The sequence below is a fragment of the Jaculus jaculus genome, chromosome 7, assembly GCF_020740685.1.
Source record: "Jaculus jaculus isolate mJacJac1 chromosome 7, mJacJac1.mat.Y.cur, whole genome shotgun sequence".
Taxonomy (NCBI): domain Eukaryota; kingdom Metazoa; phylum Chordata; class Mammalia; order Rodentia; family Dipodidae; genus Jaculus; species Jaculus jaculus.
The window spans coordinates 1576121-1693123 of record NC_059108.1 but is presented as its reverse complement, the minus strand read 5'-3'; the positions used below and the strand labels follow the sequence as shown (position 1 = coordinate 1693123).

Sequence of the window (117003 nt, the reverse complement as noted above, 5' to 3'; positions counted from 1 at the left end):
TGCCAGGGCCAATGCTGGAATAGCCAACATACAGAATGAGGCAGGGAAGCTGATCTGGGCCTCCATTTTGGAGGCACAGTTGTGATAAGAAGAAACGGCTTGGAGCAGTGCAAATACAACTGTTTTGCATCTGGGGCTCCACAGTTGAAGCCCATGTGGTGCACTGAGTGACTCACTGTAGTTGCAATCACCGGGACTGCAACCCTGCTGCTTTCTCTTGTTCCCTGGAGTGAGCTTCAGATGTTCTGCCAGGGGGTTATTGGGGAGCTCATGTTTCCCACCACTTTTGACTTTCCCAGGTGACCTGCTCCCAAGGAGAAGGCCATTGCCAATGTGGTTATCTTATCAAGCACACCCACACCTGCCCTTGGAGACACACACCCATTCCAAGAGGCCCAGGAAAAATCATACCAAGGACCCCACCATTCCACCAGCACACCTCCCTGCTGGTTCCAGAGGCCCCTGCCTAGGGGACTTGACAGGCCCTGCAGACTTCCTGGCAACAAAGGCTAGAGCCCTTGGACACAGCCTTTCCCCAGTGAGCACCTTGGCCCCTCCATCTGAGCAGGTTGGGGTTGGATCGGAAATGACTGAAAGCTGTGATGACGGCTGCTTGGACCCTCTTTGAACTCCTTTGAACCTCAGTTTCCCCCTCTGCACAATGGGAATGTGAGATGCCTTGGCAGATGGCCGTGCGTGTGCTCAAGGGCTCAAATAATGACACTGTGGTTGATCTACCTGGTCCCGAGTCCTGCCCCTACCTGACCTAGTGTGGGGTTCATGGGCAAGCAAATTGACCCCTCTGTGCCTCAGTTTCCCCACCTATAAGAGAGAGTCCCTGTCCGAAGGTGCTGCAAGGTTAAATAAGTTAATAGGTGAAAGCCCTCATCACAATGCCTGGCATGGGTGGCACCCCACATTTCCTCTTCTTCTTGATGCCATGTGTTACCCTTGAGGTCCTGGATGGGAACAGCAGATTGTGATGGGGTCTGGGCAGATTGGGGCAACCCTGTAGGAAGTGTTTGAGCTGTCCAGGCCTGGAGGTCACCCCAAGGAGCCCCTTAATCAGCTGTAATCAGCCAGTTGTGCTCCACCCCCACCCTCCCTGGGTATATCAAAGCCAGTCCAGAACCCAGGCTCCATGGGCCAAAGAGGGCAGAACACCAGGCACCATGGGGAAGGCAGTGAGTGGCACCCTAGGGCCTCAGGGGGTTGGGTGGAAGCAGGGGTCCCAGCGGAGTCTGATGCCTCTCTTGCTCCCTGTGGATCCCAGGACAATTACGAACTGTACTCAGTGGAGCTGGGATCCGGTCCTGGTGGGGACATGTCCGCCAAGATGAGCAAGAAGAAGGCGGGTGGCGGGGGAGGCAAGAAGAAGGAGAAGCTGGAGAACATGAAGAAGGAGATGGAGATTGTGAGCATGGGCCGGGCTGGGCCGGGCACTGCAGGGTGGGGCTCAGGAGACCAGAGAGTGAATGCTCTGCTTCCACCTGCAGAATGACCACCAGCTGTCAGTGGCTGAGCTGGAGCAGAAGTACCGGACCAGTGCCACCAAGGTAAGCTGGCAGGAGAAGGGGACATGGGGAGGGGACAGTGAGGGGAAAGAAACAAGGGGAGAGAGGAAAAAAGCATTAGATGGTCAAATACAGGGAGACAGTGGCAGTGAGAAGAGGAGGCAGGAGAGAGAGGGAGAGAAGAAGGCAGGGAAAGAGAAAGGGGAAGAGAAGGAAAGAGAAGGGGAGAGAAGAGGGAGGGGGAAGAGAAAGGGAAAAAAAGAAAAAGAGGAAGACAGGAGAGGAAGAGGTAGAGGAAGGGAGGGGGAGAGAGGAAGAGTAAGAAAAGGTAAAAATAGGGAAAGAGGAAGACGGGAGAGTAAAGGACATGAAGAGGAGAGAGGGAATGAGTGAGCGAGGATGATAGGAGAGGGAGGGAAAGGAAGAGAAGGAGTAAAAAGTAGGAGAAGTCATATAGAGGGGTTGTCCCCTCCTATAGTTCCCACATTGACCATGACCCTGTGTCCCCAGGGCCTGACTGCAAACCTGGCAGCAGAGCTGCTGCTTCGGGATGGGCCCAATGCACTGAGGCCGCCGCGGGGCACCCCAGAGTACGTGAAGTTTGCCCGGCAGCTGGCAGGAGGCCTGCAGTGCCTTATGTGGGTAGCTGCTGCCATCTGCCTCATTGCCTTTGCCATCCAGGCCAGCGAAGGTGACCTCACCACTGATGACAATGTGAGCAGAGGGGAGCTGTAGAGCAGACAGGGGACACAAGGACTCAAGGGACAAGGACACTGAGCCTGGGCTTCAGTCTGGAGGATCATAGAATGAGGGTACAGAGACATAGAAATGCAGTTCTCAGACACGGATCTTGACGGATATACTGGGATGTGGGACAGACCCAGGGCAACAGGTAACAGGGAACACTGAGGATGGATTTTAGATGGGGGACCTAAGAAGCAGAGGACTGGAGGACAAGGACAGACCAAGGACACAAGGACTCAGACATGGACATAAGGGACACTGAACACAGGACACAACACAGGAACAGACCCGAGGCATTAGGTAGGAGAGCACTGATAGAGATGGGATGCAGCACAAAGAACATGGGGCTCAGGGACATTTGCAACACTGGACAGGGGCTTGAAAAGTCATGGGACAAGTGACACGTCAGGTACATCTATATAAAGATTTGGAATTTGCAAGACAGGGACACTGATCATGGAGGACATATGGTCAGCAGCACACAAAGACATGAACATGGAGGAAAGAGGACACAGGAGGTAGTGGACCGGGGACAGTGAGGGTGGCACACATTATGGAAAATCATATGAAACTTGGGACACAGGCACTCTATGACATAAGAACATTGGAGACATGGGGGATGTAAGGCAATGACATGGACAAATGTCATAGGATGTTTGAACATGTGTGATCAGGAGCCAAAGACTATGGGATTAGGGCCCAGGGTACAAGACACTGAAAATACATGCAAGTGAATGTGGGGTGTGCAGAACATGGGGACAGTGGCTCAGAACACCAGGAACAGTTCACAAGACCTCTAGTAGACAGGAAAACTATGGAGGTGAGCCCCAAGAATACCAAGGGTAGTCTTGGGTCTGGAGCTTCCAGCCTGGATGCATAAACCTTGTCAGTCCCTCACTACCCACCCCCCCATCTTCCTTGGCAGCTGTACCTGGCACTCGCTCTCATTGCTGTGGTTGTGGTCACTGGCTGCTTTGGCTACTACCAGGAGTTCAAGAGCACCAATATCATCGCCAGCTTCAAGAACCTAGTGCCACAGGTGGGCTCCCCCCACCCCCAGCCTCTCTCTTCAGATTCCAGAAGCTCCAAACCAGGCCAGGCTGGCTTCTGTCATGGTGGCCTCTCCCATCAGACTCAGCCTCCTTCACCCATGGCTTCCATCTCTCCTTTTAGGGCCTCAGTTTTCCCCAGTTCCCCATTCCCACCATGTCCCCATAACACTCAGAGACTTCCACCTTTGACCCCTGCACCATTTTATTCTGATGCTCCTAACCCACAGCAAGCCACTGTGATCCGAGATGGGGACAAGTTCCAGATCAACGCAGACCAGCTTGTGGTGGGCGATTTGGTGGAGATGAAAGGGGGAGACCGTGTGCCGGCAGACATCCGCATCCTGTCAGCCCAGGGCTGCAAGGTGGACAACTCCTCACTGACCGGAGAGTCTGAGCCACAGACCCGCTCGCCGGAGTGTACACACGAGAGCCCCCTGGAGACCCGGAATATCGCCTTCTTCTCTACCATGTGCCTTGAGGGTCTGTGAAGACCTGCCTGCCCAGTGCCCTCCATGTTTGGCATTGCAGCTCTTTCGTTACTTTCTGCAACGTATGCCTTCTCACCCCTCTACCCTCCACGTCACGCTGCCTTCCACGACTGGCCTGCTCCATGCACACTTTCAAGCACACTGCCACTGCTGCCCACCCCAGCCTGAGTCATCCATCTTCTTTACTTTTTTCTAATCGACAACTTCCATGATTGCAAGCAATATCCCATGGTAATTCCCTCCCTTCCCCTCATCCATCTTCTTGTCCCTGTTGCAGGCACAGCACAGGGCCTGGTGGTGAACACGGGCGACCGCACAATCATTGGGCGCATTGCCTCCCTGGCGTCAGGAGTGGAAAATGAGAAGACACCCATAGCTATAGAGATTGAACACTTTGTGGACATCATTGCGGGCCTGGCCATCCTCTTTGGTGCCACATTCTTTGTGGTGGCCATGTGCATCGGATACACCTTCCTGCGGGCCATGGTGTTCTTCATGGCCATCGTGGTTGCCTATGTGCCAGAGGGTCTGCTGGCTACTGTCACAGTAAGTGGGGGAGGTAGAAAGGGTTCAGAGATCTGAGAGACTGTTTGTTATCCAGCTAGGCATCTGCCCATCACTCCCTACCTGACTATCCATTGCCATCTACCATCACTCATCCATTCAGCAAACATCCACCAGGCTGCTGTAGCTATGTCGTGTGGCACACACCAGGGCTCAGAGAAGAGCAGGCAGGATCTTGGACTTGAGGAAGCCCACGATCTACCCAGAAGAGGCACGGGGGTTCCTTTTCACATTTCTGTTGATCAGCGACCAGTTAGGAGAGCTCAGAGAGTCTATCTGGGCAGACTGGGAAAGGCACAGGCTGACAAAAGCTTGGAAGTAACTCAAACCCCGTTTTATTGTGTTTCTTAGTGAAGAATGCAGTGTGGTACCAAAGGACTCCTCAAGGCTGTGACGAAAGAAGTGAGGCTAGCAGCAGAAGCTGATCCCCACACTTGTGTTTCTCACCTCTCCCCCAGGTCTGCCTGTCCCTGACAGCCAAGCGGCTGGCCAGTAAGAACTGTGTGGTCAAAAATCTAGAAGCCGTGGAGACCCTGGGCTCCACGTCAGTAATCTGCTCTGACAAGACGGGGACACTCACTCAGAACCGCATGACGGTGTCCCATCTGTGGTTTGACAACCACATCCACACGGCTGACACCACGGAGGACCAGTCAGGTGTGGGGGCGGGAGGGCAACACGCTGGGACAGGATGTAGTCGGGGATGATGTGGGCTAGGCTCTCTGTTAACGGGAAGGGCTGGTCCGGGTCCTGCGAGGCGGATCGGGAGGTCTGTGAAGGGACTCTGGATCTGGTCCCAAGGAGACTAGGTATTGGGTTTGAAGACAGCTCCGTGCTGGGATATGAGGAGGGGGTTGGGCCCGGCCTTACTTCGGGAGGGGACTCCAAGGGGCCGGGATGAAGGCCAGGGGCTCGATTCCGGTTGGGGTGGATCCGCTCCCTCCGGGCCCAGTCCTGACGCCTGGTCTCCAGGGCAGACGTTTGACCAGTCCTCGGAGACCTGGAGAGCGCTATGCCGAGTGCTCACCCTGTGCAACCGCGCCGCCTTCAAGTCCGGCCAAGATGCGGTGCCCGTGCCCAAGGTGAGAGCCTGGGGCACTGGCGGGGAGGCCTGGAGCCCGCTGAGACGGAGTTCCCTCCCACCCTGACCGTGCTCGCCGCTCCCAGCGCATCGTGATCGGAGACGCGTCGGAGACTGCGCTGCTCAAGTTTTCGGAGCTGACGCTGGGTAACGCCATGGGCTACCGCGAGCGCTTCCCCAAAGTCTGCGAGATCCCCTTCAACTCCACCAACAAGTTCCAGGTGCGCGGCCGCCCCGCCCACGCCAGGCTCCACCCGGCGCCCGAGGCCAAAGCCCGGCCCAGTCCCGCTTGTGGCCCCGCCCTGCCCCGCCCCGCCCCGTGTGGCTGCGCCCCGGCTCCGCCCCCGCCCGCCTTGACCACGCCCCCGCCCCGCGCCCCCAGCTGTCCATCCACACCCTGGAGGACCCGCGCGACCCGCGGCACCTGCTGGTGATGAAGGGCGCCCCCGAACGCGTGCTGGAGCGCTGCGGCTCCATCCTCATCAAGGGCCAGGAGCTGCCGCTCGACGAGCAGTGGCGGGAGGCGTTCCAGACGGCCTACCTCAGCCTGGGAGGCCTGGGCGAGCGCGTGCTCGGTGAGAGCCGCCCTGGGCGGGGCCGTGGGGGGAAGCCCGTGCGTGAAGAGGAGGTAGCAAGCCTCCCCAGACCGGCCCTAAAACGTTGCTGGCTTTTGCTTAATGTTTCCTTGAGATCCTGGGCATTGATCGCTGGGTCTTGTGCATGCTAGGCAAGCGCTGTGGCCACTGAGCCGACATCCCAGGCCTTTCTGATCCTAACCTTTCTCAATCCTGGACAAGGGCTGGTCTGTCCCACTCCTCACACTGTTTGACTTCCATGTGTCAGTCCTGACCCCTGGGTGCCCTCCATTCCTACTTCCCTCTGTCGTCTTCGTTGGCCATCTGCATGCTTACTTGGCCTGTGTCCCCTTGATTTCCCCTATCCCTTGTCCCACTTTACCTTGCTGTGTCCTCTTGACCCTCTGACCTTCCCAGTTCTCGCCTCACTCAAAACTTCCCCTGAATCCGTGTCTTGCTTCTGATCTTTCCCAATTTTTATCTTCAGCCCGCCAACACCCCTAGCCCCTTGCCTTGACCTGGGAGGCACAGACCCATGGTCTGATTCTTTCACTCAACAGTGACCTTTGTCAAGAAATGTTTTCTTTCTTAGCCCCAGTTTCTCTGCTCTCCCCCTTCCCTTCCCTCTTTTCTTTTTCAGACAGATCTCAAGTAACCCATGTTAGCAGGGTGGGCATGAGCCTGGCAGGGTATTTGAGGTTGGATTCAGATAGTGCAAAGGAAGGGTTGGACCCAAGGCTGGGCATCCACCGGTATTGCAAGGGGGCGGTTATTTCATGTCTCTGGTGCAACAACTGCCCAGACTTCTCCTCCAGTTTTCTGTTTCTCTGGTCAGGTTTCTGCCAGCTCTACTTGAACGAGAAGGACTACCCACCTGGCTATGCCTTTGATGTTGAAGCTATGAACTTTCCAAGTAGTGGCCTCTGCTTTGCTGGTCTCGTATCCATGATTGACCCTCCCCGGGCCACTGTCCCTGATGCTGTGCTCAAGTGCCGCACAGCAGGCATCCGGGTATGCCACTGGGTTAGGACAGGGATCGGCAGCCTTTGGGGATGGGAAGACTCAAGCTGTCACGAATCAGTGTATGTTGGCCGGTGATACTGACATTCTAGGGAGTGGACTGTCAGGAAAAGCTGTATCTAGTAGCTCAGCATAACTAAGCACTTACCTTTCCCCATGTTTTCTGGTCTCTCTCTCTTCTGGCTTTAATGATAGTGTCTTAATTTGGATAGGGAAAATGATGACTTACTCCACTCTTGGCGGCTTTCACTACAGTTCTTCCCTTCTCTGCCTGATGCTACACATTCGTCTTGGAACTAACCATTGGGGCTGAGGGATAGAATACCTGAGCTCATTTTCCAAGTTTTGGCAGGAACCTCACTTCAACCAATGGCCTGGGGGACTGAGATGGTTTCCCAGTGACAAGTCAAGGGTGGGAGGGATACCTCCTCTTCTGCCCTTCTGCCCTCCTTTCCAGGCCTGTGAATCTCCAGTGATTCAGCATGTTCTCACCTCAGGACCTTTGTGCTGGTGGTTCTCTCTGCCAGAAATACCCTACAAATTTCCCCCTGGCTACATCCCTCACTTTTGGGTCTTTGGCCAAATGTCACTTCTCTTGAGGCCCCCTTGTACACAATCATCTTGAGTCACCACTCCTTTCTGTAAGCTTACATGATCTCCCTTCTTCTAATGTGCAATATAATTCACTTGCTTAGTTTATTTTCTGTCTCCCTTCCACCAGAATGTTAGCTCTACAAAGACAAGGACTATTGTGTTTTGTCCCTGGCACATAGCAGTCATGATTCGTTGAGTCAAGGAATGAATGTGCCAGAGAAGATGGTAATACTGGGCTGATCTGAAGGGCTCAAAGGTGTACTGGTTTCCCCACAGGTGATCATGGTAACGGGTGACCATCCCATCACAGCCAAGGCCATTGCAGCCAGTGTGGGCATCATCTCAGAAGGGAGCGAGACAGTAGAGGACATTGCTGCCCGCCTCCGTGTGCCTGTGGATCAGGTGAATCGGAAGTAAGCTCATCTCAGCCCTCTCCATGGTTCTCCCTGCACCCCAAACAGACTGCGACCCCAATGAGACCCTCCCACATCCCTCCACAGGGACGCCCGTGCCTGTGTAATCAATGGCATGCAGCTGAAGGACATGGACCCCTCAGAGCTGGTCGAGGCACTGCGCACCCACCCTGAGATGGTGTTTGCTCGCACCAGTCCCCAGCAGAAGCTGGTGATTGTGGAGAGCTGTCAGCGACTGGTAAGACCCTGTCAAGGAGGATGGCAGATGGGCCAGGCTGGCCCTCGGCTGGTATCTTGCTGACCATCCACCTGCCTCACCCATTACCCACAGGGCGCCATTGTGGCTGTGACAGGGGATGGTGTGAACGACTCTCCAGCCCTGAAGAAGGCAGACATTGGTGTGGCCATGGGCATTGCAGGATCGGATGCTGCTAAAAACGCTGCTGACATGATCCTGCTGGATGACAACTTTGCTTCCATTGTGACGGGCGTGGAGCAGGGTCTGGGCTGGGCCAAGGAAGGGCAGGACATTGAGGGTCTTAGAGGAAATGGGCTGCAGGGTCTGGGCTGAGCCAGGGAAGCTGTGGGGTCCCTCTTGGCAGGTGCTTATTCAGCACACTCAGTCCTTGAGGAGGAAGTGAGCTGGGAGGAGGCTGAAGTGCCTGCTGTGCTCCACAGGCCGCCTGATCTTTGACAACCTGAAGAAATCCATCGCCTACACCCTGACCAAGAACATTCCAGAACTGACACCCTATCTCATCTACATTACCGTCAGCGTGCCCCTACCCCTTGGGTGCATCACCATTCTCTTCATAGAACTCTGCACGGACATTGTGAGTCCCTAGCCCCAGTGCCTTCACCACTGTGGTGCCCCCAGACATACAACCATGGACAGACATGATGGACCAAGATCATAATATATTCTTAGGCACAGGGTGACCGAGACAAGGCACACACAGGTAGACAGTCAAGCAGACAGGGAGACTGCCATGGATACAGAAGACTCACAGGCTATCATTCTAACTGGATGTGGTGGCACATGACTGTAATCCCAACATGTGGGAGGCAGAGACAGGAGTCTCTGTGAGACCTTGTCTGGGAAAACCATGGATAAATAAATACATCAAGAGCGGTGTTTACAGACATATGTGTCTAGCCAAGCCTGGGTCGTAGGCAAACATCCTAAAACACAAGCATTCCCCCTCGGGTAGATCCTAAGGCAGAGACAGAAACCAGCCACAGACGCAGCAGCTGTGGGGGCCCGTCTTGCTGGCTGTTTGCTCAGCATACTCACATGGTGCTGACTTAGCCAGGTCCACGCTCATTTACTTAACGTGGTGCCCATTACTGCCCTCAGGAGGGGCTTTCTTGTGAGTCTCCCAGTCTTGCTGACGAATGAGGCAGAGACCGGCTCGGTGGCTTGCCCCAGGTCACTCAGCTAATAAGTGGCCCAGCTGGAATCTGAGTCCAAGTGCCCCAGGACTTGTGCACCTGCTCAGGTCATACTACCACTGTCATCACTCACAGGAGGGGAAGGGACGGGTGGACTTGGAGAGACTGACGAGATATACAGGACAGAGGTAGTGATAAACACGCACGCACACATGCATGCACAGCCAGAGAAAGAGGCTAGAAAGTGCCAGGGGAGTAAGGCCTGATATGATGGTGTAGGCCTGTGACCTCATCACTTGGGGGGTGGAGGCAGGCGGACAGTGAGTTTGAAGTTATCTTGGCTATATAGCAAGACCCTGGGGAGGGTTGGAGGAGGGAAGGAAAGGAAGGCAAGAGAGAGAGAGGCACAACCATGGAAAACAGATAGGCTCAAATACCAGAGTACAAAAATACAGAGACAGAGCAGGAAAAAGAGGAAGACAGGAGATGAAGAGGGAAGAGAAAGGAAGCAAAGGGAGCCACAAAAGGGGCAAAACTCATGGGATAAAGGCAGATGTTTGCTGGTGTGATGTCTGTGACCCTAGCGCTCTGCAGGCAGAGGCAGGAGGACCAGGAGGTCATTGTCATTCTCGGGTACATAGCACATTCATGGGCATACTGGACCATTGGAGACCTTATCTTAAAAACACCAAAAATCTAAACAAACAAACAGGCAAAAAATAAGAGCAGACATTTGTGTAGAGTTGGATACTGGGACACACATGGCCCAGACACACATCTGCATAGGCCAACTGGACCCAGGTTTTCCTGGCAGGTATGGCTACAAGGCCTGTTCTTACCTGAAGGGTGTTTGTGTGTAGGGGGCTATGGTGATTTTAGCATACAGGAGCCAGTGACCCAGGCCACCCTCCCCTTGCCTCCGTCTGCTCCTGGACAGTTCCCATCTGTGTCCCTGGCATATGAGAAGGCTGAAAGTGACATCATGCATCTGCGTCCAAGGAACCCAAGGCGTGATCGATTGGTCAATGAGCCCCTGGCCGCTTATTCCTACTTCCAGATTGGTGCGTACTGTGGCTGGGGACAGGGCTCTCCAGGTGTCTATTGCTGCATTTGAGCCTTGTTCTCTGATGTGTCCCTGTCTGCCTGTGGTGGTTTCTGTGGCCCCTACTCTGCCTCTGGCTCATGTTCTTGGTCATTAATGGTCTTTCTAGGGGTCTCTCCCTTTTCTCTGTCCACACGTCTCTCTGTGTGCCTGTTTCTTGTCTTGGAGCCTGTTCATCTGTCTGGTCACTGACTGTCTCTATGGCATCATTCACGTGGTCCTGGTTTTTGGTGTGCACTTGACCTATGTGTATCGTGTCCCTCTTTCCATGTCTCTGTGTCTCTGCCTTTGTCCTCACTTCTATACTTTGCCTTCCCCAGGTGCCATCCAGTCATTTGCAGGCTTCACGGATTACTTCACGGCCATGGCCCAGGAGGGCTGGTTCCCTCTACTGTGCGTGGGGTTGCGGCCGCAGTGGGAGGACCACCACCTGCAAGATCTGCAGGACAGCTATGGCCAGGAGTGGGTGAGCCCTGCCTGTCCATCCCATCCCCAGGTTCCGTCCTTCCTGCCTGTGTGGCTTTCCACCGCTCCCTGGCATATCCACCTGGCCCTTGCCACTCCCTCTGCCACCCGCCTGACCCGTCACTGGCCTGAAGAGCCTGCCTCAGGGTCCCTTCCTTGGGTGTTTAAGGAACAACTTCCCTTCTCTCGTGAAAACCACATAAGCCCCCCCCCCCTTTTAAATTTAATTCTATTTTTACTTATTTGAGAGAAAGAGGCAGGAGGGTGAGAGGGAAACAATGGGCATGCCAGGGCCTCCAGCCACTGCAAACTAATTCCAGATGCATATGTCACCTTGTACATCTGGCTTACGTGTGTCCTGGGGAATCAAACCTGGGTCCTTTGGCTTTGAAGACAAGTACCTTAACTGCTAAGCCTTATCTCCAACCCCCTCCATTTAAAAAAGTCTTTATTTATGTGCAGTGAGAGGGAGGGAGAATGAATATAAGAGAATGGGCACACCAGGGCCTCTTGCCACTGCAAACTCCAGATGCATGTGACACTTTGTACATCTGCCTTTTTGTGGGTACTAAGGAACTGAACCCAAGCCATTACTTTGCAAGCAAGCGTCTTTAAGTGCTGACACATCTCCCCAGTTTCCCCTCCCCGCCAAAACCCCTTCTACTGTTGGCCCTTGCGGCGTCCTGCGAGCCATAGCCTAGCAGCTAACCCTATGTGATCCAAGGGAAAGGGGGTGTAGGTGCTCACGGCTCAGCCCTTGATGCCTAGTGGGCAGCCAAGGCTCTCCCCAGGTTCAGGCTGTCCTGTCCCCTCTGCAGACATTCGGGCAGCGCCTGTACCAGCAATACACCTGTTACACCGTCTTCTTCATCAGCATCGAGATGTGCCAGATTGCCGACGTCCTCATCCGCAAGACTCGCCGTCTGTCTGCTTTCCAGCAGGGCTTCTTCAGGTGCCCTGAATGGCCCTGGCTCTGCTCTCCAATCCCCAGCTCCAATCAGATCTCTCCTGGAGACCACTGCAGCTGGCAAATGCCAATACTCGTGTGGAGGTGGCAAGCCAGTACCAGCTGTGGGAACCAGCCTTATCAGCTGCTTCCATTAGGACCCCCCCCCCCTTGTCTCAGCTAAGCTTTAAGGCTGACAAGGGCTTCTGCTGTTGGGGAGCACGTCACACCCCCAAGTTCTACCTGTCCCCAACTCCAGATGGTCTGTCCCTATCACCAGCCTGAGCCTGTCCCCACTTCCTACAGGAACAGGATCCTGGTGATTGCCATCGTGTTTCAGGTCTGCATCGGCTGCTTCCTGTGCTACTGCCCTGGGATGCCCAACATCTTCAACTTCATGCCCATTCGGTGAGGTGCCCGCAGATGGCAAGGGGATTCAGGAGACAGCCAGGGCATAGCCTTCACTTTGCCTTCTTGCCTGTGCCTTCAGGTTCCAGTGGTGGCTGGTACCCATGCCCTTCGGCCTCCTCATCTTTGTTTATGACGAGATACGGAAACTTGGAGTTCGATGTTGCCCAGGAAGTAAGTATAGAGGCTGAGTGGTTCTCAGAGCAGCTTCTGACCTCTAAGCCTCAACACTTGACCCTAAGATCTTGACCCCCTTGTATTGGCCTGTCACTGGCACCCCCAACACTCAAGTCTTATTTCTCCTCTCTCCCCCAGGCTGGTGGGACCAGGAACTCTACTATTAAAGGGACAGCTGCCTTTAGGTGACCCCTACATCTGCTAGGAGCAGGTGGGGACAAGATTCACAGATGGCTACCAAAACGTGTGCAATGGAACCCCAGCTCCACCTGGGCCCACATCTGCAGCTCATGGCAACCCACCCTTGAGGGACTCTATTCACTGCTCTTCCCACCCTCAAGTTCCCCACCTTCTTGGAGCAGCAATTCTCTGAGGTGGTGGGGGGCTGGCATAGGGAGTTGGCAGTTCTTGGTGGTGTGTCCTGGGCCAGAGAGCTCTTCATCACAAGTGCCCTTCGTGTCCTGCTGGATACCAATAAAACCAGCCTTGTTGATTGTGCTTGTATCAGGTGGCAGCAGTCTTAAGCACTGATTTTTAACCTCCCGCACCCTCACATTATGGAGACTACTGTAGACAATATAGGACCTACAGGGCCGAGGGCAGGCCTGGCACGTGGCAGGGCTCCGACCAGGTTTCCTTGTGATGGTACTTCCCACTTATTAAAGGCAAGGTGGAATGTGACCTTAGGCATGGCTTTGGGCTACTCCACACCCCTTGTGGTCTGTTTTCAGTGTCCACACCTCCTTTACATCAAGCACTGTCCCTTCACAGGATCTGCACCAGCTCTGCCAGAAAAGCCAACCCCTACAACTGCTGGAAATGGCCACTCCCTCCCCACTTCTCCTCATTAGGGGTTCTCTAGCTGGGCCTGAGCTTCTTCCTAGGCCCACAGAACCTCAGTTCCGTTACGATGCCTACATGTCTTCAGATTCTCCCAGTAGGTCCATGGTGATTCACAGTGGCCCCAACATCACCCCAAATCTGCTCCATTCACTGTCCCAGTCCCTGAGAGCACCACTCTCTTGTATGTTATGTCCTTCCAAGCCTAAATGCCTGTCACTCCCCCACTGTGTCCTCTATTGATCAGTGAAGAGCCAGCATCACTACTTGGCTTCAAGCCTCTCTCTTCACTCATTACTCATACCACTACACACAGCTTCTTCCCAAAAGCCCAAACTGCCCGTCTCTCCTGGCCTAGACCACAGGTATCAAAGCCCCATGGAACCAGAACTGGTCCCGATGCTCCCCGGAAGACAGGCCATCACTCTGACCCCAGACCCTTACATCCATGTTGACATTTCTTTCTCCGTCTTGCACATTCTCTTAGCCCACCCTTCCTCTGGGCTGGGCAAGGCAGCTCCTCTGGGTCTCCATAAACCCTGTTCTGAACTCACAACTATGGCCCATGACACAACCCCCACAGCCTGGTATTTTCATTAGAGCCCTGATAACTCTGTCCTGTGTCCCCCCAGCATAAATACCCTGCATCTAGCTGGGCATAGTGGAGCACGCCTTTAATCCTAGCACTCAGGAAGCAGAGGTAGGAGGATCACTGTGGGTTCAAGGCCAGCCTGGACTAGAGTAGGATCCTACCTCAAACAAACAAGAAACTTCCTATGTTCCCTCGACATGTAAGACAGGGCTATTTCAGTTGGCCACTGCTATAACTTTCACTTACATCAATATGTGGGAAGGGACAGAAAGGCCAGGAGATGGGAGTTGTGGGAGAAAGTGAGGCCATTATGCTTCCTCAGGTTTCATGTACATCCCATTGTCTTCTTGTCCACCCAAGGATACAGTAATCCTTTACTTCCAGGCCTCCAAGCACCTGTGGATGGTCTCTACTCCGCATACTGAGGAAGGGTGGGAGGAGGTAGGTCCCTCATCTGAGGGTACATGTGCCCCCTAATAAGACACATAGCAGAGCTGTAATGGGGCAACTGTCCTCCCACTGGGCACATCAGGACTGAGAACGCCTTCCCAGGGGCAGGTCTGTGTCAAGATGGAGCTTTAGCAAGAGGTCAAAGCTCTGGTTCTGACACAACTCCCCTGAGGAAGCAAAAGGCTGACCCAATGGAACAAGGAAGTCATGGTGGTAGAGGTGGCATCCAACTTGGTATGCTTAGCTGCTATTTGGCCATGTTGACCTTGTGCTCCACCTTGAAGAGACTCAGGCCAGGATTTGATTCAAGGGCCCAAAATCTAATCTATACCACTCCTTCATGACATTTGAGTAGGTGCTGGGGAGATGGCTCAATAGTTACACGCACTAGAAAGGACTGCCAGCCTGGGTTTGGATTCCTCAGTACCCACATAAAGCCAGATGCACAGGGTGACACAGGCATTTGGAGTTCGTTTGCAGTGGTAGGAGCCCTGTACCCTTATTCATTCTGTCTGGCTTATAAATAAAAAGATTTAAAGAACTTGAGTTGGCAAATCATCCCAGCAGCTCCTGAGAGCTCAAGGGCAAAACCAAAGGTCACCGTCTACTGTATCAGGAAGCACCACGAAGGGCTGTAAGCAGGGGATGGTGACCCAGTAGACAGGTTTGAGACCAATCCCCCTGGCGGCCATACAGAGGGTCAATCAGAATGGGAAGATGTAGAGGGGAAGGGAAGCATTAGCTTTGAAGGTAGCCAGTGATGGAAAGGCCCACACAAGACAAGGCTCACACTAAGCTGTGAGGAGACGAGGTGTCCCCAAAAGTCCTCTCTTGGATTCTAGTTCTTCCATCTCCCATGGGAAAAAGGAGGCTGAACTGTTCCAGGAAGTCACTGGGATGGCCAGCATCCTGGGATGTCCACACGCTTCCAAAGCCAGAACAAGGCGGTGGGACCTAGGAGGGCATGGTCTTGGGAGACACTTTCTGAGAGAAATGGAAACAGTAAACAACTTTCCAAATATGGTTTACTTCACTAAAACCTGGAGGCAGCAAAAGGTATGCCAACATCTGGGATACCACGCCTAGGAGTGCACATTGACAACGGCGACATACAGGGCCAAGGTGCTGAGTGCCAGGAGCCCTGTCACCACTGCTCGGGCCAGCAGTGCCGTCCAGCTGCCCAGGGAGCAGAGGTGGACGAAGGTCCTGTAGGGAAATAGCACATGAGAAAGGGAGAAGAGAAAACCCACTTCCATTTGGACCCAGCCTCAACCCTCCACTCCCAGCTCACTCCATGACAAAGGCCTTGTAGACACTAAGAACCATCAAGAGCAGGACAGCTGGCCGGAAGGTGTGGTACAGGTCATAACGTGTTATCATCCAGACTTGGGCAGATGCAACAATGTAGTGGACCTGGAGGGAAGAAGGGGGCCAGGTAAGAAGAAACAGCCAAGTCCTGGAGAGAAGCATGGCTACCAGCATAAAGGTGTGTGTATACGGTGGGGAGGATGGCATACCAGACTGATGTTGGAGTCGATGCTCATCTGGATATATTTCCAGTCAAATTCAATGCCTCGGGCTCCAACCCAGAGAGGAATACAGCTGAGGGAGACAAAGGGGGGCAAGTATCCAGTACCCAGAACCCCTCAGCACCCAGGCTGGCCCCACCCTCCAGCACCCCTGAGGGACTCAGGTGTCCTTTCCCAGGAGTCTTGGCTCCAGCTGCTCCACACACCGGGACATAATAAGCTCCGCGGTGGCCCAGCCCAGGGCAGCAACCATGATCTTGTACTCCCCCTTGCCTGCATTCCGGGACATGACAAGGTTTAGGCCTATCAGGTCTGCCACATCCACGCTGGCCTTCATGAACTCCTGTGGGTCAGGGTGAGGCTGGAGTAAGCACAGGAGCCAGGCGGCTCAACTCCTGCCTGCATTCATTCCCTGCCACTCCCTTGTCCCACTCACCCCAATGAAGTCGTAGATGCCACCTTCCCAGGTGGGGAAGAAAGTGGCCAAGAACAGCATCTGGGAGCAGAAAACAGAAAAGTCACCTGAAGGTGAGGAGGACAAGTCACGTGAGTATTGCTGGAAGTTAGTGTGCAAGTGGAAAGAAGGACACTGGGTTCTAGGGGTCCATTTGGGAGTGGGTGGCAAGATCACGGAGCCTGGGGAAGATGGAGGGCAGGTGCTTAGGTTTCACAGGGGGTTGGACATTCATTGAGGAATCGGAGTCAGATCTAGAGACGTCGGGTGTAGGGAGCACCAGGAGACACCCTGCAGACTATTGCTCTTAAACTTCTTAGCCAACCCTACAGGGGAGTTTTTTTTTTTTTTCATTTTACTGAAAGTGCTAAGAAAAACTTAGTAATACCTCTGCTGGTCTACCCTTTCTAAGGTGTTCAGGAGCAGTCCCTATGAGGAGTCTCGTGGGCGGTCCCACCCTGGGGACAGCGGCGGCACAGTCAGGCCCTCGGACCTTGGAAAGCCTTGGGGCCAGACACGTGGAGTCCGGGCGGCTCTCACCTTGCACAGCTGCACAAAGAGGTAGGTGACCCCGGCCTGGACGCATTTCCAGAAGGCGTTGTACTCAGACCTAAGGAAGCGGGCGGTGAGGTTGGGCCCGCGCCGCTCCCGGCCCGCGCCGCCCCCGGCCCGCACTGGCACTCACAGGCCGCTGCATTTGTAAGTGATGAAATAGGGGAAGTAGGCGAGGGCGAAGCAATTCCCGAAGTGGAACAGGGTCATCACGCCCGCCGCCCCGTCCCGCCCCTGCGGGACTGGCCTGGCGGCGCCTCCCGGCGCGGGTCTACTCGGCGGGGAACGGCGATCTAGCCCGGCCCCGGGACCCGGCGCCCACCCGACTGGCCGCAGCCCGCGCGTGCGCGCGGCCTTCTGGGAGCTGTAGTGTCGCCCTGCGCGTCGCGCTCCGTGACGTCAGAGCCGGCGCCCGCTGCACGGGCTTCTGTCGTCGCTGCATTCCCGCTAGTCCGCACCTCGCGTTTGAGGTCGTCTTTACTTTTCCCTACGGTGGAACCCAACGGTAAGCCAGGAGCCACCACCTCTAGCAATCGGGGAACCCAGAACCCGAAGCCGGCGCAAAGACACCCGGAGTAGGTAGTTGGGTTTTTATTTCGCCCAAGACCCCCGGCACAAGGCCCTCACGCCACGCGCCCTCCTTCCAAGTGGAGCCGAGGGGTGGAACTGGAGGTGCAGCTTCCGGCCCAGCAGCACCAGGAAGCCAAGTCCTCACTTGTCTCTGCTGAACATGTAGCGGAGGAGGTCAACCACCCGGTTACTGTAGCCATACTCGTTGTCGTACCTGCGAGGGAAGGAAGGAGGCTTCAAGGGAAATCCCTCCTCACCGCCAGCCTCCCCCGACCGTCCTAAGACTCCTCCTCCTCACCAGGAGACGAGCTTCACGAAGTTGTCATTGAGGGCTATGCCAGCCCTAGCATCGAAGATGGATGAGTGGGGATCCCCGATGAAGTCCGTCGAGACCACCTAGGTGGCAGTTCCAAAGATAAAGGTCTCAGAGCCAGGGCTCAGACATCAGCTCCTAGGTCACAGTATCCATCCACTCATCTATGGATATCCCATGGGATTCTATTGTATCTGGGGACGGGGCGTGACCAAGTCAGATGTAGGGGGACTGTTGAAAGGACACAGGCAGACTAACACATCCTAAGGCTTATAAGGGTAAGCATCACTTCCTGAGAGTCGTGCAAGCACTGCGTGGCTATGAGCCTGGGTCTCATAAGCAGAGTCTGAAGTGGAAGGAGATAGCCCAGACCCCAAGAGTTGTAGTCTCGTGGTAGGAGGCCACCGGAATGTTTTCAAAAGAGGGCTGATTTGACCTGATCTTATTCAAACAAGACACCCTGGCCCTTTGTGTGAGAGTGGACCTGCAGGAGCCAAAGCAAGGTGGATGTACAAAACTGGCATGGTGACATTGACTCCAAGGAAAGGCACATAGCCTGGCCTATCCCTGAGCAAATGTAGAAAAATGAGGGTCGGTATGTTTTGTTTATGTTTTGGGCACTTGCTACATGCCAGGCTCTGGGTGTGGGATACAGAAATGAGAAGACAGCTCTTAAATCCTTGCTTTCTTGGAGTGCATGACTTCTGGTCATTTTGATGAGGAAAGGGACCACAGACATTGTCTTTTTGGAGTGGAGTCTTGCTGGAAGTAGAGACTTGGAAGCAAGACTCATGGTCAGTGGGGAGGAAAGTATTCCAGGTCAAAGAAACAGCTAGTGCCAAGGTCCCGAGGCAGGGAAATCTACTCTCCCAGCCCTGCAGCTCCTGTCCTGGCACATACCGAGCAGCTCTCTGGCACATGAAAACCATACCCCTACACAGAGGCTTCCTCCCAAGCTATCAGCCCCTACCTGGTCCTCTGTGTAGGAAAGGATACCAGCCATAGGCCCCTTAGCTGCTGCTTTCACAGCCTCCTTGATTGCAGAGTAGGGGGCAGCCTGTGCCAGACGGCAGGTCAGGTCCACAACAGACACATCCGCGGTTGGCACCCGGAATGCCATTCCTGTTAGCTTCCTGGAGAATCCCACGTTAGGGGTATGAGTCAGAGCCCAGGGACCTCTGCCTTCACTCCCCTTGCCTTTGGGCTTGGCCAGGCCCTGCTTTCCCCTGAGGATTCAAAACAATCATGTCTTCTAGAGTGTGTGTCCCCACCCCTTGGAGTTTCCTGTCCTAATACCCTTTGAGCTCCGGGATGACTTTGCCCACAGCACTGGCCGCCCCAGTGGAGGCTGGGATGATGTTCTGGTGTGCACCACGTCCACCTCTCCAGTCTTTCTTTGATGGTCCGTCCACTGTCTTCTGGGTAGCCGTGTAGGAATGGACTGTGGTCTTGAGGAAGAAGAGGGTTAAGGTCAGGTGTTCCTGTTCCTAAGCTCCTACACCTCTCTCCCAGGTCTGGGGTGGTGGCCTAGGTGTGAAGGCTGGCATAGACCACAGGAAGGGCACGTGGAGGCCAGGGCCCATCCTTCCTGGAGGGTTGTGCTGTGCTCCTCCCAAAACCACTCTCCCAGCTAACTCCGGGCACTGAGCAAGGCCTGGGGGAAGAGGCTGGTTTCCCGGCTGCCTTCCCTGGCCCAACTCACCATCAGCCCTTCTATAATCCCGAAGCGCTCGTGGATGACCTTGGCGAGGGGGGCCAGGCAGTTGGTGGTACAGGATGCATTGCTGAAATGACCCCAGGTGTGTCAGGGCCCTAGGAGATGAGTTCCCCAGCCACCCCTTGACCTCTACCCACTTGGGTTTTCACCCAGGTGTGGTTCTGTGGGAAGTTGGGATGGGAGTGGGAAGGCTCAGTGAAGATGCTTTGAGGTGAAGGTGACTCCCAAGGTACAGCTGGGGACACTTTGAGCAGCATTCTAGTAGACAGTTTTAAGGTGACTGACACAATGACTGGAGGCTTAGGGACTGAGAAGCAGTTGCAAGTTGACATGAAAACACCAGGTATCTAGTACAAGTGGGGTGGCAAGGGTGACTCCCCACTCCATGCCAAAGACTGTGTGTTCTCCAGGCACCACCCCCACACACGGGGGTGTCACCACTCTTGCTACCTGACAATGTTCATGGAGCTGGGGTTGTACTCCTTTTCATTCACACCCATGACCAACATGGGCGCATCAGGAGAGGGTGCGCTGATCACCACACGCTGGGCGCCAGCCAAGATGTGTGCCTGAGGAGAGAACGTGGTCAGGATTCCGAAATGTCAGCCCTTCCCTTCCCCATGCAGCTCTGGTGCTTCCTCCACTCACCGAAGCCGCCTCTAGGGACAGATAGACGCCTGTAGACTCCACTACGTAGGGACACCCCACAGACTTCCAGGGGATTTCTTTGGGGTCTTTGCTGAAAGAGCAGCGAGAGGGCTGAGTCAGTCAGTCTTTGTTTGGGTCTTTTCTTCAGGGTCCACAGGCTGGGCTTTTGTGCCTGGCCTGCCATTGCCTGTTCCCCTCCTCCGTGCCTGCCTGCTCCAGGTGGATGTTATCCTGCCAGCCTTGTCTTTCATTGCTGCCCCTTCACCAACCACACTTCCTTTCTTGCCTGCACCATCCTGCTATGCCTGCGTGTAAGCTTGCACCTTCCTCTACTGTGGCCTTTCCTCCCTCAGGGGGACTCACCCCTGACAACTCTTAAATACAGCTAGACTTCGTATGTCATCTCTCAGGAACATGGAGCCCAGCATGCTTGGTCCCATAGAGCTCTTTCCTGACACCAGCCCTGACAGCTTTGCCTGAGCCTTCTAGCTTCTTTCTAGCTCCTGAGCTGCAACAGATCATTTGCCGCGAGAGGCTGGGACATTCCTAAGATAAACACCCATGATCTGAGAACAGGTCCTGTGAGGCTAGAACATGCAGGCTGAGGGACCTGTGGTCAGCAGTGGCTACTGGTATCCAGTAGAAAAGCTGGGAGAGGGGCTTTCTATTTGCCCCCCATCATGAGTGATGGGGTCCTTCTGTGTAACCCTGCTGGCCTGGAACTTACGTTCCTGCTGCCTCTGCTTCCCAAGTTCTGGGCTTTTACTTGATACTTTGACAAGTTTTTTAAAAATATTTTATTTATTAAGCTGGGGGTGGTGCCACATGCCTTGAAGGAGGCAGAGGTAGGAGGGTCACCCTGAGACTACACTGTGAATTCCAGGTTAGCCTGTGCTAGAGTGAGAACCCTACCTCAACCCCTCCCCAATCTATATGAATTATCTGAGAGTGGGGGGCGGGGGAGAAAATGGGCATGCCAGGACCTCTAGCCACTACAAACGAACTCCAAACATATGTGCTACCTTGTACATCTGGCTTTATGGGGGTACTTGGGAATTGAACTTGGGTCCTTAAGCTTTACAAGTGAGTGTCTTAACAGTTGAGCCATCTCTTTAGCCCCATTAAACACACACACACACACACACACACACACACACACAATTTGTTTATTTGAGAGAGTGAGAGAAAAACAGATAGAATGGGCTCACCAGAGCCCCTAGAAAGAGAAGAGAGAATGGGCACACCAGGGCCTCTAGCCACTACAAGCAAACTAGATGCATGTGCCACCTTAGGCATCTGGCTTACTTGAGTACTGAGGAATCGAATCTGGGTCCTTAGGCTTCTCAGGCAAGCTCCTTCAAGTGCTAAGCCATCTTTCCAGCCCCCCCCCTTTTTTAGGTAGAATCTCACTGTAGACCAGTCTAACTTGGAACTCTCTCTGTAGCCTAGGCTGGCCTCAAAATAAGTGATTCTCCTGCCTCATCCTGCCAAGTGCTGGGATTGAAGGCATGAGCCATTATGTATGGCACTTGGCTCTGTAGTCATTATATTTGCAAATGAGAGAGAGATGGGGAGAGAATGGGTGTGCCAAGGCCTCTTGCCACTGTAAACAAACAAACTACAGATGTATGCACTATTTTGTGCATCTAGCTTTATGTGGGTACTGGGGAATCAAACCAGGGCTGTCAGGATTTACAAGCAAGCACCTTTAACCACTGAGCCAACTCTCCAGCCCCTTAAAAAAATTATTCTAGGGCTGGAGGGATGGCTTAGTGGTTAAGGTGTTTGTCTGCAAAGCCAAAGGACCCAGGTCTGATTCTCCAGGACCCATGTTAGCCAGATGAACAAGGAGGCGCACACATCTGGAGTTCGTTTGCAGTGGCTGGAGGCCCTGGCGTGCCTATTCTCCCAATTTCTCTGTCAAATAAGTAAATAAATATTTGAAAAATTATTCTAGGGCCTGGAGAGATGGCTTAATGGTTAAAGCTTGCCTGAAGTCAAAGGACCCAGGTTCGATTCCCCAGTATCCATGTAAGCCAGATGTACAAGAGTGTGCATGTGTCGAGTTCATTTGAGTAGCTAGAGGCCCTGGCATGCCCATCCTCTATCTTTGTCTCTGCTTGCAAGTAAACAAATTAAATAAAAATTATTAAAATAAAAAACTTACTCTATGCACAATTACTGCACTCTTCCATGAGCTCTCTTCAGCCCCTAGAACATAGGCTCATGAAGAGTATAGTAATTGTGCATAGAATAATTTTTTAAGGGACAATGAGCCTATGTTCTGAGTGCTTTACCTGTAAGGATGCCTTTAAACGTCATAGCATAAGCAATACTATTATTGTCATATTTTGGAGTTCATTGGTTGGGAGTGTGGGCCACCAGGCCTTGGGCTCTACCCCATTTTCACTGACAGAATGAGTGAGTGGGCTTCTCCTGTTGTCTCTGGGCCACAACACATGGCTGTTTGTTGTCTGCTCATACTTTTCATCATCTGGTCCAAGTAGTGTGTATCTGACCCACCCCATTTCCTGCCTTCCAAATTGTGGGTACTTCATCAGATCCTGTAGCAATTCTTGTGCTGGCATGGGGCAGAGTCAGCTCCAGAAGACCCCAGCCCCTCTCCCAGGTTGTCATAGGCTCCCACCCTGCTGCCTACAGGGCTATTTTATTTTTTAATGCCTTGCTCTTCTCAAATAAATAAAAATAAAAATTATTTTAAAAAGTTTTGAGGGCTGGAGAAATGGCTTCACAGTTAAGGCACTTGCCTGCAAAGCCAAAGGACCCAGTTTCAGTTCCCCAGGACCTATGTAAGCCAGATGCACAAGATAGCACATGCATCTGGTGTTCATTTGAAGTGGCTGAAGGTCCTGGGACACCCAGTCTCTTTATCTATCTGCCTCTTTCTGTTTCTCAAATAAAATATTTTTAGGGCTGGAGAGATGGCTTAGCGGTTAAGTGCTTGCCTGTGAAGCCTAAGGACCCCGGTTCAAGGCTCGGTTCCCCAGGTCCCACATTAGCCAGATGCACAAGGGGGCGCAAGCGTCTGGAGTGAGTTTGCAGAGGCTGGAAGCCCTGGCGCGCCCATTCTCTCTCTCTCCCTCTATCTGTCCTTCTGTCTGTGTCTATCGCTCTCAAAAAAAATAATAATAAAATAAAAATAATAAATAAAATATTTTTTAAAAAAGTTTTGCTTTTCTATTTCTGAAAGTCATGCTTTAGGCTAAAAGTTTCTGTTCTGTAAACTTCCACTTAGCAAAAAATCCTCTAGAAATCAAATCCTAGTATCTTAAGAGGAAGAAAAGTGGTCAATTTTTTCATAGAAGTGTTCTCTTCCGTGTCCCAAATGTTCATTGTATTTGGTATGTCACCACTTTAAGCTCTGTTCCTTGAGTGCTTGGACAATGAAAATTCTCTGCCCCCTGTCAGTTGACCCTATTTGGAATGTCTTTGATCAGTACTGAGTTCTTCCCCTTCCTGGGCTCTCTCCTGTTTGGTGGGTTCCCTCGTCACACAGTCTGTTATGTAAGCATTATGACTCCTGCATGCTGCCCAGATGCTTACTCCTATGTGTGTAATGACACGAGCTCTGTGAGCCAAATATCTACACTTCCAATTGACCCATGGACACTTGGCCTTGACCACCAGCTCCTTAGAGCAACATAATCTCTAACGTCTTCCTCCTCTTGAGCCATGATTGTGGAATTGGACACGCCCTCCTTCCCTTCATTTGCCTACAATGCCTGTGCTACAACTTCCACTCATACAGGGTTATTTTTAAAAAAATATTTTTATTTACTTGCCAGGAGAGAGAGAGAGAGAGACAGTGAATGAGCATGGGCACACCATGGCCTACATCCACTACAAACAAACTGCAGGTGCTTGTGCCACTGTGCATCTGGCTTTATGTGGGTACTGAGGAATTGAACCTGGGTTGTTAGGTCTTATAGGTAAACACCTTAACCTTGAGCCATCTCTAAAGCCCCTACAGGGCTATTTTGAAGGCCCACTCATTTGTAATGACAAGAGAAGGCAGCGGTAGCACAGGGTACCTGTGCAGGAGTAGCCTCCTGGAGACCATGGGGGAGGGAGAACATCGCAAGTGGCATGAGTGACACTTCCCAGACATGTGTGAAGTGACACCCTAACTGCTTAGATTGCCCTGCTGGAATTGCTTTTTTTTTTTTTTTTTTTTTTTTTTTTTAAATTTTTTATTTATTTATTTGAGAGCGACAGACACAGAGAGAAAGACAGATAGAAGGAGAGAGAGAGAATGGGCGCGCCAGGGCTTCCAGCCTCTGCAAACGAACTCCAGACGCGTGCGCCCCCTTTGTGCATCTGGCTAACGTGGGACCTGGGGAACCGAGCCTCGAACCAGGGTCCTTAGGCTTCACAGGCAAGCGCTTAACCGCTAAGCCATCTCTCCAGCCCTGGAATTGCTTTTGAGGTCATGATTTTATTTATTTATTTTGTTTTTTTGAGGTAGGGTCTCACTCTGGCCCAGGCTGACCTGGAATTCGCTGTGAAGTCTCAGGGTAGTCTTGAACTCATGGTGATTCTTCTACCTCTGCCTCCTGAGTGCTGGGATTAAAGGTGTGTGCCACCATGCCTGGCATGAGGTCATGATTTTTTAAATTCAGGACAAGCAACTTCCATTGTTACTGACTCCTTGGCCCTCTTTCCCTCATCCCTCACTTCCTGCATCTGCCTCTGACTTCCTGTCACACTGTATTCCCAGCAAGTTAAGAAGGGAAGCTGAGAGTAGAGGGGGAGCAGTTAGAAGACTACTGACCTTGCCTGGGGCTACAGAGGGTCTGCATGTTACCACATGCCACTATTACTTTCCCTTTTGTGGTTTTGGTTTTGAGGTGCGTGTGGGGTTCTCACTATGTAGCTAAGGTTGACTTGGAAGTCATGGTGACTCTCCTGCCTCAGCCTCCCAGATGATGGGGTTACAGGTGTGTACCACTACTCCTGGCATGTTACTGCTACTAGGAAGTTAGCATTACTTGAGAGTTGCAAGCCCAAGGTACCCTGAGGTGATGACCAGTGTGACCCAAGGGCTGTGGAAAGACTCAGGGTGACATGCATAATCTGGTGGGTATGGGATCTGGGACCTTACTTGGGGATACTGAGAAGCATTGGGGGTTTAGGCAGGTGAGTGACCTGGCTCAGTGAAGGTTTATAAAGGCCTTAGGCTTATGGGTAATGGCCTTGCTGTGCTTCAAAGGGAGAGCAGGAAATGACTTGTAGACATTATGAATCCATGCCATGAGAAAATATGAAAATGTATATTCAGTAAAAGTATTTTTACCAAAAAGAAAAAAGGCCAGGTGTGGTGGCACATGCCTTTAATCCCAACATTCAGGAGGCAGAAGTATTTCTGTAAGTCCAAGGCCAACCTGAGACTAGACATTGAATTCCAGGTCAGCCTGGGGCTACAGCAAGACCGTACCTTGAAAACCCATATATATATATAAAATTTTTTTTTAATTTTAATTTTTATTTATTTATTTGACAGTGACAGAGAGAGAAAGACAGGTAGAGGGAGAGAGAGAGAATGGGCGCGCCAGGGCTTCCAGCCTCTGCTAACGAACTCCAGACGCGTGCGCCCCCTTGTGCATCTGGCTAATGTGGGACCTGGGGAACCGAGCCTCGAACCGGGGTCCTTAGGCTTCACAGGCAAGCGCTTAACCGCTAAGCCATCTCTCTAGCCCATAAAATTTTTTTTTTGAGAACTGTGAGGTATCTTGAAGAGGACTGCTTTACAGGTCCAGTGACTGTTTTGAAGCCTCTCCAAACAAGTCCCCAGAGGCATGCACACACTTTGGGTATCTCAGCAGTCTATCACTTGTTCCGTCCTTACCACTGGTACACATTGATCTCATGGTTATCCACAACCAGTTGTCCATTCCTGTGTTCCACACTCCCCTTATATCTGCCATGGGTGGAGTCATACTTGAACATGTACACCTGCAACAGACAGAGTGGGCCCTGAACTTCAGGCATTACAGCAATAGCCCCAAACTGTCCCCTTCTTGGTGAAGGTTCAGCATAGCAGCTGGGAGCCTTCCATAGAAATCCCACACCCTCTCGCGTCCCACTTGCGTTGGTTCCAGCCTCTGCCACTCACCATGTATTCCGGGTCAATGAATGGATCGTTCACTGCCACCACCCTGACGCCCTTTTCTATGCAGGCTCGCAATACCAGGCGACCAATGCGACCAAATCTGCCCACACAGACATGCAGAGGAGGGGTGGGTGAGAAGAGGACCTGGGGATGCTATGATTCCAGTATCCCAACCAAAGCTCATCTTGAAATGTGACTGCCATGGAGCCATATCAGGGGGGTAGAAACACCCCTCCCCATGTCTTAGAAAGTAGGATTTAAGGAATTAAGGATAGATGAAGTCAGGAGGGTGCATCCTCCCAAGGCCATTGATGGCTTTATAAGAAGAGGAAGAAACCCAAGCTAGCCAGCTCTGTAATGACTCACACTGCTTTGAGATTCTGCAAGTCCCCACCAGCAAGAAGCATCTCATGAGATACATGCCCTTGCCCTTGGACTACCAAGCCTCTAGACTGTAAGGAGTAAATTTATTTTCTTTTAATGACTCTGTCTTGGGTGTTGAGTGATAGGCACAGAAAGTAGATTGAGACAGGGGATGAGGCCTAAACTAGGAGACTAGGTGCTCAGACTGGGGAAAGAAGGCAACCACCTCTATTATAGGCCACTGTCACCACCTGTCCAGGGGAGCTTTCTTGCCTCTTAAACTAGCCTGTATGTCCTTACCCAATCCATACCCTGTCCTCCCTCACTTATTATTATTATTATTTTCGAGGTAGGTTCTCACTCTGGCCCAGGCTGACCTGGAATTCATTCTGTATTCTCAAGGTGGCCTCGAACTCATGGTGATCCTCCTACCTCTGCCTCCCAAGTGCCTCCCTCACTTCTTTATACACTCACACATATTTGAGAGAGAAAGAGAAATTCATTCTCTGCAAATGAACTCCAGAAGCATGTGCCACCTTATGCATCTGGCTTACATGGGTCTTGGGGAACCGAACCTGGGTCCTCTAGCATTGCAGGCTGCTCCTTAATCACTAAGCCATCTCTCCAGTCCTCTCACTTTTTCATTTTCTTCTCTCTTTCCTGTCTTCTCCTTTCTGCTCTCTCTTTCCCTTCTCCCCTACCCCCAGGCTTAGCCTCCCTAAAGCTGAGTGGTTTAATTAAACTTCAGATTTAACTGTGTTTCTTTGCATGAAAACTGCCTCTCTCAGTTAAAATTATCATGGTGCATCAGGTCTCTTACTCTCCTTCCCTTCCTCCTCTTCCCACTTGCGCTTACTGGCTTTGACAACAGCTGCACCTGCTTTTTTTTTTTTTTTTTTTTTTTGTGGTGGTTTCCTGAGGTAGGGTCTCTCTCTAGCCCAGGCTGATCTGGAATTCATTATGGTCTCAGGCCTTAAACTCTGCCTCCCAAGTGCTGGGATTAATGGCATGTGCCACCACACTCAGCTAGTTCCTGGCTATTCTTGAACACACTAAGCTCCTGCTCCACCCCAGAACCCTTGCTCATCCCTCAGCCTTAAACATTTTTCTCAGCAATGAGACAGCTGGCTGTCTTTCCTCCACCCCCTTCAGCAGGGTCTTGCTCTACTGCAGGCTGACCTGGAACTAATTGTAGCCCAGGCTGGCCATGAACTCAGCTTCATACCCATGCCTCCTCCCAGAACCCTTCCAGGACTCAGCCAGTGCTGATCGCTCAGGCCTTACTGCTGCAAGATGCACACACCGCTTGCAGCCTTGATTGCTTTGATTCTAGATTTGACTGCTGTTTGCTCAGCAGGCCTCTCTGCTGGCCCAGTGAGAACCTGGAGACACTGCAGCCTGTAGTACCCGAGGAAGCTCAGCAGTAGTTCGGGCCCAAGGCTGACTCACCCATTGATGCCCACTAGCAACTCTGGAGCTGTCGAGGTCATCTTGGATGGTGGGGGTGGAGGCTGCTCAGGCAGGGTTTTCACTGGCTGTACATGGGGTGCTGGTGGTGGCGGTGGTGGTCTGGTCACTGTGGGCAGAAGGGAGAGTAAGAAAGGGAGAAAATGAGAGACCACCCTGTATAAGAAAAGGAAGGATCCATCTTTGCTACTCAGGACCTGTCAGGCTCTTGACCCTGAGTGGTCAACCATATAGCCCAGTTGAATGAGCAAGGGCCCTGCGGTTTGAAGACGTCAGTGTCAGGGGTGGTTCCCAGGAAAGGCTAAGTCAGTGGGTGTGCGATTATCAATTGCTTAGGGGTGTATTCTCCTTGCCTCAGTTTCTTTCTCTGTGAAATGAAGATTTAAAACATTCTACATGTTTTATCCTTCCTTTACTACCTTTTATTTATTACAGAGAAAGAGGGAGGGAATGAGAGAGAATGGGTGTGAAAGGGCCTCTACAAAAGAGCTCCAAATGCATGTGCCATCATGTGCATCTTGGCTTACGTGGGTTCTGGGCTGTTGAACCTAGGTCCTTGGGCTTTGCAGGCAAGTGCCTTAACCACTAAGCCATCTCTCCAGCCCTTTTACCATCTTAATTTTTTAAAATTCATTTGCAAGGAGACAGACACCTCTTGCTACTGCAAAAGAACTCCAGATACATGTGCTTTGTGTTGGTACTAGGAAACTGAACCTAGGCTGGCTGTCAGGTTTTGCAAGCAAATAGCTTAATTGCTGAGCCATCTCTCTGGCCCTATTTACCACCTCCTCCCTCCATTCTTCCCTTCCTTCCTTTTTTTTTTTTGTTTGCTTATTTATTTACTTATTTAAGAGAGAGAGGGGGAGAAAGGGGGAGAGAAGGGGCACACCAGGGCATCCAGCCACTGCAAACGAGCTCCAGGTGCATGTTCCATGTGCATCTGGCTTAAGTGAGTCCTGGGAATTGAACCTGGGTCCTTTGGCTTTGTAGGCAAGTTCCTTAACTGTTAAGCCATCTCTCCAGTCCCATCTTTCTTCTTTTTTTTTTTTTTTTTGGTTTTTCAAGGTAGGGCTTCACTCTAGCCCAGGCTGACCTGCAATTCACTATGTAGTCTCAGGCTGGCCTTGAACTCACAGCAATCTTTTTACTTTTGCTTCCTGAGTGCTGAGATTAAAGGTGTGTGCCACCACACCCTGCCTTTTAAAAAAATATTTTAGGGTTGGAGAGATGGGCTGGTGGTTAAGGGGTTTGCCTGCAAAGTCAAAGGACCCCAGTTTGATTCCCCAGGACCCATATAAGCCAGATGCACAAAGGGGCATGCGTCTGGAGTTTGCAGTGGCTGAAGGCCCTGGCACACCCATTCTTTTGCGCTTTCTTTCTCAAGTAAGTAAATAAATAGAAATTTTAAAAAATATTTTATTCATTTTCAAGCAGAGAGATTGAAGAGAGACAGAGGGAATGGATACACAAGACCTATAGCTACTGCAAATGAACTCTAGATGCATGCACCACTTTGTGCATCTGGCTTTACATGGGTACTGGGGAATTGAACCCAGGTAGGTAAGCTTTGCAGGCAAGTGCTGTAACTGCTGAGCCATCTCTCCAGCCTCCCTTTCCCTTCTTTTTTGAGACAAGGACTAACTTTGTAGCCCAGGCTGGTTTAAACTCCTGATGCTTTTGCCTCAGTCTCCTGAATGCTAGGGTTATAGGCTTGAGCCACAGTGAGCGGCTCTTGTTATTCTCAGTGCTGGATGTTGGACTCAGTGTTCACACGTATAGTCATTACCCTCCCATAGCTTAACAGTTTGCAGATCATTTCCTGAACTTGCCCAATGTTAGATCTCATTCAGTGATTCCCAAACTGTCCTGATGACAACTTAGGAAGGCCTCTTTCTAGAAAAATCCGACTCTATACTAAAACTCAGGAATTTGTTTTGTTTTTAAATTTTCATTACTTATTTACTTGGGGGGCGGGGAAACGGAGGGAGGGAGGGAAGGAGAGAGAGAGAGAAGCAGAGAGAGAGAAGGGCAGATAGAGTATGGGTGCACCAGGGCCTCCAGCTATTGCAAACAAACTCCAGACCCATGCACCACCTTGTGCATCTGGCTTATGTGGGTCCTGGGGACTTGAACCTCTATCCTTTAGCTTTGCAGGCAAGAGCCTTAACCACTTAGCCATCCCTCTAACCCCGTTTTGGTTTTGCCGACAGGCTCTCATATAGTTCAGGCTGGCCTTGAACTCACTGTGTAGCCCATGATAACGTTGAACTCCTGATCACAAGTGCTGGTTTTACAGGTTTATGCCACCACATCCAGCTGGAATTTATTTTTTTCTTTGTTTTTGTTTTCCAAGGTAGGGTCTCGCTGTAGCCCAGGCTGACCTGTAGTTCACTATGTAGTTCCAGGATGGTCCCAGCATCAGAGGTTCAAGGGAGGTGGGTGGCCTGTCTCTCTGACCTCTCTGCTGCCACAGAGCTGGGGCCTGAGGCTGGCCTAGGGTGTTTCCAAGCTCATGCAAGTTCATAAAGGTGTTAGTCACTGTTTATCGGTGGCAATGAGCCTGTGGTCACTGGTGACCTTGGAGATATTTGTATTCCTGGAGTTCCGGTTTATTGCTGTTATGAAAGGTGGAGATTTACCCACGCGTCTTAGGAGTGGAGATGTGCGCCCACTCAGCAGCCTTTCCCAAGAAAGCTCCGCCTCTTCTGCCCTCCACCAACCACACACAGTGAAGCTGGCCGCCACACAGCTCGCAGGTTCCCTGGTTGGTAACTTGTCTGCTGCTGGGTTTTCTGGACCCTGAAACCCTACCAAATTGCGGGTCCTAGTCGCACCCCCCACCCCCTGTTGAAGTAAGAAAACAGGCGTTGCCCCGGCTTCCTCTGGCTTGAGCCTGTGGGCGCATGTGCGCATCTCTCTGGCTGGGTGATGAGCAGTGAGTCCCAGACTCCAGCTCCACCTCTCCAGGAAGCGGCTTGCCCTCTCTTAACCTCTGCTGGCCTTTGTAAAATGGGGACAGCGAACACCCGGGCATCATCACCTGCTGGTTGTGACTCCTGTCTGAGCGCAGCATACCATCAGCTCGTCCTTGCTTTGTGCAACGCACCGAGTCCCCACCGACACCGACTTAATGTGGGAAAGGCACCCCTAGGTGCTTCGCACAAATGTCCCCGGCAAACCTCCCGCCGCCTTCATCTTGGCCTCTGCTCTTTCCAGTGTCACGAGAGCGCAAAGCCCAGCAGCCCTGGGGGTGGAGGGGCCGTGTCCCATTTCCATTGTCACCTAGACCATCTGAGCCTGTAAGAAGGATGGAGCGGGAGGGAAGGAAGGGAAAGCCAGACGCCTGGCGGTGCCATGCCTTGCCTGCCATCTCTACCTGCTGGAACCTGGTGTCCTGTGCATGCTGTGGAGGAACCCCTCCCCCTTTCTTCCTCTTCCCAATGTCTTCCCTCACCTGGGCATGACTGTCGCAGTAGCTGGACGACGGTGACATTGGTGAAGACAACATCGCGGTTCGACATGGCCTCCTAAGGTATCATGGCCTGGTGACTCTGGCCCGGCTTTGATGTTACTGAATGGGTGAAGCTCTGGGTTCCAGGCACCGGAGCCTCTGGTGATGTCACACTACCCAGTGACGTCACAGAGATGTCGCACAAGCTAGAGGTTCAGAAGGTCCCAACGCTTCAGCCTGGCAGAATCCCCACGCGAGGCTCCACAGTTCCAAGGCTACCGGCTGGCACTTGGAGTGGAATCCACTTTTTTTTTTTTTTTTTCCGGGTAGGGTCTCACTCTAGCCCAGGCTGAATTCACTCTGTAGTCTCAAGGTGGACTCGGGCGATCCTCCTACCTCTGCCTCATGAGAGCTGAGATTAAAAGAGTGTGCCACCACACCCTGCCAAATCCCCTTTTTGACCCACATCTTTTTTTTTTTTTTTTGGCTTCAAAACCATTTTTATTTTTATTTTATTTTTTAAAATTTTTATTAGCATTTTCCATGATTATAAAAAAAATATCCCATGGTAATTCCCCCCCACACTTTCCCCTTTGAAATTCCATTCTCCATCATATTACCTCTCCATCTCAATCATTGTACTTACATATATACAATATCAACCTATTAAGTACCCTCCTCCCTTCCTTTCTCTTCCCTTTATGTCTCCTTTTTAACTTACTGGCCTCTGCTACTAAGTATTTTCATTCTCACGCAGAAGCCCAGTCATCTGTAGCTAGGATCCACATATGAGAGAGAACATGTGGTGCTTGGCTTTCTGGGCCTGTGTTACCTCACTTAGCATAATCCTTTCCAGGTCCATCCATTTTTCTGCAAATTTCATAACTTCATTTTTCTTTACTGCTGAGTAGGACTCCATTGTATGAATGTGCCACATCTTCATTATCCACTCATCAGTTGAGGGACATCTAGGCTGGTTCCATTTCCCAGCTATTATAAATTGAGCAGCAATAAACATGGTTGAGCACGAACTTCTAAGGAAATGAGATGATTTGATTCCTTCGGATATATGCCTAGGAGTGCTATAGCTGTTGACCCACATCTTTTTATTTTGTTTGTTTTTTGTTTTTGGAGGAAGGGTCTCACTCTAGCTCAGCTGACCTGGAATTCACTATGTAGTCTCTCAGGGTGGTCTTGAACACTGTGATCCTTCTACCTCTGCCTCCTGAGTGCTGGGATTAAAGGAGTGCGCCACCATGCTCAACTCCACTTCTTTAAAAAAATATTTTATTTGAGAGAGAGAAAGAGGGAAAGAGGGAGAGGATGGGCTTACCAGGGCCTCCAGCCACTGTAAACAAACTCTGAATGCATGGGTCCTGGGGATTTGAACCTGGGTCCTTTGGTTTTGCAGGCAAGCACCTTAACCACTAAGCAATCTCTTCAGACCAACCCACATCTTTATAACTCCTTTTTCTCCTCTCCCGTGACCCGCATGTTTCATGTTGTTCCTAGACCTCTGGATAGTAACCCTAGCTTTTTCCTTCTGGTTGCAATTGCCTAGAAAGCTCCATGCAAGTCTTCCCTTGGCTGCCTCAATTTCCCTCAGATGCTGTCTTTTTTTTGTTGTTGTTTGTTTGTTTATTGAGGTAGGGTCTCACTCTAGCTCAGGCTGAGCTGGAATTCACTATGTAGTTTCAGGGTGGCCTCGAACTCACGGCAGTCCTCCTACCTCTGCCTCCTGAATGCTGGGGTTAAAGGTGTGTGCCACCGTGCCCAGCTTCAATGCTGTCTTTAAAGAGATGCCCTCCAGAACTCCCATCTAAATGCTCCTCCTTCCCTCTCCTTCCTCAGTCTGTCTCCCCATTGTGTAAGAAAACACCTTGGTGGATGTTCAGTATGTAGACTACAAGGTGGGGTTTGGTGGTTGTAGCCTGTAGCCCTAAGTACAGGAGTCTGTGGCAGGAGGACAGGTTAAATCCAGGAGTTCCAGACCAGCCTGGACAACAGAGGATGCCCCCCCCCCCAAACAAAATCAAACGGCAACACAAGTGACCTGGAAGTTCTACTGTCTGCCATTTTACTTCCCTCACAGCGTGTCTCAGCATCTTATCTGTTCATTCGTCTTCTTGCCAGTTGTCACTAACCTGTCAACTCTGAAAAGGCAGGGATCTTGTCTATTTCTGGCACATATATCCCCTTGATAAGTGAGACAGTAAATAATATCTTGGAGATGGTGTGGATTTAGTTCCAGCCACTGCAGTAAAGCAAATATTTCAATAAAGTGAGTGACATGAATTTTTGGGGGTAAAAATTCTGGTCACGGGCTGGAGAGATGGCTTGTTGGTTAAGGCGATCATCTGGGAACCCTAAAGACCCACACTAGATTCCCCAGTACCCATGAAAGCCAGATGCACAAGGTTTGGAGTTTGTTTGCAGTGACAAGAAGCCCTGACGTGTTCATTCTCTCTCTCTGGCTGCCTCTTTCTTACTCTCTATTTGTAGTCCACCAGGCACACGGCTCTGTGGTCCTCACTACCCCCCCTCCCGCCAACACAAAAATGTTCTGTTTACATCATGCTGAGGTCTGCTAAATATGTTTGTGTTATGTCTAACTGCATAGTCCTGGCTTTGTGGGGGAGGAATGTGATGGAAATTGAATCCAGGTTCTTACACATGCTGTGTTCTACCACACCTCCCATCTACAAATAACATAATTAAAAAATACTGATAAAAACGCTATTCTCGGGTTGAAGAGATGGCTCAGCAGTTAAGGCACTTGCCTGCAATGCCTAGTGACCCGGGTTTGATTCCCCAGTGCCAACGTAAAGCCAGATGCACAAAGTAGCATATGCACCTGGAGTTTGTTTGCACTAGCTGGAGGCCCTGGTGTGTCCATACTCATTCTCTCTGTTTGTTTCAATCACTCTCTCTGCTTGAAAAAAAAAAAAAGTTATTCTATCTACCTTTCTCTCTCTTGCTCTCAAATACATACAACTTTTTGTTTTGTTTTGGTTTTTTGAGGTAGGGTTTCACTCTAGTCCAGGCTGACCTGGAATGCGCTATGTAGTCTCAGGCTGGCCTCCAACTCACGGCAATCCTCCTACCTCTGCCTCCTGAGTACTGGGATTAAAGGCGTGTGCCACCATGCCAGATTTAAAACTTTTTTTTTAAAGAAGGGCTGAGCTGGGCATGGTGGCACACACCTTTAGTCCCGGCACTCAGGAGGCAGAGGTAGGAGTATTATTATGAGTTCAAGGCCAGCCTGAGACTATACAATGAATTCTAGGTCAGCCTGGGCTACAGTGAAACCCTTCCTTAAAAAATAAACAAATGCTGGGCATGGTGGTGTACGCCTTTAATCCCAGCACTCAGGAGGCAGAGGTAGGAGGATTGCTATGAGTTCGAGGCCACCCTGAGACTCCATAGTGAATTCCAGGTCAGCCTGGGCTAGAGTGAGACCCTACCTCGAGAAACCAAATAATAATAATAAAAATAAACAACAACAACGACAACAAAATAAAAGACTGGAGAGAGGTCTTAGCAGTTAAGGCTCTTGCCTGCAAAGCCTAAGGACCCAGGTTTGATTCCCCAGTACCCATGTAAGCCAGATGTACAAGGTGGTGCCTGCATCTGGAGTTCATTTGCAGTACATGTAGGTCCTGGTGTGCCCATTCTCTCTATCTGCCTCTTTCTCTCTCAAATAAATAAGTAAAATACTTAAAAATGTTAATGACCACCTGAGTTGAGCTGAGATACTTGCTGAATGCAGGGTTGCCACTGAGCATTAGTTTGTAAAAAATGCAATCTTGAGTTTTGCCCCCAGCACCCGGGAGGCTGAGGCAGGATGACTGCCCAGAGTTAGAGGCTACTCTGGGCTACACAGCAAACTGTAGGTCAGCCTGGGCTCTAGTGTGAGACCCTGTCTCAAAATAACCCCTGCCAAAAATATCCAAGGCCCAAATGGTGAGTTAGACTTGCATCCTCTTCCTCCTCCACCTCCTCTGTGGTTCTCTCCTTCAATGCTGAGGATTGAACCTAGAGCTTCAGGCATGCTAGACAAGTGCTTTACCACTGAGCTTCACCCCAGCCCCTCAGGTATTTTCTGATCAGCAGCCTTAAAGCAATCTATAAGCTGTGCACGCCTTTAAACCCAGCAATTGGGAGGCAGAGGAAGGAAGATTGCCGCGAGTTGGAGGCCATCCTGAGACTCCATAGTGAATTCCAGCTCAGCCTGGGCAAGAGCGAGTCCCTGCCTTGAAAAACCAAGACATGTCTTCTTACAGCATCCTGTTCTTTTACCTGTAGCTTTTCCTGTTGTTGGTTTACTGGTCCCATGTCTCCCTGCTGGGCCCCAAGCCCCTGTGGACTGTACATTCTGGTGGTGGTGTGTCCATTACTGTTTCCCTAGCACCCGGAACAGCGTGTGGCACAAAGCAAGCCACCTCCTTCTGCTTTCTCCTCCTCCTGTTATTCTTTTTAGGCTTTTTGAGACAGAGTCTCACTCTACAGCTGAGGCTGACCTCAGGCTTGCTGTAATCCACCTGCCTCAGCCTTCCAAGTGCTGGGACTGCAGGCATGGGCCACCACACCTAGCTTACAGAGCAAGCTTCTAGTAAATATCTGGGAAGAGCAAAGGCATAAGTGTCCATCTCCACTCAAGCCCCAGGGTGGGGGCTTGCCTGCACATCAATGACTCACAGATGGGCACCTCCACCTGCAGGGCTGGTTGACACGCAGCTATGAGCAAGGGGTGTGGGGGTTTGTTCTAAGCAAGAGTCACCATATTAGAGAGATGGGTGAAAGCCAGAAAAAAAAATCACAGAATGACATAACCTCCGTTTCCTCCAAATCCCCAGGGAAACTTAAGTTTGTCAAGCAAGGCTGTGGTACAGGAGTTGGTGACATTCTCTCCTGCTTGGCTAGAGAAGGCCCTAGAGAAGTGGAACTGAAAGTAAATTGGATGAAGCCAAGCATGGCGGTACACACCTGTAATACCATTGTTCTGGGAGCTGAGGTAGGGAAGAGTGAAAGTTCAAGGTCAGCAAAGGCTGCATGAGACCTTGTATCAAGAGCACAAGCCTGGGTTCAAGAGATGGCTTAGCCATTAAAGGCAAAACCTGACAGCCTGGGTTGTCTCTAGATCCCATGCAAAGGCAGATGCACAAAGTGGTACATGCGCCTGGAGTTTGTTTTCAGTGGCAGGAGGCCCTGGTATGCCTATTCTCTCTCCCTCTCTTTCTGTCTCTCATTCTCTCTCTCTCAACAACAAAAATAGCTGAAAATTTATGGGTGTGGTGGTGCATGCCCACTTCTAGAAGTAGAGGCAGTAAGATAAGGTGTTCAAGGTCATCCTTGGCTATATAACAAGTTCCAAGACATCCTGAGTTAGATGAGACCTTGTCTCAAAATCAAACAAGCAACAACCCAAAACAACTGAGGAAAAATTTGGCAATTTCAATGAACCAAGCTCCCCCAAACCAGGTGATTAATCAAACAACAGGGGGAAAATCTGTTAAACACAGTCAGGGAGGAAAAAACCCAGCAAAGTGGAAGCCTGGACAGGAAGGCCTGATTTCAAAAGGAAACAACTTATAGTAGCGGATCTGAAAACTTAAATTCCAGCTGGGCCCCGAGGCTCACACTTGTCGCCTCAGCCTGAGGCAGGAGGATCATAAGAGTTCAGAGCCTGCCTGGGCTGCTGAGTGAGTTCAAGGCCAGCCTGAGCAACTTAGTGAGACCCTACCTCAAAAATTAAAAATAGGTGGACATGGTGGTTCACACCTGTATTTCCTAGAACTTGGGAGAAGTCAACCAGAAGTTCAAGGTCAACCTCAGCTACAGCAAATTTGAGGACAGACTGGGCTAAATGAGATCCTGTCTCAAAATTAATGTTTATTATTTGTAATTAGAAATACAGAGATAGAGAGATAGAGAATGGATGCACCAGGACCTCTTGCTACTGCAAATGCAACTCCAGATATATGCACCACTTTGTGCATCTGGGTTTGAGCAATGAGGATTTGATTCTGGACTTGCAGACATTGGAAGCAACCACTTTTACCTGCTGAGCCATCTATCCAGCCCCCTGCCTTAAAATTACATAAACAAAACTAAATCTTAAAAAATGGCTGGGGTAGCGCCCTTGCCTAGCATGTGTGAAACTCTAGATTCAATCCTTAGTTTCAAAAATGACAAATGAAGAAACAATCAAAAGGCCCCAAATGCCACTGGAGAAATTTTGGTTAAAAAATAGAAGATCAAGCTGGGTGTGGTGGTTCATGCCTTTAATCTTAGCACTTGGGAGGCAGAGGAAGGAAGATTGCCATGAGTTCCAGGACACCTGAGACTACATAGTGAATTCCAGGTCAGCCTGGGCTAGAGTGAGACCCTACCTTGAAAAACAAACAAACAACCGCCCCCCCCCAAAAAAAGAGGATCAAAACTGGTGTGGTGGCTGAGGAAGGAGAATCAACAGTTCCAGGCTAGCCTGGGCTATATAGAGAGACCCTGTCTCATAAAACCAAACTATGTCCTAAGGCATGGTGCTTCACACTTGCAATCCCAGCACTCGGGAAGCTCAGGCAGGAGAATTACCACATGTTCCAGGCCAGCCAGGGCTGCAGTGTGAGACCCTGGCTCAAACCAAGCAAGCAAAACAAAACAGTGGAACAAATACCTCTCCAAACTGGTGCAAGAAAAAGAAATTCTGATGAGGATGAGAAGAGAAGAAATAGAATGACCTGGTCTCCCAAAGGCTGGTTCACGTCAAGGCGATTTTCTGGGCTGTCACAGAGCTATGGGTAGGCACTTTCTGTGAGGCCTTTGATGGGCAAACACAGCATGAACAGTTGCTGCATTCTTTTTTGGGGTGCTATTGATCAGAGATGGCCTAGCCCCCGAACTTCCTTGATTTGCTCTAATATACCAACACAGCCACAATGTCCTGTTACCTGAGCTAGCGAGAGTCCCAAGGGCAAAACGACCACAGAGCAATCTCAGTTACGGAGACAGATACCAAAGTCCTGACTCCAACCTTCACAGTTGGGAACAAATGCCATGGAGAGAGGCGGGTCTGATGGAAGATAGAGGACCATTGACGGGGTGGGGGGGGGGAGGAGGGGTGGAAAAGAAAAGATGAAGTGCCAAGTAGGTGTGCTCCCTGGTAACCTCACGTTCTGTTGGCAGGAGGATCAAGAGTTCAAGGCCAGTGTGGGCTACATTGCAAGTCTGAGAGCAGCCTGGGCTGCATGAGACCCTGCCTCAAAACAACCAACCAACCAACCATAGGAAGTAGGGAGTATATTTCAAGAGGACAAGCCCCACTTGTCAATCTTGGGGTGGTCAGGGTTCTGAAGCATGCTTTCTTGCCGAGCTATGCCTGAGCCTAGGACTCTTCATCACTTGGGGACTGCCCCAGTGGGAATGTCACACCTGACATTGCCCAGGGATCTGCCTTTGTCACCTGAGCATGTAACTGGGGACCAGATCAGAGGAGCCCAAGCTTGTAGAGGTAGCCCACTTAGTCACCCTCTGCTGGCAAAGCCAGGGATGGCAGAAGTTCCTGGGTCCTTGGGATGCTTGGCTCTGGGTGGGACCTTTGGCTCTTTTAGGGGACCACCTTGTGTCCTGGTTTGAGCAAAGCCAGAAAGCATGTGCCGATTCTCAACCACACCTGGACGCCCACACACATAACTCTACCACCCCCGCTGGCATACACCCTTGCATTCCTCTGAGCATGGCTTTCCCACTCCCACCCCCTCACTGGGCCTCACCATTGGCATCAAACCACAAATATCTTTTCCCCCTGCACACAACTGTGCCCACCCACTGGTTATTGCTTGCCTCCCTCCAAATTAGCCCCCCCCCCAGGTGGCTGTACTGTCTGGGTCTGCCACTTCCTGTCCTTCCTTCAGCCCCAGACCAGGCTCTGCGCTGTTTCCCCCATAACCTGAGCTAATAAATCAACATGCGGGGCTTCAGGTCAGAGCTCTAGAGGCCCCAGGGGAGGAAGGCAGGAAGGAAGAGGTCTTGGCCCCTGGTCTGTTTGCTCAAGACAGCTGCTGCCGCCCTAGGTCTTTGGGTCCTCCCAGTGGCTGTCTCGACCGGCTTTTCTGGAGACACTGCGTCGTCTCCCAGTTCATGGCAGTCAGCTCCTGCCCTTGCCTGGGGGCTGGGAGGCACAAGGTCTGGTCCCATGATGAGCTTGTGATCTGATCCTGCTTCCAAATCTGCCACCTTCCTGAAATGACCCTATGGGGCTCTGGAGACCTGGACACCCCTCTAGGACCCTGCGAGACAGGTGCAAGTGTGTAATCTTTCCTTGACTTCTGACCCATCCATGTGTTCCACCTGCAGATACTTACTGGGCCACAGTTAATGTTCTAGAAGTGGGGATATAGCAGTATCCAATATAAAGGCCCTATTTGCAGGAAACTTACAGTTTGGCAGGCGAGACATACTATAAAAAATATGATTTTGGAATGTGATAAGTGCTGTAGAAACAAAAGGATGGTATTGCAGAGTGTAATTTTCATACCTGTAATACCATGTTATATTCAATGTTAGTCAAGGAAGGCATCTGAGTCTTGCAGAGTCTGCCATACATGGTTCTAGGTCCTGTATTCTAGGCAGAGAAAAGATCAGGCGCAAGGCTGTGGGGTGGCCCTGAGGGCGGTGGGGTGTCTGAGGACCGGCCAGGCCATATGGCTGCAGCAGAGTGAGGGTGGCAGGGCAGCCACAGAGCAAAGTCTAAGGACTCCTCCAACTCCTGGAGTTCTGCCTCCTCCCCAGCTGTGCTCCCGTCTTTCCAGACCCTTCCTGTTGGGAAAGGTGATGCCTAGAGCCCTAAGAGAATCAACAAGACTATCAGAAACGGATGGTGGCTGAAGGAGGGTTTGAGAGCCAGGAGGCTGGACAGTGGGCGAGGAATGAAAACAGGAGGTGCCTGGCAGGACAGACCCCTCCTCTGGGGTGGAGGGCCTGAGCAGGGTGAGGAGTAAAGATGCTGGCGCCTTCTCCATAGGTGACTCACCACGCCTCCCTCCCCTTGCCATTGCTCAATCCCACATCTTCCTGGGAAATACTTTCCTCATTGGGGACCAAGTCAGTGTCTCACAGGGGCAGTTAGGTCATAAGGGGTGGAGAGGAGGGTAGGAGGTAGAGGATAAATAGCAGGCTGCATTCCCTGGCTCCTCTCTGCATTCTCCCCGCCTTCCCAACAACATGGATCTCGCCAGTTTGCTCAGGTCCTGCTGTCTCCTACTGCTCCTGGGGGCCCTCCCTGGACGGGCAACTAATGAAGGCCCCATTGAGAAGGTCATTGAAGGGATCAACAGAGGGCTGAGCAATGCCGAGAGAGAGGTGGGCAAGGCCCTGGAAGGCATCAACAATGGCATCACTCAAGCTGGACGGGAAGTGGAGAAAGTTTTCAATGGACTTAGCAACATGGGGAGCCATACTGGCAAGGAGGTGGAGCACGGTTTGGACAAAGTAGCCCATGGGATCAACAGTGGCGCTGGACAAGCAGGAAAGGAAGCAGAGAAGTTTGCCCATGGGGTCAACCACGCTGCTGGACAGGTTGGGAAGGAGGCAGACAAAATGATCCATCATGGGGTCCACCATGGGGTCAACCAGGCAGGAAGTGAAGCAGAGAGGTTTGGTCAGGGGGCTCACCATGTAGTAGGGCAGGCTGAGAATGAGGCTGGGAGATTAGGTCAGGGCGCCCACCATGCTTTTGGTCAGGCTGGGAAGGAGGCAGAGAAGTTTGGACAGGGTGCCCACCATGCTTTTGGTCAGCCTGGGAAGGAGGCAGAGAAGTTTGGACAGGGTGCCCACCATGCTTTTGGTCAGCCTGGGAAGGAGGCAGAGAAGTTTGGACAGGGTGCCCACCATGCTTTTGGTCAGGCTGGGAAGGAGGGAGAGAAGTTGGGGCAGGGTGCCCACCATGCTTTTGGTCAGGCTGGGAAGGAGGGAGAGAAGTTTGGACAGGGTGCCCACCACGCTTTTGGTCAGGCTGGGAAGGAGGGAGAGAAGTTTGGACAGGGTGCCCATCATGCTTTTGGTCAGGCTGGGAAGGAGGCAGAGAAGTTTGGACAGGGTGCCCACCATGCTTTTGGTCAGCCTGGGAAGGAGGCAGAGAAGTTTGGACAGGGTGCCCACCATGCTTTTGGTCAGGCTGGGAAGGAGGGAGAGAAGTTGGGGCAGGGTGCTCACCATGCTTTTGGTCAGGCTGGGAAGGAGGGAGAGAAGTTTGGACAGGGTGCCCACCACGCTTTTGGTCAGGCTGGGAAGGAGGGAGAGAAGTTTGGACAGGGTGCCCATCATGCTTTTGGTCAGGCTGGGAAGGAGGCAGAGAAGTTTGGACAGGGTGCCCACCATGCTTTTGGTCAGGCTGGGAAGGAGGCAGGGAAGTTGGATCAGGGTGCCCACCATGCTTTTGGTCAGGCTGGGAAGGAGGGAGGGAAGTTGGGGCAGGGTGCCCATCATGCTTTTGGTCAGGCTGGGAAGGAGGGAGAGAAGTTTGGACAGGGTGCCCACCACGCTTTTGGTCAGGCTGGGAAGGAGGCAGAGAAGTTTGGACAGGGTGCCCACCATGCTTTTGGCCAGGCTGGGAAGGAGGGTGAGAAGTTTGGACAGGGTGCCCACCATGCTTTTGGTCAGGCTGGGAAGGAGGCAGAGAAGTTTGGACAGGGTGCCCATCATGCTTTTGGTCAGGCTGGGAAGGAGGCAGGGAAGTTGGATCAGGGTGCCCACCATGCTTTTGGTCAGGCTGGGAAGGAGGCAGAGAAATTTGGACAGGGTGCCCATCATGCTTTTGGTCAGGCTGGGAAGGAGGCAGAGAAGTTGGGTCAGGGTGCCCACCATGCTTTGGGTCAGGCTGGGAAGGAGGGAGGCAAAGTGGTCCAGGGGGCTGATAATGGACTGAACCATGCTGCAGCAGAGGCGCAGCAGTTTGGCCATGGCGGTTTTTATGCTACAGGGCAGGCTGGGCTAGAGGGAGACAGAGTGATCCATGGTGCCCATCCTGGGGTGAACCAGGCTGGGAAGGAGGTGGAGCAGTTTGGCCAGGATGTCCACCATGCTGTTGAACAGGCCGGAAAGGAAGCAGATAAAGTGGTCCATGAGGTCCACGCTGGGGTCAACCAGGCCGGGAAGGAGGCAGAGAAATTTGGCCAAGGGGTCAACAATGCTGCTGGTCAGGCCGGAAAGGAAGCGGAGAAACTTGGCCAAGGTGTCCACTATGCTGCTGGCCAGGCCGGGAAGGAAGTGGACGGGTTGCAGCAGGATGTTCATAATGGGGTCAACCAAGCCAGCAAGGAGGCCAACCAGCTGCTGAATGTAGGTGAACAGAGGTGGGAAAACTGGGGAGAAGGGGACTGGGGGAGGGAGATGTTAAACCCTTGGGACATTTGGGGGAACCCAAGTCGCCTTTGTTTGGGCAGCCATATTACTGTGGTCCACTCCTACCTTCTTCATCTCCTCTTACCAAGGAGCTGGTAGCCAGCTGGCCAGATGGATTTAACTATCTTATCTGTAAAACACCCTCAGAGAGCTGCCATCCTAGATAAGGGAACCTAAAGTGTTTCCTCTCTTGGAAACAGGAAGCAGTTTTAACATCAGACCACTCAGGCACAAACAGAATGGGCGTTGTGAAAACGCAAGAGCAGCTTTGGAGATAAGCTCTATTTTGCCTCCTCCTCGAAAAGACCCTGGGACTCCCTGAGGCTCAGATAAGGATATCAAGGCTCTGAGAGACAGAGAGGATTTGCCAGTCACATGGCGAGTGCTTAGCTGGAGAGAGATGCATGTCTGATTCTCTCTCCTCTGCCTGCCTGATTGGGTGAGGGTGGGGGAGGCTTCTCCAAGATCCTCTTAGCTATTTACATAGAACAGGTGCTGAAGGCCAGGCAACACGTCACATCAGAACAGACACCACAGAGGAGGCCTGGGGACCAGAAGGCTGGCTCCTGCACGGCCCCATTCCCTTTCCTTGGCACTCCATGAGCAATCATTTTTTGGATCAGCAAGCTGGGAATACCGTTCTGAAGACGGGCCTGAGCCTCAGAGTTCCCAGTCACATCTGCTATCAGGAGGGAGGCAGGAAGGGCTGGGTGGAGAGGACACTGAGTCAGACTGTCCAAGTTGAGGCTGGAGGGTGGCAAGTGCAGCTGAGGGTAGGGTGCAGCCAGGGTGGCTGTGCTGAGTGACGCAGTGGATCAAGGGCAGGGATGAGCTGAGTTAAGCTTGAAACTGGACTGTTTGGACAGAGTTGATTGGAGGGTACTGGGCAGGCCATGCGGGCCTCTGAGTTTCCTTTTTCCAAGATGGGAACGTTTCCCTAATGCTCAAATAAAGGGGAATTTGGGAGAGATGAGTCAGGAATTCTGGAGTTCTCTCACAAATCCCATAGCAGTTTGAGTTTTGGGTTGTCTCTTAGGACAGTAAGTGAAGGATCCAGGGGTCAGCCTGTGCCCCTCACTCCAACCCTAGTCATCCTCAAGAGAGACAGGTCCCCAGGGAAAGGGAATGAGGAACTAGAGGGTGGTGGGATGGCAGTAATCGTCCAGGCTTTGTCCACAGGGAGGTCATCAAGGCGGGCATACGGTTCAGCACGGAGGGGCCGCAACCACCACATTGGCATCTGGAGTAAGTCTTCTGGGAGCAGTGTGGGCTGGGGGGGGAGCTGTGGGGGGAGAGCACTTGGGATACCCCAAGGATAATGATTGAGTGGAGCCAGCGACTGACTTTGTCCTTGAATTCCAGGCCTCGGTCAACAAGCCATTCATCGACTTTCCAGCCCTGTGGAAGGTGAGAACCTGCATGGTCCCTCCATCTTGCGCCCCTTACCTTTCCTCTTGAGGATAGTTTACTTGGGAGACTCAGCTCTGCAGACACCATCCAACCTGTTCTCCCAGCTCTGGTTGTCTCTTTCGTCACCTGTTTGCAACTTCTGGGTGCTTTCCCTCCCCACTGAGCAAACATAAGCTGGCAGAAATAACCACCATGGCACCTGTGCGTTTGTGTGCCAGGGAGGGCGGGGCTGCTGAGACCTTCCTTCACGTGCCTGTTTGTGCTCCTCTTCATCTCCTCCAGTTCCCAATGGTGGCTGCTTTCCTCCCAGGTAGCTCCCCTGGGATATCTTTGCTACCCAGCCCTGCTGCCTTGCATGGGGGTGCTGGGTCGTAGGCACTTAGTGGATAGTGAGCACCCTGCTCTCTCCCTGACTGAGAGCTTAAAGAGCCTGTGAAAGCCTGTTCTTGCTGTGGCCCACAGTCCTGCGCTTGCTCTGCTGAGATTGGGCGAAAGCCCCAGGCCAGGCACTTTCCTTTGTTCAGGCAAGGGAGGAATCAAAGGATCCCCAGAGGTGACACAGATAGGGACTTTGGCTCCTAAGGAGACCCCTTAACCATCTATCCTGGAGGGTAGCCTCCTTTCGTCCCACAATGAAGGTCCTGCCTTTCTTAAGATGTTCCCTAGACCATCAACACGTCCGAGCTGGAGCAGACACACTCATTCTGTCAGCTCTCAAGAGCAGGGGTGGGGTGCACCCCTCACGTGTATTCACTCCTTCTCTCCTCTCTTCCAGACCGTCGCAAACATCATGCCTTAAACTGATGCTCAGACAACAGGACGTTCCTGTTGTCAAAGCAGCCGGACTGTCCTGGGGGAGCTGGGGGCAGGGGGGACAGCTTCCTGGAGGCCCTCGAGGGGCCATGCTGAGATTTGTGAATAAACATGACACACTGTCCTCTCTCATGGTGGTTGAATAGGCAGGGTGGGGGCAAGGGCTTCCATTTTCTCTGGACACTTGGTAGAACTGGAATCTGCTTGGCAGGATGGAGAGCTGATTTTGGGCTGATTGGCCCAGACACAGCAGTTCCCAGGGTCAAGTCACATTTGGCTAGTGTGCAGCATTTGTGCTCAGCAGGGGAACAGACGCCCAGGCAGGCAGGGAAGCCACTGCTGGTGGGGTGGGGCATGTGGTACCCAGGAATCCACAATGGAGGCTGTGTTCATGGCACAATGAAGATATGCTGGGTGTTTTCCAGGAGTGACCTCACAGAATCTTCCAACCACCCAGTTAGGTAAAGGTTTTGTCACTGTCCCCATTAACTATGAGAGCACGTGGAGGCTTGTACCTGTTGGGAAACTGGACTGAGGTTACACATCTAGTTAGTTGAGGGAGAGAAATGGCCTCAGAGACATAAACACTATTCAGTTCAGCATCACTGGAGAGGAGGAAGTGGCGAATGAGGGAAAGACAAGGATGCTGGTGGAAGAGACTCTTGGGGGGGAGGGGGAGGGAAAGGGGGGACAGACGCTCAGGCAGGACACAAGCTGATGACAGAAGGGTGTGCCTCTGTACCGCAGACATGGATGGAGACACAGAAGACCTGGAGTTCAGACCTGTGGGCCACTTGAGCCCAGGGAAATAACGAGAGTGATCAGTACGCACTGAGCATCTATCAGATTCCAGCACTTGCGCGGAGTGTCTTAGTAAGCATGTGTCCTGCACAGCTGAGCGCAGCAGCACTTATGAGCACCTTGCATCATGAGGAAACGGAGGTTGTGTGGGTCGAGGGCGATGCTGGGGTCACTTGTGAGAAAGCAGCAAGCCTGCATCCGGGGCCCCTGGCTGTTGTCAGCATGCTGCCCCTTACAGTTACACTCCGGTCTCTCCGCCAGTTCTCAAACCCCAGCCTGGGCCCTAGGAGGCCTGAATTCTAACCCCGAACAGGTATCTGTGGGCGGTTTGCTTCTTGTGCAAGGCCCAGGAGAACCTGGGTCCAGCGGGAATTAAATGTCTGCAGGTGGGTCGGGGTCACTGTTTCATATTCCCCAATCCCACTCATCATCTTGCTATGTCTGAGACAGGCTGCTTGCTCTAGAGGAAGCTAGTCTTTCTGGGGAGACAGGCATATAAACAGGGGGTGTAGTTTAGTGATGGAGTGCTTACCTCAATAGGAGCTGAGAGATACACCTGGGTAGAGATTGAACCTGCATTTGCACAGGGATATTCCTGATACTATATTCATGGCCCTTTTTCATATTTTGTAGAATACCATCATTTCATTGTATTTGTTCTTTCCTTTTTTATTTTAAAATTTTTATTTATTTATTCATTTGGCAGAGAAAGAGGGAGAGAGAAAGAGAGAGAGTGTGTGTGGGGGGGGGATGAATGGGCGTGCCAGGGCCTCCAGCCACTGCAGAGGCACTCCAGATGTGTGCACCCCCTGTGTGTTGGTCTAATGCGGGTCCTGGGGAATAGAACTTAGGTCCTTTGGCTTTAACCACTAAGCCATCCCTCCAGCCCTGTTCTTTCCCTTTTCCACAATATTTTATTTTGAAAATGTTTTAAACATGCAAAAAAAAAAAGAACCCAAAGGTACAATGGACACCCACATTTCCTCCACTTCGATTCCACCATTCATGTTTTTACTTATACTTGTGTAATCACACGCCACTCATCTCGACACATGACATTTAAAAAATATTTTTGAAACAGAGCCTCGTCATGTATGTAGCCCAGGCTGACCTCCAGCTTTTGGTTCTTGTCAAGTGTGATGGTACTCATCTATAATCCCAGCACTTAGGATGATCACTGCAAGCTCCAAGCCAGCCAGAGCTATGTAGTAAGACCCTGTCTCAAACAATAAAACCCTAACTTACTAACAGAATACTTGATCCTCCTGCCTCCACTTCCTATTGCTGGGCTCACAGGCTTCGACCACAGAATCAATATGTATGTATGTATGTATGTGTATGTATGTGTGTGTGTGTGTATATATATATATATATATATATATATATATATATATATATATATTTGTTTTTTTTTTTAAATTTTATTTATTTTTTAGTTTTTCAAGGTAGGGTCTCACTCTAGCTCAGGCTGACCTGGAATTCACTATGTAGTCTCAGGGTGGCCTTGAACTCATGGCTATCCTCCTACCTCTACCTCCCTAGTGCTGGGATTAAAAGCCTACACCACCACACCCAGCTTTCTTTTCTTTTTATAAGCGACACAGAAGGGAGAGGGATAGAATTGACACACCATGACCTCTAGCCACTGCAATCAAACTCCAGACACATGCGCCACCTTGTGTGCATGTGTGACCTTGTGCATGCATCACCTTGTGCATCTGGCTTATGTGGGATCTGGGGGGTTTGAACCTGGGTCTTTAGGTTTTGCACATGAGCACTTTAACCCCTACGCCATCTCTCCAACTCCTCAATATGTTTTTTTTTTTTAATTTTTTATTTATTTATTTGAGAGCGACAGACACAGAGAGAAAGACAGATAGAGGGAGAGAGAGAGAATGGGCGCGCCAGGGCTTCCAGCCTCTGCAAACGAACTCCAGATGCGTGCGCCCCCTTGTGCATCTGGCTAACGTGGGACCTGGGGAACCGAGCCTCGAACCAGGGTCCTTAGGCTTCACAGGCAAGCGCTTAACCGCTAAGCCATCTCTCCAGCCCCTCAATATGTTTTTGATATATTTCAAGGTGTATCTGCAAGCCGCACTTTAATAAACAGAATCACTCATCCATATCAGACACTTAGAGGTCAACTCTGTATGAGACTTCCCTCTGCTGGAAGGAGTCCTACAGCGACTATTTTACAACGACAATATTCATTTTTTTTTTACTAAGTTAAAGCTCACACAGACTAGTTCTATGCATATTTTTCTTCTGGGTTTGTTTGCATGGGGGTTTCTGAGGGCACCAAAGAGATACAAGGTGACCATAGGCCCTGAGGACCAAGCCTGAGAGGCTTCTGAAAAGAGGAGCTGAGAGCAAGTTCTGAGGGCAAGGAGACACAAGGAGCCTCTTGTCTAGAGGCCTTTTCTGCTCTCTGCTGAAATGTTCTCCAGTGCTTGCTGTCCTCTCTGTTTCCGCACGTGTCTGGCATTTCAGCCAATTTGGGACCAGCCACAGAACGAGAGTCAGTGAGACTTGCCTTGTGTAGCTGGGTGGCGCCAGACCAGGCAGGAACAGAGAGGGCCCGTTTCAAGACCAGGGGGAGGAGTTTGGGTGGAACACTTACCACCACCTTTTATTGGGTGCTTACTAGATCTATGCTAAGCACTTTACAGACGGACAGGGCAGATTGCTCATCATCATCCTCACAGATGGTGGCTCAGGGAGGGACAGAGTTGCCCGAGGCCACCCAGCGAGCTATGGGGAAACCCATTCCTGCTGGTCATGCTAGCAAGGTGGCCCACCTCCCTGTGACGGGCAGTCAGGGGAGGGAGTGCCTCAAGACAGGTGTGTGTGTTCAACACCTGTAAGCCAGAGCATGGTGAGGTATGCCTGTTACCCCAGCACTTAGGACCTGAATAAGAACTGGGAGTGTGAGACCACCCTGGGCTATTTTTTAAAGCTGTCTGAAAAAACTAAAACAAACTAAAGCACAAGCAAAACAACAACAAAACAACTGCCAAACCCGGCGTGGCGGCACACGCCTTTAATCCCAGCACTCAGGAGTCAGAGGTAGGAGGATCGCCATGAGTTTGAGGCCACCCTGAGACTCCATAGTGAATTCCGGGTCAGCCTGGGCTAGAGTGAGACCCTACCTTGAAAAACAAAACAAACAAACAAAAAAAGCCTTCAACTGCCAAAAGAGCATTCCAATAGTATCAACACATTCAGGTCCTCCCACCACGCCCTTCCGCAGACCTTGGGCGCCCTATCTAAGTTTTTCCTTGCTCACAGTTGGTCTTCATGTCTACCCATCGTAACAGACGAGGAAATTGTTGTATGCATGGACTTAGATCAGTGCAGCCACGGAGGCATAATTTGAACTTGGATCCAGAAGAGGAATTGCGGATGTAGTGGTCCCAGTCTGAGGCCAGAAATCCGTAGCAGGGAACAGCAACCACACCCCATCCCAGGCTTCATTTTCTGCCAAGTCCAGATCACCTTCTCTGCTAGCACCTGCCTCAAAAGTCAAGGTCCTTATGGTGACCCCCATGGCCCCACAGGCCCCTTTCCCTCTCTGGCTTTAGCATCATTCTTCCCCTCCTCTCCAGTCACAGTGGTTCTCAAGCCAGGTAAGGGCTGCGTCCTCGGGCTGGGAACCTTGTCCTTGATTTGCGCATGCGTGCTGCGTTTCCTTCCGCCCTGCTGGTCTCGGGTCATATCTCTCTGGTTTTTGTTTTTTTTTGTTTTTTTTTTTGTTTGTTTTATTTTGTTTTGTTTTGTTTTGGTTTTTTCTCACTCTAGTCTAGGCTGACCTGGAATTCACTATGTAGTCTCAGGGTGACCTCGAACTCACGGCGGCGATTCTCCTACCTCTGCCTCCCGAGGGCTGGGATTAAAGGCGTGCGCCACCACGCCCGGCTCGGTCACATCTCAAAGAGCCTTTTCCCGAGTACCCTGCACAAAGCACCGCCCCTTTGTCTTCTCTACGGCTCCCTCCCTTTACCTTTCTTTGTAATTCACATCACCACGGGTCAGCTTCCGGATGAAGCGTGGTAGAGAGCGGCGGAGTGGCCTTGGACACAGTGCTACCAGTGCAAGAGCAAGGCGCCGTGAGGAGGCTCGAGAACCAGTTGGAGGCAGATCTGGGTCACACTCTGACCCTACCCGTGTGGTCAGGCTTTATTTTATTTTTTATTTTAGTTTTACTATTTTATTTAGTATTTTAGTTTTGTTTTCAACGTAGGGTCTCACTCTGGCTCAGGCTGACCTAGAATTCACTATGTAGTCTCAGGGTGACCTCGAACTCACGGCGATCCTCCTACCTCCGCCTCCCGAGTGCTGGGATTAAAGGCGTGCGCCACCACGCCCGGTTTATTTTATTTTTTAGAAAAACTTCTATTGACAACCTCCATACAAATAGACAATATACCATGATCATAATTCCCTTCCACCGCCCTCCCTTTTCTCCTATCCTTCCTCCACTGAATCCCTTCTTTCCAACTAGCCTCTCTTCTATTCTGATGTCATAATTTTTTCCCTCCTGTTATGCAGGTTTTCTGTAGGTGGCGTCAGCCACTGTGAGGTCATGAATATCAAGGCCACTTTGTGTCTGGAAAACAGTAAACAGTATTGCAAAGCACTCCTTTAACTCTGGCTCTTACATTCTTTCTGCCAGCTCTTCTGCAGTGCTTCCTCAGCCCTGCAGGGTGTGATAGAGATGTCTCACTAAGTGCTGAACTCTCCACTGTCATTTCTTTCTTTGTAAGGTAGGCTGTCCTGGAATTCACTATGTAGTCTCAGGGTGGCCTCAAACTCATGGTGATTCTCCTACCTCTGCTTCCCCAGTGCTGGGATTAAAGGCATGTGCCACCATGCCCGGTTCCACTGTCATTTCTTCTCAGCATTGTGATGAGTTTTGAGTCTCCCCAGTGGTTACCATCATTTGAAAAGAGAAGCTTCTCTAACCAAAAGAGAGAGTAGCATTACATATGGGCATAAACCTAAGTATAGGGCAGTTTGATGGGTACACTCTCTCCAGTTAGCCAGACTACAGTAGTAACTTCCCCCTGGGGCTTATGATCACTTCAGCCATAGACTTTTGATTAGGTTTTCAGTACCAGACATGAATTCCCTCCTGTGGAACAGACCTCAAGTTTAATCAGCGAGCAGTTGGCTTCTCCCAAAACAGACATGCCACTGTTGCCCCAGTTGGCACATTTGACCTGGCTGGCCACCTGTAGAGCCTGCAGGGTCCACTGCCAGTTTGCCATGATTATTTAAAAACAATTTATTTGTTTATTTGACAAAGAGTAGGGTGGTGGTGGAGTATGAGAACATCAGGGCTTGTAGCCATTGCAAACTAACTCCTGATTCATGCACCGCTTTGTGCATCTGGCTTTAAGTGGGTACTGGGAAATCAAATCTGGGAGGCTTTGCAAGCAAATGCCTTTAACCACTAAGCCACCTCTCCAACCCTGTTGTGATTTTTTTTTGCAACAAGGTCTTGCTGTGTAGCCCAGGCTTCCCTTGAACTTGGGATCCACATGCCTCAGCCTCCTGAATGCTGGGATTACAGATGTGCACCATCACACACAGCTGGCTCATTTTGCCACAAGAACATTTTGCTTATGATCTTGTGTATGGTGTTTAACCACTCAGTTACTTTCTCGGAAAAATGGGAAAAATATTGACCTCTTTAGATTATGGTGAGGATCAAGCGAGGTCATAAAAATGTCTAATATTCAATTTGGTTCACAACAATTGTTTAACAAATATTCAGGAAGACTGACATGTGCCTAAGCCCCGAGGAGGAGCCTGGACCTGACGGCCACCGTGGTGAGGGTCGGGAGATGGCGGTGGGAGGAGGTCAAGCCAGATGGAGGAAGGGGCCTCTGAGAATGTGGAGAAATATGGTGAGGAGTTTGGCTTTTGAGGTAGGGGCTCCCTTTAGGTCCCCAGGTAGCTCATCAGGATGAGGCTGCCTGGTTTATTTCAGAAGGTTTGGTGGTTTGGCAGAAGATAGGTGGGTCATAGACATGGCTTTGAAATATGACTCTTGCAATGAAAAACTTTCTCCTCCTCCTTCTCCTCCTTTTTTTTTTTGTTTATTTTTATTTATTTATTTGAGAGTGACAGACAGAGAGAGAAAGAGGCAGAGAGTGAGAGAGATACAGAGAATGGCATGCCAGGGCTTCCAGCCACTGCAAATGAGCTCCAGACACATGCGCCCCCTTGTGTATCTGGCTAATGTGGGTCCTGGGGAACCGAGCCTCAAACCAGGGTCCTTAGGCTTCACAGGCAAGTGCTTAACTGCTAAGCCATCTCTCCAGCCCTCTCCTCCTTAAAAAAATTTTTTTGTTTTTCACAGTAAGGTCTTAGCTCTGGCCCAGGCTGACCTGGAATGCACTCTAGTCTCAGACTGGCCTCAAATTCACAGCGATCCTCCTACCTCGGCCTCCTGAGTGCTGGGATTAAAGGTGTGCGTCGCCTCGTTGGGCTTTTCCTTGTTTTTTAAAAATAGTGTCTCATGTAGCCCAGGCTGGCCTTGCGCTCACTATACAGCCAAGGATGACCATGAACTTCTGGTTCTCTTGCTTCTTCTACCTCTTGAATGCTGAGAGGGCAGTTGTGCCCCACCACAGCAGATTTATGCAGTGAGGAAGACTTGACAAGCACTCCCCAGGCCTTCACTTTCTTTTCTTCTCCTTCCTTCCTTCCTTCTTCCCTCCTTCCCTCTTTCTCTCTCTCTCTCTCTCTTTTTTTTTTTATTAAATTTTTTTGGTTTATTTTTATTTATTTGAGAGTGACAGACAGAGAAAGAGGCAGAGAGAGAGAGAAAGAATGGGCGCGCCAGGGCTTCCAGCCACTGCAGACGATTTCCAGATGCGTGCGCCCCCTTGTGCATCTGGCTAACGTGGGACCTGGGGAATAGAGCCTCGAACCAGGGTCCTTAGGCTTCACAGGCAAACGCTTAACTGCTAAGCCATCTCTCCAGCCCTCTCTCTCTCTTTTTGAGGTAGGGTCTCACCCTAGCCCAGGCTGGCCTGGAATTCGCTATGTAGTTCCAGACTGACCTTGAACTCACAGTGATCCTCCTACCTCTGCCTCCTGAGTACAGGGATTAAAGGTGTGTGCCATTATACCTGGCCTATTATTTAAAATTTTTTATTATTAACAACATCATAATTATAGACAACCCTGATAATTCCCTCCCCACTCACTTTCCCCTTCACAATTCCACTCTCCATCATATCCCCTCCCTCTCTCAGTCTCGCTTTTATTTTGATGTCATCATCTTTTCCACCTATTATGAGGGTCTTGTGTAGGTAGTGCCAAACACTGCAAGGTCATGGATATCCCGGCCATTTTGTGTCTGGAAGAGTGCATTGTAAGGGGTCCTATCCTTCCTTTGGCTCTTACATTCTTTCCACCACCACTTCCACAATGGTCCCTGAACCTTGGAAGGTATGATAGAGATGTTTCAGTGCTGAGCACTCTTCTGTCACTTCTTCTCAGCACTTTGGTGCCTTCTGAGTCATCCCAAGGTCACTTCCATGTGAAAAGAGAAGGTTCTCTAACCAAAAGTGAGAGTAGCATTAATATATGGGTAGGAACATTAACAGAAGGGCTTACTGGGCAGATTGGTGAGCATAGTATATGCCTTTAGCCAGAGACCAGCAAGTGTTACATCCCTAGGGCTCATGATTCCCTCAGTATCAGGCATGTATTCACTCCTGTGGAGTGGGCCTCCAGTCCAGTTAGAGAGTGGCTGGTTTTCCCTATAACAGACATGCCACTATTACATCTGTTGGCTCATTTGGCCTGGCTGGCCAAACTTAAAGCTTACAGTGCCCACTATTGAGTATCTTCACTGGTGATTTCTCTCTCTCCCATTGAGCTGCATACAGCATAGCTTTTTTCAGCTTTCTGTCAGCTGGTCTACATGGAGGAGGTTTTCAGCTCAGCTCCAGCAAGGTTTCTCAGTGACCTTGTAGCACAAGCATGTGGAGTCTTCAGCAGTAGGGTCTTACCATCTATTCCTGGTGGGAAATCAAGAGCCTCAGCAATGGCCTGTAGTGTTTTGGGGGCATCAGGGACCTCCCTGGCCAACAACTCACTGGAAGATATCCTATCCCTGGCACTGAAAATTTTCTAGTAACCATCTATAGCTTCTGGATGTGCCATTGTCCGAAAAGGCAGGCTTCCATATGACTTATTCATACCCTCTTAGATTTTGATTAACCCTCTCCCAACCTTTCCTTTACTATTATTTTTAATTATTTAATTTTTTATTCCTTTTTTTTCAAGGCAAGGTCTCACTCTCACCCTGGCTGACCTGGAACTCACTCTGTAGCCCCAGGCTGGCCTTGAACCCATGGTGATCATCCTACCTCAGCCTCCTCAATACTGGGGTTAAATTTGTTTCTCTTACTTTTTTTTTGTATGTTCTACCTATGGTAGTAGTGATACTGTCTTCTTATTGACACAAGTGATATAAATAAAATATTCTCTCTTTTGCCTGTGTGAATATAGTATGAGCGGCAGTGTGAGTATGTGATGTGTGGTGTGCATATGGTGTGTACACACATGTGTGCATGCATTCAGAGGCTAAGGCAAGGAGAACATCAGGTGTCCTTCTCTCCAGCTCCTCTGCTTGTCTCCCTGCGCAGGAGTCTCTCACTGAATACAGAGCTGCTGCTTCGTGATCAGATGGGCTGACCCACCAACCCCAGTGAGTCTCTGGTCTCTTTTCTCCACAGGACTGGGCTTACAGGCATGCTCAGCCACACCCAGCTGCTCATGTAGGTGCTGTGGACTGCAGCTCCGAGCTAGTCAGGTCACCTCAGGTCGTTACATTTGCATGGCAAACACTGTTACCTGTTGAGCCATTTCTTTTCTCCAGCCCCAAAATATTCTTCTTTTTTGTTTTGCTTTTGTTTCTTTTTCTTTTCTTTCCTTCCTTTCCCTCTTTCTTTCTTACTTTCTTTCTTTCCTTTTTTTTTTTTTGCAAGGTAGGGTCTCACTTTAGCCCAGGCTGACCTGGAATTCACTATGTAGTCTCAGGGTGACCTCGAACTCATGGCGATCCTCCTACATCTGCCTCCTGAATGCTGGGATTAAAGGCATGAGCTTCCATTCCCGGCTTTGTTTTTCTTTTTTTTGGGACAGAGTCTTGCTAGGTAGTCCTGGTTGCCTTTGAACTCATGATCTTTCTTCTTAGTCTTCTGAGTGCTGAAATTACAAGTGTGCAGTACCATTCTGCGTTCTTTTTTTTTTTTTTTTTTTTTGGTTTTTCGAGGTAGTGTCTCACTCTGGTCCAGGCTGACCTGGAATTAATTCTGTAGTCTTAGGGTGGCCTTGAACTCACGGCGATCCTCCTACCTCTGCCTCCCGAGTGCTGGGATTAAAGGCGTGCGCCACCACGCCCGGCTCCATTCTGGGTTCTTAAAGTATTCTTGTAAAAGATATTTTTATTTATTTGCAAGCAGACAGAGATAATCAAGATGGGCGCGAGGGATAAAGAGGAAGGATGGGCACACCAGGGCCTTTAGCCACTGCAAACAAACTCCGGATGCACAAGCCACTTTGTGCATCTGGTATTACCTGGGTACTGACGAATTGAACCCTGGTCATTAGGCTTTGCAGGCAAATGCCTTTACTGCTGAGTCATCTCTCCAGCCAAAGTATTCTTTTTAAATTTTTCTTTTATTTATTAAAGATAGAGAAAGAGAGATAGGGGGAGAGAGAATAGGCATGCTAGGGCCTTTAGCCACTGCAAACGAACTCCAGACATGTCTGGCCCCTTGTGCGCATGTGCAACATGGAGCGCTTGTGTCACTGTGTGTCTGGCTTATGTGGGGCCTGGAGATTTTGAACATTTCTTAGGCTTTGCAAGCAAGTGCCTTAACCACTAAGCAATCTCTCCATTCCCAAAATATTCCTTTTAGAAAAATATTATTTATTTGTAGCTGGGAGTGGTTGTGCACACGTTTAATTTCAGCACTTGGGAGGCAGAGGTAGGAGGATTGCCATGAGTTTGAGGCCACTCTGAGACTATATAGTGAATTCTAGGATTCCAGGTCAGCCTGGGCTAGAGTGATCTTCTACCTCAAAACACCCCCAAAATAGTATTTATTTGAGAGAGAGAGAGAGGGAGAGGGATTGAGAGAAAACACCAGAATCTACTGCCACTGCAAACAAACTCTAGACATATGTGCCATTTTGTGCATCTGGCTTTGTGTGGGTACTGGGGAATCAAAACCAAACCACTGGACTTTGTAAGCAAGTGCCTTTAACAGTTGAGCCATCTTCCTAGCTCATTTTTACAATATTATTTTTAAAAATCTTTTTATTTATTTATTTATTTGAGAGAGAGAGAGCGAGAGAGAGAGAGAGAGAGAGAATGACTAGGGCCTCCAGCTGCTGCAAACGAACTCCAGACACATGTGCCACCTTGTGCATCTGGCTTATGTGGGTTCTGGGGAGGTGAACCTGGGTCTTTAGGCTTTTTTTTTTTTTAACCTCTAAGCCATCTCTCCAGCCCCCTAAAGTGTTCTTTTTTAAAAAACATTTTATTTATTTATGAGAGCGAGAGCGAGAGCGAGAGAGAGAGAGAGAGAGAGAGAGAGAGAGAGACTGGGCACGCCAGGGCCTCCAGCCACTGCAAATGAACTCCAGATGTGTGTGCCACCTTGTGCATCTGGCTAACATGGGTCCTGGGGAATTGAACCTGGTCCTTTGGCTTTGCAGGCAGGTGCCTTAACCACTAAGCAATCTCTCCAGCCCACTAAAGTGTTCTTAAGTAAGAAAGTAATATAGTCTTATTAAAATTTTATTTACTTAAGTGAGAGAAAGGGGTAAATAAGAGAATGGGCACACCAGGGCTTCTAGCCACTGCAATGAATGAATTCCAGATACATGTACCATCTTGTGCATTTTGGCTTTATGTGGGTACTGGGGAATTGAAGTGGAGCCCTTAGGCTTTGCAGACAAGTGACTTACCCACTGAGCCATCTCTCCAGCCCCAATATAGTCGTTTTCCCCCACCAATATAGTCTTAAAGAAAACAAAGGGTCTGGAGAGATGACTGAGCTGTTGAGAGTATCTCTGTGCAAGCATGAGGGCCTGAGGAGGTCTAAGAGACTGTTCAAGTCCTATTCCCAGGACCCACATAAATATGCACATCTGTAACCCCAGCCCCATAGAGGCGCAGAGGCTGGAGGATCACTGGGGCTTGTAAAAACCTGGCAAGCTCCAGGATCAGTAAGAAACTCTGGCTCAAGGAAGGATGAGTGGAAGAGTGATGGGACAGGACACTTGATGTTCCCTTCAAGTGCCCAGGGCACCACATGTGCACATACACATGACCACCTCTCTCTCTCTGTCTCTCTCTCTCTCTCTCTCTCTCTCTCTCTCTCTCTCACACACACACACACACACACACAAGCGAAGAGAGAAAGAGAGGTAATGAATGGAGATAGAGAGGGAAAGTGGGCAGCCTGGTACAGATTGGCCTGATGAGGAGGTGGGAAGGAGCTTTTGAGTCAGCTAGTGCCCTGTCCAGAGCTCCTCCTCAGCCCACTGACCTGACCCATGGATGAGGAAGCAGCAAGTTCAGGGACAGAGTCTCCAGTGCTCAGTCTGGGTCCCAGGCTTTCTGCTGTACCCCTTCCTCCTGTACCCTAAATCAGTTCTATCTAGAGGAGCAGGGGCTGCTGTGACATACTGAAGTGATTGGCAGGGGTTGGGAGCCAGGGCTTCAGTGGAAAGCAGGTCTGGACTTGGCTCTTGAGTCTGTGGCAAGCTCACTGTGTTCTCTGAGCCTTTCTGTGTCTCTCCATGTGGTAACATAAAGAGCCATCTTTCAGAGCTGGGGCATTCTTTACAGTGCTGAGTCTGACACAGGGCACACAGAAAACCTTTGAAAAACTGGAGGAGCAATTATTATTATTATTCTTTTAGCATTACTGCCACCACCATTATAAACATTATTAAAGAGTTAGCAATGGAGTAAAAGGGAGGTGGGAGCTGAAGACAGTCGGGAATGGTGTTTACATGCCAAGGAGTGTTGGATGTTACAAGTTGGGGTGCGGGTGTTGGGGTGGAGAGAGAGGAAGGGAGAGACTGACTGAGAGACATTGAGAAAGGCAGATGGAAACTGGCCCCTCCTAATGAGGTGATGAATCCCAGTGATACAAGACAGTGCCAAGTGGGAGGACCTGGGGCCCCTGGGAACCCAGAAGCAGTCACACTTGCCAGACAGGGATGATACTTGGGGAGGATGCCTGAATTCCGGGTCAGAACTGGGATGGGAGTGAGAGCCACAGTGCCCATGGGTGCCTGCTGACCTTGCACTGACCCCCTGCTCACTCCCAGGGCTGCCCTGGCCCTTCAGGGAGGCTGTCGATGATGCAGGAGCAGTGTGGTCCCTCCTGCCACGGGGCCCATGAGCTCCTGCCGTCACACGTGCCCCTTGTCTGGGTAAACAGGATGGGTGTCAGGGTCAGCTACTCCCTCCCTTAGTCCTCCCACCCACTCTTCCCTGGGGGGTGGTTGGCCCGCCCAGTTCCCTGCTCCACGCCCAGTGCCTCCACATTCTCAGTGCCAGCTGCCCAAATGCTTGATGGCCACTCACAGGGGTGCACCAGGGATCCCCAGAACCACAGAACTCAACCAACCACCACTCCGGAGCTCCCAATGTCTCCCAGGTGGAGAAGAGTGTGGCACAATTCTCCTGTAGGTGGCAGAGTGCAAGCGAGGGCTGGGTGCAGGGAAGGTCCACTGAACCTAAGAAGGGACCTACTTCCCCATCTTGGTGGCCCTGACCTTGCTGGTGAGCTACCTTCCACCTGGCCCCTCTCCTTGCTCCTTTGGGGTCCTGCTTGCCCGTGAGCCCTGTTTCCTCAGCACTCCCATCCTACCACCCCCAGAAGACACCAACACCTATCTCCTCAGATGCTCCTATCCCCACCCTGCGCCCCAAATTCCTGGGGTTGGGCAACTGGGATACTTTGCATCCATCTCATCCTATTTCTCCCTCCCTTGCCCTCCCTGATGCCCAGCGCCCTCTCTGTTTCAACACAGCCTCTCACTCACAATTAAGCCTCATTACCCTATCGGTGGCTGGGCCCTGAGTCACTGGGGGAGGCGACTTGATCTGCCCAGCCCTGCTACCTTCTCCCAACCCACAGTATAAGGGGTAGTGACTGAGAGGAGGACTCTGGGAAGCAGGGGCCTCTGGGAAAGAAGAGAGAAGGCTGTGGGTCCAGAGGGAGGTAGAAGGAAGCAGAGCAAGGGACAGCAGAGGACACACAGACTTGAGGAAGGGGAAGGGGTGACAAGAAGTGGACGGGGTTGGAAAGAAGACCCTCAGCAGCAGGAAAGGGAACTGGGCAGAGATGAAGCTACAGGGGTCCCTGGCCTGCCTCCTGCTGGCCCTGTGTCTGGGCAGTGGGAAAGCTGGTCCTCTGCAGGGTGGAGGGCAGGGTGTTGGGGCAAATGCTGCCCAAGGGGTGGGAGATGCCATTAGCCAAGGAGTTGGGGAGGCTGTGGGCCAAGGAGCAGGCCAGGCAGCCAGCTCAGGAATCCAGGAGGCTGCTGGCCAAGGGGGTGGAGATGCAGCCAGTTCTGGAATCCAGGAGGCCATTGGCAAAGGGGCCAAAGAGGCAGCCAGCTCCGGAATCCAGGAGGCGTTTGGCCAAGGGCACGGAGGGGATGGTAGCTCTGGGCTTAGGGATGCCAGGGGCGATGCTTTCAGCCACAGGCTCGGGGAAGCAGCCCGCTCTCTGGAACACATGGGGAGTGAGGCTGGAGGCCAAGCTGAGGATGTCATTCGACGCGGACTAGATGCTGCCCACAACTCTGGGTCTTGGGTGAGTGGCTGGAAAGCCGTGCATGCAAATGGAAACCTGGGGGCAGCTGGGGCAAGAAACTTGGGGAATGGTTCAAAAGATGAACAGGTGGCTTCTTGATGTCTGTCTGGGGCAGTTTCCTTTGGCATCATGCCCTCTACTGCCATGGAATATTCTAGCTCTCTCTCCTTCCCTCTCTTCTCTCATCCTCTCTTTTCTCCCCTTCTCACCTCTCCTCTCCTCCTTTTTCTCCCTTCTCTCTTCTTTCCCCTTCCTCCTTCTCCTCTTCCTTCTTCTTCTCTCTCTCTCTCTCCTTCTCTCTTCTTGTTCTGGCTCCTCTCTAGGGCTTTCAGGGATGGCTAGACTAAGTGCAGGCATGCTGTCCTGTCCTTTCAGGGGTCATCTGGAGGCCATGGCATGTTTGGCTCTCAGGGTGGCCGGGGCAATCCTGGTCATCCAGGGACTCCCTGGAGTTCAGAAAGCAGCTATGGTACCAACTACGTGGGTAGCTCCATGGATCAGGGCAGCGATGGCAGTGCATTTAACTATGAGACCAACCCTCAGGTTAGGTCACCACCCCGCCCCACCCCCTCTCCTTGCCCCTGTCCATCACTTCTGATCCTCTGGATTACACAGTCACTCTCCACTGCCCCCCCCCCCCCCCGCAGGGAGCTGTGGCCCAGCCTGGCTATGGGTCAGTGAGAGGCAGCAACCAAAATTCAGGGGTAAGAGGGACATCTAGGTGCACGTGACAGAATAAGGGAGGGACAAGGAGGGGGAGGAGGGAGGGTAGGAATGGGGGTCCCAGGTGTGGAAGAAGGGAAGGAAGCTCTGGGAGAGGAGAGGGCAGAGGGAAGGAAGCCAGGCTGCAATACAGCAGAGAGGTCTGGTCTGGGGAGGTGGCTTTGACAGATGCCTCTGACCTTAGGGGTCCCCTTCTCTCTGCAGTGTACCAATGCCCCACCATCAGGCTCCCATGAAAGTTCCAGCAACTCTGGGGTAAGAGGACGTGTGGCCTGTGATTCAGCCCTGGGAAGACCGGGAGGCTCTGTCCTTAGACAGGACCAGGGATAAGCTGAGCTAGGAGCAAGGGGAGGAGGGATACACCCTGGTGTCCCTGGTCTTAGTCCTTGCTCTGTTCTCCTCCTGCCTCTCAGGAAAGCAGTGGCAGCCAGGGCAGCAGCAGCCATGGGAGCAGTGGCAGCCATGGGAGCAGCGGCGGCAGCAGTGGCCATGGTGGCAGTGGTGGCAGCAGCCATGGTAGCAGTGGCGGCAGTGACCACAGTGGCAGCAGTAGTCATGGTGGCAGTAGCCATGGGAGCAGCACTGGCAGCCGGGTGAGTTTTGCTCCTTGAGATGGGGTGAGGGTCCCAGTGGTTCCCTGAGCTGCTGCAGCCTGGGTGGGGGGTCTCAATGGCAGCTGTCATCTTGAGGTTCCTTCAGCCTTCATTCCCCACTTTCCAAGTCCCAGTGTCCCTTACACAGGTACGCTGAGTTCCTACGTTCCTTTCCCTCCACTCTCATGGGGAGAAAGGTTTGGCTACTGGCCAATCTTTACTCATGGCCTGCTTGTAGAGCCAAGTAGAGCTGGGGGTGGCAAAAGGAAGAGAGGTGGGCATATGGCCCTTCCCAGCACAAGAAGGCTGAAGAGAAGGAGTACTGTGAGTTCAAGAATGGCCAGCCGGAGCTATAGATTCTGTCTCAGAAAACAACAACAAAAGATACTTGTTTGGGATACTTCCAGGAGTATGGGCTGAGGGCTGCCCCACGGAGACTTGCGGACAGCTGTGGTGTAGACAACACCAATCCGCCAATCAGTATGGTGCCCATACTGCTGCCTACCCTGCAGAAGATGGTGTGAGGGCCAGGAGGGGCCTGGCGGGGAGAGTGCCTGAGTCAGGGCCACACAGGCTTCCTTGGGCCTATATGTGGTATGGGGATGTAGCTCAGTTGATAAAGTGCTGGCCTAACATGCAGGAAACCCTGGGTTCAATCTCCAGTACTGCATAAACCAAGCATAGTGGGAAATACTTATAATCCTAGCACTCGGTAAGTAGAGGCAAGAGGTTTGATCAGGATTTCAAGATCTTCCTCAGGTACAATAGATTTTGAGGCCTGCCTGGGCTACATGAGACCCTGTCTCAAAAAAAAAGAGGTAAGTGAAAAGGCCCTGCTAATGGAGCAAGTGTCTTTAAGGTGTGGCCCCTGACCGATACCATTTTATCCTCCATTTAGGACATAGAAACTTCTAATTTTGATGAAGGCTACTCAGTGTCCAGGGTAAGGAGTCTAGCTACCCCTCCAACTTCTTTCCTTTTAGGAGAGGGTGAGGAAGAGTTAATGCTCAACAAACCCTAGCCTGCCCCTAGTAGCAGGATGGCAGGTGTGTGCATGCACATGTGTGTGAAGGGGTGTGTGTGTGTGTGTAGAGGTGGTGGTGGAGGTAGCAGCTCAGATTCCCTAAGTCACTGCACATTTCCAAAAACTCTGGGCCACATCTAACCCTCAATTTCCCCCAGCAATCAGTTGGCCAAAGATGGGGGAAAGGAATGGGATGTTGGAGAGAATGCTGCGGACTCCCGATTCCCCATGAACGTGCTTTCAAGACAGCATGTGGACTCTTTCTTCCTTGCAGGGAACCAGTTCAGGCAGCAGAGGTGGAAGTGGTGGCGGAAACAAACCTGAGGTCAGTGGTCAGGGCGTGCACACAGCACAGCTCCTGAAGAGTGGGGTCAGCAGCCTGGTGCCCCGGGGAGTGTGGGCTCTGTGGAAATAAGGAAGGCTGCTGCCTCAGGTGGCGTTGCTGCCCTTTGGGGATTGGGGTTGGTGTCTGAGAAGGGACTGAGAAAAATCTCCCTTCTTTCCATAGTGTGACAACCCAGGGAATGATTCTCGCATGTCTGGAGGATCTAGAAGTCAGGTGAGAGCCCAACTCATGTGTGTTTCACCATCACCGGGACTAAACCTCCCTCCAGCTCATCCCCCCCCCCAGCCCACACTTTAGAAGAAACAAACTAAACATGGGTCCGTGAAAAAATATACCAGGTCTCCAAAGTAATAGTGGAGAATGTCTCCCTCTTTGTGATTCTGAGGATGGAACCCAGAACCTTGCACATGCTAAGCAAGTGCTCTACCATTGAGCCATGCCCCAGCCCCTCACTGTGGATTCTAGACAAGTGCTCTACCACTGAGCCACAATCCCAGCCTCTCACTGTGGATTCTAGACAAGTGCTCTACCCCTGACCCAAGTCTCCAGCTCAGCTCTGCCATGGAGCTACAAATGATCCTATTTTTTAAAAAAATTTTATTTATTTATTTGCAAGGAGAGATAGAGATAGAGAGGAGAGACAGAGACAGAGAGAGAATGGGCACACCAGGATCTCTAGCCACTGCAAATGAACTCCAGATGCATGTACCACTTGTGCATCTGGCTTATATGAGTCCTGGAGAATCAAACGTAGGTCCTTTGGCTTTGCAGGCAAACGCCTTAACTGCTAAGCCATATCTCCAGCCCAAATTATCCTGTTTTTACATTAAAAAATTTATTTATTTATTTTGTTACTCACGTGTGTTTATGTGTATGTGCATGGGTAACGTGTATGTGTGAGTACCTAATGCACTATGTGGTGTATGTACACACCTGTGGTACCACACGCTCACCTGTGGTCGTCTGTGTGAAACATCAGGTGTCCCACTCCATTACTCTCTTGCCTGGCCTCGTTTTGAGCCAAAGTCTCTCTTTTCACTGTTTCTGGTGCTGGTGGGCCTTGGTTCTCTGTTCTCCTATGGGACTGAGGTTACTGGCATGTGTGGCAACATCCAGCTGTTTTATGTGGATCTGGAGATTTGAACTCAGGCAGTTTCGGGCACCATCAGAGTCTCAGTCTGGTCTAAGAAGGGCACTTAACCACTGACCCATCTCTCTACCCCACATTTAAAACGAAAAATAATTATTTGTATGTGTGTATGGGCCTCTTGACACTGTAAACAAACACTAGGCCCTTGTGTCGTTGGGGAATCGAATCCTGGACATCAGGCTTTGAGAGCAAGTGCCTCTAACAGAGCAATATTCCCAGCCCCATGTTTTTACATTTTTATTTTTTGAGACGGAGCCTCACAGTGCAGCACATGCTGGCTGCCAACTCACAGAGATCCTGTTGTCTTAGTTTCATGATTGCTGAGATTACAGGCGTGCACAATGAAGCCTAGCTTCTTTTTATTGACAACTTCCATGATTGTGAACATTATTCCATGGTAATACCCTCCCTCCTCCCCACTTTCCCCTTTGAAACTCCACTCTCCATCATATCTCCTCCCCATCTCAATCAGTCTCTCTTTTATTTTGATGTCATGATCTTTTCCTCCTGTTATGATGGTCTTGTGTAGGTAGTGTCAGGCACTGTGGGGTCATGGATATCCAGGCCATTTTAAGTCTGGAGGAGCACGTTATACAGAGTCCTACCCTTCCTTTGGCTCTTACATTCTTTCCGCCACCTCTTCCACAATGGACGCTGAGACTTGGAAAGTATGATAGAAATTTAGAGATTTTTCCGTGCTGAGCACTCCTCTCTCCCTTCTTCTCAGCACCATGGTGCCGTCTGAGTCATCCCAAGGTCACTGTTATCTTAAAAGAGAAGCTTCTCTAACCAAAAGTGAGAGTATTCTTTTTTTTTTTTTTTTTTTTTCTTTTAAGGTAGGGACTTGCTGTAGCCCAGACTGACCTGGAATTCACTATGTAGTTTCAGGCTGGCCTTGAACTCACTGTCAATCTCCTACCTCTGCCTCCCTAATACTAGGGTTAAAGGTGTATGCCACCATGCCTGATATATTTTTTAAAGTATTTAAAATATTTTATTTTTGTTTATTTATTTGATATATATATAGAGAGAGGGAGAGAAAAGGAGAATGGGGATGCCAGGGCCTCTAGCCACTGCAGACAAACTCCAGATGCATGCACCACCTTGTGCATCTGGCTTATGTGGGCTCTGGATAACTGAACCTGGGTCCTTCGGCTTTGCACGCAAGTGAACCACTAAGTCATTTCTTCAGCCCTCTTTCTACTTTTTATACTGAGATGGGCTCACTGAGTTGCCCAGGCTGGCCTTGAACTTATTTTATAGAACAGGTAGGACTTGAACTCTGATTGCAAACTCTTTAGTGATATGTTTTGTTCTACACCCAGATGAGCTGAAGTATTCTACATCAGCCAGTTCTATTTTATTTTTGGTTTTTATTATATTTATTTATTTGAGAGTGAAAGAGAGAGAAGGAGGCAGATAGATAGAGAGAGAGAGAATGGGTGTGCCAGGCCTCCAGCCACTGCAAATGAACTCCAGACTCATGTGCCCAACTTGTGTATCTGATTAACATGTGTCCTGGGGAATCAAGCATCTAACCGGGGTCCTTAGGCTTCACAGGCAAGTGCTTAACCACTAAGCAATCTCTCCAGCCCTATTTTATTTTTTGTTTTGCTTTTATTTATTTGTTTTTGTTTTTTAAAAGCCGGGCAAAAAGCCAGGTGTGGTAGCGCATGCCTTTAATCCTAGCACTTGGGAGGTAGAGGTAGGAGGATTGCCATGAGTTCAAGGCCACCCTGAAAGTACAGAGTGAATCCCAGGTCAGCCTGGGCTAGAGTGAGACCCTACCTCGAAAAACCAAAAACAAAAATTTTTAAAAAATATATATTTATTTGAGAGAGGGAGGGAAGGAGAGAGGAAGAGGTAGTTATATAGAGAGAATAGGTACACAGGGCTCCCAGTCACTGCAAACAAACCCCAAATACATATGTACCTGGCTTACTTGGGCCTTGGGGAATTGAATTGGGTGTTTAGGTTTCACAGGCAATCTCCTTAACCGCTAAGCCATCTCTCCAGCCTGTTTATTTATTTTTTGAGATGAGATCTCACTTTGTAGCCTAGGCTGGCCTCAAACTGTCTCAGCCTTCTGAAGGCTGACACTATAGTTGTGTACCACCACGCCCATTCCCATACCTGTCTGAATTAGAGACTTAATGACCCAAATGTCCCATCCACGTCCAGTGGACAGAATTCAGTGGACCCTGGCAGAGGAGCGTTGAGGACTGTACGTGTCCTCCCAGTTATTCTGGACTCTCAGCATTAGGGCTAGTGCAGGTTATCATGCTGGCTGAGTGAGTGTGACATTCCTGTCCACACCTAGAGGTCTTGTGCAAATGCAGGTCCTGAACGAGCAGGCCTGGGTGGGGCTGGGTTACCGCATTTCTCACTCAGTCCACGGAGGCTGAGGCTGCCTAGTCCTGGGGCTCAGCAGCGGGGTGAGGTGGAGGGAGGTGGGGGTGGTGGGTGGGGCTGAGTGGAGCTGGCTCTCTGAAACTCTCCTCATTTTTACAGTGTTTGTAGGGATCCACGGGTTTTAAGAAAAGTCATTTCAGCTTGTAGCTTTTATTTGTAGGGCTTCTTTTTTTTCTTTTCTTTTTTTGTTTTTTCGAGGTAGGGTCTCACTCTAGCCCAGTCTGACCTGGAATTCACTATGGAGTCTCAGGGTGGCCTCGAACTCACAGTAATCTTCCTATCTCTGACTGGACTCTAGGCAGCTTGCACAAGTGAAGTTAAGATAACAATGTGCTCCATAAACACAAGTGAGTGGAGCTAGAAGGAGGCTGGAATGAGGTCTGCCCACATGAGAAGGTGGAGTTACCTGGAGAGAAAGAGCTCTATTATGCTCCCATCTCCATCTCCTGATTCCAGAAGTCTCTCTTCTGTACCATGCCTTCCTGCCCTCTCCTCTTCCCTGACTTCTGAACTCTCTGTCTCTCCAGGAAACCAGAGAGAGCAGTCACCTCCTTGGGCGTGAGCAATCAGGCAATCAGGTGAGCCAGGGGACAGCCAGGGTGGCTTTGGCAGAGGGGACGAGAGTGTGCAATGCCAAAGGGGAAAATCTGTATTTCCTTTCTTCTTTGGATCAATGCTGGGTGACAATTAGAAAGGGGATCCGTCTGGTTAATTTAGTGAGTCCTTGTGTCTAAGTAAAAAGTTAAAAGTAGGGTTGAGAATGGTAGAGTGCTTTCCTAGCACATACCAGGGAGGGGCTGGAGACGTGGCTCAGCGGTAGTATAGTGAGGCTCTAGTTTCAATACTTAGCACAGAAAAAAAAAAAAAAAGTCAAGGAAATCTTTTTTTTTTTTTGAGGTAGTGTCTCACACTTGCTCAGGCTGACCTAGAATTCACTATGTAGTCTCAGAGTGGCCTTAAACTCACAGCAATCCTCCTACCTCTGCCTCCCAAGTTCTGGGATTAAAGGTGCGTGCCACCACGCCTGGCAAGGAAATATATCTTTTAAAAAATTTAAATTTACTCTGGAGGGGGAAAGGAGGAGAACATGGGCACATCAGGGTCTCTTAGCCACTGCAAATGAACTCCAGACACATATGCCACTTTGTGCACCTGGATCTATGTGGGTTCTGCAGAATCGAACCAAAGCTGACAGGTTTTGTAAGCAAGTGTCTTTAGTAGCTGAGCACCCAGAATATATCTTTAAAAATATATCTTTAAAAAAATTGTATGGGCTGCAGAGATGGCTTAGCAGTTAAGGAATTTGCCTGCAAAGTCAAAGGAGCCATGTTCAATTCCCCAGGGCCAGATTCCACGTGAGCCAGATGCACAAGATGGCGCATGTGTCTGGAGTTCATTTGCAGGGGCTGGAGGGCCTGTGCACCCATTTCTTCTCTCCTTCTGTATCTGCCTCTCTCTCTCTCTCTCAAATAAATAAATAAAATAAAAATATTTAAAAAGAAAAGCAAGCCACATGTGGTGGCACATGCCTTTAATCCCAGCACTTGGGAGGCAGAGGTAGGAGGATTGCTGTGAGTTTGAGGCCAGCCTGGAACTTTCAGCTTGAACTAAAGTGAGACCCTATCCCAAAAAACAAAAACCAATCAAGCAAAAATAGTTGTCATTACTAAGCCAATGTTGATGCCGAGCTTTGGGTATGAGAATGGGCTTGCAAACCCAGCCTCATGTGTGCAGCTCAGAGGAGCCAGTTAATGCCTTTGAGCCCGGGCTTCCATGTGTAAGAAAGGGCTGGGCAATCCGGCTTGCTAACTTCCCTCCGTTACTAGAGTTTCCTACATCATCACTAGACAAGGTGGTGTAGGGCCCAGGCACAGACAGAGAACCTGAGGCCACCTCTGAGAAAATGAAGTCCTTTCTTTCACACAGTGTTCAGGAGTATTAGCGACTGTCATCAACAGTGATGTTGGAGGGTGAAAGGAGAGGGTGGCAGCAAGGGCACAAATGTGGCAGCTGGGCCTCGTGGCACATGACTGTTATCCTAGCACTCTGCTGGCTGAGGCAAGAGGATCATTGCAAGCCCAAGGCTGGTCCGGGTACACCGTGAAGGCCTGTCTTACGAAATCCATCTCAGTCATTCTGGAGAGATGGCTCTTTGCAGACAGAGAGGCGGCTTTTGATCAGATGCAGGACAAAGAAGAGACAAGGCTGAGAGTGCAGGACAGAAGCTGGAGCAGTGGCGGAAACAAGTAGTCCAGGGACTGGTTGAGAGATGCTTGACAGGGTACGTAAGCCTCAAACATCAGGCTCCTTTCCTCCACCCAGGGTCCAGGGTCCAGTGGGGACAGTGGAAGAAATGAAGCTGTCAGTGGACTCAATACTATGGTGAGTGGAGGCCTTACTCCACTGTGGGCTGGGACTGGGGTGTTGCATCTGCTGCCTCTTGGCTCACACAGTAAGCTCTTAACCTATCTCCCTTTTGCATTGGTTCCATAGAACTCGGAGGCATCTTCCATGCCCTTCAACTTTGACAGTTTCTGGGAGGTAAGTGCTACAAGACTGCTCTACTTGCTCTTTGGAAAACCAACCCCAGGCTCTTGGTCCCTTCTTTATACCAACAGAAAGCTATAACCCTATCCTGGCCCAAGGCCTGAATCCATTTCATCATGATCTGACTTAGATATTTCCTTTTGTTCCCGCTACAGAATTTTAAATCCAAGCTGGGTTTCATTAACTGGGATGCCTTTAACAAGGTAAGGGCCGGAAGGCCATGCTGTACTGGTTGTAGAGGGGAGCTAGTACTCTGTGGTACAGCTGGGGCACAGTAATGATGACCATTCAGGAGGGTTTTAGGGTAACATTCAAACCAAAGTCCGACAACAAACACAGCCAGCAGAGACGTGAAAAGAGAGGGAGAATTTGGGGACTGCTGGAGCTGGGAATGAGCAGAGGGGATGGGCCCTTTTAAGCAGGTCCCGAACCTCGGTTTCTCCTTTAGACCTGGAACGTTTAGGAAAGAGTAAGATCTAGGCATGGTGGGTGCAGGCTTCTCCTCCTAACTACTTGGGAGACCAAGGCAGTAAGTTGGCAAGTTCAAGGCCAGCCTGGGCTAGAGTGAGTTCATAGGCAGCCTGGGCAAGGTAGGAACAGCCTGTCTTGCAGTATATAGGTATATATATACACACATATAAGCATGCTTTAATGGTAGGGCACTTGCCTATTATGTACGAGGGACTGGGCTCCATCTCCAGCACCACAAAACTAGGGAAGACCAGATTAAGTAGATGTGTTCCTAGAGAATAATGTACTGAATGAGGCTAAAAGACTACATGAAGACTGTTGTACCCAGACAGACAGGAAAAAGGGCAGGTACAGCTGCCAGGTGCCTCATGTGCAATAAGCACTGGTTGGGGCTCTCTATATGCCCAATATCAGAACATAGTTGGGGCCCAGAATCCCTCTCCTTTTCCTCTTTGTCCCACTCCTCCCTCCTACAGGATCTCTTCACCACATGCCAGGCTGGTTTGATACCATAATAGATGGACTGTAGGAAAGACAAAGAACATCCAGATAAATTTCCCAGGCAGAAACTGAGATGGGGCCATGAAAACGCCAGGAAGGAGCTCTACTGATGAGCCACACCCCCAGCCCACCACTGTTGGATTCTATACAAGTGCTCTACCACTGAGCCATGTCCCCAGCCCCTCACTGTGGAATCTAGACAAGTGCTCTACCTCTGAGCCATGCCCCCAGCCCCTCACTGTGGAATCTAGACAAGAGCTCTACCTCTGAGCCACACCCCCAGACCCTCACTGTGGATTCTAGATAGGTGCTCTACCACTGAGCCACGCCCCCAGCCCCTCACTGTGGATTCTAGACAAGTGCTCTACCTCTGAGCCATGCCCCCAGACCCTCACTGTGGATTCTAGATAGGTGCTCTACCACTGAGCCACGCCCCCAGCCCCTCACTGTGGATTCTAGACAAGTGCTCTACCTCTGAGCCATGCCCCCAGCCCCTCACTGTGGATTCTAGACAAGAGCTCTACCACTGAGCCACGCCCCCAGCCCCTCACTGTGGATTCTAGACAAGTGCTCTACCTCTGAGCCATGCCCCCAGCCCCTCACTGTGGATTCTAGACAAGTGCTCTACCACTGAGCCATGCCCCCAGCCCCTCACTGTGGATTCTAGACAAGTGCTCTACCACTGAGCCATGCCCCCAGCCCCTCACTGTGAATCCTAGACAAGTGCTCTATCACTGAGCCACGCCCCCAGCCCCTCACTGTGGATTCTAGACAAGTGCTGTACCTCTGAGCCATGCCCAGCCCCTCACTGTGGGTTCTAGACAAGTGCTCTACCTCTGAGCCACGCCCCCAGCCCCTCACTGTGGATTCTAGACAAGTGCTCTACCACTGAGCCACACTCTAGCCTCTCACTGTGGATCCTAGACAAGTGTTCTACCTCTGAGCTAGGCCCCCAGACCCTCACTGTGGATTCTAGATAAGTGCTCTACCACTGAGCCACACTCCCAGCCCCTCACTGTGGATTCTAGACAAGTGCTCTACCACTGAGCCAGGCCTCCAGCCCCTCACTGTGGATTCTAGACAAGTGCTCTACCTCTGAGCCACGCCCCCAGCCCCTCACTGTGGATTCTAGACAAGTGCTCTACCTCTGAGCCACACCCACAGCCCTCACTTTGGATTCCAGTTAAGTGCTCTACCACTGAGCCACACTCCCAGCCCCTCACTTTGGATTCTAGACAAGTGCTCTACCACTGAGCCACACCCTCAGCCCCTCACTGTGGATTCTAGACAAGTTTTCTACCACTGAGCCACGCCCCTAGCCCCTTCTTGGTGGATTCCAGGCAAGGGAGCCACATCTCCAGCTCCATTTTGTTTTTGTTTTTTTTTGAGGTAGGGTTTCATTCTAGTCCAGGCTGACCTGGAATTCACTATCTAGTCTCAGGGAGGCCTCCAACTCACAGCGACTTCCTTACCTCTGCCTCCTGAATGCTGGGATTAAAGGCGTGTGCCGCCTGGCCAGACCTATTTTTTAACTTTTTATTTTGAGATAGGATATCACTAACTTGCTCAGGCTGGCCTCACTCAATTATGTAGCCCAGGTTGGCCGTGAACTCAGGATCTTCCTGAGCAATTGAGGAGATAGGCCGGAGCTAGCAGGCTTGGCAAGTTAGGGTTTATTAAGAAAACAAGACAGCAGGACGTGGTGGCGCACACCTTTAATCCCAGCACTTAGGAGGCAGAGGTGGGAGGATTGCTGTGAGTTCAAGGCCACCCTGAGACTACATAGTGAATTCCAGGTCAGCCTGAGTTGGAGTTAAACCCTACTTCGAAAAAAAAGGGGGGGGGGAACAAGAGTGCATACTCAAATTATGGGTGTGGTCATGGAAGCAATCTTAAAACATTTGTATTTATTTATTGGAGACAGAGAGAAAATGAGTGAATATGGGTATACCAGGGCCTCCTTTCACTACAAATGAACTCTGGACGCATGTGTCACTTTGTGCATCTGGCTTTACATGGGTACTGAGGAATCAAACCAGGGCCACCAGGCTTTACAAGCAAGGCTCTTTACTGGGCCATCTCCCTAGCTCCAAAAACATTTTTTTTAAAGAAAAAGAATATGAATTATTTGCCAAAGCTTAAAAATTTGGAGACTTTACGTAATGATTTAGATATCTGGCTTCTCTTGAAAAATTTGGCAACCCTGGGTCCTCTTTTCCATGGGATAATGAATGACAAGTTAGGGCTGGATGGAGTCTTTCTTTCTTTCTTTCTTTCTTTCTTTCTTTCTTTCTTTCTTTCTTTCTTTCTTTCTCTCTCTCCCTTTCTTTCATTCATTCTTTTTTTTTTTTTTTTCCTGTGGGTCCTTGCTTTCCAGGGACCACACTATCCCTGCTCATCAGACATTCAAGCCATCAGACTAGCCTCTGTAAACAGTTGAGGATTTTTTTTTTAAACAAAGATTTTATTTATTTGAGACAGATAAGAGGCAGATAGAGAGAAAGAGTGGGGCCTCCAGCCACTGCAAACAAACTCCAGACACATGCGCCATCTTGTGCATCAGGCTTAGGTGGGTCCTGGGGAATCAAACCTGGGTCCTTTGGCTTTGCAGGTAAGTGCCTTAACTGCAAGCCATCTCTCTAGTCCCCAGTTGAAGTTTTGATCTCTAGCCCAAGACAGTTGACAGGCAGAATCATCCAGACCTCAGGAACAATAAAGACTACCCTCCTGGCCATGAGGTATAGCGAGAGACAGAGAGAGAGAGAGAGAGAGAGAGAGAGAGAGAGAGAGAGAGAGAGAAAGAAAGAAGCAAACCCCCAGTCTTGTTTGAATGAACCAAATAAACTCTCAATTTTATTGAGATGGGATCTCCCTATGTAGCTCAGGCTAGCCTTGAACTCCCTTTGTAGCCCAGGGAAGCTTCAATTCCTCAGTCCTTCTGTGTCAGCCTCCTGAGTCCTGGGATGCAGGTGTGCACTTCCACACCCTGTTTAGACTTCTCTGTTTTACAGAGAACAACTTCTGGTAGGGGCGAGCGTCCTTGCTGCGGATCTTGGGGAACTGAGAGTCTGATAAGGAGCAGGGGTGGACACAGATGGGCACTTTCCAGAGGGTTAGGACAGATGGCCAAATGTTTTGACCATCTGGGGCAGAGTAGTTAGGTAGGATTCATAGGGAGTAGACTCCAAAGGGGCAGTTCAGGAGAAAGAGGGGCAGGCAGAGCTGGCCAGGTCTTTCTCAGTGGGTAAGGGAGCTGAGGGCAGCCCATGGGTGAGTCCATGGTGAAGGGCTGTGTGCATTATTCCTGCTGCAGGCTTGTCAAGCCCAAGCTGGGACATTTGGAGTTGTCTGGATGACAATGGTGGGCTTAAAAGATCCCTGCAGATTTCTAGGGCAGGGGTCCCTACTCCCCGACCTTTACTTATTGCTCCCCAGCAGTCCCCACGCCTCAAGCTTCATCTTAGAACCCATTTTTTTGATCAGGACAAGGGGAGCAAACCGTGACTTCCAGACAAGGAACTTCCAGCTGGATGGGAGTCCCCACCTCCTTTGTTAAAACGCACTCCCTCCCCTAAGTCTCATGCCTCACCCTGGAAATAAACCTTAGCTCACCCCACACTGTTGGTCTCCGTTCCTTTCTTCCGTCTCTACGGGGTGTGTGTGTGGGGTGTGGTTGGCAGATACACTGGTGCTGATGTGAAAAGGTGGGAAACCATGGGGCAGGTGCTGGCCCCAAGGGCTTGGCCACAATGATGTGTCAAGGCGAGGAACTGGGAGAGCACAGTGCTGGGGGCGGGTGGGCTGCCTCATGGATCAGATCCCTCAGACCTGTGTCCATAATGACTTCCAGTGACCTCTCCATGCCTTAGTCGCAATGCAGCTCTGAAGGCGTCAAGATGGCAGAGGCCAGGCGTAGTGAGCAGTGGCCTGATCCCTGCTAACGTGCCCCACCTTTCCTCCACAGGGTCGTGCCCCGCCCCCCAGCACCCGAGCCTTGCTCTACTTCCGCCGACTCTGGGAGGTAGGAGAATTCCCACTTTTCAAAGACCTGGGGATCCTGGTCACCTTGTTTCTCCTCAACTCCAAAACACTTGCTACACACAAAAAATTCTTTTCTTTCTTTCTCTCTTTTTCGTTCTTTTTTCTTTTTTGCATTCTAGGCAAATGCTCCATTCACTGAGCCTTCTTTTTTTTGGGGGGGGGTGTTTATTATTATTATTTTAGACAGGGTCTCACTTTGAATTTGCTATATAACTAAGGCAGGCTCTGAACTCACAATCTTCCTTCCGTAGCCTCCTGAGTGCTAGGATGCCAGGCATGTGGCACTGCACCTGACCCCCTTTGCTCATCTCTGAGATAGGCCATCTAATCTAAATCTTATCACCAACCCGATCTGAAACTCAAGCACCTTCAATCCCCAAGTGTTTACCGTCTTCAACCCCAAGCCCCACCCCGCCTGGCAAGCCTACTCGCCCGCCTGGGGCCCTGCCCTGCGTGCCATCACTTCCCACTCTGACTTCTGGCTCCTCAGACACCACTCATCTCTCCTTCTCCCTCTAGGATTTCAAACGCAGGACTCCTTTCTTCAACTGGAAAGAAATTGAGGTAAGTGGGTAAGGCAAGACGTCTCACTTCAGGATGAGGAAGCTCACCGGTGTTCTTGCTGAGAGAAGACACCGTCCTTGCTTGCTGCATGTAACCTGAGTGGGGTGGGGTGGGTGGGGTGGAGCGAAGCTGTGAGTCATGGAAGGAGTGGGGTAGAAGGGACTCCCTAGTATAAAAGCACAGGGCTGCAGGCTTGGGGACTCCACTGGAAGAGAACCGTGAAGTCAGCCACTGTGTCCACTTGAGTGCTGATCCTGCTGGACTTGTCCTGACTTGGGGGCAGTCACAGCTGGGTGGGTACTGAGGGACAGCACATGGAGGGGGGCCACAGCATGGGGGAAAGGAAGGGACTGGCGCTAGGGTCCCCTCCAAAGTGCTGGAAAGGGGAGTGCAGGGAGGGAAGTTGATGGGAAACTGGAGGGTTAGCACAAGTTCAGGCAGGTGCAGAAGGGTTGGGGAGTTGGTCTCAGGGAGGAGAGCAGGGAGGCTTCGCCCTGCCGAAAGTCACAACTCGATGCTGTATGGCTGGTGGTGTTGGGAAACAAAACCTTTGGCCACTGAGGCAAGGGCTAAGCAGACAGGCCAGGCGTGTGTGGCTGGACAGGTGGGGTCACGCAAGAGGAGGTTGAGTGAGGCCTTATGGCTGAGTGTCACCATATAGGACCAGGGTTGGCACAATCCAAGTTTTCAAGAAAAGCTAGAAACCTAATTAAAAATTTATTTTAATTATTTCTATTTATTTATTTGAAATGAGAGGGAAAGAGAGATGGAGGGAGGGAGAGAGGAGAGAGAGAGAGAGAGAGAAGGCCTCTAGCCATTGCAACTGAACTCCAGATGCATGCTCCACCTTGTGCATCTGGCTTCATGTGGGTCCTGAGGAATCAAACCTGGGCCTTTTGGCTTTGTAGGCAAGCACCTTAACCACTAAGCCATCTCTCCAGCCTTAGAAATCCATTTTTTTTTTTCCGAGGTAGGGTCTTACTCTAGCCCAGGCTGACATGGACTTCACTATGTAGCCTCAGGGTGGCCTTGAACTCACAGCAATCCTCCTATATTTGCCTCCCAAGTGTTGGGATTAAAGGTGTGCGCCACCATGCCTGGCTAGAAATCTAATTTTTAATTCATTTCAACTAATTTAATTAAAAAAATAACAAAAAAAAAATTACCAAATCTAAAGTCCAGATACCTGTGAATGGCCAGTTTGTGACCTCAGTGTCAAAGCTGGGTTAAGACTCAGTGCCAGAGGATGGCCAACTGTCTCCACAGTAGAGCACCTGCCTGGAACCCCCTGGTGAGGGGCTGCCTGCCTAGCCTGAGCAAGGCCTAAATTTAATCCCTAGAATCTCAGGGAGAGCGAGAGAGAAAAAAGACTCAGTGTCAGATATGGCAAAAGCTGTAATGCGTACCTGAGGAGCATTTACATGGCTTTATCTGTTTGTTTCCTTCTCACCCTTGCTGGAAGCAAACCTAATTGCTTAGCTCCAAGAACCTCATCAAGAATAGCACTGGAGAGCTGGAGAGATGGCTCAATGGTTAAAGGCGCTTGCTTGCAAAGCCTGACAGCCTGAGTTTAATTCCCCAGTACTCACATAAAGCCAGATGCACAAACTGGTGCATGTGTCGAGTTTGTTTGCACTGGCAAGAGGCCCTGGTGTGCCCATTCTCTCTTTTTTTTCTCTTTGCTTGCGAAGCAATGACATTTTTGTTTAAAAAGGATAGCATTAAAAATAGCATTGGTATTCTAGGATTAAGAGCCTACAAAGAAGCAGCAGGGGCTGGTCCAGGCGATGGGCAGCTGAGGGACCTGTGTGGGCTCAATTCCTTTATCCTGCTAGCACCATCCTAGGCCAGCGTTGCCAACACTCTGGCCCTTTGTGGGTAGAGGTATTGGTGTTGCCCAATCAGGTTCTTCGTCACTTCCCAGCCCCGAGCGTGGACGTCTGTGCCCTGCATCTGTCTAGGCTGTCAGCACCTCTAGTCCCACCACACTTCTCATAGACCTTCACAGGGGAGGCCTGGGTGAGGTGTTGGGGCTCCTGAAGGAGTCAGAGCTGAGGCAGTGTAATGTTCTGGAAGGCTGGCATGGCCTGAGGGACCAGGGAGATGTTGACCCTGTCTCCTGTCTCCCTCCTAGGCTGTAGATGTGTCATCGCTGCAAAAGAGGGCAGGTGGCGCCGATCAGGTGGGTCTCCTCTGTCCTCAGCCCCCCTTGGAAGTCCTTCCCAGCCCTGTTGTCTAGGCTGACCAATCTGACATTCTCTTTCCCCTCCTGTCTGATAGTTTTTCCAGCCTGGTGCAGAAAGACAAGAGGTGGTAGCTGTCACTTCCAAGGCAAGATATCTCCCACTGACCACCTGACTTACACTCCAGCCCTTCTTTTGGTCTCCTATCCTCATCTCCCAGGTCACACTTAGAAGTGGGGAGAGGCAGGGAAGGGGGAGACTGGTTCTGTGGGGTAGAAAATCAGACACGTGACAGGGTGGGTTCTGGCTGGCTGCAGGCGTCTGTGAAAGAAAACCCGTATCATGGCAGGGGCTTTAGGAAATGTATGCTCCGGGCAGGGAGGTGGGGTGCTTATTATACAGCAAAGCACCTCTGTCCCTTCTTCACCTCCCCATTCCCGTGATGCCTTGTTCCTACAGAACAATTACAACCAGCAGGTGTACCCTACAGCTCACAACTGGCAGTACTATGTCAAGACCCCTGCGAAGGTGAGTCCGGTAAGGCTCTGCATGGGTGGGGAGAGCAAAGAGGCTTATAGCAGGGTCTCCTCCATCACTGGGAAAGTCAGCCCTCCACACTCCTTTTTAAAAAAATATGCTTTATTTATTTATTTGAGAGAGAGAGAGAGAGAGAGCAAGCCAGGGCCTCCAGCCATTGCAAATGAATTCCAGACACATGCGCCCCTTGCGTATCTAGCTTATGTGGATCTTGGAGAATAGAACCAGGATCTTGGCTTTGCAGGCAAACGCTTTGACCGCTAAGCCATCTCTCCAGCCTAACACTCCTTTGTTTGTTTGTGTGTGTGTTGGGTGGGGGGGGAGAGGAAGAGAATTGGCACTCCAGGGCCTCCAGTTGCTGCAGTTGAACTCCAGACGTGTGCACCATCTTGTATGCATGTGTGGACCTTGTGTGCTTGTGTCACCTTCTGTGTCTGGCTTATGTAGGATCTGGAGAGTCGAACATGGGTCTGTGGGCTTCGCAGGCAAGTGCTTAAACTGCTAAGCCTTCTCTCTAGCCTTCCCATACTCCTTTGTAAGTGAGCTTTGCTATTTGAGGCAAGCTTGGAAATGGAGGCAGAAAGGTTCCACATTCTGCACAGCTGCCCTCTCAGAAGATGCTGAGAACAGCCTTGGTGTGGAAAAGGAAAGGAAACAAGATGCTTGGAGATGAGTTGATTGGAACACATCACATTTACCAGGTTCCCTTTGGGGGAATAGGCAGGGCAGAGGAAGTTAATCCAGGAATTCTGGGTTGGTGGGAAACTAAATGTTTCATACAGCAAAGGACAGATAAAATAGAAATACCTGAAGGGGCTAGGAGTGTGGCTCAGTGGTAGAATACTTGTCTAGCAAGTGCAAGGCCCTGAGCTCCATTTCCAGCACCACAACAAAGAAAGTCATCATATATTATCAGGGAAAGAATATACTAGCCGGGCATGGTGGCACATGCCTTTAATCCCAGCACTCGGGAGGTAGAGGTAGGAGGATTGCCATGAGTTTGAGGCTACCCTGAGATTACAGAGTGAATTCCAGGTCAGCCTGAGCTAGAGTGAGACCCTACCTTGAAAAAGCAAAAAAAAAAAAAAAAAAAAAAAAAAAAAAAGAATATACTAGAAACTACTTAGACTGACAAAACCCAGGCCAGAGATTTCCTTCCATCTCTTAGAACAACAAAGCCCCTGGAGAGAGAACCTTCCAGTAAGATTCTATTAAAAATGCCAGGCCTGGTTTCCCAGTAATCTTAGCTACATGGGAGACTGAAGCAGAAAGTTCACAAATTCCAGTCCTGCCTGGGCTTCAGAGTGAGTTCAAGCCTGGGCTGTGTAGCTTAATGAAACCCTCTCTCAAAATGAAAAGTAAACAGGGCTGGAGAGATAACTTAGTGGTTAAGGCACTTGCCTACAAAGCCAAAGGATCCTGGTTTGAATTCCCAGGACCCATGTAAGCCAGATATACAAGGTATTGCATGTATCTGGAGTTTGTCTGCAGTAGCTGGAGGCCGTGGTGCACCCATTCTCTTTCTATCTACCTCTTTCTCTCACTTTCTCAAATAAATAAATAAAAAATGTTAAAAATAAAGTAAACTAAGGGCTGGGGGTCTAGGTGGTAGAATGCTTGCCAGTATGTTTAGATAAGAGCTGAGAGAAAAAGAGAGAAGCTATTGCTGAGGAAAAGGATGTGCAGATAAAGTTACCACCACCTGTGGGTGCCACCTGGCCACGTCCTGTGGCTGACTTGTATCCCCCAACAGGTAGAAGGGATCCCCTCTTCCTTCCCCTCCCCATGGTCCCTGTGTGCTCAGGGACCATGGTCAGTATCGTCTTGGATGAAATGCGTTAGAGTAGTGTGTCTGCTATGTGATGCCACAGTTAGACTCAAGGGCTTTGGAGGAATACTAGCCTGCACCTGACCCTGCAACAGAACCTTGGGGAACCTAAGGCCAAGGGAGCCACCATGACCCTGCGTAACTTTCTCTGGTCTCTCTGCAGGGAGGAGTGACGCCTTCATCCTCGGTGAGTATGGGGGCCCAGAAAACCTGACTGAGGACAGGAGAGGCCTGAGGCTGGAGAGGGTGGAGGGACAGTGCAACGCCGATTCAGCCATTCTCCTTGTCCCACAGGCTTCCCGGGCACAGCCTGGCTTGCTGCAGTGGCTGAAATTTTGGTAGGTGAGTGTCAGAGCAGACCATGCAGAGGCCACACATGGGGAGTGCAGGCTGTTCCCTCTGAAGCAGGCTGGGGCCTGGGTGCTGCCTTGAACCTCAGTGAGGTTTCCTCTGGGTGGCTGCTGTCAAGGGACTAAGGAGGGGCAGGTTGCTTTGGCCCAGGACATGTGGAAAGCGCATGTGAGTGGGTGAGTGCAGAACAAGGGCTGAACAGCCAGCCCATGCGGGGCACATCTGGTATGCTGGGTGACGGACAGGGAACACGATGGGAATGGTCTGGGGCACTTGTAGAGAAGTGAGCATTCCAGAGCAAAGCTTCAAAGGAAGATAGAGTTGGAATCTGAATAGAAGTGTGTTTCTTTTTCATTTTGTCTTTTATCAATCTTTTTTTATTTTAGAGAGAGAGCAAGAAAGAGGGAGAGATAGATAGATAGAGAGAGAGAGAGACAGAGACAGAGAGAATGAGCACACACCAGGGCCTTCAGCCGTTGCACACGAACTTCAGACACGTATGCTCCCTTGTGTGCACGTGCGACATTGTGTATGTGCATCCGTGTGCGTCTGGCTTACATAGGATCTGGAGATTTGAACACGAGTTCTTAGGCTTCACAGGCAGCACCTTAACTGCTGAGCCATCTCTCCAACACTGTATTTTTTTTTTTTTTTTTGCTTGTTTGCTTGGAGGAAGGGGCTCACTCTAGCCCAGGCTGACCTGGAACTCATTCTATAGTCCCAGGCTGGCCTCAAATTTACGGTGATCCTCCTATCTCTGCCTCCCAAGTGCTGGGATTAAAGGTATGCACCACCATGCCTGGCTTGTTTTGTATTTTAAGATAGTATCTTACTGTGTAGCATAGGCTGGCCTCCAACTCAAGATCTTCCTGCCTCAGCCTCCCAAGTGCTGGGATTATAGGTCTGTGCCACTAAGCCTGGCCTGGGAATTTGTTTTAGGTGGAGTCAAAAGCAAGGAGACTGAAAGTGGAACAGGTTGGACATCTAGGGAGACATTGGAACAGGACAGGATGTCCATTCCAGGAAGATTTAGGAGTGGCCACATTCTGTCATTTATTTTTTCTCTTTTTTTTCCCCTAGAAAATTCCTTCCAGTCACTGCTTGAGACCCCACGAACACAGGTCTTCAGGGGGCTTGTCCATGCTTCCACATAGTCCTTTCTGCCATGGCAGGACTGCCTGGGCACCAGCACCCCCACCTTCTCACCCAGGGACCTGGTTGTCCCTTCTTAGTTTCCTTCCATCCTGTTGTGGTGACTCGGGGACCAACAGCCTCATCAGATGAACCAGCCACCACTTTCTTCATGTTCCCCTTTTGTGACCTGAGGTCACTGTGACGATTTTGCAGTAGGACCTTCCTACTTTTGAGTTTTTCTGTAGAAATAAAAGATGAATCTTGTTTCCCTGAGATTTCTTGAATGATTTCTTTTCTTAACATTTTAATTTAATTTTATTATTTGTGTGTGTGTGTGTGTGTGAGAGAGAGAGAGAGAGAGAGAGAGAGAGAGAGAGAGCAAGAGAAAGAGAGAGCAAGAGCAAGAGCAAGAATGAGAGCGAGTGAGAGAGTGTACCAGGGCCTCTAGCCACCGTAAATGAACTCCAGACACATGCACCACCTTGTGCATCTGGTTTTACATGGGAACTAGGGAATTGAACCTGGGTCCTTAGGCTTTGCTGGTTAGCACCCTAACTGCTGAGCAATTTCTCTAGCCGCTGAATGAATTCTTTAAAAAATTTTTTTTGTTTATTTTTATTTATTTATTTGAAAGTGACAGACAGAGAAAGAGGTAGAGAGAGAGAGAGAGAGATAATGGGCACACCAGGGCCTCCAGCCCCTGCAAACAAACTCCAGATGCATGCGCCCCCTTGTGCATTTGGCTAATGTGGGTCCTGGGGAATAGAGCCTTGGACCTGGGTCCTTAGACTTCACAGGCAAGCGCTTAACCGCTAAGCCATCTCTCCAGCCCACTGAATGAATTCTTTACTACTGTACTGATGGCCTGATGTGGGAGGATGGAAGGAAGGGCAGGAGAGAGCCTTTCTCCCGAGTATGGTGTAAAGCCTGGTTGGCTGGAAAGAGATGAGACCTGGGTTTCAGTTTGGTATCACAACAAGCAGGTAGCTGATCTTATCATGCTTCAATTTCTCCATCTGCAAAAACTAATCTTTGGAGGATAGTGTGAGGGAGCTATGTAAATTTATTTATTTATTTATTTATTTATTTTAAAATTTTTATTAGCATTTTCCATGATTACAAAAAAAATCCCATGGTAATTCCCTCCCTCCCCCCCACTTTCCCCTTTGAAATTTCATTCTCTATCATGTTACCTCCCCATCACAATTATTATATTTACATATATACAATATCAATTTATTAAGTACCCTCCTCCCTTCCTTTCTCTTCCCTTTATGTCTCCTTTTTAATTTACTGGCCTCTGCTACTAAGTATTTTCATTCTCACGCAGAAGCCCAATCATCTGTAGCTAGTATCCACATATGAGAGAGAACATGTGGCGCTTGGCTTTCTGGGCCTGGGTTACCTCACTTAGTATAATCCAGTTTCTCCATCTGCAAAAACTAATCTTTGGAGGATCGTGGGAGGGAGCTATGTAAATTTTTTAAAATATTTATTTATTTAAGAGAGAGAAAGAGAGAATGGGCATGCCAGGGCCTCTAGCCACTACATATGAACTCCAGACACATGTGCCCCCTTGTGCACCTGGTTTACATGGGCCCTGGGGAATCGAACCCAGGTCCTTAGGCTTTGCAGGCCAATGCTGTAATCATTAAGCCATTTCCCCAGTCCCTACCCCCCTTTTTTTTTTTTGAGGTAGAGTCTCACTCTAGCTCAGGCTGACCTGGAATTCACTCTGTATTCTCAGGGTTGTCTTGGACTCATGGCCATCCTTCTACTTCTGCCTCCCAAGTGCTGGGATTAAAGGTGTGTGCCACCATGCCCGGCGAGCTATGTAAATTTTAATAAAGTCTTTTAAAAATATTTTTATTTATTTACTTGAGAGAGAAAGAGAGGAAGAGAGAGAGGGAGAATGGGCACACCAAGGCCTCCACCCACTGCAAGTGAACTACAGACACATGTGCCACCTTGTGCCACTCACCAGCCCTTAATAATGTTTTTTAATTAAAAGGACCCACCATGAACAAGTTTCATAAATGTCAGTATTTTCTGTTTTTTTCTAGGCGGGGTCTTACTGTAGCCCAGGCTGACCTAGAACTCACTCTATAGTCCCAGGCTGACCTAGAACTCACTCTATAGTCCCAGGCTGGCCTTGAACTCATGGCAATCCTCCCATTTGTGCCTCCTAAGTGTTGGGATTAAAGGTGTGCACCACCATGCCTGACTTTGTTGTCAGTGTTTCTAAATAGTCCATTTAGTTCTTCTGATTTATTTGTGTGTGTGCGTATGTGGTGGGGGGGGGAGTGCGCACAACAGGGCCTCTTGCTGCCAAAGAACACCAAGTGCTTGTGCCGGGGTGCTTATACAGGAGGCTTGGGAAGGGAACCCTGGGCCAGCAGGATTTGCAAGCTAGCACCTTTAACAACAGAGGTATCTTCCAAGCCCCCCAAAAGTCAATTTAAACCCCTGCTTCACACATACAGAAAAAGTCAATTTATTTTTATTTTCTTCTTTTTATTGACAACTTCCATAATTGTAGACGATTGGTATTTCTCCCCCCCCACTTTCCCCTTTGAAACTCCATTCTCCATCATATCCCCTCCCCCTCTCAACCAGTCTCTCTTTCTCTCTTTTATTTTGATGTCATCACCTTTTCCTCCTATTATGATGGTCTTTTGTAGGTAGTATCAGGCACCACGAGGTCATGGATATCCAGGCCATTTTGCGTTTGGAGGAGCACGTTGTAAGGAGTCCTACCCTTTCTTTGGCTCTTACATTCTTTCCACCACCTCTTCCGCAACGGGCCCTGAGCCTTGGTGTGATAGAGATATTTCAGTGTTGAGTAATCCTCTGTCACTTCTCAATTTTTATTTTATTTTTTTTTAACAAGGGTATTTATTTGTTTGCATGTATGGGTGTGCCAGGGCCTCTTGCTGCCACAAAGGAATGTCAACTGTTTGTGCCACTTTTTGTGTGTGGCTTTATGAGGGTGAATGAGAAATTGAACCTGGGCCAGCAGGCTTTGCAAGCAAGCACCTTTAACCACTAAGCTATTTCCCAGCCTCTCCAACAAAGTCAATTTAAACAATTTAAAGAATCCTCTTTAGTACTCCACACTGGAGCCAGTTAATATTTTTTTTTGCAACTTGACTATACAGTTGCTGACATTCTGAAATCGCATATAACAGGGTGCAGCTTATTGGGATCCTGTGATTCATTTCATGATATGAAGTTTATACTGCTTAGTATTAGGAACAAAAGCTTTGCCTACCTTATATCTGCACTGAGCTCTGAGCAGCCAAGTGTTGGGTTGGCCCGAAAGGAAAGCAAACCGGGCAACGGGCAACGGTTCACTTCAGGAGGTTGGAGAAGGAGGCTGTTGGGAATGAGAACGTCGGCCCTGGCGGTGGGGGAGGGGGGCACAGGGAGAGGCCAGAGTCCTGCAAGGGCTCCAGTCTGGTGAGGGGAGCAGTTCGGGAGATGGGGGTCTCGGCCATTACCTTATCTCCCCAGCTGCTCTGAGCTTCCAGGGCACAGGGGAAGGGAGGCAGGAACCTCCGCTCCAGAACTGTACCTCTGAGAGGCGGGAGGAGCCCCAGCTTATCCCAAGCAGAGGCGCGCTTGGGGCAGGGCCAGGGAGAGCTGAGCGTCGCTTAGATGGTACAGCGTGCCCAAGTTCAGGAGCCTCCCCCACCATTGTGTCCCTCGGGCATCCTTTCCGGGGAACAGGAGGTTAAAGGAAGACGTGAAACAGGCTGCCAGCTGAGTGCCCGCCCTCCCAGACCATAAATTCACTAGGGCAGGGTCACTGTTCGCCGTTGTGCCATCCCCCTACGGTCTCAGAGGACGAACCAGTGACAGAAACCTGCCTCCAAAGGCCTCGGAGAGCCAGCTCGTTGGAGCCCGCTCCCTGGGAGGAAGGTCCTGTCTGCTGCCTTGCTCTTCCGCCCCTTCTGGTTCCCGGCTTGCGGCTGATGGATCCTTCCTCCACAGGCCAACGTGCAGGAAGGGCCTTGCGGAGCCTCCTTGCGGCCACAGGGAGGCGGGCGCGGGCCTCTTGCAGAACACCCGGCCCTCTGGGACCGAGAGAAGCCGCTGGTGGGCGCTGAGCTCTCAGGCCAGACCCGAGCCTCCCCCCCGCTCCCCGGCGCCCCTCTTTTCTTTTATTTCCAGTACTGAAGGCTGAACCTAAGGCCTTGCATATGCTAGGCAAGAGCTCTATCGCTGAGCTACATCCCTAGCTGCCTTTTTGCGTGTGTAAGTGTGTGTGCACATGTGTATATGCGTTTGTGTGTGCGTGCGTGCGTGTGTGTAGGCCAGATGCCAATGTCAGGTGTTTTCCTCAGTTGCTTTCCGCCTTATTTTCTTTCTTTTTTTTTTTTTGTGATAGGGTCTCACTAGCCCAGGTTGACATGAAACTCACCCTGTAGTCCCAGGCTGGTCTGTAACTCACAGTGATCTTCCTACCTCTGCCTCCCGAGTGCTGAGAGCAAAGGTGTGCACCACCATGCCTGGTATCCACCTTATTTTCTGTGACAGGATCTCACACTGAACCCAGAGCTCACCAATTTGACTAGACTAGCTAGCTAGCAAGTCCTAAGGGTTCTTATGTATCTGCCAACCCTGTGCTGGGATGACAGGCATATGTCACCACGGCTGGCCTTTGTGTGGGTAGTAGGGATATGAACTTAGGTCTTGATGTTTGTGTGGCAAACACTTTATTCACCGAGCTACTCTTTATTTTGAGACATGGTCTCTCAGTCAGTTGATCAGGCTGGCCTTGAATTCACTCTGTGGTCCAGGTAAGACGTGAACTTGCAGTCTTCCTGTCTCAGCTTTCTAAATAGCTGGGATGATAGGTTTGTACCACCAAATCTGGCTATCTTTCTCTCTCACTTAAATTTTCTTTCTTTCTCTCTCTCTCTTGTGTTTTTTTTTTTTTTTTTTTTTCGAGGTAGGGTCTCACTCTAGCTCAGGCTGACCTGGAATTCACTATGTAGTCTCAGGGTGCCCTCAAACTCACAGTGATCCTCCGACCTCTGCCTCCTGAGTGCTGGGATTAAAGGCATGTGCCACCACGCCCAGCATCTTTCTCTTTGTTTGTTTGTTTGCAGTTCTCATATCAATGCCCCTCTCTTGGTCGCCGGCGCCAAGCACACCATTGTACTACTCCATTCTCCTCCTGACATCTGTCCTCCAAAATTATGCTGTTTGCTTACTTGTTTTATTTATTTATTTTGTTGGGTGGAGCTTTGCCTCTTCCACTGGTACATAAATGCCACAGGGAAGGTCACTTTGTCTATATGGAAGTCCCAGTACTAAGAACCAAAGTGGCTGCTGAAAAAACTATTTATGGATTAGTCAATAGAAGGAGGGATTGGAGTTAAGTGACACCCATCCAGGAAGTCTTCCTGGGAGTTTGGGGAAATGTCACCCTGAGTGGAGGTAGACCTGCTAGTAATGCAGATGCCTGAGTGGATGTGATAATGACATTGATAGCATGTGGGGGCTGGGACAGGATGCTCTGAGTTCTGAGTTCTGTCTCTAGGTGCCCCACATACTCTTTTGAGAACCTAGGCCTTCTCCCTCCTAGGTATTCTGAGCTTTTCACCCACTTGTCCCCCAAGGCCCTAAGGAACCTCTAACCCCCACCCCAACACTCAGAAGATTGACCCCCGCCCATGCATGTGCCTGAGATTTTGCAATCAGGGCTGGGTCTTACCTCCTACCCACATTCAAGTTCTGGCACATTTGGGGTTGGGTGGAGTCAGGCCTGTGGGAAAGCAGGAGTTTGCAGGTATTCTCAGAGAAGGAGTGGGGAGTAATCAGACCTGAAGATGGGGGTTACAGAGCCAGCCTCCCTCTATCATCATCCAAGACAAAGCTGTGTCCTGGGTGGGTTCTTCTGACTCCCACCACCCAAACCTCTCCCCTGCTTGCTATTCACTGGACAGCAAGAGAACATAAAGTTACAGAGGCATTGTGGATGGAGATGAGGAGAAACATGGAAGGAATCCTGTAAAGTCAGTACTTATGATGAAAAATCACTTAAAGACAAAATGATCTTTGAACATCTATCAGACAGCATAGGTCTCTCACCCCAGCTACTGGGGAGGCTGAGGCAGGAGGATAGCAAGTTCAGGGCCTACCTGGGTTACAGAGTGAGTTCAAGTCTGGCCTTGGAAACCCACTGTGACACTTCCTCAAAATAAAAGTGAAAAGAAGGCTGGGGATGCAGCTCAGTGGTCCAGTGCTACTGAGCATGTGTGAGGCCCTTGGTCCAACCCCCAACAATGCAAACAAAGCAGAAATACTTGAACCAGGGTGTGAGGTGGCTTAGCCCGTAAGAGTGCTTGCCAAAGACAGGAGGTCTGAGAGGGCCTGAGTGTCCCAGGACTCACGTAAATACCTGAGTGTGGTCATGCACGGGCCTATAACCCCAGTCTTGTGGGGAGCAGAGACCTAAGAATCACTGGGATCATAAAAAAACCACAATTCCAAGTTCAGAGAGACTCAGCAATCAAGAAAGGGCACTTAATGTTCTCTGGTCTCTATGTGCACACATGTGCAGCTGCACATACATATGCATATACCACACACATATACACCACACTATGCCACAATACTACACACACAAATGCACACATCTCACAGTACTACACACATGCACACACATACCACAATATTACACACACACACAAATACGCACATACTACACACACACATACACAAATACACATATACCATAATACTATACATATACACACACAAATACACATATACCACAATACCACACACATATATACACACACATAAATACACATACTACAATACTACGCACACACAAAAAGAAACAAGATGAAACAGGAATGGGAGGGATCTCTTTGGTTGAGCACCTGAGGTGATTGGCTTGTGTTTAGAGGCATAGTGTAAAAGGAACCTGCCTTTAAACACTATGAGGGACTAGAATACCATCTTTACTTAATTCTTTTGGTTTGTCTGTTTCTTGAGATGGAATCTTATTATGTAGCCCAGGCTCACCTCAAACTCTATGTCCTCCTGCTTCAGGCTCCCAAGTGCTGGGGTTACAGGTGTACATCTCCTCACTTGGCTAGCTATCAGGTGGTCTCAGACGCTATCTTTAAACTACACTTGAGGTAAAAAGACGGTCATTCTGTACCAGGCATCTGGACACTGAGGCAATTAAAGGTTCATTCTGAGGCATACACTTGCTGAGTGCCATGAACCTTTTGGGCCTTTCTTTCCCTTTCCTTCTTTTCCCTTCCCTTTTCCTTTTTTAATTCTCTTTTCCTCTTCTTTTCTTTCTTTCTTCATTCCTTTCCTTCTTTCTTTCAAGTAATGGGGATGAATTCAGGGTCTTGTGCATGCTAGGTAAATGCTGTGCCATGCCCCCAGCCACTCACTAATGGATTCTAGGCAAATGAGCCACACTTCTAACCCGCTTTTTATTTTTTTTTTGGGTTTTTCGAGGTAGGGTCTCACTCTGATCCAGGCTGACCTGGAATTAACTCTGTAGTCTCAGGGTGGCCTTGAACTCATGGCGATCCTCCTACCTCTGCCTCCCGAGTGCTGGGATTAAAGGCGTGTGCCACCACGCCCTGCTCCGCTTTTTATTTTGAGACTAGGCTTCACTAACTTGTCAGACTAGCTTTGAATTCATTTGTCTTGAAGTTCCTTCCCTTCCTTCCTTCCTTTCTTTTTTTTGAGGTAGGATCTCACTCTAGCCCAGGCTGACCTGGAATTCCCTATGTACTCTCAGGCTGGCCTCAAACTCATGGCGATCCTCTACCTCTGCCTCCTGAGTGCTGGAATTAAAGGCGTGCGCACCACGCCCGGCTTGTCTTGAACTTGCAATCCTCCTGCCTCACCATCCAGAGTAGCTGGACTGACAGGCTTTTTGCACCACGACAGGCTAGTTCTGTGCTTTCTTGCTGGCATCTGGTTTAATGTATTCCAGTTAATGTGTGCATCTGGAACTGCCCTCATGAGAATGGACATCTGCCGAAGGGGGCTGTTGCTCTGACCCTCACTCACAGGCCACAGGTCTCCTTCATACTACATGCTATGTGGACAGGCCCTTTGAGGGACAGGACTGTACAGCAGAACAAAGTAGGGACAGAGACTCAGCTCAGGCTCTGGAATCCCAAGGCCCTCATGCTGGCTCTACCAACATGGGTTTTGTGACCTTGGCTGAGTTATTTAATCTGTGTATGCTGTGGCTCTCCCACCTACAGAATGCAGATAATTATAGTATCTACTACCCAGAAGTCATATCCTTCAATGAGATCATACATTTAGAATATTTAGCACAAGGCCTGCCACAGAGTAAGCCCTTGGAAGAATTGGCTAATATTATTACTAGCACCATTAGGTGGAAAGAAAAACATCAGGATGTCAATATGTTGCAAAAGACCCATCTCACAGCAAAGTCCAGAGCCAAGCAGATAGATGACGCTGTTGGGATGTCTGTGCTCTGGCGTGTCCATGCCAGAGCTGAAATTGGATTCCTCCATTAATATGTCTAAATGTAGCTGATTTACATAATATCTGTTCTCTTTAGCTGGATTTCTATTCCCTCCACTCCTGGAGTGAACTCTAAACCGACGGGACAGGGCTTCGTGAGCTCATCCCAGCACTGCTAGCTAATTAGTAAGAACCCGTTGCACACAAATATGTGTCCTCCAGAAACCCTTTTTGGGAGGAACTCCACCCACCTCAGTCACTGTCTTATTAGTCCCCTCCAGGAGCATCAGCTATAACTGACATCCACATGGCCACCCGTGCTTACTGTGTGTTCCTCAAGCATTGTGTCCTCAGGTCACTGGGAGATGACACTGTGCATACTGGGGACACTTCATGAGCTAACGAAGGGCCTGAGATCTGGACCTGCCAGCCAGACTGGGGTAAGAAACCCTACCCTAACTAAGGACTAGTCCACCCTGACGGCTCCAGTCCCTGTCCCAGTGCCTCCTTGTGATACCAGTTGGGTCACCTGGACCTCATTGTAGAGAAGGTTGCTTCATTGGGCTGTTTTGTCACTTTGAGGTGATCCCACTCTTGAAGTAAGGGTGGGGTAGAGTGGGAGGTGGGATGGCTCAAGGAAGTAGAGTGGGTGCTCAAAGGTCAGCACAGTGACCTGCATCTCCCGCTGGGTCTCCCAAAGACGTCTTTCTACTTCATTGGGTTGGTTGATCTCTTGCCTTCTTAGCTCACTTATGTAGGGACCTGGGGTAAAAGATGGACAGTTGGGGGCTAGGGAGATGGCTCAGCAGTTAAAGGGGCTTGGGTGCAAAGCCTGACAGCATGTGTTCAGATCATCAGTTCCAACATAAAGCCAGATACACAAAATGCTGTATATGTCTGCAGTTATTTGCAGTGGTAAGAGGCCCCAGTGTGCCCATTCTCAATCTCTCTCTCCATACACACACACACACACACACACACACACACACACACACACACACATTTAAAAAAAAGACAGGGGCTGGAGGGATGGATAAGCAGTTGTTGCAGTCAGGTTTGCATTGTTGACAGAAATCTCCCAACCAAGAGAAGTTTGTGGGGAAAAGGAGGTTTATTTTGGCTTACAGGCTTGAGGGGGAAGCTCCATGATGGCAGGGAAAATGATGGCATGAGCATAGGGTGGACATCACCCCCTGGCCAACATCAGGTGGGCAACAAGGACAGGAGAATGTGCCAAGCACTGGCATGGGGAAGCTGGCAATAACACTCATAAGCCCGCCCCCAACAATATAGTGCCTACAAGAGGCGTTATTCCCAAATCTCCATCAACTGGGAGCCTAGCATTCAGAACACCTAAGTTTATGGGGGACACTTGAATCAAACCACCACATTGTGCCCTTGGCCCCCAAAACTGTTAACCATCAATGATGTAAAATGCAAGGCATTCAGTACAACTTTCAAAGTCCTCATGTTTTTTTATCAATCCCAATGATGCTCATACATCCCCATAATCCAAGGTCTTTTAATTGAGCCAAAAAATAACCTCAAAAAATCTGTAATGGCACAGAATAAGCATTCACACTGTAAAAGATGGCATTGGGCATACAAAGAAATATTTAACCAACACAAGATTTAAAACAACCAGGGCAAACATCAAATTCTGTAGCTTCAAGTCCAACAACCCTAGCCAGTGACAAATCTCCAAGACTGATAATTCTAACAAGCAACAAGTCTCTGGAGTTCCAATTCCACCCCTCCAGCTAGGTTACTCATGGTCCTGCCAAGCTTCATCCGGGGATGGCAGCTCTCCTTAACAGCCATCTTGTGGTCCCAGCATCTCCACTGGGTCTCCATTGCAACCCATGGTTCATCCTCATGGCCCCATGGGGTCTCCATGCAGGAACACAGCAAACCTGCTTCACACTGCCCATGGCCATTTTCAAAACACAAGACTGCATTGCAAACTCAATGAACCTCTCTTTCATGCATTTCTTATTACTCCACAATACCAGGTAGGGTGCCAATTTGTTAATCCAGGGGGGACTAAAGCAGACTTTGAAGAGCAGGACACTTCTTGAGCACTCAGGCCCCTTCAAAAGAGTCTACATTCTTCCTGTTGCCCCAGTGCAGGTCAGCTGGCCCAACCTCAAACATTGTAATCTCTCAATTGCAGCTGAACAGGCAGCAGTTCACCCAAAGATTTTTCTTTCTGTGCCATATCCCTCTGCTCACACCAGTTCATTTCTATGCAAAGCAACCCTGCACAACTTCTCAGGACACAGGCATAACAGCAAGCTTGTCACACAAACTGCTAGCCCAGTTCATGCAAAGCTCTTTCTCACCCTCATAAGTCAAACCTCACAGTCCATAGTTCTAACTGCATTCAGGTCTTTCAATTCTGACCAGAATAGTCCGTCAAGCTGTACTTACAGCACTGCAAGGCATCTCTTAGGCCAAGGCTTCAAATCCTTCCACATTCCTCTTGAAAATCAGCTCTAAAAGGCCAAAACCACACAGCCAGGTGTCTAGCAGCAATCCCACTTCTTGGTACCACTTTACTGTTGCATCAGGTTCGCATTGCTGGCAGAAATCACCCAACCAAGAGCAGCTTGTGGGAAAAAAGGTTTATTTTGTTATACAGGTTTGAGGGGAAGCTCCATGATGGCAGGGAAAATGATGGCATGAGCAGAGGGTGGACATCACCCCCTGGCCAATATCAGGTGGACAACAGGAACAGAAGAGTGTGCCAAACACTGGCATGGGGAAGCCTGCCCCCAACAATACAGTGCCTCCAAGAGGCATTAATTCCCAAATCTCCATCAGCTGGGAACCCAGCATTCAGAACACCTACATTTATGGGGAACACCTGAATCAAACCACCATAGCTGTTAAGGCATTTGACTGCAAAACCAAAGGACCCAGGTTTGATTCTCCAGGACCCACGTTAGCCAGATGCACAAGGGCGTGCATGCATCTGGAGTTCATTTGCTGTGACTAGAAGCCCTGGTGTGCCCATTCTCTCTCTTTCTCTGTCAAATAAATTAATTAATTAAAAAAATAAAAAAAAGACGGGGCTAGAGGGATGGCTTAGTGGTTAAGGTGCTTGCCTGAAAAGCCTAAGGACCCATGTTCAACTCTCCAGATCCCACAAAAGCCAGACACACACAAGGCACAAGGTCACACATGTGCAGAAGATGGCACATGGGTCTGGAGTTCAATTGCAGTGGCTGGAGGCCCTGATGTGCCAATTCCCTCTCCCTCTCATAAAAAATTACAAAAAAAAAAGCTGGGCATGGTGGCACATGCCTTTAATTCCAGCACTCGGGAGGCAGAGGTAGGAGGATTGCTGTGAGTTCAAGGCCACAAAGAAGACCGAAGGTTGGATAAGGGGAGGAGTCCAGGCCATGAGAAAAAAGAGCAGAACTTGGCTAAAGGATGTTTGGAAACAATTCTAGCATACTCAGTGTCACATGGGTTGATGCCATGCACCTAAGACATGGTGCTAGGGAACAGAAGGGAGATTAACACAGTTTCCAACCTGGGGAACTTGACATTCCATGGGGGAAACACATGGAAGGACAAGTTCACTGCAGAGAAAGACAAATGAATGTGCACAACAATTTTGAGACGGGAAAGGCAGGGAGATGACAGTGATGGTGGACGTCACCTCAGGAGCTTCACCCAGGGTGGATGTCATGTTCTGAGAAACGGAGATGAGAAAAGGGCATTTCAGGGATAAGAAATTATTTAGTCAGACGTGGTGGTGCATGTCCATAATCCCAGCACTTGGAAGAATGATCAGAAGTTCAAGGGCATCCTCAGCTACACAGCAGGCTCAAGGCCAGCCTGGGCTACATGAGACTCTGTCTCAAGCCCCATCCCACTCCCCCCAAATAATAAGGAATAACATGGCTACATTTCCAGATGAAGAAAGGAAGAAAGGCCACATTTGGTAAGGAGTCTAATTTGGCCAGAAAATGGGGTATGTACAAAAAGGGGGGAAAAAAAGCACAAGGAGAAAAAGCTGGAAAGACGGTGGGGTCCTGAGCATGGAAGACCTTCAGTACCTGGCTAAGGACTTTGGATAGATTTGAAAGGGTGCGGGAAAGTCTTGGAATGAGAAGAGAATGAGGGAGAAAAGGAAAAGAGAAAGACTAAAGGACAGGCAGCTTGAGTGCCACTGTCAACCCTTGCAGGGACAGGTCCGACCTGTCTCCGTGCCTCAGTGCCTGGTGCTTGAAGAGACCCATTGCAGCCTCATCTCGCAAGAGCCTGGGGCAGAATGTGAATTGAGAAATCCAAGGCAGACTGAGAATGGTCCATGCTTCTCCTCCTGGAGCCTTAGGGGTGGGTGACATGATCTGGGAGTGAGTCAGTGGGGTGGGGACCCCACTTATCCTCATATCCACCTCCTGGGGAATATAAAGAGCAAGTAGGGAGGCTCCGCCTCAGAGCACCCCGAACTTGTCACCATGCAGATCCCAGTTCTTTCTGCGGTGGCTCTCCTTTCTCTTCTGGCGCTCCACACGGCCCAGGGGGCTGCCCTGGGGGGTGATAAGGTGAGCAGCCCCTGAAGCTTCTGCAGAGGTGGCTACTGTGGCTGGATGGGCTCTGGGGCTCAGGTTTTCAGGGAGGGAGGGGAGGAGGAAGGGAAAGGGTTGAGGATGGAGCTCAGTAGAGGAGGACTTGCTTGCATGTACAAAAGGAGGGAGGAACTGGAACAGAAGCTTCCTGGGAAGACATTCAGGGACATTTCTGGAAGGGATGGTAAGTGGTGTGGTGGAGGAAACAGACCAAGGTGGACTACTGAGGTCCAGCCTGATCTACGCTTTCTTTCAAACCCTGTGAACAACTTCCAGGAGGCAGATGCTCCCTTCTGATCTCTGTCCCTTGTGGTCTAGATTCCTTATGATTTAGTCTTACATCGAGAGAAATCCTGGAAGCCTTCACCCTCATCCTAAGGCAAGAGAAAGATGTTTGTTCTGAATTTAAAAGTCTGCTAGCATAGTGGCGCACGCCTTTAATCCCAGCTATTGGGAGACAGAGGGTGCAGAGGGAGGAGGATCGCCATGAGTTCGAGGCCAGCCTGAGACTACATAGTGAATTCCAGGTCAATCTGGACTAGAGTGAGACCCTACCTCGAAAAATCAAAATATAAAAATAAAAGGCTAAGAAAATGGTCTCTGTCTCAACCTCATAGCAAGAGGTTTTATATTGGGGTCTCTGAGAAACTGGGGCAAAATTTTCCAGTCTAAAAGAGGGACAGTCTTGATGCCACTTGACTGTGGCTAAGGGGGAACATGTGCCCAGAGTGGTCAGAGGTTTAAAGTTTTGCACAAGAAACTTAAAATCTAAGCTTATTTATGAATTTTTATTTATTAAAAATGTTTAGCTAGGCACATCTGAGCACTTGGGAGATCATGAGTTCAAGGTTCGCCTAGGCTACATAGCAAGACTCTGTCTCTTTGATCCCAGCACTCAGGAGGCAGAGGTCAGAGGATCATTGTGAGTTCCAGGTCAGCTGGGCTAGAGTGAAACTCTGCCTTGAAGACACCAACCCCTTCCCCTCCCCCAGTGCCACACTTGAATGCTGGGGTGATCGCTCAGAGGGCGAAGTGCTTTCTGCACAAGCAGGAGGACCAGAGGTGGGAGCCTCAGAGCCCATGTGAATGCCAGGTGGGATGGTGCCCACCTGTAATCCCAGCACCAGCGAGATGGACACAGGAAATCCCCGGGGCTCACGGGTAGCTGGTCTGGTCAAATCAGTGAGCTGAAGACCCAGCCACAGGACTTGCCTCAGAGAGTAAGGTGGAGAGTGATTGAATAAGGCACTCAGTGCCAAACTCTGACCTTCACATGCACACACACTTCCACACTCATGCATTCATGCACACATGCATGCCACACACATGCACGCATGCACACACACATCACAAACAAGAGCTGATTTTGAATTAAAAAGCAAACCCAAGAAATCATTGTGAGCTCTGAGCATTGGAATCCAGCCTGGGGGCCACGTGTTTGCGACCTCTGCCATAGGGAGGAAGGGACAAGAGTGCTGATAGATGGCTGTGCTGAGGTCTGGGTACCAAATGGAAGAAGGAAACAGACTCCAGCTCTGGTGACCACGAAGTCATCTCATCAGTGAAAAACTGGCAGCTCCACTCAGGAGTTTGGCTCTCGCCTAGGTGCTGTTCTTTCCCACACATTTACACAGGCTGAGCCTGGGTGTTTCCGGAACACTGTGCATCAAGGACTTTTGGGATTAAGTCAAATGCAGAATGATACTAACCGGTTTTGTGTGTGCGGCATCATTCCCCACCCTTTCCACCATTCTTCCTGCAGGGTGGCTGAGCTGGGTTTTGAAATTCTCTGTCTTACTCTGGCCATTCTCCAAGTCCTCCTCACCTTGTATGTGTGTCAACTATGGGCACCACAAGACCAGAATGAGCTAGCTCAGTGAAGCCCCAAGGTGGACAATGAGTTGTACCTCTTGGGGGCTGGGTGTGGGGGACAGGGGCTTGTCACTCATGCTGTCATTTGTCTTTGTCTCCCTCTCCAGGAAGATACTACCCTGGGTACTTACGCCGCAGAACCGGAGGTAAACTCCTGTTTTTTCACATTTTCCTCCCACAACTGTGTCCCTGACTTTTGTGCTCTACAGAACTTCTGTAACACCCTGTTTTGTTTTATGTTTTTGCCCAGGGCTTTAACAGTCAGTTCCTGAACCTTGACAAGTTGCAATCTGTAAGTACAATTCCCCAAGCAGTCCCCACAAGTTTTCCACCTTACAAAGGAGACAGACAACTTGGAAACGCCCTTTGCAGAGGGCTGAGTTAAGCTCCGTTCTTCCCTAAACTGACGGGCTTCTGGCTTCCCTTTTTCCGAAGGTCTTCAAGAATAATGACTTCCTTAACTGGAGTGCCCTTTCTGATGTAAGTGCTCAGCCTGCGTGTCTGTATGCATGCATGTATGTACATAGTACCCACCTACCTATCTTTGCATGTGTGTACATGTATAGAATGTGGGGTATGCATGTTGTGTATGTGCATGAATGTGCAGTCACAGTGCCCTGTGCGCATGGGCGGAGGTGAGAGGACACCACCGAGTGCCCCTCCATTGCTCACCCGCTTCTTTTCCTGGAGTCTCTTCACTGATTCTAGAGCTTGCAGTTTTCATGGGTCCTAGTGGCTTTCCAGTCTCTGCTCTCCTCAGGACTGGGGTGGCAGATGTGTGTGGCCACACCCAGCTTTTTTTTTTTTTTTTTTTCAAGGAAGGGTCTCACTCTGGCCCAGGCTTGCCTGGAATTCACTATGTAGTCTCAGGGTGGCCTCGAACTCATGGTGATCCTCCTACTTCTGCTTCCCAAGTGCTGTGATGAAAGGCGTGCGCCACCACGCCCAGCTCACACCCAGCTTTTATGTTGCTCTGGGAAATCAAACTCAGTCCTCTCATGCCCTCACACTTGCTCGGGAAGCGTTCTTATCCACTGAGCTCACCCTTGAGTTTTATTTGTGAGCCCGGTGTGATGATGCACACTTTAATGCCCAGCACCTAGGAGGTTAGGGCAGGAAGGTCATGAGTCCAGCTTGAGCTATGTAGTAAAGTCCTGTTTTGGGGGAAAAAACCCACAGACTTTATTTGAAGCCCCTCATCCTGCATGAAGAAACGTAGAACCCTGGCCAAGTCAGCGACACAGCTAGAGCAGGGTGTGCAGCTCGGCTCTGCGCTGTCAGTGTGGCCTCGTGCAAGTGTCTTTGGTCTATTAAGCCTCAGTCTTTTCATCTGTGATGCGGGGATGATGACGATAGCTACCTCGAGAGGCTGCTGTGAGGCCCAAATGTGAACATGGCCGAGGAGCACTTAGTACCCAGCAGACGCAGGATAAGGCCTCTGGGAATACAGGCTCTAAGTGAGAGTAAAGGCAGTTATGCCCTGGTCATTCTGGGCAGCTCATTCAGTGAGGGCTTGCTGACCCCTGCTTACCTGGCCTGCAACACCTCACTCTCACTCTCTTCTATTCTTTTAGGCAATCAAGAGGTCATTTCCTTTTATTAACTGGGACTTCTTTCCTAAGGTAAGACTAAGGTATGAGTAGTTTCCGTTAGTAGGCTAAGGAGTAAGGGAAGGGAAGTAGCCGATGGGAGATGAGACAGAGAGAGTGAGAGAGAGCGAGCGAGTGAGAGCGCGAGAACAGTGAATGCGGGATGAGCCTGCTCAGGAAAGCAGGGCCGTCCCAGTCACTGTTCAGAGAACAGAGCACCTGAACAAGGCAGAAGTTCCCCTCATCTTCCTGTGCTGGCTTCCTTATAGGGACTCCAGCCCCCAGGGGTCCCCAATCTGACCATAACCACTTTCCCTCCAGCTAAAAGGAATGAGAAGTGCAACTCCTGATTCCCAGTGATCATTCTCTTTAAGACCTAGGACGGCTGACCCCCACTTTCGGAAGAGGAGGCTAGCATGGGATCAACTTCCATCCTACGATAAATCTTCCCTGGATCAATAACTCCAATAAAGTGTTTTCAATCCAAACAGGTTTTGCATCTGTGTTTCTGTCCTTACTGATTTGAGAGAGGAAATAAGGCTGAGAGGCAGAACCTTCAATGCTGAGATGAGAGTGAGCAGGGAGATAAGAGGAAATGGGAAAGACATTCTGTTACCAAAGCAAGCCCATTTTGCCTGCTACACCAATCTTCACAGTTTCTGCAGAGTTTCTTCAGTAGGGACAAGTTACAAATCTACTGCCTCAAGAGTTAAAAGCTAGCTGTGTTTATGGGATGAAGAAGTGGGGTGGTTTGAGGTACGGGGAAGGTGATGTAATCAGTGGTTTTCAGAAGTCAGTAAGAGTCCCAGTGCCCTTCCTAGAATGTGCATTCAGAAAACTGCACATTGCCATCACCTGTGGGTGGAGGTTTGACCCTCTCTCTGGAAGGTCACCCTTATAGGCCCAAATGAAGAGGTTAGGGCTTCAGCTGGTTTGGACTACACAAGAAGTCTCTGAATCCCTAAGCAGCAACTTAATATCCCCACAGTGACCACGTATCATGTATATCGAAGGTGTTATCTTAGCAAAGCTGCATGGGGGGGTATATTTTATTATTTAGCTAAGCAATTTCTAAAATCACTGGTGATGAGTAGCTAGAACCCAGTAAAATGAGGAAGTTATTCAGGTTTTCCTTGGATTCCCCCAATGAGCTGTATTTGGTTTTTAGACTTTAGTTTGGGAGGTAAAACAGATCAAGTCTCTTATAAAGAAAAAAATATTAATTTCATTATGAGGACTTGGTTACAGTCCCAGGATGTCCTTCAGTTATGGGGGGAGGGGCTCATGAGGCTCCGCCCCTCTCTGAGAAGTTATTGGCAGTTAATGGTTGCTGTGGGTTGGGGAGACATTCTCTTCTGTGGTGTGGCCACTAGTAAGTTGTCCATGTTCCAATAAATAACCCATGTTCATGCATACAACCCTAATAGAACTCAGTGGGGACACACACACACACACACACACACACATACACACACACACACACACACACCATCAAAGTAGAAAGAGGGACTAGTTTGGAAGAAGGGTTGGCAGGAGAGGAAGGCAAACAAGAGAAGGTAAAGGTAATGGGGGTTGAATATGATAAAAATGCATTATATATGTGTGTGTAAACACTGCAAAACAATAAAGTTTGTCAGGGCTGGAGAGCTGGCTCAGTAGTTAAAGCACTTGCCTACAAAGTCTAATAGCTCAGGTTTGATTCCCCAGCACCCATATATAACCAGATGCACAAAGTGGCACATGCTTCTGCAGAATGGTGCACCCATTCTCTCTGTCTGCCTCTTTTCTCTGTACTTCTCTCTCTGCTTACATATAAAGAAAAGTATTAAAAAATAAAGTTTGTCTAACAGCCTTAATGATGATTAAGTGCTAAATGATTTAGTAAGATGCCCAAGAAATCAAACTTCCTCCCTGATTTATGTCTACCCTCCCCAGCAACCTTCTGAAAACCTGTCTCCTTTTGTGATCATTTTGCATCAGAGGTTCCAGAGGGCCCCGCTTAAACCACATGGGCCAATATAAAATAATTTTCTAGGGTTGAAGAGATTGCATAGCAGTAAGGCATTTGCCTGCAAAGCCTAAGGACTCAGGTTCAATTCCCCAGTACCCACGTAAGCCAGATGCACAAGGTAGCACAAACGTGTGGAGTTTGTTTGCAGTGGCTGGAGGCCCTAGGATGCCTGTTCTCTCTCTATGCCTCTCTTTCTTTCTCTCTTAAATAAATACATAAAATCATTTTTTTATTTTTTAAATTTTTATTAGCATTTTCCATGATTATAAAAAAATATCCCATGGTAATTCCCTCCCTCCCCACCCCACACTTTCCCCTTTGAAATTCCATTCTCCATCATATACTTCCCATTTTATTTTTTAATCAGGCAATTTAAAAGTATGAAAATTAGTGAGATGACCCTCAATCTTCCTAAGTCTCAGTTTGTTTATTAGTGAACTGAATGAAGAAGTCAAGAATAGTACTAATACTCACTTTGTGGCATTGCTAGGAAGGTCAAGTGACATAAATCTGAAAATCTCTATGCGCAGAACAGGACTAGAGGCTTCCAGTCCCCCAGTTTCCAACAGAGGCCTGTCCCCAATGGCATATTCATTCACCCATGTATCCATGCATCCATCCACTTGGTTCCTGCTTTCAACATGCTTACAGACCAACTGTGTGAGACATACAAACATTGCTCGTACTCTTCCTTCTGTGTAACAATAACACAAAGATGGGGGAACCTTTAATGGGGTGATTAATAGAGCAGAAAATAATGGAGACTAGTCAAGTGATATTGACACAGTGAAAATACTAAACAAAGGTTCAACACTCAAAAGCTGGGTCATAGAATATAAAACAGAACAAGAAGTTACCAAGGTTACTAAGAGATGTTTACCGAATTACTAGGCTGTGGAGGAGGATAAAGGATTTTAAAAAGGATGTCAGTGAGTAAAATCTCAGAAACCATAAAAGTAACTTGGGATCTTAGGAATTATAATTTAGGAAACTCTCAATCAGTCTTCCAAGGAAGGCAAGGAAAGTGGGAGTTTATATGTTGAAAAAGAAAAGAGAAGATGGAGTCAGAGGAGATAAGAAAAGAATGCACAGGGGTGGAGGGAAGCTCATCAGTGGGCCACGTGCTGAGCGTATCACATCACTTCCACCCTGTCCCTTGGGGAGATCTGAAACTAGGGCCACCAAGAACAGCCCTGACAGGATCTCTCCCTGAACCTAGTTCCCAGACAGCACGGCTCTGCATGAGGACGCCCCAGGCAGAAGATGCTGGCAGGAGCGTGGAACAGACTCACAGCCAGCCAAGTGAGTTCAGTGGCTGAAGTGAGGAACCTTATGGGCCTCATAACCCATGCAGACTCCTCTCCTCATTATCAAGAAAAAGAATAGAATGTGTAGTTGGGCTTAGTGGCACATGCCTGTAATCTCAGTGGGAGAAGGAGGTGAGAAGATTAGGAGTTCAAAGCCAGCCTTGTTATATAGTGTGTTCAAGACCATCAGCCTGAGCTACGAGAGACTCTATCAAAAACCAATAAAATTAAAAAAGAAAAGAATGCATGAATATCATGGAAAATATCTATCTATGTTGAGTCTCTGGGCACAAGATCATTGGTTGTTTTAGGTTGTTTCAGTTGTCAAAGAGTGCAGGTAAGTACCCCAGGGAGTAACTGGAATTGTGTGTCAGTCTTGTTTCCTTAATGCACCCTGACGTTATCATAATTTTCCTTTTCTCTTCCCAAGGACTAAGAGTCATCATGTGCAAGTCAAGAGTATCACTGAGATAAAGCAGTATTTTGCAAAGTGTGGTCCCAGTGTCCAAAGAGTCTCAATCTGGCTCCTGGCTGGTTTGCCAAATCTGTTACAGGAAGCCCAATTCTGGAAGGTCTGGATGTATTAGGTGCAGTCACTTCCCTCATAAAAGTAATAGTGAGGTAAAGCCATGTGTGGTGGCGCGTGCCTTTAACCCTAGCACTTGGGAGGCAGAGGTAAGAGGATCGCTGTGAGTTTGAGGCTAGCTTGGGACTATAGAGTGAGTTCCAGGTCAGCTTGGGCTAGAGGGAGACCCTGCTTTGAAAACAAACAAATAAAAAGTAATGGTGCTGGGCGTGGTGGCACACGCCTTTAATCCCAGCACTCGGGAGGCAGAAGTAGGAAGATCGGTGTGAGTTCAAGGCCACCTTGAGATGACAGAGTACATTCCAGGTCAGCCTGGACTAGTGTGAGACCCTACCTCGGAAAAAAAAAAAAAAAAAGTAATGGTGAGGTAAGTAATGGCGAGGCTTTATCAATAAAGCCATGCTGGAAAGGACCAGAGAGACATGTATCCTCAAGCCATGTCTTTGATGAGACGATGGGAGCTTTGTGGTTATATAGAGAAGGGGCAGAAGGGGCAGGGCAGCAGTATGTAGAATAATACGGATATTTTTCATCAAACGGTGGTTTCTCAATCATTATTTCCCAATGGCAATGTGAAGCCTTGTTGGCAATAGGAAAGTCACTGCTGCCTGGGGTAGCTTTGATTCATCACAAGATGTTTATTCATAGGAAACATAACTGTAAGAGAATGACTCAGGTCAGGAAGGCAAGATGGGGTTAGTTCCTTCAGGTTTAAGGCAATGCTCACAGGGTCTCCTTCCAGGGCTGTGGAACAGGGCGGGTGATAGACAGTCTGCTGGTCATCATGGCTCTGCAGATCTCAACAGTATGCTAGAGACTCATCTCGGTGACTTTAACCTTGACTGGTAGGATTTCCAGCTCTTACCCTGTGATCTGGGATAGCCTGGAACTCACTCTGTAACTCATGCTGGTCTTGAACTCGTGATAATCCTCCTGCCTCAGTCTCCCAAGTACTGGAATTCCATTTTGTGGGCTGATGATTGAATGCTAGACAAGAGCTCTGCCACTGAGCCACATTCCCAGCTCCAGACTCCTTAAATAACCAACATCCCTATGTTCCAACTTGAGCAGAAATGTGACCCAAAGTTTAAGGCAGCAAAGGCATATGCAGAGGAAGGCACCCAGCTTCTATCGTGGTGAGACACTTCAGCCGTGGACCCACTCAAGAGCAGAGTTAAGTGCTTCTGAGTTCTCTTTACACTGTAAAGGCAGCAATACACTTACCTGGAAACACCTAAGAAACACAATCTTTGGTCCCCACCCCAGATCTGCTAAATCTGAAACTGGAGGTGGGGCTGAGGAATCTGTATGAACATGTCTTCCAGGTCAGTCTGGCTCACCAAAGCTTGGGAACCTCTGGCAGAAAGAAAGTTGGAGAATGGTTCATCCAGACTTCAGGATGACTGTTACCAGTGAGAGGGAGAGAGCTCCTAATGTGATCAGAGTGACACGTGGGCTAGCGAATGACAGAGGCCTAAGTCTCTCTCAGAGACCCTCTGTATCCATATTCACAGATTCAGCTGTGACCTGAAGTTCTCCGAAGAAACTACATCCGTGTTGGAGCGCCTGCCCACTGACTGATGATGCGTCAGGACTGTGGGGCGTTGGGATGTTGCAGCCAAGAACCACACCTGACCTTGGGCTCTTTTCCTGACTAGAGGTCTTAGTACCAAAGTCTGGCCTCTACGGCATGAAAAGTAGGGAAAGGAGATTTATTTAGTGGGACACACGGAAAAGAGGAACAAATAAAGAGGTCCAGTCGATGTAGGTGCACACTGGGGTTCAGCGGACACCTCTCTCACAGCACTGCACATAAGGATGGGGCTTTTATGCCACACTTTGCAGACTCGTGGGCCATTTGCATAGCGTGGGCTCTCCTGAGCATGCGCCACATGGAGTGCGGTTCTGCATAAACCTTCCTGCCTTGCTTGTCTTTAGGCTCTGCCCACAGCTGTGCGTTTAATAATATGGTGAGTCACAGGTGGGAGGTTCCACACTGCCAAGTGTGGGGTATGAGAGTCTGGGCACAGAGCCGGGGAGGGAGAATTGTGAGGTGCAGGAAAGCTTAAAGAATATCCCCTGGAGAGCATGGGAAGGGGACCATGCTTTTCTCAGCGAGAGGTCCACTCTATACTTCATTCCATGGAAGCCCCTCACTTGGGAGCTCAATGGGCATTTAATGCCAGTCATGACTGAAGGTTACCAGACACCAAAAACCTTACCATGTCATTTGATCACATTTATGTACTCTGCTGATTCATTTCTGGCAGAACATCTGGCTGGGGCCATCTTGGCCAGCATCGCTGGTCACGTTCATAGCACATTGTCAGCGTGCTCCGGCCTTTGTGTCAGCCTCACATTCAGACTCTGTGGCGTGCTCTGGGCCTGCGCTAGGAGCTCCAGCCTGCTCTAGCCAGCCTTGGCCAGCAGTTTTCCAGCCTTCCTCTTGGCCAACAGATTTTTCTTGTGCGATAAATTTTCAGGCCTTGTATTTGATAAATTCTCAGACCTCCCTCTCTACCATATTCTCTGACTTTGTCTCTCCCTTGAGAGCTGTGGTCCCCACAATTTTTTTTTTAAACAAACTATTTTTTTTATTAACATTTTCCATGATTATAAAATATATCCCATGGTAATTCCCTCCCTCCCCACCCCCACACTTTCCCATTTGAAATTCCATTCTCCATCATATTACCTCCCCATTACAATCATTATAATTACATATATACAATATCAACCTATTAAGTATCCTCCTCCCTTCCTTTCTCTACCCTTTATGTCTCCTTTTTAACTTACCCCCACAATTTTTAAAAAGATTTTATTTTTATTTATTTATTAGAGACAGAGAGAGAGAAAGAGAGAGTGAGTGAGAATGGGCACGCCAAGGACTCTAGCCGCTGCAAACGAACTCCACATACATGCGCCACCTTGTGCATCTGGCCTACAGAGATCCTGGAGAATCGAACCTGGGTCCTTAGGCCTCACAGGCAAGTGCCTTAACCACTAAGCCATCTTTCTAGCCCCTCAGCAATCTTTTTGGAGAGCTTAAGGGTGATGGCCCATCCTCTGTGACTTCTTCCATGCTGACAAGGGGCACAGTCCCTGCTCAAGAAGGACCATGAAGCCCTCTCATTGTTCCATCAATTGGTAGGACAGGAGCATCCAATACCCCTGAAGTAGAAATTGGATGGGGTTCTTGTGTCCCATGCAGTGTAGTCTGGAACTGCTATATGCTAGAAGACACTAGACAGCATTTCTCACTGAGCATCAGGCATGCTCCCCCTGGACTACTGTTCAGGTATCAAGAGCCATCAGGTCTGATAATAGCTATCTTCATCATTTTAACTATTTTTTTTTTCGAGGTAGGGTTTCATTTTGGCCCAGGCTGACCTGGAATTGATTATGTAATCTCAGGGTGGCCTCAAACTCACAGTGATCGTCCTACCTTTGCCTCCCAAGCGCTGGGATTAAAGGCATGTACCACCATGCCCAGCTTTTTTTTTTTTTTTAAGATTTACTTTATTTTTTTCATTTAAAATATTTATTTATTTGAGGGAGAGATAGAGAATGGTCATGTTAGGATCTCTAGCTGTTGCAAACAAACTCCAGATGCATGTGCCACTCTGCACATCTAGCCTTACATGGGCACTGGGTGATAGATCCCAGTTCATTAGGCTTTGCAGGGCATTGCCTTAACCACCAAGCCATTTCTCCAGCCCAGCATTTTTGAATTTAATTTAATTTTTTTCTCAAGTTTTTTTTTTATTCACAACTTCCATGATTATAAAAAATATCCCATTGTAATACCCTCCCTCCCTTTGAAACTCCCTTCTCCCCATCTCAATCAGTCTCTCTTTTATTTTGATGTCATGATATTTTCCTCCTATTATGATGGTCTTGTGTAGGTAGTGTCAGGCACTGTGAGGTCATGGATATCCAGGCCATTTTGTGTCTGGGGGAGCACACTTTTAAAATTGTATTTTGTTTGTTTGTTTATTTATTTATTTATTTGAGAGTGACAGACAGAGAGAGAAAGGCAGATATATAGAAAGAGAATGGACTCACCAGGTCCTCCAGCCACTGCAAACGAACTCCAGACACGTGCACTACCACGTGCATCTGGCTTATGTGGGACCTGGAGAATGGAACCTGGGTCCTTAGGCTTCGCAGGCAAGCTCCTTAATAGCTAAGCCATCTCTCTATCTCCCAACGGGGAGTTTTATAATGATGAGTTAAGCTGACAACCTGTAAGCCCATGTCTCTGTCCAACACTGAGAGAGAGAGAGAGAGGAGAGAGAGAGAAGTCTGATATAACAGAAAGCAGAGGAGAACCTTCTGGAGCTGGCTAGGCAGGCCTGGGGAAGAAAGGGGCAAGCTGCATGGTTTGCTGAGGCAACCCCAGAGCTGCATCACAGCAGGACATCATGTGGCTGCCCAAACAATAGGCTCCAAGGCCACCAGAACCAGCAGGGCCAACATGACCCAACAAGTGGTGACAGCTATCTGACCTTTGCCTCATTAAACCGCCATCTCCCTGCTCCCATCATGCATCTGATGCCATGATTAAACCGCCATCTCTCTGCTCCCATCATGCATCTGATGCCATGCCACTTCCAAACCCCCATAAAGACAGAATAGGGACGTGAACTCAGAAAATCTCAACCCTCTTCTGGACTCTTGGACTTCTCTTTCCTTTAAGTTGTTAGTTCCCCCTCCCCCAGTAATGTTTGCCCATAGATGCCTCCCCAGATCCTATCAGACTCTCGCACAGTCTAAGCTCACAGTCAACCCTTGAGTGTGTACTTTTGCTCTGCAATAAAACTTCCTCCTCTTTCCTTGCTTTTCCTCATCTTTGAATCCTTTCTCTGCTGGTGGTGTTAATCTGGAAATCTTAGCCGTTGCAGACTGCTGGGGACCTCCCCAGGCTCCAACCACTGGGGCATGAGGAAGTACCAACTCCAAGTCAGGCCCAAATCTGATTAAACCTCTACCAATTTTCAGGAGGGAAAAAAGTATAGAGGATGCCAGATGTGGTAGCACACACCTTTAGTCCCAGCACTCCGGAGGCTGAGGTAGAAGGATCACTGTGAGTTTGAGGCCAGCCTAGAGTCACAGAGTAAGTTCTCATCAGCTTTGGTTAGAGTGAGACCTTACCTTGAAAAAACAAAACAAACAGCACAGGAACATAGTAAAGGATGTTACTGGGAAGGAATAAGCAACAATCAGTGCTTTGCATTTCCCTCAAGAACTCTGGAGGGCTGATAAGTCATTTTCTTTAACTAAAACATTGTGGGGGAGAGAAAAAAAAAGAAGGATAGAAACTGACGTAAAGGACATGTCACATACAGAAAGGACATGTCATTGACATAGAGAAGGGGCATGTCACTTTGTGTACAAAGTGCAGAGCTTGTCTGTGTCCTGATTTGATCAAAGCACCTGGGAAAGAAAAGTGATTTATGAGACAGTGCAGAAAGTTTGAGCAGCAACATGCTGATATTAAGAAAATATTACTCTGGCTTTAGGATACAGCTCAGTGACAGAGTGCTTGTCTAGAATCAGTCAGTGAGAGAAAAAAAAAAAGCACCAACACTGGAGCCAGAGCTGGTCTAGAGTGCATGCTGTATGGGCTGGAGAGATGGCTCAGCAATTATGGTACTTGCCTGCAATACCTAAGGATCCAGGTTCAATTCCCCAGTACCAACAAGAAGCCAGATGAATAAAGTGCACATCCATCTGGAGTTCGTTTGCAGTGGCTGGAGGTCCTGGTGTGCCCATTCTACCTCTCCTTGAAAATAAATAAATAAAAATATCTTTGAAAAACCTTTAGAATCAGCCAGTGAGGTTCTTGGAGCATGGCTCAGCAGCACCGTGCCTGTCTAGCATGTAAGAAGACAGGTTCAATCCCCAGCACCCCCTTTACCTAAGAAACACATAATGAAAAGTTTACAGATGAAATGACAAACTGACACTTACTTCAAAATAATTCAACATGGTGAGCAGGTTGGGGTAATGAAGTTGGTGATTATGGAAGCTATGTGATAGATACATGAAGAAGGCTCATTATACTTTTCTTTCTTTAAAATATTTTTAAAATATTTTATTTATGTCTGCTGGCTGGAAAGATGACTTAGCCATTAAGGTGCTTGCCTATGAAGGCTAAGCACCCATGTTCAACTCTCCAGATCCCACATAAGCCAGCTGCATAAAGGTGAGGCAAGCACAAGGTTGCACATGCCCACTAGGTGAAGCAAATGTCTGAAGTTCGATTTCAGTGGCTGAGTCCTTGGCGTACCCATTCCCTCTCTCTAAAAAAAAAGAAAGAAAGAAGGGTTGGGGTGATGGCTTAGTGGTTAAGTGTTTGCCTTTGAAGCATAAGGACCCTGGTTAAAGGCTTGATTCCCAAGGACTTATGTAAGCCAGATGCACAGGTGGTGCATGCCTCTGGAGTTCATTTGCAGTGGCTGGAGGCCCTGGTGTACCCATTCTCTCTCTTTCTCTGTCTGTCACTCTCAAATAAATAAAAATTAAAAAAAAAAAAACAAAAAAATAAAACTTAAAAAAATATACTTCTTTATACGCAAGGAGACAGAGAAAAGAGAGACAGGGGAGATAGAAAGAATGGGTATTCCACTGTGAACAAACTGCAGATGCATGTATCACTTGGGATGCCTGGCTTTACATGGGTACTGGGGAATTGAACTTGGGACCTGTATTTTCAGACAAGCACCTTAACTGCTGGGCCATTTATCCAGCCCCTATACATTCCTTTTATCTTGTCATATTTTGAAAATTTCTATAAAGTTTTATTTGCTTTTATTTATTTGGTTTTTCAAGGTAGGGTCTTGCTATAGCCCAGGCTGACTTGCAATTCACTATGTAGTCTTGGGATGCCCTTGAACTCACATTGTCATGTACCACCATGCAGGGCTGTTTTTATTTTGTTTTTTCAAGGTAGGGTCTTGCTCTAGCCCAGGCTGACCTGGAATTCACTATGTAATCTCAGGCTGGCTTTGAACTCACAGTGATCCTCCTACCTCTGCCTCCTGAGTGCTGGGATTAAAGGCGTGCGCCACCACCCCTGGCTGTTTTTATTTTTTGAAACAGGATGTTCCTATGTAGCTCAGACTTACCTTTAACTCTCTCGTGCTCTCTGTCTTTCTTTTTAATTGTTTATTTTTATTTATTTTAGAGAGTGAGAAAGAGGCAGAGAGAAACTGGGCATGCCAGGCCCTCTAGCCTCTGCAAACAAACTCCAGGCAAGCAGGCCACCTTGTGCATCTGGCTTACGAAGGTCCTGGGGAATTAAACCTGCGTCCTTTGGCTTTGCAGGAGAGTGCCTTAACTGCTAAACTATCTCCCCAACCCCCCTCCTTTTTTTCAATGTAAGGACTCACTCTAGACCAGGCTGGCTTTGAACTCAAGAGGATCCTCCTACCTCAGCCTCCTAAATGCTGAGATTAAAGGCTTGTCCCACCACACCTGGTCCATACCTTGAATTCCCTATGCAGCCCAACCTGGTCTTGAACTTTCTGTGTAGCCCTGGCTGGCCTCAGCATCATGATCTTCCTGCCTCAGCCCCACATGTGCTGGGAGTACAGATGAATACCACTGCCCTCAACTTACAGCACAAGTAAAATAAATAAATGAAGTTAGCAAAATAAACAAAGGAAAAGTATGCATTTGTAGCAGGGAGAGAAAAGAGACCTCCCCGTGTGCACAGCACCCCCCCCCCCCCACACACCTGGTAGTGGAGATCCTGCTCTGGGAGCACCTTAACTCATCTGGGCTCTGTGTAGGTGTTGCAGATCCGAAATACAGGTTGGGTCAGGTGACGAAGAGCCACAGACGCAAGGCTGAGAAGTTTCCACTCAGTTATCTGGTCAGTGAAGAGTCCTGAAGGTGGGACACACCCCAGCCCCATTGCAACAGTAGCCCCTCTTGTTCAGTTCTCATCACAAGCCAGGCACTGTGCCAGCACCACACACCCACCCCTCAGATGAGTTATGTAAGCATCCCCATGCCAGCGTCATTTCCATCTTCATGATGAAGACATCCACCTGAGCTGACACAGCCAGTGCCTGAAAGAGGTCAAATTCCACTCTTGTCTCTGCATCTTCCGCTCTCAGCTGAAACTCTGCCTTCCTGTGCCTTACAGTCAAGGTTTCATTCCCTATGCAGCATCAGGGATGGGGCCTGTCACTGCAGGTCATCTCTCAGGGGACTTCTGAGCATCACAGATATCTTACTGCTTCTTCTCACGGGAGTCTTGCTCACTGAACTTTAACAGAACATTTATGGCCCTCACCCATCACAGGAGAAGCTAGACTAGCTTGTCACTCATCAGCGTTGTTCAGAGCGTCATAGGTAGGCTAAATGGGTTGATGCCAAAGTCTCATTCACCACTCAACTCTAAAACTGTGACCCAAATTGTGACCTCTTGCCATTTCTTGCAAATCGAGTCATTTGCTCCAAGCATATTGTCCTGCATGTCTTTATGAATAATCTGTTCAACATTTGCAACAGGGTGAAATTTCTATTAACACGTTTGCTCTGCACCTATTTCTTGTTTAATAGAGGTCAACAGAGCCTCATAGGACCTCAGGGATGCCTTGTACAGACTCTCCCCACAAAATACATTCTCGGATTTTTGAGGCCCAAACTCACAAATCTTGCTATTCTCAGTGGTTGCTTGGCTTAATGACCTGAGCGGGACCTTGACCGCGGCCGGCTGGGTCCCTTGCGGTCCCCTGATCGGTAATACCCCATCTCCTGACATTTGCACTTGTCACTTCCTGTCTGTTCTCACGCACTTCCGGCTGGGCTGTGCCTGCCCCGCAGCTGCACGTGGCTCTGGACTTCTTCCACTAAAGCCTTCTTGCCGCCGCGGGTGTGGCCCCTGGCCCCTCTTGCACCTGCGTGTTTGTGTAGACTCGGGGAAGGGACTCTGAGGTCTTGCTCAAGAATCCCCCTGCCCCGCCCTCCTCACTAGCTAGGCCTTGAAGGGAGCATGCACACTGGACAGAGACAAGGGGAAGCTCAGACACAAGGTGGGCGCCTTGAGGCTCCGTCCTGAAGGAGAGTCTGCAAGTGCCCAGACTGAGGCAGGCCCTGACCACTGTGGGACCATTACACACTTTTTCTCTCCCTCCCTTTCTCTGTCTCTCTCTATATATCTCTCTCCCTTTCCTCCTCCCACTCTCTCCCCCTCTCTCTGATAGCAAAATAGCATGAGTGAGAGAAAAAGAGAGAGAGAAAGACAGACAAAGCTTCACTATCCAGTCCAGGATAGCCTTGAACTCTCATTCCTCCTGCCTCTGCTTTGCAATGAGTGTATCATCATGCCCAGCTTTAAAGGAGCTCTTTAAAAATTTTTAAAATATTTTATTTACTTACTTATTTTGAATGAGACAGAGACAGATAGCGAGAGACTGGGTGTGCCAGGACCTCTAGCTACTGCAAATGAACCCCAGACGCATGAACTACCTTGTGCATCTGGTTTATGAGGGTTATGAGGAATTGACGTTGGGTCCTTAGCTTCACAGGCAAATGCCTTAGCCACTAAGCCATCTCTCTAGCCCTAAAAGAGTTCTTGAAATACTTACTTTTAAAAAGAATATTTATTTTATGTTATTTATTAATTTATTTAAGAGAGAAAGAGGGGGGATGTGTGGGTCAGGGCCTCCAGCCATTGCAAATGAACTTCAGATGCATGTACCATTTTGTGTATCTGGCTTTACATGGGTACTGGGGAATCAAACCGGGGTCATTTGGCTTTGCAGGCAAGCACCTTAACCACTAAGCCATCTCTCCAGCCCCTACAAGAGTTCTTTATCAATTATATGCGGAAATGATAATTCTCTGAATATGTTGGGTTGAATAAAGTTATTAATAATGTTAAGTTTATCTCTGTAGTGTGTGCATGTGTATGTGGGCACACGTTTGCCATGGCACACGTGTGGAGGTCTTAGAGCAACCTTGGGGTGTCAATCCTTTCCTTACACCTTGTTAGAGAGAGGCTCTCTCTTGTTTCCTACTGTGTACACCAGGCTGGCCGGCCTGTGAGCTTCTGGGATTCTCCTGGCTCTGGCTCCCATCTTGCCGCGGAGCACTAGGGTTATAGACACTCATGTGACTTATGGCCATTTAACGTGGGTCCTAGGGATCAGAACTCTGGTTGTTGGGCTTGTGCCACAAGTACTTTTTTATTTATTTATTTATTTGAGAGCGACAGACACAGAGAGAAAGACAGATAGAGGGAGAGAGAGAGAATGGGCGCGCCAGGGCTTCCAGCCTCTGCAAACGAACTCCAGACACGTGCGCCCCCTTGTGCATCTGGCTAACGTGGGACCTGGGGAACCGATCCTCGAACCGGGGTCCTTAGGCTTCACAGGCAAGCGCTTAACTGCTAAGCCATCTCTCCAGCCCAAGTACTTTTAACCACTGAGCCATCTCCACAGCGTTTCCCCAACTTTTTTTTTTTTGAGGTAAGATCTTCCTCTAGCCCAAGCTGACCTGGAATTCACTATGTAGTCTCAGGCTGGCCTTGAACTTACAGCAGCTCTCCTAACTTGGCTTCTCAAATACTGGGATTAAAGGTGTGTGTCACCATGCCTGACCTCTTCCTTTAATTTTTTTATTTAATTTATTTGCAAGTTTTGGGGGGAATGGGTATGCCAGGGCCTTTTGTCAGTGCAAATGAACTCCAGATGCATAAGCCACTGTGCATGGCCTATGTGGGTCCTGGGAAATTGAACCTGGGTCCTTTGGCTTTGCAGGCAAGTGTCTTAACCACTGAGCCATGTCTCCAGCCCCTCATCTCATTAAAAAAAATTTTAGGGCTGGAGAGATGGCTTAGCGGTTAAGCGCTTGCCTGTGAAGCCTAAGGACCCCGGTTCGAGGCTCGGTTCCCCAGGTCCCACGTTAGCCAGAAGCACAAGGGGGCGCACGCGTCTGGAGTTCGTTTGCAGAGGCTGGAAGCCCTGGCGCGCCCATTCTCTCTCTCTCCCTCTATCTGTCTTTCTCTCTGTGTCTGTCGCTCTCAAATAAATAAATAAAACATTTAAAAAAAAATTTTAATTTTATTTATTTATTTCAGAGAGGGAAAAAGGCAGAGGGAGAGAAAGAGAGGGAGAGAATGGGTGCACCAGGGCTTCCAGCCACTGCAAACAAATTCCAGATGCATGCACCACGTTATGCATCTGGCTTATGTGGGTACTGGGGAATCGAACAGAGGCCCTTTGGCTTTGCAGGCAAAGCGCCTTAACCGCTAAGCCATTTCTTCAGCCCCTCATCTCATTTTTTAAAACATATGTTAATATAACAAAGATTTTTTCGATGGCTTGCATTTTATTTCTATTGTACAGTGCTGAGGTTGTTAAAAATTAACTTTGATATTGGAGTTCATGTTGCTTGTTACCACGAATGGCAATGATAAGAGCCAGGAATTGAATCACCGCACCACACTTCCTTCAGAGAGCTAGCAGTCTGAGTAGAAACCTGTTTCCACCTCATCTCCAGCTAACAAACTTTATAGGTGATGGGGACAAAGGCAGTTAATCATTCCAGAGTTTTGCTTTGCCCAGCAGTCAGGTGGGCAGCCTTGTCTCTGAGATGTTGCTTCTCTCCCTCCTGATGCCTGCACTTTCCCTCCATTATCACCTCTCCTTGTAGAGGGGCTTGCTTACCCCCAAGGCAGCTGAGCCTTGCATTCCTCCCACCACGTCACCTGTGAACCTGGCATTGGTAGTTTGCCTGTGTTGAGCTAGTTGCAATGCGCACTTGCAGATTCCTTTCTATGATACAAAGTGCAAATGTGCCTCAATATATGAAAATATAAAAGTGCCCCTGTCTGTCCCTCCTGCCATTCTTCACTGGTAGTCATAACTCTTGCATCCATAAGACCATGTATTTGCTTTTATTATTTAGTTATTTAGAGAGACAGAGAGAAAATGGGCATGTCAGGGCCTCCAGACACTGCAAACCAATTCCAAGTGCATGTGCCACCTTGTGCATCTGGTTTACATGGGAACGGGGGATCAAACCTGAATCCTTAAGCTTCTCAGGCAAGCACCTTAACCACTAAGCCATCTCTCTAGCCCTCCTTACTTTCTTGTTGCCAAATTCCTGACAGAAACAGCAGTTCCAGGTCACAGTCCGTCGTGGTGGGGAAGGCATACCCATAGGAGCGTGAGGCAGCTGGTCACGTTCCGTCCACAGCGAGGAAGCACAGAGTGACGGCTGCTGCGCTCAGCCCGCTCTCCTCCCTCCAGTGAAGGGCCAGCCCCACGGAATGATGCTGCCCATAGCTGAGGCCGTCCAGAGTCACCTCAGCTTAACCATGTGGAGATGATACCTCACAGGCATGCCCAGAGGCTGACTTCCCAGCTGGCTCTAGGTCCTGTCAAGTTGACACATATAATCAGGACCTGTATCACATGAAAGATGGAATCCTAGCCGAGCGTGGTGGCGCACACCTTTACTCCTAGCACTGCGGAGGCAGAGGTAGGAGGATTTCCAGGAGTTTGAGGCCACCCTGAGACACAGAGTGAGTTTCAGGTCAGCCTGGGCTACAGCGAGACCCTGCCTCAAATAAATAAATAAAAGAAAAAGAAAAAAAAGAAAAGAAAAGAAAGATGGAATCCTGCCACAACAGAGCTAGTTGATTGTCATCATGGTTTCTTCCCAGGACTGGTATTTTCTGGCATACTGCTGTGTATAGGGTTGGGCTTGGTGGTACACACCTTTAATCCCAGCACTCAGGAGGCAGAGGTAGGTTGGAGGCTGGCCTGAGACTACATAGTGAACTCTGGGTCAGCCTGGGCTAGAATGAGACTCTACCTCAAAAACAAAACAAAACAAAAAGCTGTATATACCAGAGCACACCATGTACAACAGCAAGCAGTTATGTTAAGAATAATTTTTAATTTAAAAAAATATTTTATTTTTATTTACTTATCAGAGACAGAGAGGGGGGGGCAGAATGGGCATGCCAGGGCCTCTACCCACTGCAAACGCCAGATGCATGTGCCACCATGTGCATCTGTCTTACGTGGGACCTGGAGAATTGAACCTGGACCCTTAGGCTTTGCAGGCAAGTGCCTTAATCGCTAAGCCATCTCTCCAGCCCTAATTTTTAATTTTAAAAAGTAAAACTCAGAAGGCTTCCTTGAGGAGTCTACCTCTGGTATCTGACCTAACATTCTTGTGACTATTAATATATTCCAAAAGGAAAGAATATGTGCTTATTGGGGAAAAAAAAAAAACCCTAAACAGTATAGAACTTGGACTCCAGAGCCATAAAGATCCAAGTTTGGATACCACCCCTGACACTTATCTGCTGTGAGATAGTTGGAAAGTTATTTAATAGCCATTTTAAGTCTTTACTCTTGCTGTGAAAAGTCGCAGCCACTCCTTCGGTAAGGAGTCAGTGGATAGTAAGAGCAGAGGGATTAGCTCTGGGCTTACACTTAACAAGGCCTAGTGAACACTCAGCTGCTGTTATCAAACAGGCTTTTAGCATCCCAGACAGAACTTTCTTTATGCTGTCTGTAACTGCTTTCATACTATAGTATAGTGTCTTGAGCCTCTTTCCACACTAAATGTGTCAGTCAGCTTTCCTTGATTGTAATAACCTTAAAGAGACAAGGTTTATTTTGGCTTACAGTTTTGGATATTTCAGTCCATGTCATAACAGGGTATATAGTATACGGCCCCATGTCATAAAGGTTCTACCACCTCCAACAGCACCACAGGCTGATGACCAAGCTGTTAGTACATGGGTCTCTGGGGGTCCCTCACTTGAACCTTTTTCCATAACTCCTCATGATTTGATGCAGGGTTAAGGAAGGGGACCTTTTGCTAACCCTGCTTCCCTTAGTCTCTGCTTCGGAGCTATTCTTTGCCTAGATATGAACAACAGAGCCCAGCCTGAGTGGCACCTGGGCCTCCAGGCTATGGGGCAGGTAATAGCCTCTCTGCCCAGGAGGTGGCAGGCAGAATCCACAGAGGACAGCAAGCAGTGTAAAGAAAGTGTCCTCTGTCCTCAGGTGTGACTTTTGAGGTCACAGCTTGTTCCTCTCACCTTAGTAACATGCCCAAGGACCAGGCTGTCCCAGACTCTAAGCAAGCTAGTTGAGATCTATTCTTTCTTTTTGTTTTGGAATTCCCTATGTGACTACATAGGGTGGCCTCTTTTGAGGTAGGGTTAGGCCTACGCTGGCCTCAACCTCACAATTCTCCTGCCTCTGCTTCCCAAGTGCTAGAATTAAAGGTGTGTATCACCATGTCTGGCTGGCCTTTTTTTTAATTTAGTTAAGAGAGAGAGAGAGAGAGAGAGAGAGGGAGAATGGGCACATCAGGGCCTTCAACCACTGCAGACAAACACCAGGTGCATGTGGCCCCTTGTGCTCATGTGTGCCATTGCACACTTGCATCACTGTGCATCTGGCTTACATAGGATCCAGAGATTTGAACATGTGTTCTTAGGCTTTGCGCAAGTGCCTTAACCATTAAGCTACCTTTCCAGCCTGAGATCTGTTATTTTAAATTATTAGTATTTTATTTGAGCGAGTGAGAGAGTGAATGTGTGAATGGGTACATCAGGGCCTCCTGCCATTGCAAGCACACTCCACATGCATGTACCACATTGTGCATCTGGCTTTAGATGGGTACTGGGGAATTAAACCTAGGTGTCAGGCTTTGCAAGCAAGCTCCTTTAACCACCGAGCCATTTCTTCAGCCTGGGATCTAGTTCTTGGAACTTGACATCATTGTTCTACAGACCCTGCTATTTAGATTTAATTTTTTTTTCTTGACACAGTGACTCACTGCATTACAGGCAGGCCTTGAACTCACAATTGTCCTGCCTTCCGCTCTTGGATGCTAGAGTTCCAGGCATTCACCACCACACCTGGCTTAGAATATTTAACTGGCTTTATGATTACATCATAGGATTATTTTCATTCCATATATGTAATATAATAAATTATATATATATTATTTATTTACTTAATTAATTAACTAATTTGTCTTTTAATATTTTATTTTTATTGACAGAGAAAGAGGGAGAGAGAGAAAGAACAGGCACGCCAGGGCCTTCAGCCACTGCAAATGAACTCCAGATGCGTGTGCCCCCTTATGCATCTGGCTAACGTAGGTCATGGGGAATCGAACCTGGGTCCTTTGGCTTTGCAGGCAAGTGCCTTAACCGCTAAGCCATCTCTCTGGCCCTATTCCTGTTTTAAAAAGGGGAATTTACTGGTTATGGCTATTTTCATCCCATCCCTCCCCATCATCCACACTCAGCACTTCAGTTCTGGGATTTGGCCCCTCCTTTCTCAGACCCTATGCCCCTCCCCCACCTCCTCTCCCAGGACTAGCCTCTTTCCTAGCTTTTGTGATTCAGCATCCCACTTGTCTTCTTTGGCCTGTGACAACCTTGTCAATTCAGATACCCTCTCCTCAAAGGGTCTAGGTGTCCCCCTTTATGAGGAAAGGGGTCCTAGAGGTTCCTTCCTCTGTGGGGGGCAAGCTTAAATGCCCCATCTTTGCAGAAGGTGCTAGGAGGAAGAGGTATGGTGATTTAAAAAAAAATTTATATTATTTACTTATTTATTTGAGAGAGAGGAAGAGGTAGATAGAGAGAATGGGCACGCCAGGACTTCCAGACTGCAAACAAACTCCAGACACATGTATCACCTTGTGTATCTGGCTTATGTGGGTCCTGGGGATTCCAATCTGGGTCCTTAGGCTTCTCAGGCTAGCACCTTAACTGCTAAGCCATCTCTCCAGCTTGGAATGGTGATATAAAAACAAAAACATCTTATTTATTTATGTGTGTATGTGAGAGGGTGTGTGAAAGAGAGAGTAAATATGGCACAACACCAGGGCCTCCTGCCACTGCCAACAAACTCCAGTGTACACACTACGTTGTGTGTCTGGCTTTACACGGGTACTGGGGAATTGAACCTGGGCCATAGGCTTTACAAGCAAGTGCTTTTTTTTTTAATTTATTTTTTTATTTTTATTTTTATTAACATTTTCCATGATTATAAAATATATCCCATGGTAATTCCCTCCCTCTCCACCCCCACACTTTCCCATTTGGCAAGTGCTTTTTACCACTAAGCTATTTCTCCAGCTCAATTCTTTTGACTCAAGATTGTTACCATATTAGGGCCACCAGTAACAGTTTTCCTATCCAACCCATGGGCTATTGTCAGGATACAATGAGGTAAGACTTCTGAAACTACTTTGTAACATGTA

General features: G+C 49.4%; 5 protein-coding genes and 2 long non-coding RNA genes across 10 annotated transcripts; 5 read left to right on the top strand and 2 right to left on the bottom strand.

Moving 5' to 3' along the window:
- The first annotated feature begins 1172 nt into the window (after window positions 1-1172).
- On the top strand, window positions 1173-13045 carry Atp4a (ATPase H+/K+ transporting subunit alpha). Of its 2 annotated transcripts, none has more exons than XM_004659925.3 (22): window positions 1173-1184; window positions 1274-1414; window positions 1497-1556; window positions 2025-2228; window positions 3184-3297; window positions 3538-3790; window positions 4076-4344; window positions 4821-5019; window positions 5335-5444; window positions 5530-5664; window positions 5826-6018; window positions 6854-7029; window positions 7909-8045; window positions 8133-8256; window positions 8377-8545; window positions 8724-8878; window positions 10375-10498; window positions 10860-11005; window positions 11823-11956; window positions 12257-12358; window positions 12441-12532; window positions 12674-13045. In XM_004659925.3, the coding sequence occupies exons 1-22, from the start codon at window positions 1173-1175 to the stop codon at window positions 12700-12702; spliced, it is 3078 nt and encodes a 1025-aa protein (XP_004659982.1). In that variant the 3' UTR covers window positions 12703-13045. The 2 variants fall into 2 exon arrangements, with proteins under 2 accessions (XP_004659982.1, XP_004659981.1); XM_004659924.3 differs by having other exon boundaries at window positions 8133-8283.
- A 2380-nt stretch (window positions 13046-15425) lies between these two features.
- Window positions 15426-17263, bottom strand: Tmem147 (transmembrane protein 147). Its single transcript, XM_004659922.2, has 7 exons — window positions 17086-17263; window positions 16941-17010; window positions 16383-16442; window positions 16153-16289; window positions 15935-16019; window positions 15709-15830; window positions 15426-15623 (listed from the first exon to the last, which is right to left on the bottom strand). The coding sequence occupies exons 1-7, from the start codon at window positions 17160-17162 to the stop codon at window positions 15500-15502; spliced, it is 675 nt and encodes a 224-aa protein (XP_004659979.1). The 5' UTR covers window positions 17163-17263; the 3' UTR covers window positions 15426-15499.
- A 265-nt stretch (window positions 17264-17528) lies between these two features.
- Window positions 17529-84283, bottom strand: Gapdhs (glyceraldehyde-3-phosphate dehydrogenase, spermatogenic). Of its 3 annotated transcripts, none has more exons than XM_045154918.1 (12): window positions 83809-84283; window positions 83580-83684; window positions 28143-28269; window positions 26334-26430; window positions 26067-26173; window positions 20201-20291; window positions 20003-20121; window positions 19538-19619; window positions 19132-19283; window positions 18806-18968; window positions 17821-17918; window positions 17529-17736 (listed from the first exon to the last, which is right to left on the bottom strand). In XM_045154918.1, exons 3-12 carry the CDS (start codon window positions 28181-28183, stop codon window positions 17664-17666), a joined length of 1023 nt encoding a protein of 340 aa, XP_045010853.1. In that variant the 5' UTR covers window positions 28184-28269; window positions 83580-83684; window positions 83809-84283; the 3' UTR covers window positions 17529-17663. The 3 variants fall into 3 exon arrangements, with proteins under 3 accessions (XP_045010853.1, XP_045010855.1, XP_045010852.1); XM_045154920.1 differs by having other exon boundaries at window positions 84174-84263; XM_045154917.1 differs by having other exon boundaries at window positions 83580-84283.
- Window positions 40834-45358, top strand: Sbsn (suprabasin). The gene is made up of 4 exons (XM_045154921.1): window positions 40834-41187; window positions 44191-44256; window positions 44374-44418; window positions 45197-45358. Exons 1-4 carry the CDS (start codon window positions 40834-40836, stop codon window positions 45218-45220), a joined length of 489 nt encoding a protein of 162 aa, XP_045010856.1. The 3' UTR covers window positions 45221-45358.
- Window positions 59368-73190, top strand: Dmkn (dermokine). Its single transcript, XM_045154916.1, has 13 exons — window positions 59368-59903; window positions 60279-60446; window positions 60551-60607; window positions 60831-60881; window positions 61040-61219; window positions 62118-62162; window positions 62518-62568; window positions 62752-62802; window positions 66679-66729; window positions 68474-68533; window positions 68645-68692; window positions 68854-68901; window positions 73154-73190. The coding sequence occupies exons 1-13, from the start codon at window positions 59430-59432 to the stop codon at window positions 73172-73174; spliced, it is 1305 nt and encodes a 434-aa protein (XP_045010851.1). The 5' UTR covers window positions 59368-59429; the 3' UTR covers window positions 73175-73190.
- LOC123462191 lies at window positions 76933-80581 on the top strand. Its single transcript, XR_006638147.1, has 4 exons — window positions 76933-76986; window positions 78987-79010; window positions 79118-79165; window positions 80255-80581. It is a non-coding gene; the product is annotated as an uncharacterized LOC123462191 (long non-coding RNA).
- Window positions 84284-95685: 11402 nt separating the features above from the next.
- LOC123462080 lies at window positions 95686-97263 on the top strand. The gene is made up of 3 exons (XR_006638083.1): window positions 95686-95727; window positions 96822-96869; window positions 97158-97263. It is a non-coding gene; the product is annotated as an uncharacterized LOC123462080 (long non-coding RNA).
- The last annotated feature ends 19740 nt before the right edge of the window (window positions 97264-117003 follow it).

Excerpts from the sequence above, each read along its gene's own strand:
- Sbsn (XM_045154921.1), top strand. The coding sequence starts at position 40,834 with ATGGATCTCGCCAGTTTGCTCAGGTCCTGCTGTCTCCTACTGCTCCTG. Across the intron at positions 41,188-44,190 it reads TCAACCACGCTGCTGGACAG|GGAGGTCATCAAGGCGGGCA; the intron begins GTTGGGAAGGAG and ends CTTTGTCCACAG. Across the intron at positions 44,419-45,196 it reads ACTTTCCAGCCCTGTGGAAG|ACCGTCGCAAACATCATGCC; the intron begins GTGAGAACCTGC and ends CCTCTCTTCCAG.
- Tmem147 (XM_004659922.2), bottom strand. The coding sequence starts at position 17,162 with ATGACCCTGTTCCACTTCGGGAATTGCTTCGCCCTCGCCTACTTCCCC. Across the intron at positions 16,443-16,940 it reads TCTTTGTGCAGCTGTGCAAG|ATGCTGTTCTTGGCCACTTT; the intron begins GTGAGAGCCGCC and ends TTCTGCTCCCAG. Across the intron at positions 16,020-16,152 it reads GCGGAGCTTATTATGTCCCG|CTGTATTCCTCTCTGGGTTG; the intron begins GTGTGTGGAGCA and ends TGTCTCCCTCAG.
- Gapdhs (XM_045154917.1), bottom strand. The coding sequence starts at position 28,183 with ATGACCTCGACAGCTCCAGAGTTGCTAGTGGGCATCAATGG. Across the intron at positions 26,174-26,333 it reads TCATTGACCCGGAATACATG|GTGTACATGTTCAAGTATGA; the intron begins GTGAGTGGCAGA and ends TGTCTGTTGCAG. Across the intron at positions 19,284-19,537 it reads GGATTATAGAAGGGCTGATG|ACCACAGTCCATTCCTACAC; the intron begins GTGAGTTGGGCC and ends TTCTTCCTCAAG.
- Dmkn (XM_045154916.1), top strand. The coding sequence starts at position 59,430 with ATGAAGCTACAGGGGTCCCTGGCCTGCCTCCTGCTGGCCCTGTGTCTG. Across the intron at positions 60,447-60,550 it reads ACTATGAGACCAACCCTCAG|GGAGCTGTGGCCCAGCCTGG; the intron begins GTTAGGTCACCA and ends CCCCCCCCGCAG. Across the intron at positions 66,730-68,473 it reads GTGAGCAATCAGGCAATCAG|GGTCCAGGGTCCAGTGGGGA; the intron begins GTGAGCCAGGGG and ends TCCTCCACCCAG.
- Atp4a (XM_004659924.3), top strand. Across the intron at positions 1,415-1,496 it reads TGAAGAAGGAGATGGAGATT|AATGACCACCAGCTGTCAGT; the intron begins GTGAGCATGGGC and ends TTCCACCTGCAG. Across the intron at positions 8,546-8,723 it reads TGTGACGGGCGTGGAGCAGG|GCCGCCTGATCTTTGACAAC; the intron begins GTCTGGGCTGGG and ends TGTGCTCCACAG.